Source organism: Argiope bruennichi, chromosome X1 (genome assembly GCF_947563725.1).
Source record: "Argiope bruennichi chromosome X1, qqArgBrue1.1, whole genome shotgun sequence".
NCBI classification, from domain to species: domain Eukaryota; kingdom Metazoa; phylum Arthropoda; class Arachnida; order Araneae; family Araneidae; genus Argiope; species Argiope bruennichi.
In genome coordinates, this window is record NC_079162.1 from 69987698 (window position 1) to 70131876 (window position 144179).

Below are 144179 nucleotides of genomic sequence, written 5' to 3' on the forward strand. Positions count from 1 at the left end.
CAGTAAGAATAAAGAGCAACAAAAATAAACGGTAACCGCTAACCAATACGAAATCGAAATCGTAAATTAATTGTGAATATTGATTTATTGTATCGCAATTTATCGTGAAATATAGCGGATTATTATTTTTTTTTTATGCGAGTACACTTAAATGAAAAAATGCGAGCTGCGAATAAAATTGGGGATTCAATTTGAATTAATCCTTCTTGCTTTTATTTCTGAAGATGAATATTTAGCGATTCAACAAAGGGCTATCAGCAACCTTCTGATAATTGCAATTATTTTTCAATAATGGTATCATTGAGTTAGGAAACAGAAAACAGTTTATTCTAGAATGACATGATTAAAACAAGTAATTTTATATATAAGAACATGACAGTATTTAGAGAAATATTAACAAAAATTATGTGTGAAGTTGAAAAAGAATGAAGTGTAGCAAAAACAAATATTAACCGATAACCAAGACGAAATCGAAAACACGAATTAACTATGAATATCGATTTATTGTATCGCGATTTATCGTGAAATATATTTAATGATAATGATTCCGATATATCGATATTTTTCATAACTTTTAATGCAAAAAAAATCGATTTTTTACAATAAATTGGAATTCGGCATAGCCCTAGTGTAAAATAGCAGTAATGTATGCTGTTTTAAAGCTCATATGGCTGTTCATATATTTCTGTGTTACAATTCTGTAAATTATGTTTTAAAAGATTAAATTTTTTTGTTTTAACTTTGTAACAGCGAATATGGTCTCAAAATAGCTTGAGTAGCGTTAGCCGGAGGACGTATTGGAGGATCAAGCTGGGTTCCAATTAGTGCCTGTAGACGGCGCCAGCTGTCTACAGCCATCTATAGGCGCTAACAAGAACTATCCCAATTCCAAGATTAGCTATAATAGGGGTTATAAGATTTGGCAAATAAGCATGTTTGTGGCGAATTATGCTAATCTCTTTCATTTGATATTACGCGATTTTGTTTCTTATTTTATTCCGCCAAAACTTTGAATCGTCAAATTGTTTCGTTTCTTTTACTCTTTCTGAAACTTTACTCGTTTCTTTTACACTCTTTCAGAAATTCACCTGATAATTTTTTACTTTAAATTGAATTTGATGTAAATACATTACTTATTTTATTAAAATGTATCTATTTACTAAGAATTTTTTAAAGTCATTCGCTAAAAATTATTATTTATTAAATAACTTATTAAAAATATAAATGTATTTATTTATTATTTTTTATTTATTTTATTATTGTATAATTATTTTTCATTTGAAAGAAAACGTCTCCAGCAGTCAAAAATAACTGAAATATTTTCATACAAAATTTGAATACATAAATGTTTTTATGTTATTGCGATTCGAAATAACATGTGGCTGCAAAGACTCTCTAAATAATATATATATATATATAAATTTTTTACTATATAAAAATTTTTTTCTAATAAAAGAGAATGTGCGTGTGTGTCTGCAGAGAAGAATAAATATGTTTTGGAGGGTGGGAAAGTGTAATGTTTGGTAGAGCAATTTTTTAATTTTTATTATTTAAAAACAGCGAAAAAGTTTCATGTTTTTCTGCAATAACTTCCGAAAATGTTTCCAGATTAAAAAAGATTTTAATTCATCTTTAAAATAAAAGTATATTTATACATATATCTTTTTAATTATAAAATCTTATTATTTTAACAAATTTTTAAATATTGATTTTCAACGATATCGTAAATGAAAGACAAATCATCTTCATTGTTCAATTAAAGCGAACAATTTTCCTTTGTTAAAAAATATGAGATAAAATTATTCATACTTTTAATATAATAAAATTTATAGTCTGTCATAAATTGCGTTTTTCGGGCGGATTATTGGACTAAGTGCTTAGAAATTTAGCTATTTCTTGGATAGCAATATTAAGAAATAGTGTTTCAAAAATTAAATTAAGATTTTAATAAAAAAAATTAACAAAATTCTAGCATTTTCTTTAATAACTTCGAAATGTATCACTGACCAAAAATATTTTCAATTTTAAAAAATTAGTTTCTTAGTTATCTCTTTTTTTAATTCCATTCAATATTTTTCTTCTTTGATCTTAGTATTTTTCAAAATACTTTTAAACATATTTTTCAAAAATATTTTTCATTGTTTTAGTAAACTATACTTCTATATGAGCACATTGCAGTGATATTAAATACAATTTTATATGCAAATTATTATCATTTTAATTTTTTAAAGATAATATAAAACTAAACAATTAAAATCTACAACCTTGGCTTCCTATGTTTTGGATGAAGATTCAAATCTACTTTATTATTTTCATTTCTATTATTTATTTTTTATTTATTTCATTTTATTTATTTTAGGTTAACATAAAATTAAAAATTAGGTATTACTGGAGCATCGTCTTTTTTTCCCCAATAAAATACAACTGATTTTTTTATTTTATTTTACCAGTTTTTATGGCTTTTTTTAGCATTTAATAAAAAGCAATTTTAAAAATTAACTTTCCATTAGTTTTAATATATTCACTTCTTAGCTCAATTATTAAATAAGTCTTCCATCAAATGCAAGATAATTCTTTTCGAAGGTTATGTTAATTATTTATATATTATAGTTTGCTTAAACAGTAATTCTCATAAAAAGCTAAAAAACAGATTTCTTATAATAATTTACAACTATATATAACTTGTTCTTTTATTGCAATTCATGCATTAATTTAACAGAAATTAAATTTATTGCAAATACTTTGAAATTAATTGACATAATTAAAGTAATACTAAATGAATGATGGACAGACCAGCTGGCCACCGAAAGCAGCTGGTATATCCCTAATTATTTCAATTTCGTTTCCAAAGTATACGTCTAACAATAATCATCCTTATAATGTAAATGTGTTTTCAATGTGAAACAAAACAGTGTATATCATTGGGGAGCACGGTGTTTATATATTAAATAGTTAGCTAACATTAGAGCTCATGTTTCTCCTTGGGCTCTAGCCATGTCATACATGGAATACCTGCTTAATTATGCACCGACTCCTCTTAAAATCCAAAATTATTATTTATTCTCTATTTCGCATTTATATTCAGCTGCCGGGTATGCGCCTATATTGTTATATTAATGTTATTAATGTTGAATGTGTAGCATGGACCTTTAATTGTTCTATAAATTTCTACATACCTTTTCTAATCAACTACTATTCTTTGAATAATCTACATTTATTCTCTGAAAATGTAATGAACTTGCTTGTAGATTATTTGATGAAAATAAGCTGAAATGTATAAACCCCTTCAAACCCGTTATGGGATTTATGATAGATGATTTTATCAAGTAAATTCTTCCAATCAGACTTAAGAAATAAAAAAAAATCAATTCAATTTGCATCAAAAACTATTGTTATGACTGTTTCAAACGCTATCAATAGAAGGATATTAGAAAACCTATCAGGAAAAATGATAGGAAAAAAAACATGAAGAAGCCCGAAGTGGAGCAGTTCTCTTAGTTTTCGGAAAGGGGATATCCTACAGTGGCAAATTTTCAGGCATTGTGTTTTAATTTTGTTCAATTAAATCCCATTACTCCTTCCAATGGTTAATCCATTAATCTTATCCGGTATCAATGACATCATGTAATTGATCTTGACCACTTGTTATCTGCTAGGAGAAAACAGATTAAGGAAAAAAATGTCTTTGACAGCAGATCAAAAAGATCCTTATATTTTCTATAGACTACTTATATTTTCTTTTCAAATTTATCACAGAAATTATACAAAAAATAAATTTTAAGGTGATTCGAACCTTTAATTCGAAATATCGTAGTAAAATAATATTTTAAGTTTCATTTTAATCTATCTTTATATTATTCCTTTCCCTTAATTACAACAGCAATAAAGTAAATAAAAATGACGTTTAATATTGACAATATCAAACACATCCTTGAGTATAAGACCAAGAATTAAGCAGGATCGGTCTTTAGTCGATTGCTTCCAATCGGGCAACGTTTATAAGGCCTCTTTCATATTTCCTGCATACAGGACTAATTTTTTTTCCTCCTTGCCATAGATCTTAACAAAGATAAAAGAAACCTAGTAGCCTTTTTACGAAAGGTATTGTATGTTCGTAACATAAAATTTATAGTTACTTTGTCTATTTAGTAGGGGAAAAAAGGGACATGAGAAGGGTATTGGGACCGGATATTTCCATACGAGTCAAACGTCCAATAAATCATTCTTAACTCATTGAAAAAAGGGGCTAGGGAGTGATAAGTCTTTGCTAACAACATATAAGCCTGCTGGCAAGAATCTTTAGTGAGAAAATGTATTGGTATTTTAAGTAAATTTTGATACTGAAACATAAGGGAAAAGCTTCTGTCTGTTTGTAGATGTGCTGACTTTACAAACCAGCCTTTTTGGCATGTATCAATCAAATTTGGCAAATATTTAGTTTGGTGGGTAGAAATGTTCTTTTCAGAGCGATTTTTAAAATTTTTTAATTAATTAAAAATTAAGCAAAATATTGGCCTTTATTCGGGATAACCTTTTAAAAGTTTAGTAGTTTCAACTTTTTAATAGTTTTTATAGCATTATAAAATTTAAAAACATATATATATCCTTTTAACGATACCAAATTTTTTTATCATACAATTTTTCTTACAATATTTAATTAATTTTTTTGAAATATTTTAAACGCATTTTGCAACAATATATATTTTATCGTTGGAAAAAAAAGCTCAAAACCGTTTTCAATGTTGCTACTAATTTCGTATCGGCTTTTTTTTTTTTTTTTTTTCTTTTCGGTTTCCATCTTTGTTACCACTTTTTTTAAAAAAAATAATTAGCGCTTTATGCATTGGATTCTGATTCATTATAAAAGTGGTGTTTTCTATAAAATTTGAATAAAGGAATTTTTAAATAAAATTTTTTAACTAGGAAAATGTGAATTTATGAAATTATTATTCTGCACTGAATTTATTCAAAAACAAGATATTTGTTCTTAATTCGAATTCTCCTGTATTCCTGAAGGATTATTTTTAAGAATTTTATTTTAACTTTTGTGAGCTCAAATTCTCACAAAAATAAGTATTTTTTTTTTTTTTTTTTTCAATTTTAAAAACTTTTTTTCTATTTTGGTAGATATGGATATTCTATCAACATTTTTCTTTATTAATCACCATTTTAACAAGACGCATTTATCCATATGTCATTAATGGGAACATTTGGAATAATATAGTTTTTTTCGTGAAATAATTTGCAGAAGAGGAAAAAAATCTCATTCCGATTTCTTTTTTACTATAGTAAATATGATGGTTGAATGCTTTGTGAGGAAATTGAAGAATGCCTTTAGAGATTAAAAAAACAAAAACAAAAAAAAGCATGAAATTTTTTGAATTTCTTGCTTGTGGTAACAGATAAGACGCATTTCAAATTAGATATTCATCTACTGATTCTCTTGACAATTTCAGTTTCTGTAGCATTTGTAGAAAGAAAGTTTTCCAACTTGAAATTAATTACGATCATTAAATCATTAATTATAAAACATATTTACGCTCTTTAATTCAGCAAGAACTCTTAAATTGTTGGGCAGTTATATCGATTGGATCTGAAATCGGCCGGATTTCGGATATATATAAAAAGTTCGCAAAAGGAAATAAAAGCAAGAAAAATAATAAACGACAATAATAATCTATAAATTTTCAATTATTTTTTATGTGAGTTCTAAAATTTATTTATTTCTGACAATGTTCTTGCATTTCAATTTTCTTTTTGTACGAAATAAAGAATTTTCATAAATCTTTGGTCAGTCACTGAAATAAATAGTATAGTGACCTATTTATTTATTACAGATAGTATACAAATGTTTGTTCATTTGTTGGCTAGCTTATGTGCATTCATGAATTAAAAATTAAAGCATATGTTTTAAAGTATATATAAATTTACGAGTATGTTTGGTTTATTAATCAGTGTGGAAAACACGTTTTAATCATTCGTTAATTTTTATTTGTGATTTCCATTCAGTTGCTGAGTTATATCTATAGCAACATTTTATTTAATACTAGTCACCGACCAACTTGCTAGCTAAAGTTAATGGCCGCTAAAATTTTTAATTAAATACTTTACGTAACTGGGTCTTAATAGCTTCTTCAGCAAATTATTTATAAGTTTCAAATTTTGATAGATAGTCTATAATAAATATTATATTCGAAAATTTCAATGATTCTGTTCATTTTACTATGCATTTCCCTTATTTTCTTCCAACGCCACTAACCATCATGGATGCACTTTGATATTTTTAGTCTTTTAACAATACAATCTAATTTCTAACCTAAAGCAAAACAAAAATCGGCATTTTTCTTCATATTAAAAGTATTTTAAATGTCAATTTTTCAGATTTTTTTTTTTTTTTTTTGCAGAATTAAATAATTATATTGCTTACTTCCCTGAAATCAGCTTTGGCAGTAATAATTTTTGTAAAGGACAGAATAATAATTCGCACTGTAAAACAAAAACTGAACATTTTTTTGCAAATTTAATAATAACTTTGATGTTCTTCCTGAATTCTATTATTCTTATTATTCTTTATACGTTTAATATTTGCTCAGAATTCTTAAGATTTTTGCTGGAAAATGTGCTTAAAATATTTTTAAAAAATTGATTAAATATGAAAAAAAAAATATTTATACTGTAAAAAATTACAATCATTGGGGAAAAAAATTTCTGAATATGTAAAAATAACATTTATACTTTAATATTTTCGAAAGTTTTCAAGGGAAAAAACATCAAGAACTTGTTTAATTTTTAATTAATTAAAATTCTAAATGAAATTTTTAAAACATTGCTCCAAAGTGCACATTTTATCCGTCCAACATAGTTGCGTACTAAGTTTGGTAGCTATATGTCTTACGGTCTGATTGATAGAGCGTCAACACCCAGATATACAATCACACAAACACAAACTTATCTTTATATTAGTAGAGATCGCTCCTGGTGACCAACTGGTTAGACAAAAATATTGATTGTATTTAATTCCAAATAAATTATTTAGTTGTAACTATATATCCATGATACCGCGAAATTCCCAGACATCAAAGATGTGTTTCTTTTATTGTCTTATGCAAATACTCACATACGTACGAAGACACATACATTCATCTTTATTATTAGCATAATAATGCATTTCATGTTTGTAAAGATGAAGTTTTGTAATGGAATTTTTATTCTCTCTCTCAGGTGACAGAGTTTCAAAATTGCACGGCACGTTTGTATTCTCTATGACTATACATAATTTTGCAAGAAATTAACTTGTCAATTTACTTAATTTTTAATTTCACATGAGTAGTGCCATCCGGTACTAAATATGAGAAAAAAAAAACAATTTATTTTTAAATTGCATAATGCATATAATCTACACTAATTATAAAGATAAATTTGTGTGTGTTTGCATTGGTACTGTACAGGGCAAATCGTTTGATCTATAACAATCAAATTTTGCACATGTATGCAGTGCAGAAATTTGAAATTTCGGTGCGATTTTTTGAATTTTCAGTTAATTAAAATTTGTGAAATTTTGGCGTTTTTGCAATAATTTCTAAAAATATTATAGCAGAAAAACAATTTGCACAGCATCTTAAAATTCGAAACATTACCTTTTTAATGATGCCAAATTTTTGCCATATAATTTTTTATTTTTTAAAAGTTTTTAAGTTTATTTTACAACACTGAATTTTATTACTGAAGAGAAACGGAAACCATTTACATTGTGGCTCCTAATACCTCATCTTGGCCTTTTCCCACTGATATGACCAAGATATGAAGGTTCGGTTTATTTTCCCATGCTGAGTTGGCTTAAATATGAGGCATGCTTTTAATGATTTTTCTATATATATTTTGTTGTATTAAATAAAAAAAGTTCGCCCTTTTGTGACCAAAACTGAGTGAGTTATGACAATTTGAATGTCACTGTTTTATAAAAACTCGGAAGCCCATTGACCATCTCGAAGATATCCAATCAGTACCCTGAGTTTCCCCAAGATTGATCGACCTAAAATAATTACACTTTTGATTTCCTAAAATAAGGATATTCAAGGCTTTATAGCTCGGTCAGATTTTGATTAGGATTCCTAGCCTAGACCTGAAGGACCGTATAAAATTTAGACTTCATAATCGTTTACAGAAGTACTTTTTTGATTGAAATCAAATAAAATATTACGTCATTTAAATCCTTTAGAAAGCAAAATTGAAAATAAAATTTTATGATGAGGTCAAAGAAAATATTATTGAATAATGTTTTTTTATATAATTCATAAATTATTAAAATATTCTGTAACTCATATTTCAATTCTGAACTCATATTTTTTTTTTTAGACGTGTTTGGTTTTTCAAAAATGTATTTATTGAAGTTTTATCAATTCCGGCTTCAATTTCAAGTTCACATTTTGCGGGAGCTGATAGAAAATTAAAGGCATCGAAAAACGAACAGAATAAGGCAAGGCTTCTATAATAGTATCGGTGATGCGTTTATAAAAATTTGAATCTTAAATACATTTTGCTTGAGAATCTATTAAGAGAGCAAGTTACATAAAATATTTTATTGAAAAGCAAATGTTAATTCTGGCAAACAAGCTAGTTGCCAAAGGGGGATAGTAACAATAATTAAAAAAAAAATTTTTTTAAATCAATTAATATTTTTTTAAAATCCACTTTTAATTCACTAATTAAAATATCTTTTTAAAAGAGTTTTTTTTTTACAAAAGTTATTTTATATAACTGGTAAAAATTGTCTAGAAATAAGTATTATAAAAATTAGTTTCAGATTGGGCCTCGCGTCTTCTAAGACCGACCCTGTAACAAAGGCACTAGAAAGTATTATTATAAAGTATTTTTAAAAATATTTTCAAATATTTAATTAAAATACGAAAAGAAATTGCACAAAAATAAAATTGATTTCACTGAATAATCAATATTTTGAATTTTAAAATGGCGTAAGAATGGCTTCTATGCAACAATACGCTCCGAAGTTATTGAGAAGAAGGGTAAAAACGTCAATAAATTTTTAAAGAAAAAACCTATTTATAATTTTAAAAACCTTTCTTAATGAGCATCTATTATTCAAATTACGAACCAACTTTCGGTCGAACGGTCTAGCCTTCAGAAATCTCGAATAAGTTTTTGCATTATAAATGTTCTCCTAACTTAATTCAGAGACAACATCCAGTCTATAAATTTAATCATGTTAAAATTTTTGTAAATAATGCGACATCCTTTTCAAAAAAATTAGACATATCAACCGAATGAAAAATTGAAAAATAAATAAAAATCGATATTTTAACTTCAATTTATTTTTGAAAACAGCTGCCTTTATTTGAGAAGCTACTTTTAAGCGATTTCTTTCTTTGATGAATACAATACCAAACAAGAAAGGGGAAAATATAAAACTCATGTTATTAAAATTGTTTTGATTAAAAATCTTTATCACTAAGTAGATGAATAAAAATAATAAAAATTTTGCTATATGCTGCATTCCAAATAGCTCTTCTCGGTCATTTTTAATGAATATTAAATCAAAAGAATAACGTTAGAGTAAGATGCTGATACCCGTTCGTAATTTCAGTCTTACTGAAGAATAATATAATTGTTAATAAACCCAATTCAGATATTTTTCATTCTCTGTCCATCCTTTTTTCTGTAATGAATAAAATCTGTTTTTAGTTGATCGCCATCTATTTTCTTTTATTGATCCAATTGATATATGTAACTTAAACCATTCAGACAGTTTTAACCTACTAATGCCATTAGCTTTAAAATTTTTACTGCAGGTGAATTGAATCCATATTAAATTTTTTTGGAAATAAGTCTTTCTTCACGTTTTTGTAATGGGGACAATGGAAGTTGTTTTAGTCTCCAAGTGACTAAAGTCATATTCTCCAAGTTATTAAATTGCCTATTGAACGAATGAATTTGCAGATAATTTGATTCAGAGATTATGATTATTTTTATTATTGATTCAAAATTGTAAATAATTTTTTCAACTTAACATAAACAGTGTTAAAATTCATTATTACATTGTAATTATCATTACTTTAAAACAAAAATTATTCCCCCATTTAATTTTTCAACAACATTTTTTTTTTCTATATCCTCATAGAAATTGTCGTGTTTTTTTTTTATTTAATAATTTAGTCAAAAACTTAATTTTAAAAGATAAAGTAGGTATATAAACTATATAAGTTTTATAGGTCTTAAGGATTTTCATCATCCTTTATAATTTTTTTTTTACACAATACTTCAGAAATATTCACAACTAGGTATTTATCCACTCATTTGAATCAGTTAAAACAATATTAATACAGCATTTTTTAAGGTGGAGTAAATGTTTCTTATTTTGTTAATGATTTGGTTAACTAATATACATTGGTATATTACAATAATGAATGATTGTGAAGCAAATCACTTTTATTTCATGAATTGTTATTGAAAATCAAAATGAGAAGAAATTAAGCTTCAAAAAACTGAGAAAAAGAAAAATTTCTTGAGAAAATGTAAGTGTTGAATAAAATATGACTCAAATATTATACAAAAATTAGGAAATGATTTTTTTACAACTCAATTGGAAATTCTATTGACTAATTTAGAATAAACTAATATTATTATATTAACCCTTATCGTGGCAAGATTGCTTTTTTGAAGAAAAGAAAAAAAAAATGTATATAGGTATATTTTTATAAAGTTTTATTATTATATATTTTTATATTATAATTTTATTATATTATATATTATTATAAAGTTGTATGTATGGTATATTATACAAAATGAACATAAGGGTTAAATTCAAAATAATTTTTATTTTTTGAAAATAAAAATTATATTCCAAATTTTCTTAAAAAGTTTTTACTTCTGTGCATTATTATAAAAGTAGAAAATTCAACATTTTGAACAAATTTATCCAAGATATTAGAATTTTTAGTACAATTTTTCTTTTAAAATATTATTACACCAATCGTATAATTAGAAAGAATTTATTCTATTATCTTTTCAGATTTAGTTTGGCTACTTTCAATCAAAATTCTGATTTTTAGAATTAAAAGAAGAATTAAATTGCAGTATGCATAAATAAATTTATTAAGCATTTATGAAACAAAAAATTTAGAATAAGAAATATATGTATTAAAAAGTACTTTTTAAAATCATGTAATATTAATCAGCTTCTGCATATAATTTTTAATTCAATATAAATCTTATTTTAACAAAACAAAAATTAGTTTTTATTAAATAGAAAATATTTTGATGATTCCTTTGAAGAATTTTGGTTATCATACTTTCTTAATCATATCATATTTATTTGGTTATCATATTTTATCATGCATATAATCAACATTAAAAAAAGAATGGACAAAACTGCAAGAAAGATATTACAGATTTTTATTATTGCAATTTTTAGACCATAAAATATAAATGCTTTATTACTAATACAAATACTAGCAAATAACAAAATCAAAGCATGCCTGCAGTTATAATAAATCTTTTAAATGTTCTATAACACTAATTTATTACTTAATTAGGTAAGAAAATATATAACTTTAAAAAAATTTAGCTAATTTTTTAAAAACATTTAGCTTTGTACATTAAATAAAATATGAGCATTAAAATTAATAGTATAAAAAAATTAAATACTTTCCAATGAATACAGCCAAATTGCAAGAAATAAAATTAAAACAACATCGAATTTGTATTTCAAATAAAGCATTATTTTTAGCTTCCATTAAGAATTTAAATGAAACTTGTAAGGTCATTCTATTACTTTGTGAAAACTTTAAATTTCATTTAACAAACCAATAGACAATAGAATTTAATTCTGAGTTAACATATTAGTTTCTTGCCATTTAATTAATTATAAATTGAATGCGCCTGTGGAAAATTCAGCTTTCCCAAGCTCTCAGCCCCACTCAACATTCCTTTCTAGTCAAAAATTAGATTCATAAAACGTAATTATGAGCAAAAATAAATAAATTTTATCCCGGCATTATCCTTTTATTAAAAAAGATCGTGCATAAATAAGGTCTGCCTTCTTCATAGATCCCGATCGACAGTCGTCTACACTCCACCGTATGCATTCCAAAAATGCGCTTCATTCTTGGCGTGTAAATAAATTTTCACTTTTTGGCGCAAAAATCTTTACCGTAAGCAACCATACATCTATTCCCCTATTTCCATCACTACCGGAAGAAAACCCGTCCTCCAGTGCTACTTCCCCCCATCGCTTCTAATGCTTCCCTCACTATTAACTTCTAGTGGGGGGTTCAAGCGTCCTCCGGTTAACCAGTCTCATAGCGTGATATAGTATTCATGGAATAATCGTTGTAAGTATCTTTTTTTAAATTTAAGAAGGTATGATGTAAAAATTAAAGCACACACTGAATTGATTGTCTATTTTCGGGATTGTACGCTGCATTATATAATAGTCTTTAATGGTAAAGAAGAAATATGTTGCATAATTTTCATTCAACAGCCATTTAAATGTGTGTTGACATTTGGTTTGGAAATTCGTTTGATGTATAATAAGTTTCAAAATGAAAATTTCATAACTCAAATTTTTATGAAAAGGTGATATTTTTTGTTTGAGATTGCTAAATGCCATGTAAATTTAATTCTCAGAGACAGGAAATTAGGAAAACTGTGCACTCTTCCATCTTCATAAAGAAAGTGCTCTGATTGTACCAATTTTTAGGACGCAAAATCATTCGTTTTATAATGAAAATTATGTTCCATCTCGTATTGTGATGTTTAATTTTTAGAGTTTGTAATGATACTGAATTTTACCTTTCATTTTTCACAACAGCATTTTATAAAATTTTTATTTGAAATAATTCCTTTAGATGAATTCAAAATTTTGTTTTCTTTTCTTGACCTTTATTGAGCATTGATTAATGATCAATTTCTTTTGAATTCAAATGCTTCGTTTTCAGAATTATAATTGTCATTTGCTTTAGATGGAACTATATTGTTTTATTATCATTTGTATATGAGATGCTGCTTGCAGATTTGATTCAAGAAGGGTCTGTTGAATTTTGAATATCAAACATTTATAACTAGCAAATTAAATTTTACCTATCAGGGTTGCTGCTGGGGAAACATGAAAAACTAGGGAAACATAGCAAATTTAAAAATCTGGAAAAAGCAGGGAAATCTGAAAATTTTTGTAAAAACCTGGAAAATACAGAGAATTTAAAATTTCTTAGTTATTCTTTCTCCATCTAAAAAATGCCCCTCTCGAAAGATTGCAAGAATAAGAGATTGCAGTAATAGCTTTCATATACTAGACCTCTGAAAATAATAATCTATGTACTCTTGACTTTCATTGCCTTGTCCAAGGTTCTTACTTTTTATTCAGGAAGGATAGATGATAATGTCTTTCTTGGGGAGTATGCAATGAAATATTGGATGTTTTCAGTTGGTTTCACATGAGTTTGAGTGATTACCCTCCCAGAATGATTTTAGCTTTTTATGCATCTGATATTTATAAATTAGTAAAACTATTATTGTATTCTTTAAAAAGAAATTTAGAAAGAAAATTTGTGTGTTAAAATTTTTTTCAGCAAATTGCTGAAGTCATTGTAAATTTTCAGTTAGTGCAAAATGGATAAGAGAATGTAGGAATAAGAGTGGACAAATTATTGCATTTCACAGAAGAAAAATCCGATAGTTATATGCTTTTCTAGTGTGATTGTCATTAGCTTATTTAAAAATACCTTGGAATACAAAATGAATTCATCTCCAATAAATTTTGCATTGGTAAGAAATTACGTTTTAGTAGAAAACAAGTAAGTGTGGAAAAAAAAAAAAAAAATCAGTTTCTGTATTGTACTTTCATCAGGAAGGATTTAAAAAAAAGCAGATTTCATAGAGATCATAGATTTCTTGGTCAAATTTTCTTTACACAGTTTTGAATTTAATGTCTGGAAAATGAGTTTGAACTAGTTATTTTTATTCTTTAATTGACGACTATAAAAAAATCCCTAGCGTTTTAAAATTTATTTTCATTCTTTCTCGTGAAAAATCATCTGTTGCATCAGTATTCGGCATTAATAAAGGTATTGAAGTGGGAAATTTGAATGAAAAATATTTCACAACATGTAATCTTATGACTACATAAAGCAGTCTGGCAGAATCCACTCAGTACTCATTAATAAAAAAAAAATCGAGAATTTTAGAAATTCAGCTCATTTAAAATATTGCCTTTTTTTTTGTGAAAATGGAGAGTAAAAGAAATAGTCCATGGCATAATGTTAGAATCTGATTTCTTGATCTCTTAATGATGAAAGAAATTTCTCTTATAAAAGGAAATTGCTAAAATTGAATATAAAGCTGTTTCACTTGTTTGGTAAGCTAGAAACATTTCACTACTAATAAATTCTAATGAGCTGGGGAAAGTTATTTATGAGAAAATTGAGTTTTGGAAAATCTTTTATGGAAACAACCCTTTATTTATATATTTGATAAAATTTGCATGAATTTTATATTCTAGTTTTGCTTACTTATGTTCTTAACCTTTTTCAGGGAATTGGAATGCTAATGAAGTTTTAAGTAATTTTTCTTTATGAAATGAAGAAAATAATAATAATGAATATAAATGAATAATGAAAATAATAATTTTCTTTAATAATGAAGTAATTTTTCTTTATGGAGTTACACAATTGTTAATAGTATAATTTAAGACGTGTGATGAAAGTCTTTTAATAAAAGCTCTGAAAAATCCTTTAAATAGCTCAGTTTCAATATTAGTTAAAGTATTTGATAATTACTGGTAATCTTCTATATTTATATTTTTATAAATTATAGACTCTGAAAAATCCTTTAAATAGCTCAGTTTCAATATTAGTTAAAAAAGTATTTGATAATTACTGGTAATCTTCTATATTTATATTTTTATAAAATTATAGATTAACTTAGTCAATGCCTAACTGAATGTATTTCATTGAACTCATAGTTATATATATTGTTGGGGAAGAAAAGCTACATCATGGTTGTTTCTTAATTTTTTAAGATAAGATTAGTCTATGCATCCTGTTTAAGACAGCAAATAAAATTACTAAATATAGTGAGGAAATTTGCACTTTCGATCCCCGCTATGTTGAATCTTATTTATTGTTGCACATATGAAAATCAAGTGCAAAATTTTCAGAAATATGAAAATTTAAAGAATACATGTATAAAATTAACAAAATTTTCAATAAAAGCTATGCACTATTATAAAACAGAAAACATTCCATGGTTAGAAAATATGCAGGTTTATGTATGTATTCATAAATGCTTAATTTTTGCAGTAATTTCTCACTAGGTACCCTGTTACAAATTATAGGATTAATATAACATTCCACTAAAAGATGTAATAATTATATATATATATATATATATATATATATATATTTGTTTTAAAAAAATATTAAACAAAATAGTTTATTTTTTTATTTTAAACTTTTTCACTGAATTTCTTCATTAACCAAGCTAAATTCCTTCATTTGATAGTTTGCTCCCTGTCTTAATGGATGGGAAAGTTCATAAATGTATGAAAATTAACCTAATAATTTTTAGCTTATAATAAATACATACCAAACTGAATTACCCATTTTGCTCATTATATTTTTCAGTTATTTTGAACTTTCAATTTCTTGTCGATATTAATAGCAATATTAATATAATCAGAATATTTAGGTATGAGCAATTAAAGAACATTTCTGAATTTATTATTATTTTTTTAATGTTTTTCTATTCTTAAATTTGAACAAAATGGAAGATGCAGGACCTTGAAAAAACATATAAGCATTTCATTGTTTTATTAAATGGATGTGTTAAAATTTTAAGTAATAAAAATTGTTTTATTTTCTAGAAATTAATATAGCAAAATATACTGTAAATATGGAAATAAAAATGTTATTTGAGAGATGATCATCAGAATCCAAAGAGGGATTGAATTAAATTTTTACTAGTGTTGTAATTTTAAAACTTTTTGAAAAAGTGACTTCTCCTATTGTATTTTTAATCTGTGAAATATTTGCCTTAGTTATTTGTACAAAATTTGTGTATTGGTGATTTTTTAACCTATTATGTAAATCTTCATTCTGTGTTTTTATTACAATTTTTTAAAGTTCGAAATATTCTGAATATTTAAAATTAAAGTATAAAAAGTTAGCTTTTTTCAACAATATGCTAATTGTCAGAGAAAAAGAAATCAATGAAATAATGGCTATATTTTAAAGTTTTCAAATTTATTATGGAAATAACTAATTTGAAAATTAAAGATTTTTTGTAATTTATCACATGGCAGGAATTTTCCATTGTGGAAAGAAAGTAGAAATTCTTTCTTGCTGCACATCTTTCCCACTTTATCTGGCAAAATTGTTAAATTGCAGATAAATATTCTTTATAAAAAAACGAGGGCCCAGGTCCCAAATTTCTTCCCATTCTGACTCTTAGTACACAAAATGAAAATGCTTGTTTTAGCAATGTTACTATGTTCAAAAGCAAACTATGAAATGTCAATAATAATACCAATGAAAGACCTGTTAACAATGTGTCTGAAATGTGCCACAAAATTTTATTAACATTAAAGAAATATTTGCTTAAATATGTTAGTGAGGAATAGTTAGAATAATTTACTGGCTTTTCCTAATTCTTGTTCACTTATAACTTTCTCACTTTGGAGGTCTCTAAAATGCATTCTATTAGTCCAAATGAGATAAAATTTAAACTACAGATTATTCAAATGATGCACGTAGCATTTATTAAACAAAAAATTTTAACATGAAAATCTGCCATTAAGTGGCAATGTAAATACACTTTAAAACATTTAATATGCTTTATAAATATTAAATAACACAAAAAAAAATGTCATTAAAACTACTCAATATGTCCTCCCTCATATTCAACAATGTGTTCACAGAACTATATTTGCCCCGTCTGACTGGAATAAGTCTGTCAGAATTTCAAGAACATAGTGCCAAATTTTGTCCATCAGATCTAGCACAGATGCTGGTTTTTCATGGATAAGCATCTTTTGGTACACCATGGTCTTTTGAGAAACCTCACAACCAAAAGTGGCAGAGTGTGAAATCCAACGAACAAGGAAGCCATGTAATTGAAAAATTATGACTAATCACTTGTGAATCTATGAAATGCTTTTATAGCAATTGTTTTACGTGATGATGTCAGGAAGTGCATTATCCTACATAAAAATAATGTAATTATAATAAATAATACATTCTTTCTTTTAATTTCTTTGTCTTGATTTTTGTATTTAAAATTATAGTTATTACATGGCCATTTCTGTACTTACAGCATTTGTGTCTTCCTTTTAATAGATAAATTGGGTAGTAAAATGAATAGTTATGTTTTAAACATTATGAATTGCTACTAACTTTTTTCGTTAAATCTTGTTTTGTTTATATTATGTGCAGTAATATTTTTCTTAGTCCAATCGTAATTTTTTGCTTAAATTTTTTCCCTATTTACTTCCTTTATGTTTTGTCAAACTTTTCAGTGATACAATAATGGGAAAATCTATTAAAGCTTTAGAACTAAATAGCTTCACAATGTATTCTTTTGAAATAAAAGTGAAAAAATACTCCATTCGTAATAAGTAAACCAATAGGGATTTTTCTTATGATATATAATATACTGCTTAATTGTATTACGATTGTATTCTTACGATTTTTAATTGTACTGCTTAATTGTATTATCAGGTTCACGAGATTGAAGTTCTTCATGGATTATTTTTAGTTTTGCGTTTCCTAGAATATTATCAAACTTTTTTTGTTGAATTTAATTTTTAGCATATTTTTCATTAGTCTTTTGCACCTGAATTTATTTGATATATGACATCATAAACTGAATTTTAATTTTTTAATCATATCTTTGAATAAGAAATACTTCATTCAGACATTCTTCCATTTCTTTCTTTCTCATAGCAAAATATTTAATTTCTGCCACAATAATGGCTACTTAATTTTTGCTTTAAAGGATCTGTATTGCTTTGAAAATGGCTGTAGTAAGAGTAGCTGAAGTGTACAGATTGCTATTAATGGCAAGTTTTAAAAATTGCATAATTTGTCTTTTGCTGTTGTTTTAGAGTTCTTGCATTTCAGACTTTACTAATTTCATATTTTAACTATTGATCCATGAAAGTATTGGATTATTTGAGCTATTATTAAATTTTATAAATTCAAATGAAATAGTTTTCTGTATTTGTGTCGTTGCCCCATGTTACTGCAAGTATATTAAATTGAATCATCCATGTCGTATTGTGTCACAATTTGTATAAATTTTGGCATTTTATGAAATTGAAATGCCTAGTAAATATTTTACCTTAGCTGAATTTATAATATCCAAGAAATCTAAAAACAATGTTTTAAATGCTTTTTGTATTATTTGTTGTTTATATTACTGTTTTATGTGAAATGTTGTTAATGCCTTTTAAAAGTAATCTTTAATAGTTTTAATCATCTTTAATAGTTTTTAATAAACATTGAAGATTTCAATATACTCAATAAGTTTCTCTTTTCAGGAAGCCTATTACTTAAAGAAGCTAAAAAATTAGAAGATATAGACTAAAATTTTAAAAAGGTAAACTGATTTTTCATTTAGCATACTTGCAATAACAGACTGAGCCTTCAAATAAATTAAAACTTATATGAAGCAATTTCTTTTTAAAATTTAGATCGTCTCCTTAATAAAATAAAAGGGTTGATTTGTTATTTTGCAGCTGTATAATGAAAACATATCCATTTAAAATTATGATTGGTAGATGTAGAATGCACCCGAATTTTTTTTTATGTAAATTGTCCCATTTTATTTAAAAGAAATTTATATTTTATTCTAAAATAAGTAAGTATAATTTATAGGATGGTTAATTTCAAATTCATTGGCTCTCAAGAATGCCAGTTTCTCTTATTTTCCAAATGCTAGCAGTTTATATTTTAACATAAATGAATTTACACATGCAGAAGTTCAATTTATAAATTATGTTTAGAAGTGTCAAGTTCTTTAACTTGGAAGTATGTCTTAAACTTATGCACTTAATGATGTAAAAAATTACTGATTTGGCTTGTTTCATTTGTTCAATGATAGGTATAAAGACAGCAGGTTCTAACTAAAGATGGCTTCCAAAAAATATTTTGATATTGGAGATTTGGTGTGGGCAAAGATGAAGTCTTTTCCTTTCTGGCCAGCCAAGATAGTAAACCCTCCTACAGATACAAAATATTCTGCTCTTAAAAAGGCACGGCATTATGTATTCTTTTTTGGAAGCGAAAATTATGCGTGGATACAGGATCAAAATATTGTACATCATTCTGAAGAAATGTTACAGACTGCTTCCAATAAGAAACAATCAAATGGTTTGAAATTAGCAATAAAACAGATCATCGAAGAAGCTCCCAAAAAGGCTAAATCGCTAGCCAAAGAAAAGGAATCTCCTGAAGTATCGACAAGTGGTACTGAAAAGAAAACTGCTGAAGTACAAAGAATGAAACGAAAAACTGAAAGCCCAAGAGTTCGAAAGAAGGCTGCACCCAAAAGACGTATTGTGGATGGAACTGCAAATAGACGAACATATTCTGTTACCAGGCATGGTTATGTTGAACCTGAGCTAGGTCCTGTAATTAATTTACATGAACCCAATGAAACGGTAAGAGTAAAAGATGTCAGACCATCAAAAGCGAAGATAGGATTTATTGGTCTTGGAATGATGGGTCAAAGGCTTGCTAAAAACCTACTCATTACAAATCACAAAGTCACAGTTTGGAATCGAACCTTTGAAAAATGTATAGATTTTGCTAGAGGTGGAGCTTCTTTTGCACTATCTCCATGTGATGTAGTCCAAAAGTGTGATATAATTTTCTGCTGTGTTTCTGATTCTAAGGCCTCAAAAAGTGTGGTTTTTGGACATCGTGGCATTCTGGCAGGTCTTGAAAGGTCGCCACGTGGATCAAAAGGCTATGTTGAAATGACTACAATGGATCCAACTACATCAATAGAAATTGCAGAAGCCATCACCAATAAAGGTGGAAGATATCTTGAAGCTGCAATTACTGGATCATTGGAAATGGCTGAAGGTGGAGCTCTGTTAGTTTTGAGTGCAGGCAATCGGGAACTTTTTTTGAAATGTAAGAGTTGCTTTTTTGCCTTCTCAGACAATGCGTATCATCTTAGCTGTGATGTTGGCAAAGGTTTTAAAATGAGACTAATTCATAGTGCGTTAATTGGTGTATTACAGGCTGCCTTTGCAGAAGCCATGGTTCTTTTGGAGCGTTGTAATGTTTCTCAGATAAACTTCTTGGAAATCCTAGAACTTGGGCCATTATATTCACGCCTTATTTCAGAAAAAGGACGATTTTTTCTGCAATCACGTTCCTTTCCAACTGATAATTCGCTTAAGTATCAGCAAAAAGATTTGCAATTGGCTCTTTCACTGGATACTGACGGTAAACAGCCAATGTTAATCACGGCAGCAGCAAATGAAATCTTCAAACGTGCTAAATTTAACAATTATTCTGATGTATATGCTCTTTACTCGGAACATTAGTTTTAATGTCAGTTTATTGTTTTGCTATGCTATGTTATATGCCTGAAACACAGATATGCTTTTTATTCCAATTCATTGTAAAATGTTATAAAAGATTTCATAATCCATTAAAGCTATCATTTATAAAATTTTATTTTCAATTAGTTGTGTCTTTTTATTGTTTAGTCTTAAACTTTTATATTTTCATTTTATCATCATTTCTCGTTTTGTATTCTGAAACCAGAGCAGCTTAATTATTAAATATATTTAATACTAATAAAGCACTTTATTTCTTAAAATTAAAATTTAATTTTTAATGTTTATTGAATTTTGATTGAAAATTTAGGTACATGGTTTCCAAAATTAGTCCACATGTTTTTCTGAGCTTAAGAAAAGACATTTAATTCTCAAGTAATTGTTCAAGTTATTGCATATAAATGCCCCCCCCCCCCTCTTTGATGCAGGTAATGAAAGAATAAAATTGCATTACAAAATCTGTTTATATTATTCATAGACTATTTCTATTAATGAATTATGGAAGTTTTTGTTTGTGTATTTTCTTTATGAAACGCAAGAATTTTGATGCTGCATGCAGTTTGAGAGCTGTATAGTTGCAAAACCAGTATGTAAAGACTTAAAAGATTTTCTAGACTTGTCAGAATTGTAATTGAACTTGATAGATAATGTATTCTTTGGATTGCCCGTGAATCTAATAACTTTTAATATCTGCAATTGTCATGATTATATTTCATAAGACTAATTATCTCTGCCATCTTCTTGCAGTGTAGTTTCTGATCAAAATTTATTATCTGAAATTGTATATTGGAAGCTTGGTAAATTGGCTCTTATAAGATATTTGATTGGCCTTTTTGTCCCATTTTAATGTGATCTAGCTTATTTGAGAAACTGTCATCAACACTTGAGTCATGGTGAATGGGCTGGTAATCTCTTTACAGGGAATTCAAGACGTATCTAATGAAGTGAGTTTTTGACTGAAGAGAAACTGAAAACATAGGATCAATGACATGTAATGAAATTTCTTTACTGAAAATCTCATAAGTTATAAATGGCCATTAATCAATGTGCAAGAATTTTTATTATTTTTTTTTGGTAGGAAATGTTAGTAGTGTGAATATGTGAATTTTTTGAGTAGCAGTTGGACCAAACTTATTTGTTTACAGTGATATTCTTTTATGCAAGTCAGAATTTGTAGACATTAAAGATATTTATCGAATGGATTAAACCCAAATGCTCCAGAATATTTTGGTTGACAAATTGCTATCAGGCTCTCAACAGTGCAGAAGGTAGGGAAAATACTCATTGAAAAGTACGCTTGTTTATTGTTCCTGTAGATTATTGAAATTATTTTTTGTTTGCATTTCTTTTTATGTTAATGCTGCATTTAAACATATTTTGTAATCATATTGCATGTTTGTCTATTAAATTAATTCATTTTCCAGGTGAATTTTTTTTAACTCAAAGTAATATTCGGACTCCTATTTTTTTTATCATGTGCGTTTTAATATAATATTGATCCCATGTAGGTCGTTAGTTTTGGCACTCACTGCATATTAATGTATTAACAGAAATAAAAAGATACATATGAAATAATATTATGGAAAAGAAGAAATTAGACGCATGTTTGTTTTATTGGCGAAGTGCAATCGTCGGAAGAAAAATGCTCGTCTCGGGATCCTGCAACAAACACTACTATTGGCAAAAAGTCACGAGGGAAAAATTACGTGAGTTTATGTAATATTCGAAGTAAGGCATGCTATTTTAAGAGTGAAATAGATGTATTGGTTCCGGAAAATAAACTTATTTGCTAAAGTTGAATTTCAGTTTGCATGATGCATGGTATGATGAAAAAGGAAATGTTAGGGGGGGGCGGATGCTTTTTATTAATTGCTAAGTTGTTGCTGTAAATTTAAATATGTAATATGTATGTAATAAACTCGATTTATCCACGTTCTTAAAATTACTTTTTCATCGCATAAAATTAAACTTCACTTCTGAATTGTGTGCGGTTTTTTTCACGTTTCTCAGAGTGCATCTAAAATAAAAGGTATATAGGTATATCAGTTAAATTTAAGGCAACTGTCTTCTTAAAATCATATAAGCTCTGAATACATTTCCGCACCTTCTTTATCTTGTTATCTAATTGCTTCGCTCAGTGTATCGTTCACTGGTCATGAATAAACAAAGAAATTCTTGATAATTACTAAAAATTAAACTCTTTCTTTATCAATGAGGGAAAGAATAAAGATGTGATTTCCAATTACTTCATAGTCTACAGCTTTCCCAGTAACGACACTATATTTTATATATATATATATATATATATTATTTAGCACAGTGTTTTCCAGTTTTAAAACCAGCTTCAAACAAGAATTCTTTTCTTTCTTTTTCCTTTGTTCTTTTTCGCTCTTAATTCTTAAAAAAAAAAAAAAAAAAAAAAAAAAAAAAAAGCAGGTGCATTTCTAGTAAGACAAATAACTTAAGTATTTTCACACGAAAATCTTTATTATCGATTTCTCGAAAAAAAATTATAATCGGAAAATTGTAATTGCTTAATGTAAAAAATTACCCAGTTAATGTATATTATTTTTTCAACCTTTTACTAATAGCTTCTCCATTTAACGTGCATGTGAACTCTCGAGATAATTCGTTTTTAATAACGACGCGATATACATGTCAGCCTCAAAGAATGAGTCCTTTCAATAATTGATGGACGGCTGGCATACGTAGCTCAGAAATAGCTCTTATTGTTTATTATTGAATCACGTGCTATTACCAGTTAATAACACCATAATAGCATTTTCCCTTCTTTTATTTCATAATACGTACACTTTTTTTAATTTTTGTAAACTAATTCGATTGAATTTGTTTTTCAGTCGCATCAAATAACTAAATGAATTTTCACAAAAACACACACCGAATTTTATTTTAGTTACGTAAGAACTTCTTAAAAAGCCAATAATCTGTACAAAGAAACTGGTCGTCAAACTCTGCGAGTTTAATATATTTCATCAACACACATCGTATAGAGGGGGCATTCTCTTTATATGTTTGTATTAATAACAAATATCGCTCCATACCAAATAGCTTCATGAGATTACAACTGTCTGTATTCAAACCTAATTTTATGAAACAAACTCAAAAGATCGAATTCAATTTGTTTTCTATTCGAATAATAGATTTTCATGACGAGTAGTTATTTCAGTGCTGTATTCATCTGTTAGAACATGAATATTTTTTCGATATATCGTGATATCATTATTTATTTATAGCTATTATATGTTATAAACAGCATCTCTTAACATATTAGCTGATCAAAACGACTTCAAACAAAAGGAAGTTTCAATTTATAAAATAAAAATATTCGTTTTCTTTTGAATAAAAATAGTTATAAAATATTGTATTAAAACCCCTATAATAAAGTGTGTCAATTCCGAAGCAATGTCAATTTATAACTTTGCGTTTTTTTCAATATATTGATTTTTTAAAATTTTATTCTTTTAACTGCTGACTTAAAAAGACTTCAGTTTTTTTTTTGTTTTTTTTCATTCTTCATAAAAAAAGACAGGAAAACGGCATAATAATGCCTTTAATAAGTAAAATTTAGTAGTTTTAATAAATCATGAATTAAAAATCTGATGTCTTGAAAAATTAATTTTGTATATGAATTACACAATTTTTTATTCTTATTTTAATAGTATTATTGGCAGATTGAATGCTTAAGAATTTTAACAATAGATATGTTATATAGCTAAAATGAATCATTCAATTTACTAATTCAAAGCTCAAAAGAGACGAAAAATAGTAGTTTTGAAATGAGTAAAACATTAATAACAAATATAATGGAGGGTAAATTTATGATGTAATGCATTAAAAAAATTTTTAAAAAAGGTCTTGATGACGATAAAATAAAAGGAAAAATATGATCATCATTAATATTAACTCGATGAAAAAAATAACCAACACTCAAGTACAAGGCTGTGTTTCTGAATATTAAAATTCTAGCTAATTATCTTTTATTTCTAAGTATTCTATCAACATTTTTGCATATTATAAAATTTGAAATGAAATAAAATAAAAATAAAGTATGAAAAAATAAAATGGGGTGGTGGTGGTGAAGAAAGGATTATATATATAAAAAAACAGTTAAAAGATTGAAAAATCACTAAAATATCTTTATATTAAAAACAGAAAAATAATAATTTCACAAAAGATTTCTTAAGACAATTAAATACAGGAATTTTTAAACCAATTCAAAATGCTGTGTACTTGAAAATAAAAAAAAGGAAAGGAAAAAAAACCCTTTTAAACTGCGTGAAAATTTGAAAAAAGCACAACATATAATCCAATCACATAAAGTGGAATAAATTGTAGAAACAAAATTTATTCATTAAAAATAATCTTTATCTTAAATAAAAAATAATATATTGTAATAAAAATATATATAAAGAAATGGGAAAAGAGGATTTTTTATAAGATATTAAACAAGAAAAATTATACACTTTTGGAAATATAAAAGCGCATACTACAGAAAAGCACACGGATTAAAAAGAAAAGAACAATACATATTTTCCACCGATGTGCAAAACAATGCCTTGAAATCCAAATATATATATATGTTATATTTGTAAAACATTTCCAAGACTGATTCTCAAGTCACACAAATTCGATAAGTATCGGGATTTCCGATATATATTGAAAATTCGATAAGTATCGTCAATTCGATATGTATTAAAAATTCGATAAGTATCGGAAGTTTGATCAAGACGATGGAGCACTCAAACCAGTTTTGAAAGGAGTTCAGCCGCCTGGCGAAACGGGAGGTATAATGGAACATCTTTTTTTATGCGAGTATGCTTGAATGTAAAAATGCAAGCTGCGAATAAAATTGTGGAAAAATTAATAATTTTTGATTTTATTTCTGATTATGAATATTTAGCAATTAAACAAAATACAGTCAACAACCTTCTGATAAACGCAATTATTTTTCCATAAAGGTATCATTTTATTAGGGAGCAGAAAACAGTTTTTTCCATATGTATTGAGGGTAATGATATGCTTAATACAAGTATTTTATACATTAAAACATGACAGTGTCTATAGAAATATTAACAAAAATTATGTATGGCTGTGAAAAAGAATGAAGAGCAACAAAAATAAACACTGACCGATAGCAAAAACGAAATCGAAAACGTAAATTAATTGTGAATATTAATTTATTATATCGCGATTCAACGTGAACTATTATTGACGATCATGATTTCGATAAATCGATATTTTTCGAAAACTGGCATCGAAAAATCGATTTTTTTTTCTTTCTCTCGATTAGTTTGAAAATCGGCACAGCCCTAATTTAAAGTTCCTTTCAAATATTTGAAAATTCGTTTTACAAAATTCCAATTTGAAACTTTTGAACAATCTGATGTTCCTGACACAATGCTTACCGATTACACAATATTAGGCCGAGTTGCTGCAGCTAAATATATTAGGCTTCTCGATAGGGCATTTTCTCATCAACATCAGCATCATTTTCACTTGAGTTATGTCTTTCACAGTGAACAATTACAGTATTTGACTCATCTATCTGGCGTCGATTGAGGATTCTTTTCGCATAAGCTGACTTCTGAACAAATTTGAAACCATACTTTATTTGTTTAATATTCACTCCAAGAAAGTAGTCAAGAGAGTCAAATATTACTTGAAATTCATCACTGAGTTTATGAACAAACTCTTATATTTCTTCTTTGTTGCTTCCAGCAACATAAATTATCCACATAAATTACTTCAAGTAACTTGTCTTGTTTATTCGCATAAACAAGCATTAATCAGAAATGGAAGATTTCATACCTTGAATTTGGATAAAAACCGCAAATCGTTTGTTCCAGCAGCAGCGAAGAGCTTGTTTTAAGAAATATAGACATTTCTTGAGCTTGTGCACTCTGATAGTTCATCATTGTAACCTTCTGACTGTTTCATGAAAATCTCCTTTTGTAATTTTCCATATAAGAATGCAGTGTAAAATTATTGCATTTCATGATTGCACAATAATTTATTTGATAGTGAAGATTGTGGTGTGGGTGAAATGACTTGTAGACACATGTTGTCTTTTATGTGGTTTATTGGTATCATCAACAAGAGGCACATGAGTACGCCATAATGTAGTAGGCCTAGAGAACTACACATAAAATTTCTCGGGAGAGAGAGAGTCGAGATCACACTCCCCCTAGTACAGGAGTCAAGTTCGCTTCTAATGGAAAAAAAAAAAAAGTATACTAATATCAACATGAAGACCACGTGATATTTACATGATTGGCAGCTAGCTCCGCCCAGGAAGATCATGTAGTTAACTGAATTCTTAACATGCAGTTTTCGCATCAAAATGCAAGTAGAGATTTTCACTTGCTGCAATGTTGATAAACACTTCGAGGATTCAGTCGGTGATTACTGAAGCTTTTCCCACAGATATTGGCGTGATGAATCTACTGCTTCGAGATCTATGATGGTATCTCATATTATAGCAGCAACTTCCAGCGACAAATTCGACGCGATGTAGTTGAATTTCATTACACTATCGGTCTCTGGTTTCGGTTCTCCAAGTTCAAAAGTTCTTTCGCACACATAGGAAACCACAAGTTTCTATTTCCATGTGTTGTTAGCTTAAAATTGGAAAGATTGTATGACTATTTATAAAAGAAATTTTCCACCGAAGTGCTCTGTTAACGATGAATGATATATAAGGATACCGGCACCTTCTTTATTTTCCGATAAACATCAGACGCCCTTTCAATATTAGGACTATTGTAATGATATAATGACAAACTATTGCATTGTCACTGCGATTTATTCACGTCACAATTTTCTCACAAAATGTGTAGTGACTCTTGTTACTGTGGATGGAATTGGTTTTTTAATCCCAGGGTTTTATTCTGTCATCAAAGACTGTCAGATTTTTTGATGCCGAGTACAAACTACCGCTCTCAAATAGCATTAAAAGACGCAAAAAAGAATGGGTGTTTTCTCCCCCCCCCCAACTTCAACAGAATGAGATAAATTATATAAATACCGAGTTCCTTTTACCAATGCCATTCTGAAAATTTCTTTTCAGTTGAGAAGTTCTACTCTCTATTTTACATACTGCCAAACGGATTTTTGGATTATTAGCGTAATTTTTGTATTTAAACGCTTATTATTTCTTCATTATGAGTAAAAGAAATCGTGAACTCACTGAAGAAGAAATCAAAGCAATTTTACTTGCTTCTGATGAAAGTGAATGATCTATCAGCGAAGATGATGGTTGGACAAAAGATGATACTTTAGCTGATCTCTCGTTTATTCTAAACAAAGAATCAGGAGATGAAACTAAGGAGGATCAAATGAACGAGAGAGATGGAGATTAGGAGTAAAAAAATATTATATAATTTATTTCATTAGATGTGTTTGATTAAATACTCCAACAAAAATGATGAGATATGAGTAGTGTTGCGAGCACATGAATTGGATTATTCAGGAGTGGAAAAATATATTGTTTTGACAGATTTTTTTTTTATGGCCTGATTCAAGAAACAATTACATTTAATGTGAATCCATAATATTCTATTCTTTAGCTTACTTCTCAGAAGTTGACCATTACAAAAGTGGTGATATTATGATCTGGTAAATCTATGTTAAAGAGGACATGCAAGTTTAGACCTTGGAAAGGGTTATGGATACACAAATTTACAACTAGGATATCATATTGCCCCATGCATGTCCCTTTTATGGTGCTGTTAGGATTTATTTTCGCTGATTAATAATGCTCAATGTCATAATGAAGAATATGTTGATGAACTTATTGGAAGAGAAAAGATATACCGATTGTAGTAGCGTGCTTACTTACCCTTGCATGGGATGCACTTGGAATATGCATAGGATAATGGAATCCACCTTCAGGTTTGGGGGGAAAAAATTCTATTGCTCTTAAATAGAAGTGGCAGATTTTTCCACAAATTCTCCAAAACAATCTGGTCAAGAGTATGTCAACTGATTTTATGTATGCATAACAATGAGAAATGGACATGTAGCCTAATAAGGTTTCATAAAAACCTGTAATCAATTACATTCATTCTGGTTATTTTTCTCAAAACTATAAATTTGTAAGTTTTCTTTTTATATCTATATTTCCTGAATATTTCAATAAATCTCTTACTTTTCTCTTTTGGTTTGTTTGTATTTCATACTTATAAACATGAATTTTAATGGTATAAAACTTCAGCTTATTTTATTTTTATGAAATAAAGTTGATCCTGAATTTAGGGACACCAACATGTTTATATACATGGATGCCACTTTTTTGACGCAAACATATTCAACGAATATTGAATTATCTTTAAAAACAGGGAAATCTTTGATTTGTTGTATCCTTGACCATTTCAGTCTGTGCTAGCAGCTGCTGAGAATAATTGGTCTGTCACTAGTTGGAAGTGTATGTTTTGGACGAAGACAATCTACCGATTGCTTACTTTAGCTTAATGCCGTTGGAAAGAATTGCCTACTGTGCTGAATAAAAGAACATCTAATTTCGCCTCTGAAAAGTAAGTGTAGCAAAAGTTACTTTTTGCCTCATGAAATTTTTGATATTATTAAGAAATGATAGTGCACGCATACTATGGAGAGATTATTAATCTTATTTTGTAGAAACTTTAGTTTTTCTATTTCAAACCAAAAATGATTTAAAGTTTAAATATGAAATTGTACAATGTTATACTTTTGGTCACCGCGATGATAGAATCAGTGGTGTAATTAGAATAAGGGAGGCAAGAAAATAACACCATTACCAATAAGTATAAAACTGAGGAACCAAAGTTGCATATAAGAGAAAAATATGTTTTTTACTTTCTCGTATATGAAGTACTAGCTTTTACCCGCGACTTCGTACGCGTGGAAATAGATTGCAATTTATAGCATCAATGGCTTTATCTTTTGTTACTCCTGCGCAAGCGTGAATTTTCAACGCCAATTGGGGCGACACAAATGTATGAATTTTCTACGCCAGTTCGGGTAACGCAATATAGATTATAAATTTTTAATTTCCTTTATTCTGTTTTATTTTAATTCAAAAGTACTTCAGAATGAATCCAAAAGATCGATTAATTCACAATGTTTAATTTTAAATGAATAGAACACTAAGAAAATAAACAAAATCATGTTAAGCCTAATCCCATTGGCGTGGGACCCCCCCCCCTGAAACTTTGCTCATTTGGCAGGAAAGTTAGTTTTTAATTAATAAACAATTAACCACTCAATTAAACGGAATAAATAGTCGCCTATGTCTATTCCAGACTATAATCTATCTCTCAGCTAAATTTCATCCAATTCTGTTCAGCCGTTCTGGCGTGATTGACTAACAATCCATCCAAACTTTCACATTTATAATAGTAGTATAGATGCAATGGAGAAGTATTGTAGCATCCAAAAATTCGAACTCGAGATTTTGACAAATTTCCACGTTTCAGAACACCCCGAGTTCGAAATACAAATTTTTGGAATTAGGTCTATTTTTCTGTGCACACGATAACACTAAAACGTTGTGCGCTTAATGTATTGAATTTTGTATAGTCATATCTGTAGATTTAAATCAAATTTTTAACGAACTCCATTTCGAGGAAGTCTGTCTGTTCGGCTGTCCGATTATAAATTAATTTTTCAAAATTACTTCAATAAATTTAATTAATCATATTTAGTATTAGAGAAAAAGCACATCCTTTAAATATATTCCGCATAAATTATTTGAAATGATAAATTGTGTCAAGATATACACAGATTGTTTTTCACCAGAATGGCAAAAAGTAAAAAGAAACAGCAAGAAATTCATTTGGTATCTATCACCACATTGAAAGATGATTGTTGCCGTTCAAAATATATTTACCATAAGAAAATTTTTTCACTAAGCAAGAAGTATCAAGAGATTAAAGCGATTCAAATGTAGAACTACTATTCAATGGAATCAGGGAAGTCTTGGTATGCTAAATGCATATATTAAATATGTCAATATTGTATCTAAAAATAGTTTTCATACTTCATTTTTGAGCAAAAATAATTACTTAACTTCAAAACATTTACTTTTATTACAAACTTCAATTTATTCACTTCTGTGCTTCAATAATTCACTCCAAGAAGCAGATTTCTTTCTTTTTTTTTATTATTACTTTTTCTTCAGACACATTCTTTATAATAACAGTTAACACCTAAAACTCAACTAAGTTTAACAACACATACAAAAATAACTGAGGTACAAATAACAAGATAAATACTAATTTTTACCTCTTAAAATAACGTAAAAGAATAAAACTGATAAAACAAATCGAAGTGGACCCTTGTATAATAAAATAACTGCCAACAAACATTTCAGACTACTCTATTATAGCACACAATTAAAATTTGAAGATTGATCTGTTTTCTGATTTTCTAGTGAATGTAATAAATTCTTTAATTTAATCCATTATTTTCAACTCTAATTAAATCCATTTCTCTCTTTCAAAGTTCATACTTTTAATATCATCAGGAACAAATTTTCATTGTGAAATTCGTTTCATTATTGTTATTATTTTACATGATACACAATTCAGTGAGGAAGAAAATTTGAATTTATTCTTCTGAATTTTTAATTAAAAGATTTTAATTTTTTTCCACCATCAAAATTATTTGAAAGAAAAACTAAACATACACATGTGTCTGTATCTATAAAGATTTAAACACAGTGAGTAGTCAAAATTATTCTTCATAGAGGTTATAAATTTTACCCGGGTAGCATTTCCTCACATGGTTTTGATTACTCAGAGAGCATCAGACTAGTGACAAGCACATATTCCATTGAGAACTTCTTATCTTTTAAAAATATTAATTCTTACTTAAGGGGAAAAAAAAACAACAATATTTGCTCCTATGAGGGAATAACATCAGCTGAAGAAATGTTCTCATTATTCTTTAAAATGAAATAATGATTGATTTAAAGATATTTTAACTATGAATAAAATGCAAAATTGGAATCTATATTATGTTTATATTTTGGAATTATAGTGTGTAGCTATTGTTATTTAAAATTTTAAATTTCTTCCATCAGTAAATATTATGGATAAAAAAAATCAATGGTTCCAATAAAGCAATAAATGCTTTCACGTGCTTCTTTAATTCAAATAAAAACAGCCGGGGAGCAATAAAAGAATGTTTTTTTTTTCATTCACTGAAATCATTACTGATTGGCATGAGAGCATCATATAAAAAATGCTTTGTAACATACAAATATTTTAAAAGTTTGGAACACCCTCTTTATATAGAACAGTAACTGGCAGAATGAAAGCCTTACATAAAAATCATTTTGTAAAATTAAATACCTTAAAGCTATTTAACTTTTTAATTTGATACACAATATTTGTTATACAGAGGACCACTTGACAATAGAATGTTTTGTTATTATCACAAGAAACAACTGAGTACTACAGATATACCTTTTAAAATAAAAAAATAAAGTTCTTGTCAATTCTACAAAATAAGATAAAATTCTGTTAGCATACATTTTATGAAATAAGTTTTATTTGAGAATTCTAAACAAGCAAATAAATAAAAAATTCTTTAACAGTATAAATATAAAGAAAAAGTACGCACGAATATACAAAAGTATCGGTACTTACAAAATATATTATAGAAAACTATACATTATTTAAAATTCTGTAAAAAATACATAGTTTACTTATACTACAGTGAGCAGCTACAGGAGTTTCAAGCATTCGTACCTTCACAAATTTTCTACAGCTACAATAAATTTATATCATTATACATACTAAATAAAGAAAATTAAGAAAATAAAATACATTTTTGATATACATAATAAAATAAAGAAAATTCATTTGGAAATTAAAAACAACAAAAGCTTATATAGAGTCAAAGGCAATTAAGTAACTTGGCAACTTAATAAATAACTATGATACATAATTTTTCAAACATTGTCAACATTTTCAGATTCACAGAGATCATTTAATTCATTATATATATTGAGTAAAATTGAACATAAGTAAAATTCATTTCTTAAAACAGATAAATAAAATATAGCACATTCATTATTTTTATAATAATAAATAACTATAATACAAAATAATTCCCTAAAACATCAACAAAATTTCGGTTATAATAATAATAAAAATCCACACTTTAGTGTAGTAGGATACAATACTAAGTAACTTCTGAAGGGAAATTCTATCACACAAACATTTTTGAGCTAAGTCTATCACAATAAAAAGAGAGACTTAACCTCGTTGGCATTTCAGAGTATTAAAAAATGAAATTCTTCCAAAAATCAAAGCATCAGAAATTAAATTCATTGAAAAGGATACATTCTAATTTTCCAACAGTTTTTTTTATTGGAATAAAATTTACATTGCATTGAGCACATTTTATTATATAAATATGAATAGTAATTAACAGAATATTTTCAAAAGTATCAAAATTTACCATGCAAATATTTATGGTTGATACCATGAACAAAATATCACAGATATGACACTTTTCATTAAATTAATCATCAGATTATATTTATTATGAAAATCACAACATAATCTTATCCCCAACTATAGCAAAAGGAATGATTTTTATATTCAAAGGTTAAGCAAATTTTAAAATTTACTATGAGTAAAATGATCACAATAAATCGTAACAGGAATGAACTCTGAAATACAGATGGAGATGAACTGCACCGGATACCATTTGTAAAATAACTTGTTTTCAAGATGCATGCTGCCCACCAATATGGAAGTTAATGTGCAATAGAAAATGAATAGAGGCCTAAATAGAATTAAATTTAAAATATATATTTTTTTCACTTAGTTGTAAATAATAATAAAATATGTAATTCACATTTTCAAATAAAATTTCATGATATTCAATTACATCTTATTAATAACGAAATAATATTTGCATGAATGAATAGTTGTAGCATTCTGAAATCAAATCTTCCATAGTCATCACAAAAGCAATGAACAGTTTTAGAGTATTCTGTGCCCTTGTAATTTACTGTAAATTATCTTAAAGTTATGAAGTTCATATTATTTTATAAACAATTAACTGCAAATCTTGGTTTTATTAAAGTACAAAAGTCTTGAAGAGTCTTATAGATAGACAACAATCAAATGCTTATTACTTTTGAAAAATTGTAAATGCCAAAAAATTTCCCACTGAAGTTACATAATAAATACCAAACATTGCATTTCCTGCACATCATTTAACCAAGTTTCACAATGATTCTACAAAATAGAAATGCAATTGTGTTTTTTTTTTTTTTTTTTTTGGTTATTGATAAAGTTATCTTCTTCAGCTAATTTATATTGAACTTACTGATAACATTTTTTAATACTTTTCCGTATGTTGACTATAACAGGATGGTCAAGACTGTGGCAGATTATTCAAGACCGAACTATCTTTGTTCTGAACGCAAGTGATTTTGATCAATTACGTAAAAACTCCAACAAAAGATCTGTGCAATACCGCAGTAAGCAACAAAACAAAACAAAACAAATTTATATGCTTAAGTGTTTATAAAAGTAATATCTACTAAACTTTCAATATATATTAAATTCTGAATTTTTTCATACATATTAAAATAATATCTTTCCAATTGTTTTTTATTTGGATATACGAATTAAAGTAAAATGTAGATGCGCTATTAATAATACAACAGGCACAGAAAATATGTTTTCATGATATTACCTTAATTTCCAGTCTTCATTAGCTCCATCAAGCATCCAACTGCACCAAAATATCCCTGAAAATCATTCAGTTACCGTAAATTTCAAATATAACTTTCAACTTCTATACAGAAATTGCAATACTTTTAAAGTTCCCAGAATTTGGGAATATAAAAGAATGGATGTGCGCAATTAATTACTATTCAAATGTTTTTGGTGATGGCTGCTAAAATTGTTAATATATACAAGGTGGTTAAAATTAAAACAAAATTGTTAAACATACTATTCAAGACATGGGGAGACGGATTACACGGGGGAAAAAAAATTAGTTCCAGAAACAGCGATAGATGGCGCTGTGCAACAGAAAATAGCAGATAATGTTCATTAGCAGATAAGGAACAGATCAATAATGAAAACTCAAAATTACAAATATTCTGTAAAAACAAAAAGATTTATCTTTTAAATTGCTCAGTATGTAATTTAAAATATATTGGTCAAACTAGCACCGAGCTCAATTTAAGAATTAACAATCACAGATCCGACATTAAAAACTTCATACAAAATAGGACTACTGATTTTGAACTGGAGCATTTTCAAAACCATAACTTTAATAATATAAGTATCTACATTCTAGAAGATAATGTTAACGAATTAAGCAAAAGATTAGATCTGGAAAACATTTTTATTTGTAACCTTAAAACTTTATTCCCTTATGGTCTCAAAAATAAATTAAATGGGGAAGGTTATGCAGATTCAAACAATAATTGCATTTATCACAAATTTAACATATTTAAAAATTTTCTATATAAAGATAACTATTCTAAAAGAGACAAAGGAAAAGGGGGCAATTTTCAAATTATATTTGAGGAATTTCACTGTAATCATTACTGTAATCTGTAACCCAATAGTGAAAACATTCACAAAATTAGGAAATACATTTTTGGTCTTAGAAATAATAAAATTAAATGGTTATTAAATAATAAATTCGGGGATTTAGAGTTTAAAAATCCGCACACAAAATGTATTATTCTAGATCTAATTAAATGTAAGCTTAACATTGGAAAAAACGATTAACTTTTTAATAATAAAAATAATGTTTACAAAGAATTCTGTGTGATTAAATTCTTGGATATTTACTTCGAATATCTAAAATTACCCAAAATTGTACATAATAATAATATATTTTTTTCTCTTTCAGATAAAACAACTGTTTCAATAGCGTTTAGTTATACTTCAACGTTAAAGAAAAAAAATCTGTAACTATAATTACTATAGCAAAAATTTAGATAAAATAAATAAAACAGATTGTTACTGTAATAAAGAAAACTTTAAGGATTTTATAGATGTTGATAAAGGACATATTATTACAGGTAATTTGAAAATTATTGAATCCAACTCTTTAAGAGAATTAATGGAAAGAGGAACTAAATTTAGATTAAGAGAAAAAATAAACCATAATAAAATTTAAATTTCTATTGGTAAAGATTTGAATATTTTTATTGCTAAATTATCTAGAAAATACCATTGGCCTGCAGAAGATTTCGGGGAATGGAAAGTGAGAATTTTAGAGGAAATAAAAATAAAAATGAATATTGATATTGACAGATCTAAAAAACGCGTTTTTTATTTTAGCAAAACATTAAAAAACGAAATAAAAAATTTAAAAGAAAAATTTGTTATTACAGTAATAGATAAATCAGCAAATAATTTCTGTTTAATTTGTAAATATTATTATAAAGAACTTTTAATTAATGAATATAACTCTAACGAAACTTATGTTTTAAAGAACACCGGGAAAAAGGAATTAGATAAAAGAATGCTAGTTTCGCAAAAAAACCCCCAAAATTAAGACTTGCTCTCTAAATTATCCTTATTTATTGCCAACAGTTAAATTTCATAAAAATCCATTAAAATTCAGATTCGTGACTTGTAGCATTGGCAGTTATAATTACTATACGGGAAGACACTTCTTTAAATACCTAAAAATTAACCTGGACAAAATCAAAGATGAAGACAATTTTATAATTTCTAGTAACAAAGAAGTACTGGATTTTCTTAAAGATAACAACATTAATAAAATTAATACTTATGATTTCGAAAATTTATACTCCAATCTACCTCCTGAAAAATTAATAAAGGTCTGTACTTTTTTATATGATGAATATTTAAATGAAGATGTTATTCCTAAAAATAACTGGCTAGAGTTATGTAATTTTAATATTACTGAAAATTACGTGTTTAATGGAATCAATTTTTATAAACAAGTAAAGGGCATTCCAATGGGAACAGCTTTCTCAGGTGCTTTAGCTAATATTTTCCTACATTACTATAAGAATAAAATTAAAAAATATAATTTAATAAACGGGTGGAGGTATATTGATGACCTACTTTTGATTAACTTGGACAATACTAATATTGTTACCAATTGCTATCCAAAAGATTTAATTCTAACAGAAACAAATAAAAATCAACTTGAGGCTACCTTTCTGGATTTAAAAATCGAAATTGCTAATGATAAAACAATAGTTGGTATCTACGATAAAAGGGATGAATTCAACTTTAAAATAACAAAACTTTGTAATTATTATTCCAATCTAAACTCTAAAATTTTCAAAAATCTAATTTTTTCACAATTTAACAGGATCAAAAGGGTTTGCAATAATAAAAATTCCTATATTGAAGCATCAAATAACCTCATAAAAAATTTAATTAATAATGAATTTCCAAGAAACTACTGTAATATCAACTTTTTGATTATACAAAATATGATTTGGGATTAATCCCTTCCTAAAATTAAATAGAACTTTACTTGCATATTAGATCACTCAATAGATGGCGCTGGGAAACTACAATTATTATTTAACTTTAATACGTTAGCTTGGTGTTTTTAAAAAGCGGGAATCACAATCGATAGCTTAAAATTTCCTTACTGCTGGTGGTAAGTTCTTTCCTTTTTGTTTTTTCTTTAATGGTTCAAGTGTTTTTAGTGTTTATTGTTATTTTGTTATTGTTTTTTTTTTTTTTTTTTTTTACTTATTTGTGGTTATTTTCTTCTAATTTGTTGTTTTGTGTGTCCTTGCTGTTAAAATGGTATATCTCTTAGGCCTAATTTCAGGGGATTTTCGGGTCACGAGGAATCATTATTAGACTTTTGTCTGCATTCCCTCACAGAAAAAATCCCTTTTTTTGAATCCCTGCCTGAGGGTGACCCTTGAAAAAGTCTTCAGGCCGGATTCTTTTTATATTTGGTTTTCTTATTAACTTGATTTTAATACTTTTGTATTATATATATATATATATATATATATATATATATATATATATATATATATATATATTAGGGAAAATAATTTAATGCAAATATTAACTAATTAAAATTTAAAAAAAATTATAAATATCACATTATTTTGAATGAGAATGCTCGAAGCAGATAGCAGTGTCCATTTGTCTCACACATAAAGGAATCGAATAAGTTTTACACATTGAACATGCTTTCTGCACGAAGTTATATTTTTCAGGCTCAGAAACGAAATATGTTGCAAAGATGGCGATGCCCCCATACATAACCTTTGAAAACTCCATTTTGATATGTTTTGAAATTGGTTTTAATTTTATAAAAAATTATAAATTTACCTCAACGTTATTTTACGAATATGTTTGATTAATTTTGCAAGTATTGTAACTTTAAAAAAAAATCCTATATTCAAGTCAAAAATTGAGGTATTTTTAATAAATAATACTAAATACGATGGAAGATGTATTCCAATGTGCTGACATTTACAGTTCTGAAAGGAAATTAGAAAATGTTTTTCCAGTGATTTTTTCAGGTTTTACAAAGAAAATTCTTTTTTTTAAAAAAAGATTTAAAAACATTGTGTCCATTTTTGTGATACCATCCAGAAAAGGGTTAAGGAAGAGGAGAAAATCTGACAAACATAATTCTAATTACTGATTTTCAGATATTTAAGTAGGGGGGAAAAAAAAGCATGAATTATATCTTACTTCTATAATTACTTCTTATACAAATAAGTAATTGTAAAAAAAAGTTTCTGATTCAATAACCGAAATAGGATTAATAATGAAAACATTTAATAACACAACAAAATTAGAAGAGAGAAATTCCCAATATTATGTTAAAAGAATGACATTTGAAAACTGAATAGACATTTTTATCAATGACATCTAAGGACCATTTGAAGCTGAACCGATTGTTGTAAATATATGGTATAATATGCCTTACTAAATAATTCTAAGCCACATAATTGGACACATCATGAGATAAATGAAGGAGATAAGTATATATATATATATATCACAACATATGTTTGCATAACATTTATTAAAATGCTTTATCTTATAGCACTCAAAGTGTGAGTATTATTATAAGAAGAATGATTACTCAGTGCAATTGATTAGCATCTTATATTCATTATTTAATGTTTTAGTAAATTTTACACAAATATTTATTTTCTTAAAATAAAGGGATGGTTTCGGACATCTTTAGAGGAATAAACAATCATTCCAGAATCATAAGAAAATTTATTAATGTATCTATTGTTATACCAATAAATGCAAATATACCTAAAAATAAAACAGTTTATTAATACATATTCGTATATGAGCAAGAATAATCAAATCAAATAGAAAAGATGAACTGCATAAATCATGAAGGTAGAAATAGCTAAATAGAAAATATTATTGACAAGACATTTAACATGATAAGGTAAAGATGATCTGCAATCCATAAGAAATTTTTACAGCCCAACTATTTATTTTAGACATCAATTAAGAATATTTTAAAATAAACAAATTAATACTATCACATTAAGGTCATACCCGTCTTGTTTTTATGCAACTCTATCAGATAATGACAATAATAGTAAATAAATTTCAGTGATAATTAATTTATGAATTATATAGTGTTGGGAATTCACAAAATTTTATTATTATTTAACACTCGGTATCAGTACATCCTACTAACTCAACTTCATTATGCTAGTGAAAAGTGATGATACATCAGATAAAATAAAGCAGATCTTCTTTAACATTTTGATATTGAGAACAATATAAAAAAGCAATCACAATCGCGGAACCTTTGTTATTTTACCCAAATTTCAATTTCAGTTATCACTTGGGCAGAAGAAGAAATAAATGACTAATCAATGAAATGTCTCAACAGAATCTGATTTTTCATGAGCAATTTCTTCCAAATATAAAATATTCAGCAAAATTTCTGTGGAATTTCATGTGAAAAAATTAGCAAAAGCTCATCATAAAAATGGAATAATTATTTTAATTTCACAAAAGTATTAGAATTATATTTGTTCAGTAAAATTCATTTGAATTAGTAGTACATTTTCCATTTGAACACAAGCTACATTTTCTAGACAAGCAAGGTTCATAATATTATTTTTCTCATTTTGACCATTTCTTACACATTTACTTATTTCAATCTAATATGTACCTCTAGTTAATAAAGAGATTTTTATGTGTTATGAGTATATGAAAAAATATACAAAAAGAGAGAGAGAGAAATGTATGTACCTCATGCTCCAAAAACAAAGCCTTCAAAGAACCAGCAGACCAAAAATCCATTGCATATGCTAATAATTTCATTGAAAGGATATTGACCCGTAAAAAATTTCCAATGAAAACAACTTTGTTTATACCCTAGGAAAAAACAAAGATCATTACCTGTATTTGAACAATTATAAACACAAGGTTACAATTCTGCAGCTAACACATACATACTTCACTCACTGCACACATTCGAGCAATGGAGCCAATATTGTTAGTAATGGTAACAAGAGTTGCACGAGCTAAGTCTTCTTTCTTAACAGTAGCTCTCTTAGATTTACTTATCATGTTCCCAAAACTAAAACGATAATTTTTCAATTGTTAGAATTAACATATTTTCTTGATAAAAAAAATTACTTTAAGCTACATATATTAATTAGATGCTTGTCGTTACAATTTTTCTTACTAAAAATAATAAGGAACACTGATGGAAAAGAAACTTAAAATTAATTATAAGGGATTTAAAAATCACAAGTAAATATATTTGTTCATTTATTTTTCTTAGCATAATATTCTTTATATAATTTAACATGGTTTTATAGAGGCATAATTAAATATGAATGTAATGTTCATCAAATGAGCTTGAAATTGGTTAAAAAGTTTATTATCATTATTTTTATGAATATAAAGGGACAATAATAAATATGGTCACTAATGCTAAAAAAAGAGAATTACCTACTAGCTACAATGTCACCCTGCAGATTAAATTTTGAATAGCTACCTCCATAAATATCCCGCACAAGTTTATCTACTTTTGTGCTATCACCTTTTTCTGCTAAAGAAATAGCTTCTTCAAAAGTTTCACATCCAGTAAGTAGACAACAAAGTCCTAAAAAAGTACCACCACCTAAGCTAATAAAATAAAGAAAACATTAATAACATGATAATAAATAATATAGAATATTGAAAATAATATTGTAAAACATTATTACACAGATTTCTTACATTGATATGGATCAAATCATTTTCACGTTTATTTTTCCTTAACAGTAGAAAATAATAACACAGAGATTATTTAAATCTTTAAACTTTTATAAATAAATTATAAAAACATCAATTTATCCATAAAAGGAACATTACAATAAATATTTCTTTAAAAAAAAATAAAACAGAAAAATTGCCAAATCTCTTTTGCTGAACTGAGAGAATACATTTAAAGCAATTTTTTATCACGTACCTAGTACCAGTAACCCTTTTGAAATTTTCAGGTGAATGAACAGCTAACATGCTCACTCCAGAGCCAATATTTACAACTAAAAATGGATACAAATTATTCAAATCAAAATATTCCTTCTTGCACTTTTCATCATCAGTTGGATTAGACCAATAATAACATTCTGGTTTGTTATAGGCTTTGATATAATGAATTCCCCTAATTAATGAGTCCAGTTCATCAAATTTGTGCAGTTCCATATTCATTTCCTAAATAAAAATAAATCATTTATTTATAACAAAATTTTTTGGAAAGATGTGAATAACAAAAATTTCACAATATGGATTCTAATTTTTTCAAAGAATTGTATCAGAAATTTTTTATATATAAAAGGGAATAAAATAAATATAAGGAAAGAATAATATATAAGGTAAATTTCAGGAAGTAAATATGCCAAGTTTCTGACATAAAATGATTAATTCTCTTTTAGCATTCATCATTGCAAAAGTTATGATTTATGACAGGATTAAAAGTGTTTATTTTACAGTGTTTTGTTATACCAATGAAGCATTTATGCCAAATATTGTTTTTTCTTAATATGAAGTCCAACGAATTGAGGCTCTTTAGGAAGAGAACTAATTACTGTTTTCTATCAATCATCAAAATATTCTCATTTATTATCCAGTTAACTTTTACAATATCAAAAATCTAAGAGAAAAACAACCAATTTCTATATATTCTCTTTTATGCATAAAAAATTTGCATCTATGTTACTATTAACGAGTAGCAAACTGAAAATTTACTATATTACAAGCATTGTAATAAAGTCTATAAAAACAATATTTTGCAGCTAAAAAATACACTTACGTTATGAAAGTCTTTTTCAAACTTAAAAGCCCCGCCACCAGTAGCACAGACTGTACTAGACAAGTACGCCATACCCTTTGACTTTGCTAACTGTAAGAATACACGCATAGCACTGGTTGGAAAACGAATGAAATGCAATGTTCCTGTGCGACCACCAATTACAACATTATCCATCTAAAAGACAAACAAACAAACAAAAAACATAAGAAAAATAAAAAATGTCAAATTATTGTAAAATAAATACAGCAACAATTTTGAAATTTCCATATTTCAATAAAATGAAATACTCTACAAACAAAACTTATATTAACACTCAATTATTAATTGTACTACTTAGAGACAATGCATATCCACCAATCTGCATTTATTTACTGAAATTATTTATTTGTAGTAATTAACAGTGTAAGTATGCATATGCACCTTTGGTTCAAGGAACAATCATTTGTTTACCCAAGCAGCAAGAGTGGTCGCTAAATGATTGTAAAACTGTCGCATTGCTCGGTAAGAACTTGCTCGTATTTCTGGGACGTCGGTGCGATATCGGATTCCGACAATAATTTTTTTCTCTTGCCTCTGACGGTTGTCTTTTTTTTTTTTTTTTTTTTTTTTTTTTTTTTTATCGGAGCGAATTCCCATACTTTGTGCAAACGATGGTTTCAAGTAATCGCCCCGTAGTCGGTGAGATGTCCAGAAAGTCTCTTTTCCCAGGTGGCGCTATGCGAATATATTTTAGGAATTTCCCATGAATCACCTTTCGTGTATTGGATTTTGGAATTCATTGTGCAACACGTTCTATTATTTCGAAAAACGTGGTAAGTGCAAATTATTTATTATAATATATATATATATATATATATATATATATATATATATATATATATATATATATATATATATATATATATATATATATATATATGTAAATAGTAAAGTATTTATTCTAAATAATGAATAAAAAAGATAAACTTTTGTTAAAGATGTTCGAATTTGTTGATAACCTGAAACATGTTCCACATGATGTTATTAGTGTTATAATATATATTATAAATATTTAAATTAACTATCCACTGTTAATCTCTCTATTTCATTAAATATTGAAACTTTGTTAATTAAGCTAGTAATTTCTTTTTCCTTCGTATTTGTTTTTTTTTTCTTCCTCAAATGATTTCAACTGATTCTTGTTAGCTTTTTATTTCGCGTGTTCTTAAATTATTGCAGTTATTTTTCATTTTCATTTACAATTTCTTTCCTTTTGTTAACAATAATTTCAATTGTTCAAATGAAAAAAGTTTTAAAAAGTGGGAAATTATGTTTTAGTATATCAAAAACATTTGTGTAATTATTTTTATTTTGACATGAGGCTAAAAAAAGTTTAACAAAATATACTTACTGTAAACTTCGAAAAAAAAAATTCTTAAAAACTTGCGATTAGTAGGTATATCTGAATACTTTTATATGAATAGTTTATAATGATTTCACATTCCACAAAATAGTAACAAATTTTACTCCCATTAGTTTGGGTTACTTTAATTTTTCTAAACATTATTATGCTTATGAAATTCCGTAAGGCATTTGCTCGTTAATTAAACATCTCCAATTGTCAATAAATATTTTATTTGTACTTTTAAAAGAAGTCCAATTATTATTCTAATTAAGAAATATGTTTTCTAGATTCATCCAATCTGGTCAAAAAGGGAAGGTGAACCTGAAGAAAAGTTTATGTATAATTCTTCATATACAGAAGAAAATTAAATTATGCACATATATAATATATATATATATGTGTGTGTGTGTGTGCGGAATTTTAGAAATTTCAAACTCTTCAAGTATTACAAATAGTGTCAATAAAGTTATTTTGTTTAAAAATGACTTTGTGACAAAATTATGCATTCTTGAAAGTCATAGTTTCAGGATATTGCTTGAGTGTAAAAGTCATTACAGAAAATTCAGTCAAAAATTTGAAGTAAATTATTAGCACACTTAATATTTCTAAAATTTTATTTAATGAAGGTTATTATAAATCATTTGTTTTGCATAGTTGTTTTTTCAACACCCAAAAAATAAGGGGAGGGGGGAGGAATAATAGCTATATATATATATTTGCTCTATTACTCAAATTAAGAATAACAGAAAAGCAATTCTTGTTATACATTAATAATAAAGTATAAAATTTTCACAACATGAAGTAACTTTATAAATTAATAGTAAACAGTGAGAATATAAGAAATTTCGTGTAATTTAAAGAAGTGTTGTAATGTTATGTATTACACAATTTTTTCATCAATGCATTAAAAAAAAGGGGGAAGGGAGGTAAAATAAGCTAAAATAGGATTTTTATTCATTTCATTCATTATTTTTTAGTAATGGTTTGCTTATTGCTCATATTAAGAAATATAAGAGTATACAGTAAGGAAATCTTTTTATAAGAATTATATATTTTTCTATTTTGAATTTTCATGAAATAACTTAAAATTAACAGATGTCGGCAATATTAAAAATTTAAAATTAGATGTAATATTGTGTGTATATATATATATGTGTGTGTGTGTGTGTAATGATATTTTAAACTAATTTCAATTCTAATTAATTTACAAAGTTTTATCTTAATTTAGCCCATAGTAAGTTCATTCTCTTATCTCTTGATCCAATTCCACTTTTTCTACTTAATTAGTTCAAGAGAAGCTTTATAAAATTGCTGAATCGGCTAAACGCCGACACATTCACACGCTCCGCGTGAAGGGATAGAAAAATGTCCAGTAAGCACATTCTTTTTAAAAGATCCCTGTGTTTCCCTTACTTGTGATTGACATGCGTCAGAAATCCCTATCAGAATCTTAATAATATATTAGCACTGTAAAAAAATATTTTCACTATAAATATCTCATGTTATATAAGACGTGGGATAATTTATTTCTCTCTTCTTCTCCACCACTGATCTTGTAACGTTCTGCGGCGGACGTCCTTGTCCGCGCGTTCTTGTAAATAAATCATGCCGGCCTCCGGGGAGAGAATAAAACGAACTTAAAAATACAAAGTCTCGTCACTGCGTGCCGCACCTGCATTCTGTTTCACATAAATTAATGTTTGCTTTTACACGCACGCACGCGCACACACACATATCAGTAAAATTATACTGATTAATTATAAAATTATCAACTGTTTAACATTCATTCCCTTGCATTAAATAATGAAATAAAAAAAATTGGAGATAAAAATGAAGGAAAGAAATCTTATATACAGATAGACATACAGATGATCAAATTTAAAATAATTTCAGATTATTTTAACATTTAATTATTTTCCTTAAAAAGCAGTAAAAAAAATTCCTTTTGCCATTTAAAAATTGTGCAGCGTAAGAATATGAAAACATATATGCTACAATAACAGTTAAAAAAGTTGAAGAAATTAGAAAAGATAAAATGAAGATCACGGAAAATGCCATTCTCTCAAAAGCAAGTAAGTGTTTTAAGATTAAATTTATCAAAATAAGTAATAAACAAAATTATTTATAAGTAAAAAAAGTAAAATAAACTACGCAAAATATTTCGTATTTTCAGTCGTTTGGCAAAATTTTGAAAGTATGATAGTTTGAAATATTATGACATTAGTTTATAGAGGTTAAGAAAACTAAAAAACAATATTTCAGTATGATGCCGGCAAGTGTCCAGTAATAAATCGTCTAATGACTGGTATTTGGTCGCCCATTGTTAAAATAAATGGGGAAATTATTGCGATTGGGTCGCACATTGTCAACATATGTCGGAAAATGATCAGTAAGTATGTCGGAAACAAGTCACGACAATCCTTGCCCGGCGCTATAAGGCATATTTGACCAACGATCTTCGGCTGTTTGGGTACTCTTATCAAACTCATAAGTTGATCCTAGATGAGTTTTTAACCATAGCAGATTGTTAATTATGATTTTGTTAAGAAAAGTCTAAAAATACATCATAATGATTATTAAAATGTAAATATAGTTTTATGAGAGCAAGAGCATAATGGAATTGAAAATTGGAATTTAATGGCATAAATGCAAAGCAAAAACATACTGCATTAAAACATAATGAAGTTGCAATTTATCTACAATACAAAATTATAAGCAAACCCTTTTAGACCTTTATTTCAAAAAAAAAAAAAAAACCCTGCATTTATGATTATAAATAGCATGTTGAACTTATTTTTTAAAAATTAATTTTACATCTATACATATAAAGGATACTTGTGTTTTATCAACATATACTGAGGAGTCAATATTTACCTCAACTGTATCAGAAAGTGGTGTCGTGATGATATTGTGATTTTCACAGAAACCTTGCAAGTTTTAAAAATAATTAGTTTATTTTAAAACACAAAAGATAACACTAAAATGGGCGTTAGACCCAACGAATATCTGACGAATCAAGATTAGCGCCTTTCAATCAAATGCTCCACTTGAGTATTGATACTTATGAACACATCTGTCGAAAAAAATTACTTATACTTATGAACACAACAGCACCACCTACCAGTTTCGTTATAACTCGCAACATACTGGCCCGCGATGAACAAAGGTTCGTCATAAGCTTTAAATTTACTATCAAGAATTATATAATATTCAATACTAATAAAAACTTTTTTTAAATACAATGAATGATGCGTTATAAAAATAATATTTAAAAAAAAACGTTAATTTCAGATTATTTAACAATAATTAAAGATAAATTTTTTTAGAAACTTTAGAAAGGACCTAGACATAAAACACACTTCCAAGAAACTAAAACGAAATTTAAATATAAAATGATTAGTAATATTATATATAATGCAAACATTTTAGAGTCATTAATTATCATATTTGCAAAATGGCAAAGGTGAGAGTTTGCAGCTGGGACGTTTCGAATTCACAGTTCATTGTTTTTAGGTCCACAACACATACTTTTCCCATCAGTACATCGATAGAAATTAATTACTATAGCTAAGAGCCATTTTAAAGGTGGCGGATTATCATCTTTCACTAGCACAAAGTCACCAAAGTTCAAGTTTGTTTTGTCTCTTTGCCACTTAGCACGCCCTTGCAAACCGAGAATGATAGTCCGATGACCAACGTTTCAAGAAATGTCGAAAAATTAGCTGAATTAGCTTCCAACGTACACTAGGTGATATTTTATTACTGATTGCATTAGGCTCAGAAATGGCTGTGTGCACAGTCCCAATAAGGAAGTGACCAGGTGTCAAGGGACCGAAAACATGGGGATCGCTGGAGATTGTCACAATAGGTTAGAAATTCAAGCAAGATTCAATTTGAGTTATTATGATGAAAAATTCTTCAGAAGTGAGCAACTGGATTCCAATTGTTTCATTTGCTTTATTCCATTCCCCCATAGAACCCTGAAATGAGGGACAGAGAGAGCACTGAATTTCCATATGATGCTTTCTTTTCCATAGGACCTTTTTAGTTCATGATCTGCATCATGGAAGTTAGTCCCAGTGGTTTGCCCCGACGGGTCACTAATCTTTTTAATGATGCTAAAAAGGCCTCTAAAGAGAGATCACTCTCACCTTACAGATGTATTGCTTTAGTAGTGAAGCATATGAATAAACACACATAACACTTAATCGGTGTCACTCCTCTTCCTTTGCGAGGTTTCACAAGGAACGATCCTGCGTAATCGCGGCCTACTCTTGAAAAAGCTCTACTTGGTACAACTTGAGTTGCTGGAAGATAGGCTATTATTTGTGCGATTCTTGAAGCATTTTATACAATTTCTGATAAATTTGTGTACTGCATCTCTATAGTTAATAATCCAGCATTTCTGACGGGAGTAGTAGTAAATGAATTACCACTATGAAGATGTATTTCATAAACATGTTTAATTATTAGTTCAATTGCATCCTGTTTTTTATTATCAGGTATGTTTGCGTTTTCTAATCTCTCCCAGCAAGCAGGATATCTTCGTTATCCAAGGAGGTATTGAAAGAAAAATTCTACTGCTAGCCAATATTTTTTCCTGCTCTTAAAGACGACGTTTCTTCTTTAAGCTCATTTTTCTGAAGTAAGCACACGATAGCATTGGTATCTTTATCATGTTCAGAAACAGTTAAAACTCCTTCAACTTTTAATGATGAAGAAGTAGCATTGTTCACAAATCTAAAACACCATGCCACTACATATTTGAGCCTATTCCAGGATTAGAATTTTGTGAGATGTCAAATTCATTTTCATTATTAGAAGAGGTGCACACAGCAGTTTTTCGTTGTTCTTCAAGAGAGAGTTCTCTAAGTTTAGGATCTAAAATAGACTCAACTCGTTGATTATTAAAATTACCTTGCATTAGCAAAGGTGGACCAAATTTCACTGTTCACGAGGTCTTTTAGTTTCGCACCACGAGACTCAAGATCTGAGAGATATTCAGTTCCCTTGCAAAACTGCCAATAAGAAGGAGCGATTAAATTCTGTATCTATCTAACACAATTTGCTACGAAAGGTTTCCGATTATTGGCAGAGCACTTAAGCCAATGTAGCACTATTTGAGTCACTAAAACAATAAATATTGCACTCGTTGATTTTGATAAGCGTTTTCAAATAATTAGCTATTCTTGCAGCAATGTTAGCTGCCATCAATTCTAAGAAAGGAAGAGTTAATTTCTTTAGAGGCCCTACTCTGCTTTTGGATAATGCAAAGGATGTCTAAAAAATACCGAGATTTTGAAAGTATGCTATAAAACCATATTCTTTGATATTAGCATCAGCGAACATTATTAGAATCATATATTCTGTCTTAATAGCTGCACCACTCAAAAAACATATTCTATGAATATGAATGTTCACAAGTTCCTCAATTTCAGAATACCAAGTCAAGAATTTATTTCTTAATCTATCAATTCTCAGAATTCCGTCGCAGCCAGATTCCCATAATTCTTGTACCGTAAATTTAGCTCTTACATATGCAGAAATTAATCCAATTGGGTCATAAATTTTGGATACAGTTTGTAAAATGAGTTTCTTTGTTATTTTGTGTTAATTAAGTCAGGCTCAGAATTGTGTTACATCTAATTTTAAATTGTCCTGATCTATATCCCAATTCAAACCTAGAATTTTTGAGGAGTTTTTATTTAAATTATTTTCTTCAACATCTGTACCGTTTTTAAGCCCCAATTCTTTTAAAATTTTAGAATTACTCTTCATTTTACGGAGATATATGTTTGCATCTTTCAAAATCATAACACCAGTAGCTGACAAATAAAAGGCTTTGTAGTCGCTTTCTGACCAATGGTGAAGGTCATCTACATAAAAGGAATTAATAACCTTTCTACAACATCACTATGTTCCTCTTTATACTTTCTTATATAATATTTAATAGTTGCCGCAAGCGTGAAAGGCGATAGACAAGTTCCACACGGCAGGCGTGACATTTAATATACTTGACATTGTGAGTTATCATCATTTCCGAATCAAATAAATGTTTAATAATTTTTCGTATCTTACTCAAGTAAAGTACCTTTCATATCTGCGCCAAAGGTTATTTCATGCCAAAGGTTATTTCATAAATTTTAAAAGGATATCTAATAAGTTGCGTCCCGAAATTAAACATTGTTTAAGGACTTAGCATTTCTGTCCTTAGATGAACAGTCATAAACGATTCGCATAGTGGACGTTGTTTTTGTCAGGATAAATTATAGTGCTATGAGGAGCAAAATAGCTATCTCTTTTATGTTGAAAATGATCCCTGTCACGGCATTATTCGATTATTCCCGTTTCTAATTGTTCATTAATTATTTTCTTGTATTCATTAAGTAACCATTGATTATTTTTCAATTCGTTTTTTAACTTCAAAAATCTTTGTTTAGCAACTAAGAAATTATTTTTATGCTGTAATTTGCATTCATTAAATAACAACTTAACGATGTATTTTCCATTTTCAAACTGCAAGTTTTTCCTAAACAGCTCAATGATTTCTAAATCCTCTCGGATAATGAATCAACGTCTGTCATAAAGAACTCCTCTAAACGCCCAAAAAAGTATCAAACAAGATAGCTGACTCATTTACTTTGTTAACAGAAGTATAACATGAAGTAATAACCGAAATGTTTTGATTTGTAGAGGTTCGTCCACACAGCGTTTCTCCAAACATTGTTTGAATTAAAAATAATTCCTGGGATATTTTTGTGAAACGACCCGATTGAATGTTTCAAAAGTAATTCATCCCGATTAATATGTTTATTTTGCTTTCACCTAAGGTATGATCTGCAAGTAGAAGGTATTCTTTTTTTCATAAACTCCACAACAAAAGGAGGTATTTGACCCTGAATAAAGCTAGAATCATGTGGTAATTTATCTGTTATGTAAACCTCAATAATTATGTTTTTTGAGGAATCAGTTCTACTTTTGAGATTAATGGAGTTTACTGGGAATTCTTTTTCTTCATATTACCGAATGAATAGACTTAATTTTTCTATTCTTTTTATGGGTAAATTTAAAACTTTCGGTAATTCTTTTGAACAATAGCTCAATTCAGAACCTGAATCTATCAAGGTATGAGAAATATTTGATTTATTTTTATTTTGAGCGATAACGAAACATGCTTGAAATAATGCGTATTTTTTTATTCAATTGCGTAGTAGATAATATAAATTAGTTTTCGTTAGAGCTCGCGCTCACCTCAATTACACGATTTGTTACTTCGGGCTTACTTTTAGATGAACAGTAAAAAGTTTATTATGGAATGTATTTTTACAAATTTCACAAACTTCGATTCTCGTTCTACAAAATATTGCCCGATGATTTTAAAACAATGATAAAATAAATTATATGTTTTAAGTGCTTTCTTTTCTGTTCATCAGTATAGTTAATATACTAAAGGGAATCATAATCATTATCGATGTTACAAAAAAATACAATACTTCTTAAAGGAAGTGTTAAATGCGATAGTTGATTTATTTTTAAACTGACATTATTTTTGACCCCTTGTTTTGGGTTAGTCTTCCCATAGAGCTATTAACCAACATAGTGGCTTCTCTATGTTCCATTTCTGTTTTGATGAATTCTATTAATTCAGTCACTTCAATACTTCGTTTAGATGACCTTTTTCTATGAGAGACAAGTCTTTGGATAACAACTTAAGTATGATTGGGTTCAATAACTGGCCATACGACCCACTAATGACATCCAAATTATCTAAATTTTTACTACATATTTGTAACTGATCATAGAGTTTTCTTAAACTAAAAATATTAGAACAAATTTTCACTAGTTCCAACTGTAAGAGCATCTGCACAAATTTCGATATTATCACGTCTTTACGACAAAAACCTCTGCTCTAAACTTTTTATACATATATCATTATTATCTTCATATAAATTATAACCAGATACATAGTTATACGCATGACTTATTAATAAATCTATTCAAATATGTAAAATTTTCAATTTTAATTAAGCTGGAATTACAGTGAATTGCACTATCAAATGAATTAAAAAATTCAAGCCATTTGTTCGGATGTCAGCACAACCTGCACATTTTTCCAAATTTAATTTAAGTAGATTTATTGATGTGCTCAAAACAATATTTTTGATGTTTTGATGTTACTAATACATATACTGGTTGCAGGTACAATTGTTTTTTCTATAATTTTGCCACTGTTTTCTTCATTTTACTGACAATTTTAAATTTATTCATCATGCTTTTTACATGCAAGTAACTCATTATCAAATTACGTTTCGTCTATTATAAGAGTATCAATCTCTGAATTAAGTTTCTTTAATTTATCTTGATATTCTATCAAGAGCTCATGTGACAAGGTTATATTTCCTATATGATCTTCAGTTCATTCTGAAGTAAATAAGGCTTCAAGTTTATTCAAGACTGTAGTGGTTCTTCCATGTACAGCAGCACTTTTCTTTTTTTAAATCTTCCTAACTCGTCCGTCCTGTTTTGTTTCTGAGATTGATACTTAGAACAAATTCAAAACTTTACAGACCAGATGATGGCTTGATCCTCATTGGTGGACCCAGAACAATGAGGGTTCAAGAATTACATCAATTGTATCGGAGGGTGAAGTCATGCTGGTGTTATGATTTTCTCAGGAAGCTTGCAAGTTATATATATATATATAGTTTATTTTAAGACACAAAACAACACTAAAATGGATGGTAGACACAAACACAAAGAAAATATGATGCATCAAGACTAGCTTCCTTCATTCAAGTGTTAGTACTTATAAACACATCTGTGACACAACAGCACCACCTACCAGTTTCATTATAACTCACAACATATACTTAATATAATAAATACATTAATATTGAAACTGCTGCACTCTACACAAAGATCTACAAATATATATTTAACAGCAAATAAATAATTAAATATTGAAATTCCCTCCATGTTAAATTTTGAAAATCAATTCATAACTTTGCTTTAAAGCATACAAAATAAATATTCTCAATATTAAAATTGGAAAGATAGATTTGAAATAAGCTTCATATGAACTACATGTGTGGCTTAACATTTACTTTGAAATAACATCTAAAAAGTAAATAACAGAATAAAATGTATAACATTATTGAATTCTTCACCTGAATTTTCTTTCAGGAATATCATTTAAATTTAAATAATTCAACCAACAATTATACAATTATCTAAAAAGCAACACAAATATTTCAAATAAAAATTTGACTAACAATATCATGACATGCATTTTATTTCCAACTTTACATGATCAGAAAGGAAATGAATATTAAAGTCTTATTTAATGTCTTTAATTTTAATATTTGCTTCTAAGTCTTTAGATACAAAAATCATTACAAAAAAGATAGCCAACTAAAAAATCCACTAAGGCTATTCTAATCTGATATAGAAAACTGAAGCCAAGGAAATTATTTATTTGCCCACAGATTTAAAAAAAAAAAAAAAAAAAAAAAAATCAAATGAAAATTAGGAAAGTCCAAAGACTTATAAAACTGAGAATAAAAAGGTTTTGAGGTAAGTATTTAGACAAATAGAATTCTTTCTCTACATGAATGTGCAACTCAAAAGAATTAAGTATTGAGACCTCCAATTATTTTTTTAGAATGGGCAAGTTTATCAAATAAATTCATAATTTACCTGAAGATGTACGTCTCTTTTACCAGTAGTGCCATAAGCAGAATTTGAAGTCAAATAATGATGGATTTTTTTTACTGCTCCTCGTTCTGCTTCTAATTCAGCAGATGTACTATCAGTTGGTTCAAAATAAACTAACTTTACTAGAGTTCCTCCAATATCCATTCCAAACCATGGCATTGCTAAGGGAAACACAAAGTATACACGAAAAATTGCAGAGTTATATTTCAGTCTGTTAAGAGAATTGGAATTCAAAAACTATGATATGATTACAATGCAAATTGTCAAAAAAAAAAAAAAAAAATCCATCCATATGTTTACAATAAAAACATTTACAATTCACTATATTACATATGTTCAATTAGAAAACTATTTAATTGTATATGATGTTTTAATACTAAATGACATTAACTGTTAAATACTATACATTAAATAATAAATAAAATTTAGGAAAAATGACAGCCCTGATTATTTTTGCATAGATAAACCCTTAAAATACTATTAAAAGATGTGAAAACATGTTAAAGTTGAAATCTATCAAATTTGCAATTTTATGATATATTTATCATTGAACTACAATATCTTTAAAAAGCATGCATATTAACAAAAAGATATTATTTATTTAATGCCTCTTACAAAAGTCAATGGCTTTCTCAAAAATGTATTATTTTAAAAATGAAACTTACGAGGCGCTGACTGAATGCAGTTTGGACCATCACCTATTTCATTAGAAGCCATTTTAGCTGAAATATACATATATATAGATACATAATAAGAAATGCATATCAGACTGACATTTTTTTTACAAAGTTTTTAATTTTTAACTTTACATCAGAATTTCCAACTAAAATTTTTAAAATATACAAGCATTAATAGGTATATATTTTTTAGTAATTCAACACCTCATATAAAAAAGTCACATTAGCAAGTTTTTAAACAGAAAAACTAAGAGCAATGAATGTACATATACAATGATTAAACTAGATGGAAATAACTGAATATTAAATTCTTGATTATTAGAACTCTATTATTCTGTAGAATTTATTCTTTTTTATAACAAATCAATAAAAAAATTACTTTGATTAAAAAATAAAAGAAAATAATTCATTTAACAAATTAATATAATGAACTAAAAATTTGCGATAAAGATAAAATTTGTAGTGATTACTATTTGGAACTTCAACAGTGAACATCTTCAACCATATTTCTATGCCTTAGTATACAGATATCAATCTTATAGTATAAATTATATTTCATTATGCTAAATATTAAATATGTAACATAAATATTGTAATTTTAAGATTAAAAAAAACTGATTTTTTTGCTGAGTAAACTGATCTTGCAGCAGTTTAACAGCTTGCAATAAAAATAATTTGTCTAAATAATAACTTTAAAAATGATTAAACAAGAAATTAAATAAAATTTACTTCACAATAATACACAAATGGTGATTTATTCTACAGAACACTTTAAAAATGTTTTTTTTTTTTTTAATGCAACTAGGCCTTGCGTACATAAAATCTTATTATCTTTGAAAATAAAATTTCAATCATATAAATTTTGAATTCACTGATACAATGCAAATATCTTAATTTATAAATAAATGTCTAAATTTTGGAAAATATGACACATAGAATTATATTTTAAATGCATAACAATGCAGAAAAATTAGATATGTAGGTATATCTATTTTAAACCATAGATATTAGAAATATATGGAGGTGGTATTTCAAGACAAAGAACAAATATTCATGGAGAAAAAAAAAGTAAATTAATATGCAATGCAATTCAATACAAAGAGCTATAGTTCTCTACTCCCATTATCCAATGCAGCTATGCTTATTGCATAGGAAATTATAAGACTAAGGGATTTATTTGTAGACATAAAATTAGAGATTTATGTAACATAAGATTTTAAGAAAAGTGGTAGAAGATTCACAAATAAAAAAAATAAAGAAAGAAGAAGTAGAAGCTAAAATATTAGAACACTAAAATTAATTTTCTATTTTTATTATAAAAATTCATATGTGATTCATATCTGAATAAGTTTCAACAAAGAATATGAAAAAAAAAAAAAAAAAAAGGCCTTGCATTTATTTTTTATTCAATATATTAAAATTACCAAAAAAAAAATGAACCCCCTTAAAGTTTAAATTGATTGGAAAATTTAGTTTAAAATAAGAAAACACAAGCTTGTGTTGAAAAAATATTTTTAATCAGAATAGATTCTTATTTTTTAAAAACAATTTTACTCAAAATCCTTAATAATAATACCATAATAATAACAGAGGTAAAATAGTTAAATGCAAATATTCTGTAAAAAATAAAATAAGTGATTAAGCAAAATATCATAAAAAAGCTACATAAGAGTACAAGAATAAATATTTCACTGCACAAAAAACATTATATTCATTTCAACAATGAAATGCCAAGGACAGCAAAATCATACATTTTTTATCACTATTATTATTTAGTTCATTGATGCATGGGAAATTACGAAGTGATATAAATTATTTATGTAAACAAAACCATCTTTAAAAATTAAAAAAAAATCATAGCTATGTGTAGCAGAAATTAAACAAGAGATTTAAACGATGCGGTTAATAGAGACACGGTTAGAAACAAGGAACTATTCCAGTCGTTTTTCTTTAAACAGATTTTCTTTTTATTTCATCACCGATTTAACAGATACAAAATTCCTAAAGGAAGCATTTTATTTTTTATGTTGATAAAAGATTTTAATCTTATTTCATTGTTGGTTTTTTTTTAATTTATTTTAAACATTTTTTTTTTCATTCATGACATTTGTTGAGTAATTATTTGGTTTAAGTTTCCAGATATATCAGAAAATTGTGATCAGCAATCCTCTTTTGTATTTAGATAACAAAAATTTTCATGGAAGAAAAGAAACCATTCAAGAAATATAATTGGAGCTGTGAAGATTTCGTGACTGATTAACTGTATCCTATGCTTTAACAGCTGGATTATATGACGACAAACATGTGAAAGAAATGTTTATTGACATTTGTATGAATGTGTCGATCTGAGTCCGCCTTTCGTCATAATTTTGCTATATATTAACTTTTGAAGACATAAATATCAATTTTAATTTTAAATAAACAATCGAATAATTATTAAACATGTTAATTCCTGTTATTTTAAAACATTGTTCAAAATTTAAATTTTTGAGATTTCCTAATTTTACTCGACATGTAGCATCGTTTTTAGATCGTGAGTATTATTAATTTATTTTTTAAAACGTAGTCTCTGCTGTTAGTAATAATGCAATTAAATCTAATAATTTTGGCAGCTTTTTTTTGGTAAGCTTTATTGAAAAATATTCTTTTAGCTGCTTTGGGACTTTCCGAAGAACAGCTGCAAATTCAAAAAATCGCTCAGGAATTTGCTTCTAAAGAAATGTTTCCTAACATGGCTGAATGGGATGAAAAGGTATTTTATTTTTCTTATTTTAGGAAGAAATATGTATATCTTAAAATGCAATGCACTAAAAATATTTCTGATTTGATTTATTTAGAAGAAATGCGATTTTTTATCTGTCTTGGAGATTTGAAATTCTTTTGTATTTATATTTGTATCATTATTTGACTCTGAGAGAATAGTATAAACCCACTTCGATTATTCTTTATAGTGTTAGGGTTTTCCGAAATAGGTTTGTTCTTCTTTATTTCATTTTTTTGAGGCTCAGCTCCAGTATACGGCCTCCGCCAAATTGGCGAGGAATGGTCATTTCTGGCTGCCGTTATCGGCGTACGTTTTCTTCTTTATGGTAACCTTAAACCTTATCTCTTAACCTTTCACCTTAACCTCTAATTTTAAATTTCATTCATTTCACACTGTACTATCCACGTGTATCAGTCGACGGCTGTTAGCCGCCGATATGAATAATTATATATTTCTATCTATTTTTAAGCATTGAAATAGAATTGTAGATATAAATGTACTGTTTATTTATTTATTTGCATTAAAGAAAGAAAAAGATAAAAGTCAAGAAAATAAAAGTTAAAATGGCATATATTTTAAAAAGCTGTAATTTATAATTCTTATTATATTTTATTTCTTATAGTAATTTTATTTCTTATAGTAATTTTATTTCTTATAGTAATTTTATTGATCTTATCTCTTGATTCCAACTCTGTGTTAGAGAGCACATTTCACTCCACTGATAATTCTCAGTTTAAGTTCATGCATCGCACAATAAAACTATTTTAATTAGATGTACAATTCAAAATTAAATGTGAATTTGCAAAGAAATTTATATTGATTATTCCTCTATAAATGAAAATGTTTAAAGGAGCACATTTAAATAATCTAAATATTTGTACTTATTAATTTTTTTTTTCTGAACCACCATAAAACTGCAGGCATGCCAATATTTTCACCTATCATTAGATTATGGGCAGTGTATTTTATATTTGAATATTATTGTCTTTTGAGAAAAATTATATCTAAAAAAAATGTAAAAGTAAAAATATTTTTTAGTTGTCATATATTGTTAATAGGGTTTCAAATATGTAGTGCATATTTCTGTATGCATTAGAGGTATTTTTAAAAATTTTTTCATTAAGATGGGGGGGGAGCATGCACATGAATAATTTACTAAATATTATGATAGACAGATAATACCATTTCTTATAACTGAAAAACCTTCTGGTTTGCTTCCTTATAATATGTGTAATTTATAACATAATATTTAGGTATTTCAGATTCTTATATCTTGCTAGATATTAAAGAAGTGCAGATTTATTATTTCAGTCATTAAATATTTGAGTTTTTACCTTACCTTTTTAATAAAACTATGTACCAAAGTAATCAATATTTTTTTGAAATTTTATTTATGATTAAAACAAACATGATGAATTCTTATGAAAGGTAGCAAAATCATTTAATAAATAATACATTAACATAGTATTTTACTTTCGCTTTCTCATAAAATAATATCATATAAAAATTAATTGCCATACTGATGGACTGATTTTGAGAATGTTAACTTCAAAAAGAAAAATGATATCAAAATACAATAATCTGTTAGATATCAAATCAGCTAGAATAGCAAAAGTGATTAATTAGTAAAAGTCCAATTTCTAATTTTAATAGTAGAACTAGGTTGGACTGAAATATTTTAAAATTTACTAAAGTATACAGAATCTTATACTATATACAAAATATAATTAAAACCTATTGTTTACATTAGGCCAAAGTGCTAAATTTTATAAAATAATTTGATTTCCTTTTAACTTTCCTAACTCACCCATCTGAAAACTCTGGACTATAAGAAGTCTAGGTTGGTGTAGTGTCAATTTACTGAGAGCCTATCATGTAATTATTCTATATATCTTTTATTACATCATGTAACACTTCTGTATATCTTTTATTATATTAATCAAAGGAATAATGAATTCATTTATTAATTTGATTGATATACTGGTATAAAATCATTATAAATCTGAAAATAGGAGAGAGATATTTGTTCAGTTTTGAAACAACTCATTTAAAGGTAATATGTGTTTAAAATTATACATTAACTTTTTTTATATAAAAGAAGTATAAAGACCAGACATGCGAGCTTGTGCACTGCCTGTTTTGGAAATTATTGGATTGATCCTTTCTAATTTATTGAATGCATATTCTATTTTAAAGCTACATGTAGAGTATTTTGAGATAGTCTTCACAATTTTGAACCATGATAAATATGTATGATGACACTTGAACAGATATCGGTTTTTCATAGTTCCCACAACACTAAGAGGATACTAGACCTATTATATTATACTAAAAGCAAAATTTTATTTACACAAATACACACAGCAAGTAAATCTAGAATAAACAGTTTATTTACATTACCTATATAGAAATTTTATATAATTCCCATTGTGGAGTTCTCTCTATCTAGCAATGAAATAAATAATCATATTGCTGAGTAACAGTGAGTTTCACTGCATCAAGTTAAAGATCAAAGGCTGAGTCACCTCTGCTTCTAAAATCTGGAAAGTTCAAGTCCAGGGCCATTCTCTAAAAATAGTTACCTATTACACCTAAATTAAATGTCACTGTAATCATAATTGTGATATCATTTTTTCAGTGGAGTTTCTAGTTTCTACATCTAGCAATAAAATTTTCTAATAGTGGCAGATTTGAATTTTGTTTTAGAAAGAACACTTGCTTGTATTTGAAAGTTTTTAAGCCTAATTTTTCTATATAGCTTGTAACTTTTTTTTTTTTTAATAAAGTTATTTTTCTTTTTTCCTGTTTAATGAATATATTTATTTGAAGAATGTACAGCCAACTGCTAATAAAAAAATGTGAATATATTTAGAGGTAATTATATTTTTCTCAACAAATTTTATTTAGTTGTTATTTGTTATGTTTGTCCCAAAATTTGTTGCTCCCTCCCCTTCTTTTTAAATTACAAATAGTACTTCTAGAATTTTTAGTTTGTAATTGTCTTAATTTGTTAGCTAGTTTATATGAATTATTTCAAATTGTTAATGCAGTTCTATTTATTAATGATTTAGAGCTGTAACCTAATATAACTTATCAGATGTAACTAATGTAACAAATATTATTGTTATGTTAGTCAAATTATTTTTTACTCTTTAAAATAATTTAACTCTTATAAAATTACAAAAAGTTTTGCTAATATATTTTTAAAAGTTAAACTTTTTTTGTCAAAAATCAAAATAGTAGGATCAAGTGCAGCATAGAGGAAATGAAAGAGCCATGCTAGACAAAGTGAAATAAAAAAAGTTTGAAGGCGAAATAAAATTAAAAAAAAAAAGTGCTTTAAAACTAGAAAAAGGGGATGAAAAAAAACTTAAAAAAAGGAACCAAAACAACAAAACTGAGAAATAGAAAGATTAGAGCGAAAAAGGCAGAGTCTTCCTATAAGACAACAACCAACTTCTAGAGAACAACATTAGATAAAGCAGTAAGAGAAGTTAAGAAGGCTTTGTCTTCTAATCCAAAGAAAAAGTAAGCATTTGTGAAGAAATTGGGTACAAACAAGTGACTTTATTCCATCTATTATGTTTGAGAAGAATGGCCTTTTAAAAGATATCACTGAATGTGCGAAAACCTTTTTTATTTTCAAGGCAATTGTATCATGACAGTTTCCTGCAACAAAAATAAGTTTAATCCATTCGAAATATAGAGACCAATCAATTCTCCATTGGATCAGCAAATTTGCTACTACTCATTTTGTGACAGTTTTTATGACAAAATGTGCAAGTGGAAAAGGAACAATATCAAAACTTCATTGACTTAATAAATTGCAACAAATATAATATTAATAGAATGAAATAAATTAAAGCAACTATCCATCACAAATTAGAAAATTCACTGAAAAATAATTGGATTTTGTATTAAAACCAATTTATATGAATCAGTGAAGCAAACGAAAATTAGAAGAAAATATTTTTGACACCAACTATTTCAATAAAATGCTGATTTTGCAATTAACAATCCTCTTGAAGCATATTCATTGTATGTTTTAACAAGCAAAAGAGTTTTAAAAAAAAGCAAACAGATAGTTTTATGTATGGACAATTGTTAATGCAGATTTACTTCTTCCAAACTTATGAAATAAAATACTATAATGAAGCCATGACTGCCCTTTGGAAGACAAATCAAGACGATCGGTGATAATATAGCTGTAATAATATATTTCAAATGTGCTGCTGATGAAAATTTAGAAATGAAATCTCATGCAGATATATCTTATTGCTACACATTTTTGCCCCTGTGAAAATGTTCAATCAATAAATCATTGAATTAATTTGAACCAACAAATCATTGAAAACTTGTTTTGTCAGGACCTATTGAATCAAGTGGAAATTTGCCATTATCCATCAAATATGATACTAAAAAGTTACTACTGCCCTCTATAAAAGAAATTTAAGAAATAGCTTCATTTATATTAAAATTTATTTATATCAATTCTTCATTTTTAAACATTTTTTTTTTTTTTTACTGATGGTCCAACTGTTATGTTAGACACATCACTGAAATAATAAGAATATCAATAAATAATTGTTATTGATTGTTAATCAATCCTAAACTGTCTTGTTACAAACGTAACATTTCCATGTATTGTTGTTATTATTATTATTACAGATTTTTTTATTATTAAAATTTTAAAAACTTAGTGCTAAATTTAAACTATTTTTTAATGTGGTAAATTTAATTTAATTTGTTTAAATCATTAGCTTTTAAAATAATTTCTTCATAGATAAGTTTCACTGATAATGTTACATGAAATATATGGGTAATAAGTTTTCCTAGAGATTATTTAGGAATGTTTTGTCTTTACAGCTTGTTAAAAAATTTTTTATTGTAATGTTAGTCACAATGGAATGACCCTCCATTAGGTCTATCTAGCCCATTTCTTGCTTTCTGAAGTTCATATCCTATGGGCGATGTTTTACGTTTATTTATTACACTTTAGGAAGGCATCCGCATCATAATTACTACAACACCTTTTAAGCTAGCTATTTAGCAACTGTTTCCTCTATAGAATAAGACAGTTCATAACCCCACAAGTACAACAAATGTATCTTTCAGGGATCTTGTTACTTCTTTTCTTCTATAGTTCACATTTGATATACATTTGTCTTATTAATTGCCAACCTGTCATTTTCTCCGGAGAGATTTGAGGCATATTTCCAAAGTATTGACACATATTTTGCCTTGATTCTGCATACAGTCAATATGCATGTTGCTGACGCATCCCATGACTGCTGACTAGTGTTTGTGTTTTTATGGTGTATCATACACACAAGGAATTTTCTGTGTGTACGAACACTCTTCCCTCCTCTCTCAGAGTTGTAGACTTCCCCATCAAACTACATTGATCTTACTTCCCTGTTGTAGTCAAGCCTTTTTCTAATCAGCTACTGTAAAACTTTTTAAAAAGTAATTGTGCATTTTTGTAATGATATTTCTCTTGGGCATAAAATACAGATTGTTTAAAGAGGTTTGCTTTACAAATTAGAATAGAAAATAGAAATCATTAAAATTAAAGATAACTTCATCCTGTTGCTTTTGTTATTGAATGATAGTTACTTAAACTAAAGTTTCAAAGTAATTATCTGCTGAATAAGGGATAAATTATCTGAAGCTCCAATTATGAATTCTTCATGAATTTAGGATTAAAACTGCAAAGGGTTTGAAAAAGAATGTACCTTTTTAAAGGAAATATTCTTCAGACCTCTGATGTGATATTAGAATCCTTTATATACCAAGAGTAAAGTAATATACCAAATTATTTTACCTACCTTACAAATATTCAAAATGGGTACCCTCCGTGACGCGGCATATATCTAGTCATTTTCTTCCATACCTTATCAATCTGTCTCTGTAACTGCAGCAAAGGCTTCTGTGATGTGAAAGGGTATCTGAATGAATATTTCCCACAGCGCTGAATAGGTCTCACTGGTTCTGATGATGAAGCTTTGTTAAGATAGTCTCCGAGATCTCCAGACTTGACATCACGTAGTTTCATTCTATGTTTTTTTTTTTTTCTCAATCCTTGTCTCACCATTGTCTCGAGATCTGACAAAACTGGGAGAGCAGATCACAGAAGCCTTTTCTGCTGTTACCAGAAACATACTGATTCGGGTATGAGAGGAAACGGATTATCGACTAGATTTACCGTGTCACGAAGGATTGAATCTTTGAAAGGTAAGTAAAAAACTAAAGACGCGATAAAAATAATATACCAATTACCTTACTTCTGCTATATAAAGTATTCTAATATTACATCTTAACTCCTGGAAATATTTTTTTGAAAAAGATGCATTCTTTTCTGAACTCACTGTATTGTGAACGGATCGAGAATAAGAATTCAACTTATATGCTACTACTAAACTTAAAATCCATTTACTATTTTCAGGGACATGGTGAACATCTCACTTTTTGAAGGAGGGTTGAGTGAAACAATAAAAATGCCTTCTAGTAATGAATACTGTCGACTAAAAAAAAAAAAAAAACGTGTTAATTTATAAACGTAATCGCTTACTGTGAGATGTAATATGATTTTCGATTTATTTTATTTATACTGAAAATGTTAAGATTAATTTGTACAAAGTCTGTTACTGCACTATATACGATCGAAGAGCTTAAAGAATGTTGAGATAACAGTGGTATGAAAAGTTTCAAAAGTATTTAGAAAAAAATATACTGCAAAAATAAGAAAAAAGATTCTTGAATTATAATAAACACAAAAAACTTCAAGGTACAACTTATTTTTATAAATGATAATAGATTTTATGGTCCTTTTCTTTAATGCAAATTTTAGTTTCCAGCTTTATTTTACGAAATTTTCATTGATGCCATTTGCTTGTAACATCTCGAATGTCAAACTTATCACCATGTCTTTTAAAGAAAAGAGCAACATTAAAAGAAAGTTTTGGAAAAATTCTTTGAGGATCTTCAGGTTATTGATAAGGTCACCGTAACATCCATACTCAAATATAACGCAGCAGTCCCAAGAGATTGGTATCTACTTCCCACTCTACAAAACAGTAGACCTTTACAGATATATAGATAGTTAAATTATCTCCTTCTCTTTTCGTATTTCACCATATACGAAATTGCAAGTAACGTCTTTGCTATAATTTCGGAATTTAAGTAAAAAATGAATTATAAGTAGCTGGAAATTCTCTAATTCAGATCATTAGTTTTCACCAAAGACTTTGATATGCTGTTTTAGTACATTAAATACAGTTATGTGTTGAGTCCACATACTGTTTTAGCAAGCTTACAGCTAAAAATATTTTTTTAAGACATCCTTTCTCTCTCTCTCTCTCTCTCTGCCTCTTTTCAACTATGGATATGACGGATAGATTCAAGTCATAAGAAATCGGAAACATTTATTAAGTTTATGAAATATTAACGGCTGTCTATGGATATAACAGATGGAAGAAAAAAGCTCATTCCAAGCGGATCAAGTAATTTATTAAGGCCATGAAGACGGAAAGAGGAATAGAGGAAAACCGCTGACCTCGTAAATTGAAGAAAATGTCAAATGCATGCGGTCCTTTTTGATCTCCAGTCATCAGTTGGGATGTTTGCTCACAAACTAAATTTGGAAAAATTATCAGTGCACATAATTCTTGTAAAATATTTGTCCAGAAATCATCTCTTACATATTCATTAATGATTGGCATGAATTTCTCATTGCCATTTATTATGACCCCTTCATATTCACCAGACTTAGTCTCACGTGTTATCGTTTTGCTCTTGAAATGCAAATAGGTCGTATGAAGCAGTTCTGGACAGTATGAAGACAATAAAACGTGGAACGATTCAGCTGAAAAGCCTTATTTTTGAGGACTTTTTGTGTTGTTTTGAATTATGGAAACGGGCAGGAGGACAAATGTATTATTGCAAATGCCTATTATTTTGAGGGAAAAAAGAAATGATCCAAAAATTTGTAAAATAAAGTTTTTTAAATTTGCATATTTAAATGACAGACTGCAATATAATCTTCTCGGTTATCTCATTCTTTGGTTACTGAAATTGAAAATTGTTATCTACATATTTTTGTAACTATACATTTCCAACAAAGAAACTATTTACAACAATTCATGATTTTATATTATAAGTTATCAGTCAATGAAATGCAACTGAGATTGATAAATCTTAGCTGTTTTTTTATTAATATATTCTTTAATCCCACCTATAACGAATCTACATATAATAGATAGGGCTTTAGGCAATACTTGGCAATATTTAAAGGACCTGTGAAAAATAGCGAACTGATGATAGGTAAGAATGAAGACTTTCTATGGGGCGTACTTGTCAATATTGCTGAATTACCGTGGGCAAGTTTAGGCCATGCGTCTTCTCTGTTTTTTTTTTTTTATTCATGTATAAAAGTGTATTATTGATCTGAGAGGAAAAAGTTCGTTTATTGGGAAAATACATAATAAAAAAAACTTTCCTCTGTTGAAGCTTTCGCCTGTTTTAAAAGTGTGGTGGGGAACGCTATGAAAATGTTATTTGCTGTAATGACACAATCATTGATAGAAATACTAATGACTCCTTCTTTCTCGAAACCGAATGAATTTCATTAAAAATAAATCAATTATTTAAAAAATATATTTTCTTGTCAAATAATAATTTTTTTTATTTTACTTTTTTTTTGAAAATTGTGCTTTTTTTTTTTTTTGTACAATCATTAATTCTAAGTCTAGTTAAAGTTAAATTGGTAAAAAGTCTGATTTATTTTTAAGCAAACAATAGAAAGACCGAATTCATAAATTTCAGAAAACACAGTTTTTGGCTTGTTGGCAATGTGCTTACATCGGAAACTAAGGGCCGTGGATTCAAAACCTTATTTCATTGTGTTGCATATCCGGCTACACTATGCCACACAGCTCAATATGCCCTTTTACGTGATTCTGGTGTTCTCCAAAACTATATCTGGCATTAATGCAGTTTGCATCCCGTGATAGAATTGCCTTTTATTGTTTGTTATCTGCACAATTTTAAATATTGAGAAACGTTCTTGATTATTAATTGTTGAGCAAATATTATTTAACTGAAAAATTATTCTGCTTATGAGAACTTACGGACAGTGCTAGAAAATTAGTAATCGTAATTTACTGCAAAAAAAGAAAGTGCTGTTCACTGGATCGTGCTTTGTGAAAAGAATTTTATTAGAAAAGAAAGTTATATTGTGGTGAGAGAGAAGGAATCAGTTTTTTTTTTTCTCTCTCCTTTATTTCTAAAGGAAGCACATACTTAAAAAGAGCGTAGCTAAAAGTTTCGGAGTAAGATAGCAAATGCTCTTTTTTTTTTTTTTTTTTTTCCTTCCCCCTCATAATTCCAGACTGACGCAAATAGTACTTTTACATCGCTTCGAAGTAGTAACAGTCGTCCTTATATCTATCATATTTTGCTTCAGTTTAGAGAACTCACTTTGTTGACTGATGCTCAGTTTCTAATATTTGTTTATAAATTCTGCTTCATCTATATTGAATTATTTTTCGTATTTATGAAAGGAAGTATTTGTGTGTGCTTATTTACATACGTGTCGGCGATATTCAGACAAGTCTATCATACTTACAGTCTTTAAATTTGGCGTACAGGTAGCCTCAATGATGATTCGCATCTCGAAACTGCATTGTGAGCAAGTGAAGTCAGCTGGGAGCACTTAATGATCCCAGCTTATGAATGATCCCAATGATGAAGTATTCCATCGTGATTCGTGGGGGTTTGTAGCGGAGCATGGAGGGGGGGGGGGTGTAACCTCTTGGTTATTTTTATGTGATTTAAAATCTTTCAAACTGTCTTTGATAGTGTCTAAATATTTAAAATAATTGTCAAAACCAAACAATCTAAATATTTAAATTAATTGGTCAAACGAAAGAACTAGTTCCCCTGCCACATACAAATGCACCAATTTCTTTAATTTTTTGTCATATGAAAATAACGGCATTTGAATAAATTATTAGTAGTCTCATCTCCTCCACGAATTTAATTTTCGAAAGAAATCTCTAAAACATTACTTCGCTGTACATTGTCTAAATGAAAAAAATTGCGAATTAGTCCGCAACATCATCAACTTCACCGATTCCGCCAATTTTTTATTTCATATGAAAGCTCATGACCCAGATACACATTATCAAGAATTGTCTGCACTCTCAGCCTTTGTATTTGACTGATACCGTGAAATAAAAGAGCGAGCCTCCAGTTCAACAACAGGGCTGATTCGTCGTCAGTTAGTTTCGCCTTGTTGCAAGCAAGCGTTTCCATTATAATTAAGCGTTTTCCATTCACACTGTAAACAGATAAGCCCTGGAATTCTCAGTATCGTGTAGGAATTAGGGACGTCAATATCATTTTATCAGTCAGTTTTTTTTTTTTTTTTTTTTTTCATATATTGTGTTACTACTGCTATGAATGAAATGCAATGTAAGATTTTTAATATATTTGGTTTGTCTTGTTACTCTTCATTTCTGTTTTCAGTAACAGTGCAAGAGTTCGCAATACGCAGCTTATATTGATGTTTATGTTAAATTTTTGATTTAAGACGAGAGGATTTTATTTAAGATTTTAATCTTACGTTATTTTTTATTATTCTAGGAAATTTTCCCTGTCGAAACATTGCGAAAAGCTGCTTCTCTTGGCTTCGGGGCTATTTATAGTTCAGAAAAATATGGAGGTTCTGGCATGACACGTTTAGATGCCTCAATAATATTTGAAGCTTTATCTCGGGGCTGTGTCAGCACAACTGCTTATATAACTATACATAAGTATGTAAAATATGAATATTCATAAAAATTTTTATTGAAGCATTTTAATTACTATTTAGTTTACAAATTTATTGCCAGTTTTTTATTTTCAGTTTCCTATGATACGTTTTCAACAACTTTTTAAATTATTTCCAGAGTAAGCATAAGGCTGATTTTCGATTGGCAGAATTACGGAAAATTCTATAAATTGAAAAGCAAGTTATAATTTTGTTATAAAAATGTTCCTTTTTTTTGTTATCGATGCCTCTGGGGAAATATTTCTTGATGGATCTTTGTAGTGTTATATACTGCACCATTATTATTATTATTTTTTTTTTGACATAACAATTTTTTGTTATTTTTGGAGCAACCATAGAGTTTTGAAAGTTTTGGTTTAATGTATTATTTCATGACTCTTTTATTTTAATCAGCTGAGTAGAGTTTAATTTTTGTAAACTTCTTTTTTATTTTACTGTTTTACTTAAAAGCGTTCTGCGGATGTCAAACTAAAAGATTTAATAGTGAGCATGAAACTTATCCAAGGAAGCAGCTACTTCATATGGTAACCTGACACCAGTGTGGCAGCAGAATTATCCTGATAGAAAATTCTATTACAAGATTATAAAATCAATTTCCAGTGTATTTTGGAAATCTTTTCTTTCCATCTGCATCTGATAAACAATAGAGTGCATTCGAGCCGGCCAACTGTTTGGTGGAAAATGCATTCAAATGCGATCATTCTGAAATACATTTTGCTGTTTTCTATGCATTTTGAATGTATTCCACCGTGTGTTATCTGTCCTCATCGTTATTACATTTTCCCGTTATTTTGTATAACTTGCTTATATCAAATGGACTTGTAAATTTATCTACTTCAACTAAATAGAGTAACTTTTAGTATAATGTCCAGGAATAACTAACTATTGTAATCCTAACTATCATGTCCAGGAATAACTGTTCTACTAATCGTAATTATAAACAAAATATGCCTAAACACAAATGATCTTACAATATTTTTGTGAACACACTATATAATAATTAAATGTTGTCTTATGGAGTTAGAATTTAGTTAAAGTTGTCGGGATAAAAGAGTATATTTTTTACATACATGCCTTATTACATACCTTAAGTATGTTTTCGTTATTCTAATACATACTTCTGATGTAAAAGTTTCAACAAAGATGAATTTTGTTTAACTTTCTGCTTCTCATAAATATTCTAAAAATTAATTTTTTCTATTACAGGAGAAAAAAAAAGTGCAAATTTACACTTGCAAATGAAAAGATACGAAGCTTTTTGTCAATAATATATTTTTATAATGTAACAAGTGTAAGCTATTTTCATCCATTATTCTGTTCTGTGTTTGTAATTAGTACATTCGCATTAAGCTTTTTTTTCCTTGCAGGCTTTGCTTTTTATTTGAATGCTTATTTATTCTTTATTCTTTTACTTTTGTGGAAAGAGAGGCCGTAAAATAGCATGAAGTGTTTTGAATCTTCTTGCGAATAATCTAATGGGTAAAATGTTTGAAAAATCGATGCATGCTCTTTGTGGAATATGTAGTTTCGATTTCTAAAGGGGAAAAAAATAAAAAAATAATCTACAGGGAAAGTTTCACCACTCGAGTAATTAATATATATTATACAAGTAACGCGTATTAATAATACTCGAAGATTGCCACATCTCAGGGGCAACTTTTAAAGGGGCAATTTTGTAAGAATAAATTTGAAAATCTGATGTACTATTTTCCTTTAGTTTTGGGTTTACGTTTGATATATTATTTCTTGTACACTGCTGTTGCCCTTTAGTTCGGTGCCGCTTGTTCCGCAGTGGCAGTTACATCTTGAACTTGTTGCTGTGTAGCAGCTTTACATCTGCTGCTTAAGTGTACTATTAAATTCAAATGGTTTAATAATTTCCCACAAGTTTATTATTTTCATCAATGCTATTCTTGACTATTAACTGCCGCATTTCCGATAGAATGCACTCGCACTGATCCCCAGATCATATAGCGGTTTACTAATGAAACTTATTCATATAAAGTAATTTCCAAAAAACAAAACAAAAGAAATAAACAAATAAAAGTTCATCTAAAAATAGTGATCTCGCTCTTTGCATTTTCTGATATCTTTAGGTGGTTTTTCACGGAATACTGTTATGCAAATTTGTTCGGGGTCAAAATCCCCCCCCCCTCGTCCTGGAATCGATTTTTAATACTAGCTTCCTTTATTTCCTTTAGAAACCAAATCGCTTATGTACTTGAATGGACCACTTATGTGTGTGCAAACTATTTCGTCCTGGTGTTAGCCGACTACAGAGATCAGAACACTTTATGATATTTTATGACTACTCAGTTATACTATTAACTGTAATATTTTCTGCATATCTAATGCAAATTTTCTAAATAAATTTTTGTGCTTGGGTTTAATTAAAAGTTTATTTTGTTAAATATAGATAGTAGCGTAGCGATAAATAGTACTGAGAGTTTGTAATTGATTTTTCGTCCCTCTTCCATTCTTATTCGTCAAATTCTGGTTTTGAAATCTTAAAATAAACACGAAGATATTGTCTTCAAGGTGTCAACAACAACTGACATTTATACCCCTCTTGTTCTGTCCTCACTATGTCACTGATAATAGAGATGATTGCTTTCTAATAAATGTTCTTTGTTTTGCTAGAACTGGTAACTTTCCTCAATCTGGTATGAACTTCGGTTAAAAAAAATTATTTTCTTTTAGTTATTATTTTTGATCTATTGCGTGAAATAGGTTATCTTAACTTTTATCCTTTTACAATACGTTTTTTCGAAATTCCTTAGGTAAATTGGATACGCTTTCGAAACTAGTAAAAATGTAATTACTGAAGTTCTTTATACTTTAAAACTTCTTAAAATGTAAGAAACATCCTTTTCTCCGTAAGTCTTTTGGGTCTTTACATCCTGAGCTCCATATCTTTCCTAAATCTTTGTTTGTATTCATTTATCTACCCCTCCCCCCAATACAGTAGACACTGTTTCTTTGTCAGCACCTACTTGTATGACTGGGAAATGCCTACTCATGCTATATGTGAGAATGTTTCTTATGTCTCTTTTTAAAATAGGAATTCTAGTAATTTTATTTAGAACTAGAATTCTTCATTAAAATTTCATGAAGATATCTAAGATAATGGAAAAAAATGTATAGATATTTAAAATTCGCTGGCGCATTTTGTGATAATTATGGTGTCTCCTGTAACAGAAATCTAAACTCTGTTACATGTATCCGTAATTTTATTCCAAAATCTGCATCTAAATTTTTAAAAAAAAGTATTAAAATCTTAACAGGCCATAATAAAGGATAAGATATTCTTTTTGAGGTGTTAACATAGCATCATCTTTTCCGAATTATGTAAGGAATATTGCCCGATAATATATATATCTATACAGGGTGGTGCCGAATTCGACCGACAAATTCAGAGAGGTGATAATAGGCATTAATAGGATAAAGAGTCGCCATACAACATAGGGTCCCAAACGACGTTTAGTGGGTGAAAATCGCAAACAATATAAGGAGTCGGAGAACTGTTGGAAACTGTAAAAAATTAATAAAAAAAAATAATAAATGATGTTTCAACTATGAATTTTTTAAGTGAAAGCACATTCTTAAAAGCTTTTTTTTTTTTTTTTTTTTTTCCATATAGGTAACATGTGGATTTGATGATCTAGGGGGTCGTAAATTACTGAAAACGAAAAAGATTTTCATATTTACAATAATATTAAAAATTGAAGAAAATTGAAAGCTTGAAAATGTAAGGAATTTTATATTCTATAACTGATATAAGTGTGTAGTGGGAAAACTCGGGAGTTTTAAAGATATTCAAGAAAAGCTAAAATGAGAACCAGGAAACATCGCTGCAACATCAGTACCGATGTTCGCAGAGAGCGTTGTCAAATCCAAAAGATAAATTCAGAGCAGGGATAATAGACATTAAGTAGATAAAAAATTACCAGAAAACAAAGGTCGCAGGTAACGTTTTTCAGTGAAAATCGCAAATCGGGTAGAGTTCTCACGCTGGACGCTTGATGCCATACAGGAAGATGCACACTTTTCTGCTAGAGTTTTATTATCAGATGAAGTCTTCTTTTCGTGAGAAGGTGCCTGAAACACGCACACTGCGAATATTTGGTAATTCGAAAATCCCCACATCACTATCTCGTCGAACGTACAACACAAGTTTGACATTAACATCTGGGCAGGAGACCTATTGGAACAGTATCTTCTGCCCGGACGCCTCAGCGGCACAAAGTACCTAGTTTTCTTGCACACGTTCCTCCGGATTTACTGCAGGGAGCACCGATAACTGTACGCCTGAACATTTGGTTAATGCTTGTTGGAGCACCAGCACAATTTTTTTTTTTTTTTTTTTTTTTTTTTTTTGCATTCGTGAAATCTAACTTGTTGCTTGCGAATGAAGTTTAACGACCATCAATTCTGCAATGTCCATTAATGAACATTTGTTCGTTGGTTTTATTTTTTCTCTAACGCATGAAAAATTTACACGAGGAGGCTTCTTCTCGACTACCTTGTTCCTAATCCTCGCATTCATAGGGCCATTCTCATCATAAGACTTATTGTCTTCATCTGTTTATGTTCATCTGTTCAACATCTGTTTTTGTTATTTTCACTGAATAAACGTTACCAGCCTTCCTATGTTTTCTGATAATTTTTCATCTACTTAATATCTATTATCCTTGCTCTGAATTTATTTTTCGGATTTGACAACGCTGTCTGCGAACATCGGTACTGATGTTACAGCGATGTTTTCTGGTTCCCATTTTAGCTTTTCTTGAATATCTTTAAAGCTCCCCAGTTTACACACTATACGCTTATAACAAATCATAGAATATAAAATTCCTTACATTTTCAAGCATTTATTTTTTTTCAAGTTTTAATAATTTTGCAAATATGGGTTCTAAACTACTTTTTCGTTTTCTGTAATTTACGACCCCCTAGATCATCAAATCATCATGTTACCTACAAGGAAAAAAATAATTTATTTCAATGTGCTTTCACTTTTAAAAAAATTGATAGTTAAAGCATCATCTGTTATTTTTTTAATTAATTTTTAATGGACTCCCTATATTTTTGTGATTTTCACCTACTAAACGCCGTTTGGGACCCTATGTTGTATGGCGATTTTTTATCCTCTTGATGCCTACTATCACCCTTCTGAATTTGTCTCTCGAATTCGGAAACACCCTATATATAAAATCCTTCATTCCCATATTATTCATTCAAATGTTTATTGAGGAATGTCGTTATATTTTTTCATTGTATATTTATAGAAAATGTTTATTGGTCTTATTTTGGAAATCTTATAATATTAAAGGGTCATTCCAGAACGCAATTGCTGGACACAAAACAGGAAATGAGCAAACAAAATATTTATATTTATTCAATGAGTATTTCCAAGTTGTCGAGTTTCATTCAAAATCTCTTTCAGAGACTCATTTGAAAGTGAGCTTATTATTGATTTTTGCAGTTCGTACATAAAAAATAATTTTGACAGAAGAGCATGAAAAAAAAAAAAAAAAAAAAAACTTCACGTCACAACATGTGCGATAGTCGTTTTCTATATATATTCATCTGTAGTTATTTTCAAAACGATGAAAAAGTGGGTCTTACCTGACTGTGTCAAATCATTGCCAGAAGACTACTAGACTTCGGATTTACTGGTTTCTTTGTCTGGCAGATTTCTTCTTTCGCTTAAAACCACTGCCATTCCTATGAGATACAAAAATTTTGTTTAAACTTAACTGTTAGACATTTCTTATGTTGCTTTAAAAAGAATTGAATGATCCTCCTTTTTGAATAATTATGTTGTTTGAAAGTTTTGTTCTTTATTCCAGATGGAAAATTCGTATGATAGTTCTTTGTTCTTAATTGCTTTGAGAATTTTTTTCCATGTTAAGGCAATAAAGAATGTATGTTATATTGTATATTTCATTTATCTTGTTGTAATAACATAATGTAAATGTTATAAACAAAGTTACTTTATGTTGCTTTATAATTTTTTGCATATTTATTATCCTTGCCTACTTTCAAATTCAATTTAGTGTGTTTTATGTTAGCATTTCATGTATTCTTTATTTACCTTATTTTTCATACATTTTTGTTTATTTAGATTTGCATAGAAAATTCGTCTGATCTTGATCTACTTTAATTTTATATATATATATATATATATATATATATATATATATATATATATATATATATATATATATATATATATATATATATATATATATATATATATATATATATATATATATATATGTTACTGTGTAGATATTTTTTCTTTATTAATCAATCCATTTTTTGGTTTTTTTTTTTTTTTTTTTTTTTTTGGCTTCAAAAGTTTTCTGAATTGAATTATAATTTTTAGCATGGCTGTATGGATGATTGATCAATATGGTAATGAAGAACAAAGAGAAAAGTGGTTGCCCAAACTTTCAACAATGGAACATTTTGCATCATATTGCCTTACTGAACCAAGTAATTTCTTTTTATGTTTGTTTGATAATAATAATTTATGAGGAAAAATCAGTTTTCTAACTCAGAAAAAGACTGTTTCTAATTTTTTATGGTGTAGTTAAATCAAATTTCACATTAAAAGACAATTAGAAATATTTAAATTAATAAACATTTGTATTAAATTTTATCTAAATAAAGCAAATTAAACTGAATAAGCGTAATTCATTCGGTCAGAACAAAATGTGATTTGTTGTCAAACTGTCGTCTTTGTAGCAGGGATTTTCTATCGCTCAGTAAAAAATTTTCTGCTTTTGCATCATTATGCTAAAAGCATGTCTTATCTATTTATATCGTGTCTACAAGGAACATTGAATAGATAGACCTCTTAGTGATTCATCACGAAGTTGCATCATACATAATTTCTCACAGCATCTTTTGTCATTAGTACTTGCAGAGGCGTTGGCGGCTCTTAAAATCACATTTTGCAAATCGTGATCAAGCAAAAGTGCGTTTTATGCGTTAGCATTAATTGTGATAAATTAGGCTTTTGTATTAAACTGATGATGCTGTATGTTTTTGTAAGTCACGTCTTTCTACAATTACATATAGTTCTCGAAGAAGGAACGTTAGCTACGAATTTTGACTCTAGGCGATCCTGTAATTAGTGTCATTGCATCGTGCATTGTCTATTTTACAGAAGCACTTTTGAGAATATATCTGTCAGTGTTATGAAGTTACTGGTAGGGTTAAGACCTTAATTGACGTTGAGAAATATTTGCTTATTAGACGTTGAGAAATAAGTGTTTCGGTGTCAAAAATCTTCATCGTTTCTCCATTCGTTTCTTTTAATATCAACAAGTTCTCAAAATTTAATAGTTTATTATGTAGTAAAAACATAGGCAACTCTCTTTTGCAATACAGGCTTGCTACGAAGAGTTGTTTTGTTTAATCAAATAATATGAATTTAACATATATCAACAGTTTAAGTAAAATATATGAATGTTTGTTGTTTCTTATCTCCCTTGGATTGAACACCAATTCAAACCAAGTCCAAGAGATCGAATAGCATGATAAGATTGTAAACTGACTCCCCCTCATTCACCAGCTGTTTCACAGAGGCGCCAATACATTAGTGATATGAGGGGGAGAAGCATCAGCCAAGTAGTGGCAAGGGGTATACATCTTTTGGCCTCTGATGAAGAAAATACTTTTTATATGGCCAGACCTTAGCCTATATAAGAGCGTTTAAACTCTCCTTGGACTGGTGCACGCCAGAGACAAGCTTGGACACCTACCGGCATAAGTCAGGCTCTGGGGGAATCCTCCATTTCGTTTTAGTTCTTAGTTTAAACAATGCGTGGATCTCCGCGGCCTACAGTCTAGAAGAGAGGAGATTTGGACTTAGACTTCCTGTCTTGACCAGATCGTCTGCAATTTCATTTAAGGGGATATCCACATGAGAAGGGATCCACTGTATGCTCACTGACCCGGTCCTTGCGAATGTAGTTGATTTGAAGATAATGTCTTGGCCCATCTTGTCATGAATGTGTGAGATTCCTTTAAATATTGTATTGAGCCTTTTGCTGTCTGTGAAGATTCAAATTTTGGAATTATCAGTCTGCAAAACAAGGTCCAAAGCTTTGTTAATAGCAAGAAATTCAGAATTGAACTGTGGTCTGGGTTTCTAAAACAATGCCTCGAATCCCCTCTACTTGATTTTAAAAATATTCCACTTCCAGTTCTACCAGACTCCATTTTGCTTCCATTAGTGTAGATTTTCAAGTCTTGATCGGGGATATCACCAATGACCTCGAAGGCGCAACAACTCTGGATGTTCTCTGTGTTTTGTAAGATTAAATCCCAAGTCTTCTTTAACCATTATGTTCATTTTGTATAGTATACCATACATACAACTTTATAAAAATATACTTCAAAAATATAACTTTAAATAAAATATATTAAATAAAATATAACAATAAATAACTTTAAATAAAATAATTAAATAATAAAATATTAAATAATAAAAATATCAACTTCATAAAAATATCAACTTTATAAAAATATACTTTATAAAAATATTCTTCAAAAAAGCAATCTTGTCACGATAAGGGTTAAAAACAATATTATCAAACAAAGTAGTTGGTGTCATTTGAGTAAAAGGAGTACATGGTTCAACATCCATATTCGCCAAACCCTGTTTCCACATCAAACCACGAGGAGTGTATTTTTTCAGCCTGTGATTGCTCATCCAGTTCAGTAAGAAATTTGAGGTCTTGTTATGAAGCGCAAAACTTTTCAGCTTGGCCAAGTACTTTAGGAAGTTTATCTCTCTTCGCAGAGATAATGGCTGAAGATCGGCTTTGTATAACATAATTTCATTTGAGCAGCAGTGTCTGAGACCAGTGACGATTCTGACTGCACTTAGCTGTATTCTCTCTAGTTTTTTTTAGGTTGGATGGTGCAGATACTTGATAAATCTGATATCCGTACACAAGAATAGGTAGGAGAAGAGTAATTTTGTGTGTGTGTAAGAGAAGAGTATTTTAAGAGTTTTAGCATCTACACCCCAATCCCTGCAGGATATATATTTTAAAATTTGGAGTCTCTTTCTATCTTTTTCAGCAAGTCGATTGATGTGTTTGCTGCAATTTATTTCTGTATCCAGAGTAAATCCCAAGTAAGTAGGTGCCTTGGTAGTCTCAAGAATTTATCCCTTCAGAAAAATTTTTGGTGACAATTGAATAATTGTCTATTAACTGTGAAGAGACAGCTTAAAGATTTGGTGGTATTGAAATTTAATTTGTTCTCCTCTGCAAAACATTGTACAATCGCCAAGGTATCATTGAAGGAATTTTCCAAATGGATCAAATCTATGTCAAGGTTCCAGATAACAACAACATCTGCAAAAACAATTTGGCAATGGGAATCAACTTTTTCCATCCCAGCCATAAATAGTGAAAAGAGGATGGGGCTTAAGACTGGTCCCTGCGGGATGCCCTGATATATTCTATGATTTCCTGTCACGGGGTTTTGATACTTGACTCTAAAAGATCTGTTCTTCAGAAAATCAGAAATCTACAAAAAAGCGCGATCTTTAATATTAATTTCAGAAGCGCATTTCATTTATAGCTTGTTTTTCCAAACTTTGTCGAAAGCTTTCGTTAGGTCAAGGAAAACGGCCATAGCATGTCTGGTAATACACATCCTTAACCCTTTGAACAAAGAATAGAATTTGATCGATCCTACTATGTCATTTACGGAACCCATATTGCTCTGAAGGCAGTAACTCGTGGTCCATAAGATGGTAAGTTATTCTTCTCAGGACAATTCTCTCCATTAGTTTGCAAGGCATACAGATGAGGGCAATTGGGCGATAACTTCCCATATTACTAGCTTCTTTGTTTAGCTTTCGAATAGGGATGATAACTGCTGTCTTCCATTGCGGAGGCAGCCTGCCAACTTCCATGATAAATTAAGAATATGCAGGAGTCTCTTTCTGGCAAAAGATTCGAGATTTACTAAAAATTACCCATAAATACCATCGGGTCCCGGTGATTTCTTGATGTTGACTTGTTCAATAGCTTAAAGCAATTCCGAAGGGGTGAAAGGGTCATTAAATATATGGTTACTGGGTGGCATATGGCAGGATTTTATTAGGTTTCTGACCTGTTTTCCAATTTTTCTGTCTTTTTTGCCAAAGTCTAACTTACTCTCTTTGGCATAATAGTACCCTAATGCCTTGGCTGCCTGTAGGTCATTTACAGAGGGAGTGCCATTGATGTCAATAATAGAGTTTGTATTCTCTTCCTGGGGTTGCTTTTTATCCAAAATTTTAACTAATTTCCAGAGTCGAGATTTGGGATTTTTATAGTCTAGACTTTTGTATAGATCTTGGCAATTTTTCCTCTTTAAGGAACTAAACTCTTGTTTAATCTCAGCATTCAGTTTATTAAGGTCAAAATTTCAGTTTATTAGTCAAGGTTTACACACACACACACACACTGCAGTTATAAGAACAAACTAAACTTGTTAAATGAGTTAATACAAAAAATTTTCAGATAACTTTCAATATTATGTATAAAACTGAAAAATGTATTTTTTCTTCCTTTCTGCCAATTACTTCATGATGAAAACTATATTAATCCCAATATTTCTTTCATTGCCATATGAATAAGTGTGCCTTTTTAAAATGATGATTAATTAAAAAATGTTCAATAGTAATTATTCATATCTACCACAATGGAAAAAATAGTGCTTAAAATTTAGGGAAAAAAAAAACTTATTTTTGAGAACTTTTACGCTTGTAGAAAAACGTTCTTATAAATTAACATCCACATTTAAAAAAATAAGTACCGGCGAATTCGAATTTATAAACTAATTTCTTGTTTTTGAATAAATTCATTTCAAAATATTAATTCCATAAAAGCGCATTTTCCAGCTAAACATTATTATTTTAAATTGTTTTAATCAACTTTTATATAAAATACCATTTAGAAAACCAAGATATGAGATACCAATTATTTTTCTAAAAAAGCACATTGAGACTTATTTCCGATTTACAAGGTTTTCATCAACGGTCAGCTTAAAAACGTGACTAGTATGTCAAATGGACAAGAAGTCAATAAATCCCGCTGCTGTTTGACTAGTTCTAACTTTCTGATTCGTGGGCATAACAAATGGTAAAAAATAAACAAATAAAAATAACATTTTCGCAAAGCTTAAAGCAGGTTCAATTATTTCAGCCACACTTAGTACTGAAGCATTTTTAGTGTTGAAGAAATAGAGAGCACAAATTGGGTGTCCGCCATTTGAAGATAAATAGCAATCGAGAAAATTCAATAGATTTCTCGTTTCCGAGATTATTATAGTCAAGGAAAAGACAGTACTGAAAACCACTGTTTACATTGTCATGCTGTTTTAATCTCATTTTGTGCATAATGAAATTTTTAAAAGGGGTGAATTTTGCTGCTTCTACAAGCAAAAAATTTTTTGTAAATTGGGGGTAAAAATGAAAGTAATTTCTTTTGCAATTTTACATTTCGATGGGCCTAGGACTAGAGCGCAACAGTTTTCAGAAAAGGATGGAATTATTCTCTCTTTTCTGGTTCACTGTGTGAGCTTTTCCCAGCATCTATAAATCCATCTCAAATATATATCAAAAGGTAGTCTGTTACATCCGTTCCTTAATGTTTAACCAATAAAATTGTATCTGAGATATTGGATAACATGATTTACAGTAAGGAACCCAAGGAGCCTTCCTAGAAGCTTACATTTCTGTTGAAAAATTTCGCATTCGGTGTATTAGTCTTGTAGCAAAATAAAATATTCAAAAGACAGTTTATCTGAAATGTGTTTCCAAAACAAATATGCAATTGTCCTTAGGACACATTTGAGATATGGGGCTTTTTGTCCTTTTTTTATATTTGTTCATTAAATAACATTTTTTCCGATATTTCCAAAAAAAAAAAAAAGATTCAAATATTATAATAGGTTACTATTTTTTAACAACAAAAAAGAATATCGAAAACGATGTAGTTTCAACTTTTTTTTTTGGTGGTAAAGTCTCGGCTTCGGAACCAGAGGGTTTCAGGTTTGTGACCCGATTCCACCGAAGAACCGTCGTGTAAGGGAGTCTGTTGCAGGTTAAATCCGTCATGACCAAATGTCCTCCCGCTGGTGTGGTGTGGAGAGGGGGGTGCCAGCTCAGGTGTCGTCCTCGTCATCTGACCGCGGTTCAAAATTACGAGGTCCGTCCCAAAATAGCCCTAGTGTTGCTTCAAACGGGACGTTAATATAACCAAACCATTCATCTTTATTTTTGTTATTCCAGCATTTTTGTTATTCGTAATTGTCAATTACATCTCAGATTAAAGAATTAATTTTTTAACACACGACAGTTTTTGTTTTATTTTATACAATGCGTTTAAATTTTAAAATGTTATTTATTTAAAACTTTTTGCTATTTTTTATAACTGTATAAAATCATTAGGATGAATTATAAAATAGTTGAAGAATTTTGAAGATTCGCTCAATTTAATTGTCCTAAATTGAAACTGTCTAAATTGTGTATAATTTTAAATTAGTTAGTGAATAAAAGACTGTTTTTTTAATGATATGTTTTCTGTCAGAGACAACATATGCAGTAAATTATGCATATTTTAAATGTAAAAAAAAGATTAAATTCAACTTTTAGGAAATTTATTTCATTGTTATATTTAAAATTAAAGAAGATCCTATTATTTATATGGCAGGAAATGTAATTTGAATAATGAATGCATGCTTTAATATCGTAATTTGTCAGAAATATTGATGAGATTGGTTATTTTAGTTAAAAGTAATTTTATAAAGGTAATAATAAAACTATATAATTAAAAATAATTTTGAGTTTCTTGAACTGTTATCTTTTGAAATTTTAATTAAAACTATTTTTGTATTTTATGGTTTAAACTTAGTACTGTAATTTATGTTTCCAAACTAAACATTTTTCTACTATTACCTTTTAACGCTCCTCAAATTTATAGAAAAACTATTTTAAACAATTGGAATGTATAGGTGATTCGTATTAATTTTATGGCGTATGAATATTTTTTCTTGTTCACGGTGATTCTTATTTTAAAAAACTAATGTTTGATTTAATCTGGAGATTTTAAAAATATAAACTTTTAATTGTTAAAAAAATTACATTTAGGAAAATTATCGAAATAAATATTTTTCAAAAATATTTCATTATTTTAAAATTTTAATTTTTACTGAGAAATAGTAATTTGATTTAAAAAAAAGTTTTTATATAGTTCGCCAAAAATAACACCTATTACTTAAATTAACACTTTGATCGCCAATCCGAAAATGATTTTGAAAAGTTTTTTAACGTTTAATTTGATTAATTTTAGTTTATCTAGTGTTCATTTCATTAGCATAAATTTAATTCAATTAGTATAGATATCGTTTTAAAGTTTAATAATAAGTTAATAACTATCGGCACTTCTTTCGATTATTATTTTATTTTGCCACAAAATTGAAATAATGTGAAAATTTATTTCCAGTACCATTGCAATACATGTCATTTGAGATATGTTATTGATTCATCATTTTCTATTATTCCTCATTGTTCAGTCGTACAATTCTTATTTCCTGACAACATATAAATAGTTAATTTTGCTAATAATTATTTATTTTAATTTAATTAGCTTTGAAATATTTAATTACTTTTACTTATACACGAAATTAACTGTTTTATGTTATTTTGAAGTTGAATTAGAGAAAGATTTTGCACCCCTTCTCCCTCCCTCCCTCCGTTGGAAGGTTTTTGCCACAGCCTCTATATACAGATCACTAGCTAGCGCAGGCGAAATGTTTTCGTAAATCATAACAAAACTAGGGAGTGAAAATGTATTACTCTTTTTAAACGTTGAATATTTTCTTAATTGAACTTCCAATTTCCTTTAAGAGTGGTAATATTTATTTTTCCCTTCTTTATTTATGTACAAACATCTGTTCCATTATTAATAATTTCTAACAAATAATTATTTTATTAGATAGTGGTAGTGATGCTGCATCTTTGAGTACTACTGCTAAAAAGGATGGCGATTATTACATTTTAAATGGAACGAAAGCCTTTATTAGTGGTGGTGGTGAATCAGATATTTATGTCTTAATGGCTAGGACAGGTCAAAATGGACCTAAAGGAATTTCATGCCTAGTTGTTGAGAAAGGTACTCCTGGTTTAAGCTTTGGGAAAAAGGAGAAAAAAGTAAGTTTGAAATTTTGAATGATATTGTATACCAAAATACATGTTTTTTCTTAGATATATTTAAAATAGAATGCTTAAGGATTTTTCCAAAATTAGATTAAAAAAAAAATCATGTAATGATAACTTATTGTAGTTAAGTATTTTCCGCTAGTATGGCAGGAATTTTATTTTTTTAAATGTTTCAGAATTTGTATGAAAATAAACTGTTTGTAATGTTGGTATTAAATTAATTTAAAATTATATTATCCGAAAATAGTCTTGAAGTTGAAGAAGTGTTTGGTCAGTTGCATACATTTTGAATGTAAGTGCATTTTCTGATTGCCATTTCTGCAAAAGAATGTTTAAAGAGTTGTTTAAAGAGAAGTTTAGAGAAAGTATTTTAATTGTAAAAAAATTTGAACTCTAGATTTTGACGGATCTCTACGTTTTAAACCTTCCTGAGTTCGAAGAACACATTTTTGTCATCCTGACTGTCTGTGAGCGTGATAACTCAAGTGGCTTTGAGCTAGAAGGATGAAATTTGGTATATGAACTTAAGGCCAAATTTGTAGATTTCTGTCAATTTTTGAATGAAATCCATTAACAAGAAATCTCTTTGGCTGTTTGATCGCAAGTGAACTAGATAACTCTAAAACACAAAGATTTAGGTAGATAAAATTTTGTCCACAGGTTTAGCATCTAAAATATAACTTCTTTTCAAACTGTGAGCCAAATTTGGATATAGTCTGGAAGATCATTTAGTAATTGATATTAACAATTGCAAAGAAAAGCAGGCTTTTGAGAAAGAAACAAATACTTCCTTTTCTACAAAACGAAGATGAAGATGTAAATATAAAAAAAGACATATTACTTAAAGAAGTGAAAGAATTGGAATCAGCTATAAAAGATTGGAAAGCTTTGCATCCTCTGCCTGCAGTTCATAAAAAAATCAAGTCTATAAAAGCAATGTTTCAGATTGCATCAATTGGTTCTTATGAATCAAAAGAATTGCCAGAAATTCAACATTACCATCAAACAAGCTCATTTCCAAACAAAGAAAATTCAAGACAAAAAACTGAAGGATCTAAGAAAAATAGCCAATAACAAATTTAATTTCTTTTAATATAATTTGATTCATGAGTGTATTCTGCATGCACTCCCATATAATTTTCCTCAGTTATTCTTGGGTATCGTTGTTATGCAACATCATAAAAATTTGATCACCGATTCAATATAGTTTAATGAATTTTTGTTTTAAGATTTTGCTGTAAAATGAATGTGACGGACATGTTACATTTTCTGGAGAAGGGGAATTTCCATTATATAATTTAATTATACATAGTTATTATGTTTGATATTTTTGTTAATGTATGAAAACAATTTTAAGGACAGCTGTTTTAATTTAATTTGCATATTTACTTTTACAATTATATTGATGTTTTAGTTCATAAATACATTTCAATAATGGTTAATATTTTATGATAAACAAATGATCACATTATCAAGTAAATGTGTGGTGCTTTTATGTATTGAATATTTTGAAGTATGTAATTGGATACATAATAAATTCAATCTATTTAATTATCTTCGGTAATAAATTATTGAAAATTCTATTTACAACCAATCTGTTCTTTACATTTGCTATATTAAATAACTGTATGAAATGAAATTTTTTTTGTCATAATATTTACTTTTTTCATTAAAAAAAAAAGCAGCGTTTTGTATGGTTATATATATATTTCTTCAATAAAATTTTTCAAAAACATGTTAATATATGGAGCTTAACACATAAAACTAGTTTTTATTTTCCTTTATCAAAGTGGTTATATAAAGATTAATATTTGAATAATGTAAATAAAAATTATTTTATACTCAGTTAGTATAATTGTGAATAAACAAACTTAATCAAGATTTAACTTATAATAAATCAGTTTAATTTAAGAATTATTTTTTGGAAGTTACTATCTTTTTGTTTATTGACCAACAAAGTATGCTTTTACATGTCACTTCTCAAACTTCTACAAATTTTGAGCTTGGTGAAGAATTATATGAAATGTATACCACTTCTCTTTATATTCATTTTCTTATGTTTTTGTCCCTCCTCAAATTTTGGTCAGGGCGGAAATTAAGTTTGCAGTATATTCTGTTCCTAAACTATACTATTTTTTAAATGAACTATGCATTGTGACATTAAATATTCATAGAAATAAAAAGAATAGAAATAAATTCTTGCCATTCAGAAATAACATATTATAAGATACAAATTAAGAATAAGTAAAGTAATGAAAAGTATTATAGTATGGTTTGTCTGCTATTAATTTATTAGGTTATGATATAAATTAGTCTATTCACTACAAAGTATGTTAATTAGGGCAGATAAATTTGAGTTATATATTACAAAAATAGCATAAAAATAAAAAACTATGTGAATTTAATTAAAACTAATAACAGCTTTTAAAATAAACAATTATTGCATAACTTGAATGCTTTCTTTAATGTTTCATATGCATGCAAGTGTGCATATTTCAAAAATCTTTTACCATTTTTTCATTAAAATTATACTCTATTTCACCCTAACTTGGCAATATTGTAAAAGGCAGAAAATGTGAGGTGCCGCGTTGGGAAAGAGTTCCCCATCAATTTTGAATTTAAAATAGCTAAAATGCACCGAAATTTATCAAATAATATCATAAATTACAGAAATCCCTTTTTTTTTATTATCAGTATGTATTTAAAATTATTCTCAAGTTAGAAGTGCTTATCTGTTAAGTATTTTGTAAATAAAGCGAACGAATAAAACCAAACGATTGACATAATGTTTTCCACTTTGGCTAGAACTGGTCTTCAAGGTCAAATATTTGGCGCGTTTTTCTTGTACGTTTCCGCCAAATTTGCTTCATTCAGTTCGCAACCGTTATTATAATAACTCCTACTTTTTTATTCTCCATTTTTTACCAGCTGATATTTTTGATACTGTTAATCACATTAGTAGTTATTAGTTTCGATTGTTGGATATTTATTCAATTCATCATTTCTATTCACTGCTAAAATGTCTGAAAAAGTGTTATCACCGATTGCGCTGTACACACCTTCAAGAGGATTGAAACCAACAAGAAATGCAGCACGCAGAAACATATTAAATGTTAATTCTTGACTCCGAGAAGAAAACCCTCAAGATTCTATCAACCAAATCGTCGATAAAGCTTCGCATCTTACAGGTGTTTCGCAAAGAACAGTTTTCCGTTTCAAAAAAGAAATCAAGGCATCCAGTCCTTTAAGTGTCAATGGAAAGAAACGACCAGGCTCAGTAGGTAAACATTCAAGCCTTGTAAAATATGAGGATTTTACATTATCCTGTTTTTGACAAAAAATCCATGCATTTTTTCGTAGAAATGAGATCCCAACATTAGATAAAGTTTTAAAAGATGCGAACGATGATACAGATATCTTTGAAAAACATTAGCCGAACATTAGAATATTGAAAGATTTGGGGGTTTCTTTTGAAAAACGATGAAACGAAATGAAATAATTTTAATGGTTTATTAAAATAATTTATCAATAATATTGAACAAAATAAGGAAAAAAATTAATTATCTGATTTAAAATGATAATAAAGTTAATAAATCTTTACTATTTGGGGAAAATTTTGCGAGATAAAGTTTCGCCAGCGATCTACATTTCTTGTAACTTTGTAGTTTAAAGTAACCCAGTTCGCCTGACAACGACTGTGATTCGGCATGCCTAGAATATACTCTACTGCCAAGTTAGTGTGGAACAGAGTATAGAACTAAAAAAAATTGTGTTGTCCATTAATCAAATGCAAAGAAAAAGTTTCTTTTTCATAGAAATGGAGAAATAGTGATTGAAGCAGAAAATTTGTCAGTTACGGAAAGGAAAAATATATATAACTGAAACTTTGTGTCTCATAAACACCGAAAAAAAAAAAAAAAAAACTGGATCAATTTAGATTGCAATGAAACAATATATAAAGAACCTATAATTTTTTATAAAATAAAAATTTCATTGGACTGTTTTAATAATATCATAAAAGAAACTCGATAATTAAAATTTATAATAAGGATATTAATATATTAATTACAATAATCCTGGAAGAACAAGATGTATGATTATTATAAAGAACAAAACTTTTAGTGGGGTTCTCTAATTTATAAAACTTTATTAGAATTTATATAAAGATTTGAAGTTAAGCTTAAGTACACAGTTATTAATAAGAAGAAAAAAAGTAAATATATAACATCTCATATTCTGTAAATGTAATATGAAAAATTTGATATTAAATCCTTAAATGAATATGTCAAAAAAATTTTTTTTCAAGGTAATGTTAAGGTAAATATATGTGATCTCAAACTGGTGAAAATTAATTCATTTTTGTCTTAGTTATTGAAGAAGCTCTAGAATTTTAAATCCTAAACAAAAGAAATCAGCATTTTTTTTTTTTTTTTTTTACATTTCTTTTGCTTGTTTTCGTGATTTAAATTTTAATATGCACTAATGTTTGTTTTTTTAAGTTTAATGATTTTTTCGTGATAAACACAATTTTTTTAGATTATTAAGCTAAGTATACACCTTATAAAATTTGTTAAACAAATCGAAAAATTTGCTGCATATGCTCTTGACATATTTACAGAATTAGGGTTATTTCAAGGACAATTCTTAAGGGCTGTTCATTGTGAGCTTTGTTTCCCCTTCAAAACTTCCCAAATTATATTTTTTGTATCAATTTTAATTTAGTCTTTATACAATAAATATTATGTTGTTTTTAATATGTCTTATAAGAAGTTTAAAAATTTTCATCACAAAATAGCATATATATATATATATACTTCTTACCTAAATAAAATGTTTACCTAAGTTATTTTGCCTGTTGAAAAACAACAAGAAAAGCAATACTTATTTATATACCCATTTGAAAGAAATTCTAAGTATGATGTTCAAAAATTTTAAATATATTTTATTTTAATAGGTATGGTACTTGACCCAAATGAAAGCACTACATAAGATTATACAGAAAAGAAGGCAAAAATATCTCTGGAGCCTTTAAATAGAGATATTCTTACTTATGAAGCTATTGAATTAGCAAGGCAAGATTACCAATAATTTATGTAGAACTCTTGCCTTGCCTGTAAGACTTAGGAAGTGCTCTTTGTTTCTTTGTGGGGCTTTATTTTTTAATTGGTTGTCAACATACACCCCAAATTTTAAATCATAATAAAGTATGCAGATTTATACACTTTGCACAACAGCATTTTATAAAATTATCTTTTTAGCAATATTTTTTAAGCTGGTGCATTATATATTACATTTTTCAGCAAGTAATCCAAGTATTTCATTTTATTCATAATTTCACCAATAAAATATTAAGTTCATCAAACAATTTAAAGCTTTATAAACAATTTCCTAATCACAAACATTCTAACTTAATAAAACAATTTCTTTAAATAAGTGGCTAAAATTTCAGTGAGGAAGCAGGAGCAAAAATAATTTGAGTATTGTTCAAATGCTCCAAGTTTATTTTCTAACTAGCATCTGGACAACATGGCATTCGGGATGATAAAATCCCAATGTGCTTTCTTCTCACGGATGTGACTTAAAACCCCAACATGGCTTTCTCATGGAATTCCTTACTCACCTGTGGAAAAAAATAATTTCTTCAATCACACTCAGCCGAATTGGATTTGAGACGCTAGTTTTTGAATGTCACTCTCCCTTAAAGCAATATCTCCAGGGCACTAGGAATTCTTTTCTTGTTTGGTGTTATTCGGCTTGTCAATTAAACCTTTCTTCGATAAGTTGGTCAACGCCTTACTCCTCCCATCATTAAGAGGCGCTTTCGTCGACATCAGGTTTCTTTCTCTGTATACGGCACTCTTAAAATATTGTCCGTCTGTTGGTATGTATTTTTGCCTGCATACAAACGTAATAACTCATAAACGGAATGACTTAAATCAATGAAATTCAGTATGCTATCTTCTGACTATAATTGTAGTTCTGTGTCAAATTTTGGTTTTATTCGGTTGGCGTTCAAAATACATATTCGCATGATAGATTATTCAAAAATGTTAAATTCACACTAATGATCTATATTTCGCAACTATTGTTCGCTAATATCATAATACAAGACACTCTCATCATAATTCATATCTAATATAAGGTAATCGCGGCCTTAACCAAGATCCATAATTATATGCGGGGAAAAGGGGATAAGACCTTATTTGGAGAGAATGCGAAAAAGTTGTGAAGAGATCACTCCCGCTAATATTGAATTGTGATAATTCTTCAGGCAGATTTCCCTTTTAGAGTGTTATCACGATTGAAATGTATGTAACATTTTTATTTTGTGAATTCTAAATTTATTATTATTCTTGTGTTCCTGTTTTTTACTTTATATGTTAGTTCTATACATTTAACTGCATCATCATTTTTTGAACAAGGAATTAAACAAATTAATTTTTTGTTATGTATATTGAGGCTGAGAAGTAATAAACTAAACGATATGAGTGACTTATATCGATTTTTTTCTGATGAACAAAATAGGTTATCATTTCTCATATTGTCAGTTTTATCAAAGTTAATACTAATTTTTTTCCACAATAAAATCGAAGTCTCATTATATATCATATAATTATTTATAGTCGGATTGTTCATGCATCAGATTACATTTTTAATTCTTGTTGAAAATTCGTTTTGCCTTGCAAAATATGGGGAAAATTCTTGAGGAATATCTGTATAACTTGTTTGTTTTCAATAAAATCTTCATTTTTTTTTTTTTTTTTTTTTTTTTTTTTTGTACAGCAATTGTATGTTTCTTGCATCCTTCTACTATATTTCTTTTGGTTTAAAATGTAATTGAAAATTTTCTATGTAATTTATATTTAAAACTTTTGTTCATTCAAAAATAGGATTATTGAAGTGATATACTTGAATACAACATAGTTACTAAGAACTCAAAGTAGATTTAATTTAAAAGATTATTATATTATAGGTTTATATAAAAATTATTATTTGATCCTTTTGCTTTTATAGATCATTATTTTGTTTTCTGATTATGAATAGGTTAATTTATTCTCGACGACATATTCAAAAGAACTCTGAAAATGTTCTAATAAACATTAATTATTCTAAGATGCATTTTTTTTGTAGTTGATTACTAGTTAAGCTTTTTTATTGAAAAAGATAATAGTTATTTCAAGGAAATAATTTGTTTTCCTTTGAGCATTTTATGTGTAATTTTCTGTAGTATATAAAGAATCATTTAATTTTTTGACATAAGTTGAATGGAATCTGATTTTTCTGATTTCTTTGGACTAATTATGGTAGTTGTTTTTAATAATAGCTGGGCTGGAATTCTCAACCAACACGTGCTGTGATTTTGGAAGACTGCAAAATCCCTATTTCTAATAGACTTGGAGCTGAAGGTCAAGGATTTAGTATTGCAATGAATGGTTTAAATGGTGGAAGAGTCAATATAGGTAACTTAAACGTTTTGACCTAAAAATATATAAACCTATTTTCAAACACATGGAAACGTATTGCTCTATTTTTAAAAGTATTTTCAAATATTAGAGTTTTCTCTTTTCCTTTCCCCTCTTTGAACTTGTTTCTCTCTGTCTTTTCTTTTAAATAAAGGTTTGTATATTCTTTTTCATAAATTTTAAAAAATATTTCTGTAACATATCTAAAATATCTTAAAATATATTTAAAATATATACTGGGTGTGTTATTTAAGGTTCATCTAGAAGATCTCAAGTAGTCAAGAAAATTGGTTTATAAACTTAGTTCATGATTTTATGCCTTCACAAATTGATAAGTTTCCAAGCCATTTTTCTTTCTTTGTCGATGTTATAATTTAAGTTTTACTCAAGAATTTTTACATGCATAAAGACAGCTCTTCTGAAACTTTAATTCTTTTACAGCATCATGTTCCCTTGGAGCAGCTCATGCAAGCATAGAAATTGCTTGTGAATATACGAAAGTGCGCAAACAATTTGGAAAGCCACTATCCGAATTTCAGGCAAGCCATTTACAATTTCCATTCATATAGAAGGCGCAATTAATAACCTCATGAATGTATTTGGCTTTTATTTTGTTATCAAATATACCCAAAAACTAATGTTATAGACACTTTTTGAAGCTTTCTTTTTGTTTACCATTTTGAATGATTTTTTTCTGCTTATTAAAATTATTTTGTTGTATAATTGAATAATTTATTTAAAGAAAAGTGAACAGAATGATTCAATTTTAAAAGCAGAATCCAAATCTTTACAATGCATGTTAAAAATTATAGATAAATGTATAGTTTAAACTGAAACAATGATAACTTTGTGTTGAGAATTTTATTTAGTTTAGTTATTATTTTATTAGCAATCAGTATCGTAATTTTATTAATGATGTAACACATTTTGTTGTGGCAATTAGTCTAAGTTATTAAACAATTTATGAATATGAAAATGTATTAATGTTACCAAAATAGCAAATATTTTCTGTAAACTTGCAAACGACATACATTTGTCAGAGTGCTAATGACTGCATTTGTGTTAACAAATTTTAATTGTGAATTAAAGGTAATGAATTTCAAAACATTAAAAATAGTATTCAGATATCAACTATGTAGAAACTGTTTGGGAAGACAACATAATATCAGTTTATAATAAATGTTGTGGTTTTGTTATGAATTTATACATTTTACCAAGTCTACGGTGTAGACAAAGCACATATGCTATTGTGAGATATTAGTGTGCATTTTTTAAATGAATTTTACTTTATTCTAATGCTGTTGATAATACAGTTGTCATCATTTCAATTTAAATTGCTTTTCTTTTAAAGAATTGCATATATTTTTATTATATTTTTAATTTAAAATTCCTGTTTAGTTATTTTGCAAACAGTACATAAACATTTGCATTTATTATAAAATAGAAAAATGATAAATTATTAAAGTTTCAAAAATTGTTTCGCAACTTTAAGCTTTTCTTACATACTGGACTTATGAAAACATTTTTCAAAATTGTAATTATTTGTATATAAGAATTATATTCTGTGTTTAAGCTTGTTCCAAATTTTTAAATTTCTATTTATTATAATTCAGTTTTATTTATACTATACTGTCTTTCTTGCTTACAGCATAATCAGTTCCTCCTTGCACGTATGGCATCTGATCTTCTTGCAGCTCGTCTACTTGTCCGAAAAGCAGCTGTTGCTGTCCAAAATCATTCCCCTGAAACTGTATCATTATGTGCTTCTGCCAAATATTTTACTACGGAAAAATGCTCTCAAGTAAAAGAAATAATTTTTTTTTAAATAGTGTAAAATTATTAGAAATTTGATACTACTGCCTGCATTTTTTGAATGGCATAACTTTTTTTGTATTGGCATGCGATTGTTTTCGATTTGTCAGGATTATCGATCCTACCATGTCTATGAATAAGTAGTTACATATTGATAATTATAAACTATATTAAATTAAGAACATTATAAACATTGTGGAAACTAATTTTTGATACTAGAAAATTTTGATTTCATACATATGATTTTTTTCAATCTAGATTGTGAACCATGCTCTTCAGCTACATGGTGGATACGGTTATTTAAAAGATTATGTTGTACAACAATATTTTAGAGATATTAGAGTTCATCAAATCTTAGAAGGTTTGTTATTTTCTTATTTTAATTATGTGTTAACTAATGAATGTCTCAAAACTAACATATTGGTGTAATATTATTTAAGAAAGTAATATATTTATTTTTAGTATAATTAAACTTTTCGTTTTTCAGTTGGTCCCCACAAATTACTTCAAGTTATTTGACATTTTGTGAAATTCACATGAATAGGAAAAGAAACTTCTTCTTTCCTTTGTGTAAATTATAATGTAATTAACCCATGCTAATTTTTATTGGTAATGATACTGTTATAAAGTAACTGAATAAAAACTATCTACTTTTATGACAGGATAAAACTGAAGCACTGGGTAAATTAGAATTCAAGAAATTGTAACTGCTTTCATGGGTGATTTATGTTATATATGCTAATGCATTGGAAGAAATGTAATACCATTGAGTAAGAAGGAAGTTGAAGATATACCAATTTATTTTCTGACAGAAAAAAAGTATGGGATGTTGATAAATTTGATGTATAAAATTTTATTTTGATGCATGTAAAATTTTGCAAACCGTTTTTCTTCAATGTCATTTTATATTAATGATGTATCAATATTCATTTCATATTTTGATATAATATAGTGTATGTAAAAAATTAATGGCCAGCAAAATTTTTTTGGATAATTGCTTCGAGAGAAAAAAAGTTTTTAAATGCTTGATTTAGATTTGAATATCAATAAAAATAATGAACAAAATTTACCTGTGAGTATTTTATACTAAGACTAAGAGATGATAGAAAAAAAAAAAAAAAAAAAAAACGCTGTTTCAAATTGTGTAAAAATCTTAAGAACATCAAACTTTTTTAAAATGAATGATAATGTGGAAGGATATTTTTAATAATCTTGTAAATAAACAATTATTTATAATAACTTCAAATAGTCGAAATTTTATGGACAGTTATAATTTTTAACTTGGTTCAGGAAAGGTTTTATGCCATTCTTCACCAGCAGATTGCGATTTTCCAACTGAGGACAAATTCCCGTTATATTGTTAAACTCATATTAGATAACCCTTCTTGCTTCCAATAGGATTTTAGTATTTTTAGTCCGGAACTAAAGTTTTATGTAATTGCTTGCAAGAATATGTTACTGCTTTTTTTTTATTCAGAACTATTTTTACTTTAAAAAAAAAAAGTTTAAAAAAAGATCATATATAGTGCATTTGTTTGCTTCTGAATCCATTTTTCCAGATACAATACAAGAGACTTAAGGCCATCAAGCAAAAGGCAGTTCAATATCTCTCGGTCCAAATCATGTGAATAATACTTCTTTCTACCAAGACTATTGAGGCTCCATTTCGTTTCTTCAAAGAAAATAAATTACCACTATTGAGATGCCAAGTTATCTCCTGCCTAGCAAATTCTAAACTATTGTTTTGTATATGATCAGTGAAAAAGCTTTATGCAATTTTGCTTTGTACTGAAAATTAGTATACCTAGTTATAGTATTGCATATTTAACGTTCATAATAATTTTACAGTTGTTTAAAATCTAATTTCTTTTACATAAAAGCAATCATTCTTTCTTTTGGTATGACTAAAGTTTGGAATCGGTCATATTAGTTACAAATTTCTTACTGGAAAATGTAAAACTAATGACATTCTTTGATAACTCAATAGTTTTAAATATAATTGTTTTAAGTTACGAGTATTTTCAAAAAGTTTTTACATGGCCTGAAACAGGTTTTTTTTAAATAAGTGTTTCATATTGGGGAAAAAAAAAAAAAAAAAAAAAAGAGGTTTTCAAATACATTTTGTTGACATATTTTATTAGCATTTAAACTTGATACCAAAATACCGATTTTATCTTCTAATTAAAATATATCAAAAATCTTTAATGTGCACTGTATGTAAAAGGAATCTTTAATGCCTCCTTTATTAACATAGCAGCCTACTGTAAATCTTGTATATTCCTTGTCATCTTCCGTAAAATTAATCAAAATAACTCGCCACCCTCACTCAGCATACAAAGTCAAGTTTGTGATATTTCTTCTACACTTCTCAGTATTTTTGATTATTATTATTATTTTTTTTTTTTTAGGTACAAGTGAAGTTATGTTGATGCTGATATCGCGAGATATGCTACAACATTAGATGATGATTGTTGTCAAGGAATAAGGGTAGCTTCATATTTTTATCGTCTAGTTGTTAAATGGGCTGGAAATAATTATTTTATTGTTTAAAGTTTTGATTAGATACTCTTAAAATTTTTATTTCCTTATTGAAATTATTGTTGCATGTCATAATATTTCCCTGTAAGTTTTAGTATTCCAAAATATTTATTACCTTTCTTCTGCGTATGCATTATTTTATTGTGCAGCACAAGGTTTGCGTCCTCCCTGAATTTTCAAAACGTCTGCTTCCTAATGGTGACAGTGATCTAATTTACATGAATATCTTTAGATATCCTCTTCCAATTAGCTTAACAATGGTAGCTTACCTATTCCATTCGCCTTTCAAAATTTTATTTATATTCTGCCATTCTAGTTAATTGTATTAGTTGCCTCTGAATTAATTTATTTTTCTATCTGTTTGCTGCATATTAATTTATAAATCAATCACTACTTAAAGTGAAGGTATGCTTCCTTAAAAGCTTTTCCCGCATTTAGCTGTGAATCGATTGCATTGGTCAAAATAGATATTCAAAATGATTTGATGTCAATATATACTTAGGTATCGATTTCTTTAGTAAAATTTGTACATTGATTGGTATTATAGAATTATTTTTAAGACATTCAAAGAAAGTCTACGAGATATTTTTCAGAAAAGTTAAAGATACTTCTAAAGCTATTTGCTCTCAGGTTATTTTAGTTCATAGATTTTATAAAATCCAGAAAAACGTAACAATACGATTTTATCTTAAAATTTATTTATATTATTGCATATAGCAGTATATCAAAACTCTGTTAACAAGAAATCTACATTATCATTTGCCATTGTCAGTATTTTTTCCATTCCCGAGATTTGTAATAAAACTTTGTTTGTCTACAATCATTTTAAAATCTTTTCAATTTTTCTTTTTTTTATATAGATCTGCCAAATTTCTAGATGCCAAAATAAATAAATAAATAAAGGATGGAAGGAAGAAAGAAAGGAAAGGAAAGAAAGCCAAAAAGCTGAAGGAAAGCTGCCGAGAATGAAACTCTTTTGAATTGAAGTACAAGATCTTTTTATAATGTGAAATAATATACACTCGTTTGCAAATAAATTTATATTTCTGTTAAATATTTGTTATTTATTTCCGTTTAATTCGTTTTACTTATAAAATTATGGTCCTATTCAAACGTTTATAGATATCTGAAACTAGAGAATGATGAAACAGGAAAATTTGCTGAAATGAAAATTTATTCTTTTAGGAGGAAGCAAAGACAAATCATCAAAGGACCTTGAAGCAAAATTTATGAAATCGCTACATGGGAAAGATGGTTTAGTTTTTGAATGCCGTGGGCAAGGATATGATGGTCAGCAGTAATAAGTGGTACATGCAATACTGTGCAACAACATGAATAGATAGAAGCCCCACATGTTTATTTTGTACATTGAGCAATCCATAAACTAAATTCAGTTTTTAAAACGCCGTTGGGGGAAATAATAGAAATTTGATCTAGAATGTATAATGCTCATTTGATCATAGCATTGCTTGCTGAGAAGATTTGTAAACAATTTATCGTTGTAGTTTGCGTCAGTATCACTAAAAGGCCTAAATCTGATTCTGAGCTGTCAAATATGATGCTGTATATATCTTAAAGCTTACTATCATGAAATACTACTAAAAACTGGAAACATTTGATACTTTCTATTTCTTAGTTACACATTGCGATTCCTAAACATTATTTCTAGGTTCCTGCTATCTGAAATTGCAAATTTATCTGTATATGAATAACTGGAAAATGTCTTGCTTAAAATTACTAAAATGAGTAAAACATTTGCATATACGATATGTATCGCTAATGATAACTTTGAGCATCGGGAAATAGTTAAAGTGTTTTGCCGGCATAGATTTATGAAAGTGAGCAAATATTCTGAGGAATAATGTAATGATGAGATGAAGCAATTGAGAATAATCGAGCCCAGATAATGGACCTAGATAAAATAATGATGAGTTTGCTTCTTAAAATTAGAAAACGGGTTTTGCGATCTTAATGTAAAAATAAAGTATAGCAAATAATATTTGTTAAATATTTTACTTTATTTGTATTGTGTATGTTTCATATGACACTTTGTGTGACGTAACTTTGAATAGTTTCATCTTCTTGACTTGACAGATTTAAACAGAAATCAAAAATAGCAATAACACACATGAACGGGACATGTATCGAAAAGAATTTGCCTTTATTTAAAAAGCATAAAACTACTTTAATTATTAAAAACTGATTAATCTGAAATAGAAATGTTTTTAAAGGTTTGAGGAAACAATAAGCAAGGAATCTTCTTTGTCTTTAGTTGGCCCTGGGCCCCAAGTCTCTAGTTATGGCCCTGTATACCAGGTATATGTTATGTTGAATAATTTAAAATTATTTTAATGAATCGACAAGTAAAACTTCTGTACTAAAAAAGTAAATATTGACAACAAACAGAAATAAAATGTCCTGGTGAAATTCCAAAAAAATTCTTTATTAATAACTCCTAAGGGCTTCAATGGCGATTATCGATTGAATCCCTTACGCTTGAAGTCGTTGCCTCATGCCTGGAGACCCCGAGGGAGCCTCAAAGTCAGTTTAATTCTCTGCTCGAAGACTGATGCACATGTGCGATTTTTGATAGGCAAGTGCAGTGGTGGATTTTGGCATTTTGCAGCCCTAGTCAGTGGATATAATGAGGCTTCTCTTTTTAATCAACTTAGTTTCACATTTTTAACTTAATCAACACTTGAAGTATTTATTTTAAATTAGTTTTTTTTTATTTTATTAATTTTATAAAATTGTTAATATTTATCTGATTAAGATTCATGAGTGAATGATATGCACATTTGTATTCGATATTATTAAACAGATATTTGATATTAATAAATTCTGTTATAACTACGTGACAGCATTAAAACAGATAAAAATCTTATCAATTGTGCTTGACGAAGTATTAGTACTTTCCTAATATTTTATAAATCATAGAATTTGTATTTTGTATATATTTATCTGGCAACTAAGCTAATAACTTTTTAAATCGATGTCCTTGTGGTCACACAATAGCCAAGCGACCCCGGTAAATTGTCTAGTAGGAAATGCGCAATAGTCAAGTCCTTTAAACAAAACGCAATAATATTTCTTTAATATGTCCATTATATCCAGGGTCCCATGGTCTGCTAATTACTTTCGAAGTTGTAACACATATGACGAAGCCTTCTTTTATGGAGAAGTGTTTATTTTCATGCTTGATTCCAAACAAGGTGATATGGAAAATTCTTGTACTTGAGTAGATGGAATATGAGTAAGATATCAGGGCATGTATTCACTTCTCTAATTTTTGTTTTGTTTGTTTAAGACGGGAGAATTTTTTAAGCTGTTTGGGTTGGAAGCCATCTGAAATACCATCGGCGGAATGCCTAAACTATTAACCCCTTAACGGTGTATTTTTCTTTGTTATCTGATTAGATAACATCTTTGGGTCTTGAAAGATGTTATATTGGTTCATCTAAGAGCCTTCGGAACTCTTAAGGTGTTTATGGATTTTACGCAATTTATATATCGAATTATAACGTCTGTGAATGACTGTAGCATATTATTTGAAAAATATATTTATTCGATGCACGAACCACACTTTTGCATAGCATTTGAGAAGTTCGTCACTGCCTAATATAACACTTATTCCTCTCTGCCCGATAAAAGAATGGTTTTATACGTTTTCCGCTGCAACTGTTAGTTACACTCCAAAGAAAAAAAGAAAAAAAAAAGAACATTGCCATAAGAAACCAGAAACAATTTTTTTTTCAAAGTTCATGTAGTGTTTCTCTTTTTGAAATTCTTCCGCAAATAATGTACTTCACGAAAGCTTCCCAACCAACACATATAGTTAGGCCTTTGCAGATGATTTCGTGATTGTCATAAAATCGATTGCCGTATGAAGAAGAGGCGAATTTCTAGCTCGAAACATAGTAATATTATAATGTTGTAGGCTAAATTCGTCTAACTTAATTTATTAAACATTTGATCTGTATAACATTAAACTTAACTCCGCATATTTCATGTTTGTAAGGACCAAGTTTTGTAATCACTCAAGTTTTACTCATGTCCTAGAGCTCTGAAACCTTGTTCAGTTATTGATTCCCAATTATAACAAAAAACTTTAATAGTTTTAGAGTTCTTGCCATCAATTAATATATTAATTTAGCTAAAAATTGATTTCACAGGGGTAACAGCATGTAAAAATTAATTTTTCGATCCCATAATGTTTGTACTCATGATTTATGAAAATTACGAAACTCTAAAAAATAGAAATTAATGAAAATAAAGATATTTCCAACGCTATTGTATTAAAAAAAATGATTATTATTTTATCGAGAATCAAACATGTTTTAGTATAAAGAAATTGAGGCACAATGTCATCATAAGAAAGAAATTCTTGGACATTCATTGAAAATTAAAATATATTGATTAAATCACCAATTTACTTAGAGTATTTCTATAAAAATTCTTACGTTTTTAAGGCTTTATTTAATCCTCTATATTTTAATATAAAGTATACATTCATAGAAAAAATTTAATAAAACTAATAACTTAAGAATATTATAAAAATAAGATTTAAATATTTATTTTTCGGAATATTACTAATATGGACAAGAATATTTATTATTAATAGAATATTAATTATATAGATTATGTCGAAATCAGAATATTTATTCTTGGAAATCTAAAATATTAATAGTGGGTAATTTTCTTTACGATGCAATTTTATATGACTGTTTAGACATTGGATGTAAACATAAAGAAAGCCAGCCGATTGCTAGAGTAGTTTGCGTACAGCGTTTCAGACCCAACGTAGCAGTATTGAATTTTCGAATAAGGTTTAGTTTTTTTTTTTTTTTACTTCTTTTTTAAACCATAAGGAATTTTATAAAAAAATAAGGGTAGAAAAAAAAATAGTAAATATATAAAAAAAACTTTTTATAAATGCTTTTAATTTATTAGTGTCATAAAAGAGGGAAATGTAATTTTATTTTATCAAAAATCTAAAAGCTTGAGATGCAGAAAGCCATAGAAGAAAGTTATAAATTTTCAATGAATTTGATATCATAAGAAACAAAAATTCCTCGAATGCTTGTTATATAAAAATTAAAATGAATTATAAATGGGAAAATTATTTCAATTTACTTAAATGTTTTCTTTCTGTGCCTCTCGCTTTTAGGATTTTTGTTTTGACCTCTTAAGTTTTTGATAAAAAAAAATTATTTTCTCTTTTTCATGGCCGATAAAATCTTTTTTTGGAAGAAGGTTTTTATGTCTATTTTTAAAATGTACTTTTAATTATTTAGCAGTGATAGCATGCACACACAAAATATATTTAATATTTTCATAACTCGCAAGAAGACATTATATTATTATAAGGGTGTATAAATCCAGTTTCTAAAACAATGAAAGATATTGTTGTAATATATATTTAAGATTTTATTAAAATTAGAGAAAAAGTTTCATAGAAATAAAATTTGTATCAAAAGCTTTTTAAAAAAATTCTAATGTGGTTATAGTAGTTTTTTTTTTTTTTTTGCAATAATATGCACCGAAGCAATTGTGGGAAAATGTTAACATTAGGATTAATTTTGATATAAATCAAAGTCATTGTGGCTATGTGTATGTGTAGGTATGTTCCAGATCTTCTCCTTAATAACAGGAACTCCTTAATGACAGAACAGGAATAATAACAGGAAATGAATCAGATTTTGCATCTAAACCATCGTGATTGTGAAATAAAATTTTTGTAATATAGTTTCGAAAGGACAAGAAATAGAAACATAGAAATTCCTATCTGCGACCAGGAAATTGATTGCAAATCGACATCATCTTGACAATGTATCCAATTACTGCTGCTTTAATTGTAACGGCTTGAATTAATGCGAAATCGAATTTTCGCTTTACATTTCGCTTTACTTATATCTTAACGGCTATGTTCTTAATGATCTTTAACACATTTCCTTAACACGCCTTTCCTGTTTTAACTTTTCCTCCTCTGAAATTAATTTTCATTCAAAGAGTTGTGATTAAACTTGAAATAGTGAAAAGCAGTCAATTTATTTATTTAACTGATTTTTATACAAAAAGAAAATCAAAATCATACATATATAAACTCCATATATACGTATGATCTATATATTATACAAAATTGAAATATTGAAAATTAATTGATTAAGCAGGTATGTTACGGTTAATGTGATTAATATTAATCTGAATAATAGTTACCAGGTCTATATATGTTCCTCATCCCCTCCTAAACGACTGGTCGATTTCTACCAAACTTTGTAAACTTATTCTTTAAGACAAGTGAAAGAATATCGTCAACTTTTCAAAATGCAAAAGTTAATTAAATGTTCAATTAATTAGAAATTAAAAGAAATTTTGCAGTTTTTCTGCAGTAACATGGGAGTAAATAATTTGCCAAGAAATATTTTAATACCATTTTAAAATTCGAAATTTTACCATTTCAATGATATTAATTTCTTTTCTACACAATATTTTTTTCAACTGTTACTAATTTAAAAAATAAATGTATTAAAATTAATGTAAACTTTGAAATACTCTACTATTATTTTTTAAAATTCTATTTTAGTTTAACACATATCATTTTACCATGTTTTTATTTGTTTCAAAGTGATTATTTAACTATGCATAAAAGCAGGCATAAGTCAATTGATCAAATGGTGGCAAGAAAAGTAAAACCTTAGCCAGTAAATGACATGCCGGATGACAGCAACCGCTTCAGACTATGAGATATTTGCCTTTTTCTCACTAAAGTTTCGAAGAAAATTATTTCGAAAAAAAATTTACACCATCTTAAAATTAAAAATTTTGCTTTACTGCGATACTAATTTTAATTTTGTGGAACTTTTCTTTCAATGGTTATTAATTCTTTAGAAAATTAAACGAGATGATTTTCAAATACGGAAATTTATAGGTATTCCTTTGCTTATCAAAGATTTGAACTAATCTACTATTATTTTTAAAAATTTATCTTTGATTTCAATATATATGTCATTATAAGGATTTTATATATTATAATATTTTATACAAAAGCAGTTTCGTTAAAAAATATTATATAATGAAAGGATTTTTATCCCAAGCAACGCTGGATTAATAATAATAATAACAACCTGCATAAGTGATTAATCGATATTTCGCATTGATGGTTAATATTAATAATTGCTGAATATTATTAATATTAAACGATTAATCATATTGATTGTTGCATATATGCATCAGAAGTTTTTCACGTTGATTTTATATTTTTTAAACAATGCCTCGCCCTTATTCCTTTAGAAACGGAACAAAAGGATAAAAGTAGCTAAATACGATATCTAATAAAATTACTCCCAAATACGCCATTTGATGAGAAATCAAGTTTATTTTTGAATCGACTCTCAATTCAATTCTTAAAAATTAGATCATTTTGGAATTATATAGCAGAAATTTTAGCTATGCTTTTATACTTCACTACATAATGTATATTTTTATAAGAAAGTGGCTTATGATTTACGATTAGGGTCATTTTTGATCGAGTATACGTATTTCCTACAGCTAAAATAAAATTTGTCATTAACGATAGAAATATTAGAGCAATCAGACATACAAGGAAATTGAGTGTTTATTTAAATGACTAAACTTGATTCAGCAAAAAGTTTCCCTTATTTTTATAGTTCTTAATTCACTAAAACTTAGTATAGATTCACAATTTTTAAGCTTACAAAAATGAAGGCAATGTTACAAAACCTTAAGTCAATAATAAGTTACAAACGGCCATTCGAAGAAACTATGTCCAAATGACAAATGACAAAAAATTATTCTTGATTGTTATGGATTTCCTTATATTCTTCAGACATAGAGCTGAGCTAAAGATTTGAGAAAGATGATATTTAAAAATTTTTCTTTGAAACTTTGCCATTTGTGATTTTTAATATTCTTTACACCTGCATAAGTCAAGTGAAGCAATTCGTATTTCATAATATCCCATATTAAACGTAGGGAGGTAGAAATCCCCTGATTCAAATTTATTTTCCTTATTTTTTTTCCAATGTTGTATTTGTTGAACGATATCCCCCCCCCCCCACACACACATACACATTTTTTTTTTTTTTTTTTACTTTTTCGTTTCTGAAATAGCACAGTCTATTGTACAACATTAGATTATGTGTTATTCAACATTATTTTATGATATTGCGAATATTGCTCAATACTATTCATTATTGTACAATATATTTGCACTAAAAGGGTTACGAAGATGAAAAGGTATTGTAATGATTAAAAAAAATCCCTTCGATATTTTGATGCTTTTCCCTCTAAGTCCGAATCTCCTCCCCCCTCCAGTTTTGAGATTATTTTTTAGTTGATAACATGGTAATTCAAAGTAGAAGGAGCTTGTTGGATGAAATTTCGTATGTGGTCTTAACTAGAAAATAATAGATTTCTTTCAAAATTTATATGAAACCCTTCTACAGCAAGTCTTTTTGTCTCTACATTCTTGTACTGTAACTCAAAAATTTAATGAGACAGATATATGTAATTTGTAAGATGGTTTTATTATCAAGATTTGAAGATGTGTGTAAAACTTTGGACCAAATCCGTCAAAAAATCGTTGATCCGTCTATCTGCCATTTTGGGAGGGGATAATTTTCCTACCGTATCGATCGTCATTAATTTCACTTTTTAGTTGGAAAAAAACTCGCATGATGGCAGCACGAGATCTAATTTTTAATACATTGGCGGTAAGAGAACTAAGTTTTCACGTCAAAATAAGAGTATATTTTGAATTACAATATCTATTTAATCATTGCTTATAAACAGTTCAACATTCACATTTAAGTCGTCGTATTGAATGTTTCAGGCGATTATCTACCTTCCCCCCATTTCTTATCGAAGCGTTCATGAGAACGTCAGAAATGAGGTGAGATTACATGAATTTCCGTTTAAATAATTTATGTAGATAATAAGGACTACATTTTTTTTTTTTTTTTTGGAAAAATTTCTTTAAAAAATTATTACTTTTTGAGAGAGAATTTCTAAAAGAAAGTGAAACATTAAAAAGCATTGGACAGATTTTGTATGTTACACAAGAAGAGAAATTGGAAGATTATGACTTTAGTTTCACAATTTCTAATATAAAGTTGTATTTCTTTCAGAATTTAATTGATATTTTCATCAAATTAGAAATTGTTTAAATCTTACATTTTATTTTATGTATGCATATTTAAAGCACTTATTAAGCTCATATTATTATTTTTTTCAATGCTATATGCTTTCAATCGATAAATATTTGAATGGATTTCTAGAATTTTTAGAGTGGGAAGAATAAATAAAAGAATATCATGGATATTTCCAAGAAATATACCATATTTATTGATATGAGTTTCGAAATCTGGGAGAACTTTTTATTAAAGTGATAAATAATTTTTTTTTAATTTGCATGCATTTCTAAAATTTCCAATAATTGAAATTTATAGCGGTTTTCAAATACATATAGAGAGACAAAATATAAGAACAGAGAATTCAGTTTTAAAGATAATAACTTTTTCTTATATTTTCGGAGTAAGAAACGATATTTTTACTTCTCTGAATAAAAATGAACATTATTTTGAAACAGCTTTGGCAAAAAGATTTGAGATTACTTTGGAGAAAATGAATAAGAACTTAGCTTCATTTTACTTTAAACATAAAAAGTTAACTATGCATACTTCCTTTTACTTAAATAAAAGATGAAAAATTTGCAGTACATGTTTTTGTATGTAGAAATTTCTATATAACAGGAGCCTAGAAGTTCAATACATAGAGATTCGAATGTATGCCATTGAAATTCCAAATGTCCTTCAGAAACTTTTTCGAGAAATGTGCCCTCATTCCTCGCATTGATTAAAATTTGTAAGATCTATTTTTTGTGATATATTTTGTTATTTTATGTAAAACACAATTTGTATTATTACTTGCTACAGTATTTCTTTAAATTGCTCTTGTTTGTAAAAGTATTTTTATGGCTGTCGAATGATATTTAAATTAATAGTTGGACCCCCTCCCCCAAAACTCCAGAATTTCTGATTTACTATCGGTATTTCATTTAAACAAAAGTTCCTTGGGAAGTTTTGCAATTATTTCATGTACCAACTCCAAGATAGGAATATGTCTTTTCCATTAAATATATATCGAAATTTAAACTTTAATCTTTTAAAGACAGGACTAACATTTTTGAAATTTGAAGTGCTAATTATTGGAAGGTACAGGGACTTAAAAAAATTTGAGTTTTCACAGCTTTCAAGACTGAAAGAAGATTTTCAAAGTGAGAAAAGAGTTACTCCCCCCTCACATTTGTACGTTGACTTGAGCAAAAATTATTTAACTTTCTCCATCCCAAATTAAGGATTGTTAGAACAGTGGAATCTCGATTATCTGGGCATTTATCATCTCAGTTTTTTTGTTAATCGCGCCGGTAAAAGAAAATCTATGGTTTTCAGTTTTTACTTAAGTCAATAAATTTTTTCAGAAAAAATAGTCAAACTGGCATTCGAGGATTTTTTATTGCTGAAAACTTTATTTAGAGAACACTATCCAAACCCACACACATTAAATTAATATTATTGAAAAAGTACAAGTTGGAATTTTAAGATGTTGTAAAAAAATGCATATTCTGAGATTACATTCTCCGAAGTTACTATGGAAAAATTTTTGGTCAATTTCTTATAGTTTGAAGCCGCTGTTGTCGTTGAGCTTCTGTTCCATTTGCTTGGAAAACCTCTACTTTTCTTATCTCTGACTGAGCGATTAATTTATGTTTATTTTTAGGCAATGGTAAATCTCTACTTTAATGTCATCAAAATATCTCAAATGATGTGTATAAAATATTAGAGAAATTTTTGAAAAACGTTTGTTGAATTGATCTTGAAAGTCTTGTTGTTGCCTAACCAAGGCGTATCTATATATCTGATTATCTCAGAGCTAAATTTTTTTTCAAAAAAAAATCAATTACAATTGATGTAAAAATTGCATAGAAATGAAACTGGTATCGTAGAAAAGGTAAAGTTTTGAATTTTAAGATAGTGCAAAGTAATTTTTTCTGGAACAATTTTGTCGTAAGTTATATCGAGAAAATGATAACATTTTGACTAATTTCTAATTTTTTGAATAAATTTAATAAATTTTTATACTAAAAGTTTACAATATTTTGTTCAAAATTTCGTTTAATTCTGCCTTATTGTTTACAGGGAGGAGTGGAACATGCATAGTCATAATGACTTTTATTTTTATTAAGATTATGATATACAGATATCTTATATCGTCTGTTCTTTAGTAAAATTAGAATACCCATTGGAACAGACGATTTTATAGCTAATTTTCCTTATACATTTTAAATACCTGTTATATTAGTACTGAAAATTTTGTTCACAAATGTTGAAATGTTAGAAAGGTTGTTTTCTTTTGAGCGATTGACTTAAGCTCAAGCTGAATCTTTTAAGTGATTCAATCTCTACTTTAAGAGCAATGAAAGTATTGTCAAAAGGCGAATTAAAATAACAGAAAATTTTTAAAAATAGAGGTAGGGTACTTCATAGTCTCAACCTTGCCTAGCAAAGGAGTGTCTACAAATTTCCTTATTTCAGAATCATCTGCATTAAATTTTCTAAAGAAATAATTAGAACATTTGAAAGAAAAATTCAACAAAAATAAAACTGGTATCGCTGAAAATGTATGTTTTAGTTTTAGAATGCTGCATTTTTTTTTTTTTTAATAATTTCTCCGAAGCTTCTGTAGAAAAAAAAAAGTAATACATTGGTTAGTTTCTCCATGCCTGAAGTGGCTGCTGTCATCGAACATCTATTTCATTAGCTGGCAAGTACTTTACTTTTTTTTCGACACTGTTTGAACTATTGACTTATGCCACCTTTTAGGCACTGTTAAATCTCTACGCAAAATAAACACCTAGTTAAAAAGATATGCATTAAAATAAAATATAAATTTAAATAGTGGTAGAGAATTTCAAAGTTAACATTAATTTTAATGTGTTTAATTTTTTTAAAAAAATTAATTACTGTTGAAGGAAATATTGTGCAGAAAGGAAATTGAAAGCATTGAAATGGTAAAATTTTGAATTTATGTTGGCATTACATTAAAATATTTCTCGTGAGAATATATGTTTTGGAGTTACAGCAGAAAAACGATAAAGTTTCGATTAATTGAATATTTAATTGACTTTTGCACTTTGAAAAATTGACAATAATCTCCCAAGCAGCAAGAGAAGTCGCTAAACGATTGGCCAAGCATCGCAGCCATCTGATATACGCCGCCCGTATTTTGCCAATGTCACCTTTGCATTGGCGCGACATCGGATTTTGACCATATTTTTTTCTGTCGCCTCTGAAGATCGCTTTTTCATCGGGGCGAACTCTTACGGCGACTTAGTGAAAAAGACCGGCTCAAAGCAATCGGCCCATAGTCGCCTCGATGTCGGGAAAATTGCTTTTCCTAGGTGGCGCTATGCGAACATATTTTAGAAATTTCCCATGAATCACCTGGCGTGTATTGGATTTTGAAATTCAACCAGCAACGCATACTGTCATTTCAAGAAACTTGGTAAGTGTAAAGTTTTTATTATTATATATTTGTAAATAATATATTATTTATTCTAAATAGTGAATAAAAAAGATTATTTTTGTTGAAGCCGTTCGAACTCGTTGCTTAACATGGAGTTGCACGTGATATTATTAGCGTTAGGCGTAAGCTACGATTATCATTTCTTTTCTTGTTTGTATTCTTTTCAAGTGATTTTATTTCCTATCTTTTTTTTGTGTGTGTGTCTGTTCTTAAATTATTGCAGATATTTTTCCATTTCATTTACAATGCCTTTCCTTTTGTTAACAACAATTTCTAATGAAAAAAGTTTTTAAAAAAATATTAAATTGCGTTCTTATGTTTTGGTTTTGCAATAACATTTGTGTTATTACTTTTATTTCGACATAAAGCTAAAAAAATAGATTAGCAGAATATATTTATTGTAAATTTCAAAAAAAAAAAATCTTTAAAACTTGCAATTATGTAGTTATATTTGAATACTCTTATGTGAATAGTTTATAATTATTTCACTTTTCATAAAATAGTAACATAAATTTTACACCCATTAGTTTATATTATTTTTCTCTATTGTCCTAAACATTATTATAATATTTGCCTATATAGTTCATTATCAGATTGAAAACATTATCAAGCTTATGAAGTTCTATATATCTATTTTACTCCTTAATTACGTATCTCCAATTGTCAACAAATATTTTATTTGTACTTTTAAAAGAAGTGAAAGCTCAATCATTATTCTAATTAAGGAATATGTTTTTTAGGTTCATCAAATCTGCAAAAAGAAGAGTGAACTTGAAGAAAAGTATATGTATAATTCTTTATATGTATTACCAGCAAAATATGAAATCCAGTATTCTATAGAATGGCCAAGCATTGTATATAATGCCTAAAACAAGCCAGTAATGTATGAAACAATTTGCATTTCATACATTTTCTAAGCATTCTATAGAATGCCAAATGACAACCTGGCAAAGTATGAAATACATCTCTCATTCAATGAAATAAAAATTTTGTGCAACCTTTGTTTCAAAACTGAAAATGCAATTAAAGATAAAATAAATTTTAAAATTGATCTATAAATATAAACAAAAAAAATTTCTCACTATTTTTTTGGAAACTACTGTGCAAGTTTCTATTCCTGACTTCAAGAAAGAGCAAAATATTGGAAGTTATAATTAATGTGACGGAGTATGGTTTCTACCTACTTGGAACATCAGAAGGAAATTTAAAACAATTATATGTCCCAATTCACTTAATATCCTAAGAACTTGTTTAGAATTGAAGATATTCCAAATCAGAAAATTTCTCTCTGGTCAGTTGCAATTATTCAGAGCAGTGGAAGCAATCAAGGATTTATCAGATGTATGCGTTTAAGTGCCAAAATATGTAATGTCTTTTCGTGAAAAATGTAGTAAAACTTCAAAATGTTGCAATGTGATAGGCTTGAATGACAAGTAGGTAAATTTTAATTTCTGATTTTTTTTATCTGAAAACTTATTTGCCTTAATTAGAAAGGCATAAATTTTGTTTCGTACAAATTTTATTTTTCTATATAATTTGAATAAATTTTTTTAATGGCAACCTCATTATTTTTTCAGACTGACAATTCAAGTGATTTTAATTCTATTTAGCTTAGTTAATTTTCCTTTTCATTTACAATTTTTCTATGAAAGAAGTTTAATAAAGTATTAAATAACATTTTTATATTTTGGTATTGAAATAACATTTGTGTAATTATTTTTATTTTTACATGAGGCTAAAAAAAAGTTTAGCAGAATGTATTTATCTTAAACTTCAAAAAAAAAAAAAAAAAATCTTTAAAACTTGAGATTATGCAGGCACTTTTGGGTTCTCTTATATGAATAGTTTCAAAGTATTTCGCATTTCATATAACAGTAACATAAATTTTACTCCCATTAGTTTGAGTTTTTTTTTTCTTTATTATCCTAAACATTATTATAAAGTTTGCTTACACAGTCCAGTATCAGAACAAAAATATTATGCTTATGAAGTTCTATAAGACTTTTGCTTGTTAATTACTCATCTCCACTTGTCAACAAATGTTTTATTTGTACTTTTAAATGAAGCGAAATCTCAATTACTATTATAATTGTTTTCTAGGTTCAGCAAAAAGGAAAAATGAAATGTATAAATAAATGTATAATTTTTTATATGTAGCTGAAGATTCAGTTATACATATATAGAATATTTATATAAATGTGTGTGGATTTTTAGAAATTTCAAACTCTTCAAGTATTACATAATAAATAAAGTTTAAATAAATTTTTTATAAATTACTTTGTGTCAATATTATTTATTCTTCTAAATTATAAGTCATAGTTTCAGGATTTTGCTTGGGTGTATAAGTCATTACAGAAAATTCAGTAAAAAATTTCAAGTAAATTATTATTTTACTTTGTATTTCTAAAATATTATTTAATGAAGGTCTTTGTAAATAAATTGTTTTGCATAGTTGTTTTTCTTTTCTCCTAAAAATAAAGAGGGGAAAATAATAATTAAAAAAATATTTGTCTAAAGAAATTTTGTATAATTGAAAGTAGTGTTTACATTTTTAGGTATGGAGTTTTTGTAAAATATTCAGAGTTAATCATAGATCAAATTTGGTTCTTGTGCCATGAAACAAAACCAAACTAATCATAGATTTTAAAAAAAATTAGAAATTTGAAGTAAATTGTTAATTTGTGCTTGTAAAATGTTATCAATTGGACATTAGCTAACACTAACATTTGTAATAAGGTATAAAATTTCTACACCATAAAGTAACTTTGTAAGTTAATAATAATAAAGTAACTTTGTAAGTTAATAATAAGATTTCGTATAAGTGAAAGAAGTGTTGTATTTTTGTGCATGGAATTTTTGTGAAACATATTTTTCAAATATTCAGAGTTAATCATAGATCAAATTTGGTTATTTTGCCACAAATCTAAACCTCACTAAACATAAATTATGAAAATATTAGAAATTTGAAGTAAGTTATTAAATAAGAAGTAAGTTTGTGCTTGTAAATTGTTGTTTATTGAATATTAGCTAACACTAACATTTATAATGAGGTTTAAAATTAATACAATATGAAGTAACTCTGTAAATTAATGGTAAATAAAATTTCCTATAATGGGAAGAAGTGTTCCATGTTTGGGTATGGAATTTTTGTGAAATATTCAGTGTTAATCATTAATTAAATTTGGTTCTTGTGCTACAAAACCAAACAACTAAATATAGATCAAGAAAATATTAGAAATTTGAAGTAAATTATTAATTTGTGCTTGTAAAATGTTGTATGTTGGACATCAACCGACACTAACATTTATAATGTGTAAAATTTCTACAACTTGAAGAAACTTTACATGTTAATAGTAAATATAAGGAATTTTGTAGAATTGAAAGAAGTGCTGCATTTTTGTGTATGGAATTTTTGAGAAATATTCAGTGTTAATCAAAGATCAAATTTAATTCTTGTGCCATAAAACCAAACTAATCATAGATAATAAAAAAAATATTAGAAATTTGAAGTAAATTATTATTTTGTGCTTGTAAAATGTTATCTATTGGACATTAGCTAACACTAAAATTTATAATGAGGTATAAAATTTCTTCATGAAGTAATTTTGTAAAATCAATAGTAAATAGAATCAGTAAAATTGAAAGAAGCGTTACATTTTTGTATATGGAATTTTTATGAAGCATATTTGTGAAATATTCGGGGTTTAACATTGATCAAATTTTGTTATTTTGCTACGAATCTAAACCTCACTAAACATAAATTATGAAAATATTAGAAATTTGAAGTAACTTATTAATTTGTGCTTGTAAAATATTTTCTATTGAAGAAACATATTATAGGAATTATATAATTTAGTGTTTGAAACTATTTTTAACCAATGCATTAAATTTTAGGGTGTTAAAATAGGAATTTGTGTTTTATTCATTATTCTTTAGGAATTATTTGTTTATTGCTCACATTAAGCAATATAAAAGTGTGTATAGTAAAATATATATTATATATATATATATATATATATATATATATATATATATATATATATATATATATATATATATATATTTAATAGGAATTATATATTTTTCTGTTTCGAATTTTTATAACATAGCTTTTAAAAACAAATGATATAGGCAATATATATAATACATCTACTTTTAAATTTCTAATATCATTTAAAATCATACTGATTAATTATATAATTGAAACTATGATTATGTTAACATTTCTTCCCATGCATTAAACAATGAAAATAAATAGGAAATATCAATGAAGGAAATAAATCTTATATGTAGGGGATATATTCAGGGGATCAAATTTAAAATTATTTCAGATAATTTTAACATTTGTTTATTTTTTTTAAAGAGCAGTAAAAAAAATGTCATTTAAACATTTTATAGGGTAAAATTGTGGTAAAATCTATGCTATAATAATAGTTTTAAAAAAGTTGGAAGAATTGTTAGAATGACATTTTCTATGAATTTTTATCGAAAACAAGTATTTCATGGAATTTTAAATTTATCAAAATAAATAACAAACACTATTATTAATAGGTAAAAAAGAAAAGTAAACTATTCAAAATATCTCGTATTTTCAGGCTTTTGACAAAATTTTGAAAGTATGATAGTTTTAAATATTATGACACTAGTTTCTAGAGTTTGAGAAAATTGAATAACCATTAAACTAATATTTCAATTTGACACCAGCAAGTGTTCAGAAATAAATTGCCTATTGATTGGCATTTGGTTGCCCATTGCTAAAATACATGGGGAAATGATTGGTATTGGGTCGCCCATTGCTAAAACACATGGGGAAATGATTGGTATTGGGTCGCCGATTGTTAAAACACATCGGGAAATGATTGGTATTGGGTCGCCGATTGTTAAAACACATGGGGAAATGATTGGTATTGGGTCGCCCATTGATAAAACAGGTCGCGAAATGCTTGGTATAACGTCGCCCGTGATAATAACAAGTCGCCAAAGGATCGGCAAATTCGTCGAAAACAAGTCGGGGCGACCATCGCGCGGCGAACCGCCGGGGGACATGACCAATGTCGGGGCGAGATCGCCTCCGATCTCGCCCCAATCTCGCTCGTTCCGTGCGACGATGCTTGGCCAATGGTTGGCCAACGATCTTTTGCTGCTTGGGCTATCTCTTGTCCTAGAGAATAAATGTGCGAAGTTTGGTTGAAATCAGATCAGTCGTTTAGGAGATATGGAACATTCATATATAGTCACTATGGCTTTTATTTACATTAAGATTAACCCAGTAATTGCTGCGTCCATGCATCGTACAGGTATCCAATTAGCGCTTCCCAAAATTATAAGCTGAAATTAAATCACTCAAAGACATTATAATTCGATACAAAAATGCACATAATCCTCAAACGCCTCAAGTATTACAATGATTCATAACCGAATTAAAAAGACAGCACATTCTCGCAACGGACGGTGTAATCCAATTAGATAGTGAAAAAAGCAAAACAGTGAAGAGGCTAACCGACTTTTCAATTATCTGAGGTGACTGCGGTTTCATTTAGTAAAAGTTATTCGGGGTTCCTGAGTAACAAGATATTAAATGTTGAAGATAATTATTTAGAAATACTTTATATCAAAATAATTCATTTCATCCAAATTAATCAATTAAATATTTATTTTATCCATTTTAATTAATTAAAATTATTCATTCATAATTCATTTGCATCCAGATCATGTTTCTATCTAGAAACTGGTATACGGAGTCTCAGTGCATTTGATGATATCTATTAATTACTAAAAGAAAATTACTCTGTTGTTGTTAAATGTTATCATAGGGAAGAGTAAAATATTTATTAGTCTATACCGGGAGAGAGAGAAAGGAGAAACCCTCTTTAGCACAAATAACTGGGGAACCGAGACAACTATACTCATGAAAATGGTATCTAGATATACGCTTAATGTTACTGGATTAATGTTTTCTTTATATTATGAAAAACTTCTGGTCACGAACTGATGTATTCAAATGTATACAAAAATATTTGTTTAGCGTGATCATTACAGCGTTTCATATTATCAGTTTTGAAATGATTGGATTGATTCAGCGTCAATGATTGAAGTTCGTGACATTTCTTGCTCCTCTTGTAAAGAAGCATCTGAGAGTCATTTTTCCCACGGGAGGAGTTTCATATTGTTTTATTCTTTTTCTCGGGCTTGAGCGATCTGGATTGATTTAAACGGACAGATTGACAACGGATGCTGCCTAGTCTGGTCTGAAATCTGTTTAACAGCTTTAAAACTTTTTTACCTGTGACTGAATTACGAAAGCAAAACATATAGGAAAGAAATGATTTGAATGTTAAGGACGAAATTTAAATTCTTAAGAAGTATGAAAAGATACCTAAAATTAGTCAATGCAACGCTGCAATTTTGTTGAAAATTTCGCAAATGAAAAAATATCTTGTAAAATGAACCGTTAAAGAAGGAAAGTCGTTAAGCAACAATCAATATATTTTTAATTAGTATCTTTGAAATAAATTATGAAAAGACTTGAAATAAATGTTTCTTTATTTTTCTTTTTCCATAATATGATAAAAATGTAGGTGGCTTTTCCCAATTCTGTTATTATTATCAATCGGTTTATGTTTTCAAAATTCCTAACTCCCGAAATGATCACATTAAGGGCAGTTATTGTAGGAAAATGATTACGCCGCAAGATTTGTTTTCATATTAAATCGATACTACCCTATTACTTTGTTACTGAATTTCTGATCGTGACTCCTATAGTTTCATATAACTGAAGGGTATCAAACTTGCGACCTACAACGAATATTTTTGCAGCCCAGAAAGCATAAAAGTAAGTAGTAAAAGTTTTAATAAAAATTCCATAGTTTACTTTTTAAAATTTCTAAATGTATTCCCGAAAGAAAAATCAAATCTTAGGGAAATTACATCATTTCAAGAGTAAATGTTAACATTTTAAGCTGTACATCTAAATTCGAAAAAGTTTCAAATTTTAAAATATTGGATCAAAAGTTTTCTTTTGGCTTCTCCATAAATATAGCTGACCTATACTTAAAGCCTGATGTTCTACAAGGGAGTATTAAAAAGTAACGTGCATAATTTTGAACACAGTAATAATAAAAAAAAAAATACTTTGAATGGCAATGTGAAATGGAATAAATATTGTCAATTTATTACTTAATCCTTGCAGTTTTGTCCGAACAAGGATAGGGGAAGAACTGTAATTTCGGTTGGGAAGTTTTGGAGCACCTATCATATAGCTCTGGATTTAGCACCTTTAAATTTTCATCTGCTTGGACCTATGAAGAGGTTCTTCGGCGGTCAGAAGATTGACTCTGTTGATGGTTTTCTATGAAACCAGAATTTTCAAACTGATCTAACACTGGGGAAAATACTTCACCATGAATGACAAATATGTAGAAAAGTAATAAATTGGTAATACTTTCATTTCTATTTCATATTCTGATTTATTGCAATTTTTTATTATGTTCAAAATTATGTGCGTTACTTATTGATACTCCTACATATGATTTTAGAATCCTCCATGAGTTATAAATGTAATTAATTTGCTGTTATCAGCCAAGGAAATGGCCACAGGAATAGCATAGCAAATTGTTTATGTTTTGTTTCAACAGCACGCGGATAAGTATTCTACAAACAAAAACACTAGATGCTTTAGAATTTAGAAACAACCGTAGAAAGGGGTTATCCAGCAAACCGGAAACAAGAGCTTCCTGTAGAAATTTGAGTGACCGGAATCAATTGGAACATATTAGTTGAAAAGGAAGACGAAGCTGTTACCTGGCGGGAGGTCCCTCCAAGTAAATGACCTACCCCATTTTCGGTTTAGAAGGAAATACAAAGTTTATTCAGAATGGTGGCATCCCCTCTTAGTAGCAGGTGGATAAATATAAATACACGGCGAAACAAGCTTGTAGGTAAACAATTTTCTGGTATTACAGATGTATCAGATTGTAGTTTAAACCTACTACGAAGGATTACCAACTATCAAAACAGGTAGGCATCAATGGTGGGATGAGGGCTAAGATTGTAGAAATGAACAAGTTCAAAGTTCAGTTTTCATGCATGGTTGAAAATAAATTTGGATATGACATGATAATTTAATTTGTGTATGCAATAAGTGTTGCGTCTAATAATAAGTGAAGATTAAATAAATGATTCGCGTTAATTTTGCTAACAGATACATTCACACTTACATACATAGAAAAATATGCGCAGATACACGCAGTATGTTAATAATAATAAAATAATGTGATAATTTATTTGCATTACTGAAGAGGTTGGTTGACCCTTTAATTATTAATGGGACACATATATCTCGCTCACATTTTAAGTTTGTAAGACATTTTAACCCTTTATTTACCGACGGTACTTTAAAGTACCGTTTAAAATCCGGCTGATATTTTCACAATATGACTAATTTTTCTAACAGTATTTGAAAGAACACGAAGAACGTATTGCCAATAGAAAGCATTAGATGTTAACTAAAAATAACATTAAAAAATCTTATATTTTTTATTTAATTAATTAAATTATTTTATCATTAAAAAGCTTTTTCTTTCTTTCTTCCTTTGTTTATTCTATATCGAAACTTAGCTAATGGCTCAATAATAAATTTGAAAAAATTATGGTAAAATAATGCGATAAATAAAGAGTTAAATCGGCCCATTTATAATCCTTAGTCAAAGGATTAATTTAAATTCATTGACATTTCAGTTTTTTCCTCTTGTCCCTTTAATATTTTATTTGCATAATGTTAAGATACGGTAAGATATTTGCATAATGTTAAGATTAGGAACTAACTAAAAATTTTAGAACATCGCTTTTATTTCTAAATTGTTTTAGTAAGCTCAATACGCTCATACTTTGTGACGTTAATGCTAGTAAAAGAATAATTATTAAGGCCTTTAGTATTTATTCGAGGACTTTATACAGTATAAAATATTAGATAAAAGGAGAATCGAAATTTCTTAAAAAAAATTTGAGCACGTTAGATGTAAATTGCACTGTTTAATTTGAAATTTTATTATACTATTGTTTTATTTTAAGTAGTGTATGCTATTTGTTTATTAAAATCATATATTTATCAAAATTGTCATTTTAAAAGGGCTTTTTTATAATTATTATAGCTTTATTCATTAAAATTAATTAAATTATTCATTAATAACTTAATGTTTCTTAGTAGGTTGTTAAGCATCAAAAATAATTCATTCCTAATATTCCTTCTTTAAAAACTGTCATTCTCTCTTGGCGTATCAAATTTTAAACCCTGTTTTTCTTAATTCAAATTTTCGGAAAATCGAATTTTTATTTTGGTTCTGTCAATTTCTAAATAGCCAAGTTTTGCTGTCATAAATGCCAAGTTTTACTGCCATAAATTTAGTGGTAAGGAAGGGTTAGAGTAAATGACATTTACACGAGATCAGGTTTCTTGAATTATGTGTTCCACCTTCAAACTGAGTAGCCAGGGAAAATGTCGAGGTGACATAAACTATTGTAGGGACTTCCTTCGTTTAAGATACATCAGTATTTTTAAGTAAGATGTGGACGAAAATTACATTGGTTTAAGAGATGTTATTGAAAATTAAATAAATAATCTATTTCAATTTTATTATCTTTTAATTGTTGTGAATCAATATTTCAATTTTTATTCGTTTTCACATTTCGGAATCGTGCCCCCCCACCCCCCAAATAAAAAGGAAACCAAACTTTTTTCTTTGAAAAAATCTTGCGATTAGAAATTTAAAAAGGAAGCTCTGTTCTAAATAAATTTTATTGTCACAACTAATAAAGTTAGGAGTAATGGTAAGCCTATCCAGCGGTTAGTGCGAAACGATTATTCTTCTGCTATCCGCGCAAAAGTGAAATAGAAACGTCTAAGTATGGGGAAAATGACAAACTAACCAAAATTAGTCAAGAATAATTTAAAGTGAAACTAAGAACTGTAATTTTGTGTTATTTTAGTTTGATAAAAAAAATATGCTACTTTTAATCCATTTATTTCTACTTGTACTAGAAACTACGTCTGATTCTAACAGATGAAGCTTATTAATAAGCAATAATATAGGTTTGCAACTTTCAATTTGAAAATGAATTATTTTTATTTTTCCTTAATAACTATAATTGGTTTCTAGAGACCCATCATATTATCCAGTGAACTTTTCTCTTGTCGTTAATTACTTCACATTAATGTAAAGCCTTTACAATTCCTTTTTTCGCTGAAGTAATAATTATTATACAGGAGAATGACAATTACTCGAAGCATGATTGTACCAATCTCCGATTATCCATATTGATTTTTAGAGTGGGAGTTTTGATCCGTGAAATGTCAAAAATGGTAAAAAGTTTAGTGTGAACGCTGTAGGAGTTTAACACGTAATTTTTTTTTTGGTTCCTTTTGTGTACAAAACTTACATTCATATTCCTCTGTACCTCATATTTTTAATTTCATGAAAAAAATGATTTTTTTTTTATATTTATAGTTTTATCCAATAATCTGAATCCGTCCTACCTAATAATTAGAATTCTACCATAAAAATGTTCCACAATCCTCCAAAATTTAACTGTCCTATATCCCAAATGTAATATATTTATTACACTAGGAAAAAGGGAGAATTAATCAGTGCTTCATAAACGATTAATTTAATGATATAAATAATATCTTGATTTCAAAGTGTTAAAATTTGAATAACTTTCTTAATTTTAGGATAATATTATTGAAGAATGGATAGAATCAAGTGTATTAAAATGTTCGCTCAGCGCGGTTTCATACCATCTCGATCAATTGTTTGAGAATCTCTCTTCTAATAGAAAACATTTTTGTTTAATAGAATTTTGTCAAAAGACGTCATTTTTAACGTTTTCCGCAAATTATGACAATCAAATATACTGATATGAAAGTTTCAATGAAATTGCTTCCTTCTTTATAATTTACTCTAAAGTTGTTATCATGTTAATTAATCAATCGTTTATCAAAGTATGCACCTTATCAAATATATTTCAAACCAAATGCTGGAAACTTTATATAAGGCAAAATAAATATGTTTATAGATAAGCAATTTAGCATTAACTTTTCCAGTTTGTCTAAATTTATTTTCTAAAATCCCAACTCACTGCTAAAAATCTTGCAATATGGTGCAAGTGGTCCCCACGACACTTTCTCGCATACTTTCCAATAAATGTCTTATCCCTTTTCTCCCGCATTTGTGGGTAAGAACGCGAATGCCTTACATGGCATTGGCGAACATTAGTTACCAAATATAGATTCTTAACTCGAATCCAGCATTCTTACTGAATCTATCATGAGAATAAGTATTTTAGACACTTTTTTACGCCCCATTGTTATCAAAATTTAACACATAGCTACAGTTGTATTTAAAAAATCAAACACCGAATTTCATTGATTTAAATCATTGTGTTTATGAGTTATTACGTTTACATGCACGAGAAAGTACAAATCGGCAGACGGTTAATTCTTTGATAGATCTGATCCAAAACTTGTTGAATATCGACATTATAGATGCTAAGTCTATACACTAAATTTTATCACCCAGACTCTAGACGTTTTAAAGTTTTCGAATACAATTGTATTTAAACGGCCAAATGGAAAGATTTCCTTTGAATGGATTTCGTTCAAAATTTGACAGAAAACTATCAATTTGGTCTAAAGTCCAGATGCCGAATTTCATTCGCCTTGCTCAAAGCGTTTTGAAGCTATCGTGTTCACAAACAGAACAGAACGTGTTCGAACTCCTGCAGATCTGGAATGAGAAGATTTGTCAAAATCTCTAGTTCCAATTTTTGACGATAACACTACTTTTTGCTTCTTAAAATAAAAAGAAAGGTTGAAATATCCGACGGCTATTACTTTATTATAAAACACTAATTCATACCAACAGAGGATATAATCTTTTTTTCATTTCAAAAATCTGTTTTCACGAATACATGATGTTATTTTGTCTATTAACAAATAAGTTTAAAGCGAAACTTCTTGACCATCATTGCATATTTTCTGAGAAAATTATTGTTAAATTTAATTTGATTAATTTCTTATTACGCAACATTTATTTTATGCATTTTAATATCAGTGTACTACAGTAAATCCTACAAGAAAAATAAAAAAAATCCGTTAGCAGTAACTTTGTATAAAATATTATTTCAGATTATCGAATTTAACAAAAAATATTTCATTCCTTATTGAAAATTTACTTCTACTAATACGGTTTATAAAAATTATAGCTTCTTTTTACAAGAAGGGCTTTGTGATAGAGTTTCAGCTTCGGGACTGCAGGATTCCAGATTCGAAACCGACTCTTCAAAAGATCATCCGAATATTCGGATCTGATGCACGTGAAATAGTACGTCGAGAATCAATCGCCCTTCCTTTGGCGTGCTGGGAATATTTGACGAGGGAAGCCGGATCAGGTATCGTGTTCGTCATCCAACCACGATTCAAAATTATGATGCCCATCTCAAAATACTCCTCATGTTTCTTTAAAAACAGAATGTTAATATAATGAAACTAAATCAAACTTTTTTTACAACAAACAAGTTAAGAGCGTCATAAAAATTCTTCTCATCACAGCTCAAAATGACTTTGATAGTCCCCAAACACCTCTCTTGTTGCTCTAAAAATAGGATGCTAACAAAACGAAATTAAATTTTGTTTAACAACGAGCGATTTATGAGAGAGCAATTTTTTACGATTAAGAAATAACACGATCATCACCATGAAGTATTTTACGATCAAACTATTGAAAAATTGTAATTTGTTGCATTATCTTCGTTCTGTCACAAGTATAACATTTTGTGAATCGTGTTCTTATTCAGATGACCCATTTATAAAGTACCCCATACAAGTAGAAATAAAGACAGGAACAAAATAGTAATGCGAGCCTTAGTCTCCAATCCTACTTTTTAATGGTATTACTGTATAGAAATCAGATCCTATGATCTGATTTAGAAAGTGCTAATACGTGAAAAAAAGAAAGCTTATCTCTTGAGGGCATATCCAATTAAAATCCTAATCGAAATAAAACTACATTCATCACGTTTTATTCTTTTTGTAAGAGAGGCCGATGAAAACAAGAAATTTTCGATAACTTTCTTCTTTCAATTTTTTCATTTTTTAAAATAATCTTGTATGTCATTTAACTTATATCACTTGAAATATCCCATGAGATATGTCTAGACTAACAGTTCGAGGAGATTCATCCTCCCAGAAAAAATAAATCTTTTACTAATAGTTCTTAATTAATCCTGTAGTTATTTTGAATGCATTAATATTAATATCATCGCAACATTATTAAGAGCGATTGTACGATTAAACTATTAGCAGCTGTATATCGTTTTGTGTGTAGCATTTTTATATAGAAAAAACGTTTATAAAACGCATACTAAGTTGAAAGTAACAATTAAGATATATACAAAGAGAAACTGTAATGTATTTAAATCTCAGTCACCATTAGTATTTTTTTATTGCTTTTACTCTACAAAGGATCCACTATGATGGGATTTAGAGAGTGTTACTATAATCCAAGTAAAAAAAAATTAAAGCAGCTTATCAAATTTGTGTAACTAAAACTTGAGTTGAAATGAGCTTACACATATCATTTCACTCCTTTTGAAACAAAGAGAAGAAAAAAAAAAAAAAGTAGAGAGAGGGGGAAAAAAAAAAGTGAAAGAGAAAGTTTCAATAGCTTTCCCTTTTACGCTCTTACAATTTTTTTTAATAATCTCAAATAGCATTTTGTACGCATTTTGTCTTATGTCAGTTACAATATCCTATGGAGTGCGAAAAAGTTTTATTTGCTCACTGGAAGATAAATATATATATATAGCAGCATCAAAGAAAGGAGCAAGCTGTGAAGAGCGCAAAGCAACAGCAAAAAGACATGCGGTTAGATGCATTCTCTGAGAACGTGTCTTTTTATCCTCTACCACGTTGAAATGTAAGGAGAATGACACATGTCAGGAAGTAATGCAAAGAAGCAGTTTGTCAGTTTGGGTTTGAAGGAGTCTCTAGATGTATCCTAAAAAAAACAAAGCTAGGAGGAGCTCGGGGAACGTATATAAATAAAAATCCGAACACAAAAGCGACAGGATTGTTTTCCTCTATTTTTCTATATACTTTCACTCTATGATAGTTTCTATATTTGGATTCGTACAGCAATGAGAATTCAGTGTTTTTTTTTAAAAAAAATCTCTTTTTGGATATCTTCCGATTTTTTTATCGCATTTCGGATCACTTCCGATTAAAGAATGGAATCCAAAATTTGATACTATCTGCAATTTTGGTAACAAGATCATATAACAAGTTCCATGTTTCCAACTTCTTGCATTTTTGAACTATCACATATGCATAAATTGTCAGATCTATAGATGGTTAACCATAGATGAATTTGGTTAATACATATATACAATTCTGGTGACAAAACAATATGCTAGATTTCATATCTTATGCTTGCTACATATTCTCGTGTATTAAGCATAAACTATACGAAACAAAAAGTATTACAATTGTAAAAAAATTCGAAAAATTGAATCTCTGTATTTCAGATCTCCCTGAATCAGAAAAACGCATTTTTGGAATTATATCACTCTGTGAACACGATAATTCAAAAAACGCTTCGAGTTAGATAGATAATATTTTGTGTATGGTCTCCATTCCAAATATGGAGATTTCTATCAAATTTTGAGCGAGCTTCATTCAGAGGAAGTATGTCTTCAGAGGAAATCTGTCTGTTGAAATTCGAAAATGAGTTAAAATGATAACTATAAAACGGAGAGCCTAGATGGATGAAATTTAATACACAGATTTAACATCTACAGTGTAGATGTTCAACAAATTTGGAACTAAATCCGTCAAAGGGTTGACTATCTGTTGATCTGCGCTTTCACAAATATGTAAGCGTGATATCTCAAACGTGTTGTTATTTCTAATGGCACTTGTCATAGAAGAGCCCACTGATTTTAGAAGTCAGGGATTTAAGCCAAGGGTGCATCTCTTGTTTTTTCAGTAGCCCCATCTAGGGCCAAAAGTACGACTTAACTACGCACACGTCACAACCCCTTTTACGGGGCGGACTTCATTCATGCGTTTCATTCACTCATCCACAGATCGTAATTTAGACCTGAATCAGAGAACAATCACCCCTGATCCAGTACCCCCAGTGATATTACTCTCGATGAGGACTTTGTGACCACGACAGATTTATCCGTGCCCCAGCGACCACACGCACGGAGAGTCTTCGATCGGCGGGTCAAAAGTGTAATTACTTAAATATATGGAATTTAGTACGTGATTTTGTGAACTGTAGAATTTTACAATTGTAGTTCTTGCTCAAATTTTGGATTTAATTGGTTGATAAAAAAAGTATACAATTAAAATTTGATTTTCATGTACTTGTGCATTAACCATATCCCAGCGATTAATCACCAAAGATCGAATTCTTTAGGATCTTTCTCAATTATTGTTTGCTAATGACATATCATTATAGAACATTTATTAGCGAGTGTGCCAGAAAGTTTGGTGGACACCATTCCTGCTGGTTATGTTATCAAACTCACTTGAAGTCAGACGGGTAAAGCAATAGACTTTTTGCTGGTGTATTTTGTTTAATGTTTGATAGAAATCTGTTATTCAGGTGTAAAGGCCATTTACCACCTAGTTCATTATATTTTTAAGTTATCATGCTCCTAGACAGCCCTCGGATACAGAGAGATAATTCCAAAATTATGTTTTCCGAATTTAGTGTGTGTAATCATCAAAACGTCGAAGTCGAATTTTTCGGTGTTTGCAGTATTTTCTATATGCTTACTTCATATAGTAGAAGGTAAAAATTTTAGAAAGGCTATCCTAATAATGCTTGTAATGTAAATGTTTTTGGTTTCTTTGGTGTTAATCAATATAATCAAGGAAAACAGCTTTTCCCATTATGAAAAAAAAAAAAAAAAAAAAAAAAAAAACTTATAATTTCTGCATTAACCAATTTATATTTTTTAATTATTTGATGATAATGCATAGCTGCATCATTCATCTTACATCAGAATCTCAGCTTTGAAATAGCAATGTTAACTGTTTGAAACCTCGTTCCATTGAAATCAGGCATGGGATCCAGCATTGGGTCTTCTAAAACCTTGGACGATAAAATGTACTCTAATTAGTGCGATAAAGTTGAAGAAGTGAAGACTAAATGTAGTTTCGTCGTATGGTTTTCGTATCATCATAGCTCAAAGTTGCAGGATTTGTCTTCTAAAGTAAATGCATAACTTCAAAATAGAAGACTGTACTGCTAAATTAATTAATCAGTTAATGTGAGTAATTAACAAGGGCATATACTCATATTTAAAGAAATTATATTTGCACAAGTGTTTCAGGTACACACATAACGTATAATATGCTTAATTTCTATTTATTTTATTTGAAAAGTCTCAACTTCTTCCTCCTCTCGTTTTTATTTAGGAATTTTTTTTTCTTTTTAATTCAACCATTTTGGCATCACATAATTTGTTTAAACATCTTCATATTTCGCAATGATTGAGTAAAACGTAATATTTACTGTTTATCATAAGATATAAAGTCATTCTAATGATTATCACACTAAATCATCTCTACTAATATGGTGGAAATGATTCTATAAAACACATGAAAATCATTTATAGAACATATTTTTTTCTTTAATCAAAAGCAAGACTAATATGCAATAATAAGAAATTTTTATTGTGGACTCTACATTCAAATAATAACAATCTTTATAAGTTTTCAACAATAAATAAGATTTTGAAATACATCTTTCGAATATTTTAAGTTATTTGAGAATCGTATGAAAATTATCTAACTCAGACTATCATCAATAATTCCTCTTAAAGAATTTTAAATACAGAGTGTTTCAAAAATTATGGAACAAACTTTAAGGGTAACTCAGGCATACAGATACAAATTATTTTGAATCGGAAACGCAAAGAAGGGTGAAATTTACAATCATCTCTTTATAAGAGAATTAACTAAAAGAAAAAGAAAGCCAAAATAAATTGTATAGCACATGTTGAACATAATATAAATTTACAGCTAAACAATAGAGTTACATGAAGAACAAGATACGAAGCGTGTATATTTTCGGACGATAAGTCCTCTGAATATTTAGATTAATTATATACCCCAAGGATTGGGTCTTACTTGTCATCATTTTATTTGTCATCCTGTATGCGCTTTGCAATTTTGTTATTCGTACCAATGAGAGAATTGTGGTATTGTAAGTTTATATTCCAGTAATTTGTGCGGTACACTTTGTTTGGTGCGCCCTTTCCTTTTATATAATTCACTTTAAGAATATTCTCTATAGCCATTCTATAATAAAAATGATTCTGTTTGCCTACTCTGTTTTTAATATTTTCATCTACAATTTAGAAAAATTATGTGTTTTAAGGGGGGAAAAGTAAATTGTTGGAATTTTATAAAGTTATCTGTAAAGTTAAAAATTACTGAATCTAGTGTGCGATCTTTGGCGGGTTTGTTTGACGATTATCCCTGGTATGCGGTTAATACAAAAGCATCCGAAAATCGGAAATGTATTTTGAGCGCCTTTTTTTTTAAATTTTTTTTTCTCCCAACCGACTGCAATCAAAATTCGACATAGTTACACAATTGTAGTCACGAAATCACATACCACATTTCATTTATATAAATCATTGAGCCTTTGCGTTACTGCTCTTACATCCACGTGGAAGAACGGACCATCAGACTGAAACCTTTTTATAGATTTGCTCAAAATTTGATAAGAATTTACATTTTAGATGCTAAAACTATGAACAAAATTTATGAAATTTAGAAAATTTACATAACAATTTTGGTAAATTACATTTACCAAAATTGTTATGTCTTGGAACTATTACATTTATATGTATGCAAAAATACGGATTACCAAACGGTCAAACCCCTGGACGGATTTTGTTTCCAATTTGACATTAATTCAACAACGGATTAACAATTCAAAGAACAATATTAAAATTGTTTTCTTGCTTTATCATTGAAGAATTGTTTACCATTCTTTTATTAATTAAAATATATAAGACGTTTGATAATCATTATCACTTGGCATAGTAATAATAAATGATATTAAGTGATTTAGAGTAAAATAAAGATAAAAATATTTTCCTAATGAATATAAAATCAGTCTACATTAGGGTTGCGGATAACGCTAGCAAATAATAGACTGCTTTCTGTCGCATACATTTTGCAGATTAAGAATTGTACCCATTCTCCTGCTTCAGAGCTGTGGTCTGCGGTGTCGTGTTTGTATTGTTATGGCTGAATGTTCGAAAATTGATTGCATCAAATCGTGTAAGAGGACCTGATGTCACCTAAATCATTTGGGGCCAACCGCTTTTCTGTCCGTACTGCACAGAAGCTTGAAGAGGGAATGTCAGCTTAGGCACTATCTTCGTCATCTGACCATAGCTCAAAACTGCGTAGCCTGTTCTAAAAAGACCTTTAAGTCGATTCATAGTGGGTTGTTAATGTTATATGCTATGATAAAAAAAAAACTTTTGTCAGAGTTGCTATGCACATCTCCACTTGCTAGAACAAAGTCATTTTACTCTCCCAGATTCTATATGTTACTTCAAAATTCATTTTCACCCATTTTTCCTCTTTTGATTTTTTTTTTCTTCTTAAACATTACTCTTGTCTTTTCTTTCTTTTTTTTCCATTTCTTATTAATCACATCACCATATTCTTTTTCCTTTGCTTTTTTTCCAGGTGGGTCAATTAGGAAGAAGGATTTAAAAAAAAAAAATATTGTGACTTGGTTAGACTTTTTCTGAGGTGAATCCTTAGGGAGAATTCTGATCTTTGAGGACGCGTATTATTACTTAAAGCCGAATGTTGCACTACATGTATCAAACAGAAATCAAAATTTCACAAGTTGTAATGTATGGCTTGCTCCTAGATTTGTTACAATTTGCCCTAAAGCATCATTTCTTATATTTTTGTTGATTACAAAAATATTGCTTTTAGGAAAAAAAATTAAAGCAACATTTTAAAACTCAAAACATTGGTAAAATAAATGAGTGAAAATATTTTTAGAAAAATCAACTATCTTATCTAAATTTTATGAAATACTTTTCTTATCATTAATATACTCCAAAATATTATGGAACACATGTTCATAACCTCTCATCACCCTCTTGGTTGGGCATTGACTATGCTGATGTGTGCATCATCATAAAAATCATATTTAGAGAAAATTCTGATAAAATTTTTTAAAAACCTCTGCAAAAAGTGCTTGTTGTAACTTGCCCCTGGCTCTCTTACGCCTTCTACTAAATTGGGGGATTTTTTTTTTTTTTTTTGATTTTGTTTCAAGATTTTTTTTCCCCGTCCTCATAAGAAAACATTTTTTCCCCCGTCCATACAAAAGTGAACAGCCTAAAAAGATTTCTAGTTGAAATATTTGATTAAGATATCGGCAGCGTATCTAACTGAGATACCTAGTAAATTCATTTTCTAAAATCCACGGACTTCTAAAACTCATTCAACGTATTTTTACCTATGCTTTAATCTAAGTGCAGACTCGACTCTCCACGGTAACCCCATGACAGCTCTTACCCTACTTTTTTTATTACTTTTTGTCCTTGTGACTGTTTCTGACAGTTTTTCATTTTCGCTTCTGATCACGCGGTGGTAACAAACAAAAACGATCCTAAGCTTTTTGAGCAAGTCTGTTGGTAATGAGAGAATGTTTGTGGTGGTACTTGGGTGGTCTGGATTTGTTTGAGCGTCATCTGGCTCACCCAAGAATAACAATCTCTTCCTTCTCTTTCCCTTGCTGCATGCATCCAAATATTGGCACATGCCTCTTTGCGATTGTTTCCATCGTGGTCCGATGATGTGAAAGCTGGAGGGTCCGGCGATTGCGGTTACCTCAGCAAACACTTGATGCACTAGATGCGCGTATCGAATCTCTGTTCAAAAAGACCGACCAACTTTTAACTCCAATCGGTAGAGGATAATTGACTGCAAACGAGTTCGTTGCGAAAGAAAGGTAAACAAATGAAAGAGATGATTTTCTTTGTAACATTTAAAGAAGATTTATTCTTCTTCAAGTTGCATTAGCTCTCCTTCCTTTTCAATGTTTAATCTTCCGGGTAGAAGATCCATTACCTAGATCGCTTTTAATAACTTTTGGGAAGTATATTTCTAAGAAATAGTAATAATGTTTTTCAATTGTGCTTTACTATCTTAAAGAGCCATTTTCTTACTGAAAGCATAAATAGTGGTGGAATTGAAGAAAAAAATAGGATATCGGAGGGAATAAATATACCTTTTTGTCAGAGATGTTTAGAGCTTTTCAGTTTCTCTTTCTTTTAAGATATTAAAACATTTTTCCCTTATTATTGAAAAAAAAAACAAAAAAACATTGATCTAAAAGCAGATTTCCCCCCCTCATAAACTAGATTTAGACTTCATGATTTGGTACTTAAAGATTTATTCCTTTTCTAATTGCATAGGTTATTCCTTTGAAACTTTTATTTTCTGTATTAAAAATCATATAGTTTATGTTATTGAGACTAACTCTCAAGAATTTGGATAAGAATTTTATTGGATTTTGCCTCCAAGAATGTTTTCTCAGTCTTAACGGGGTCTTTTACTGCTATTACGAACAATCTGGTGCTAGCGGGTTTCTGATGTCTTTTAATTCTTAATATTATGAGAAAAAATTCTTCAAAATGATTCATCATTTAGGTTAGAAAAACAAGAATCATTCTATGTTGCAGCATTTAAAACTAATTCTTCAAGTTCCACTATTTCTTGCAATGATTTTAATATTCTGTGTAGAAGATCCAACACCAAGATTGCCTTTTATGATGTTTGTGAAGGTACATCTAAAAAATAACCAAGATATAAGTTGGGTGCAACTAATCAGGGCATTTTGTTATTCTGTTTGTAAGTGATTGGTGGTAAATTGTCTCCGGCTTTAGGCTCTGTTTAAAGAGCGTAGAAAAAATTTATATAACAATTACAAAAATTTCTAGTTTTGAAAGGATTCGTCTCGTGGCTTACTACGGCTCAAAATACAGGGTCTTTCGGAAAATAAATATCGTATAATTTCAAAATGGTAGATTATGTCTGATTAAACTTTCTTTGCCTAAGTATTTAAATCTAAATAACTCATTTTCAACATAATTATGACTATAAATTGTTTCTTTCTTTGTTTAACCACTTAGGCAGCCAATCTAAGATTTCTTAAACTCAGTGTGGAAGCTTCTAAAAAATTATTTTTCGAAACATATTTGTCTAATTTTTGAGAAATTATTACATTATTATTCGAATTATCCTGTATTGTATAACATTATAGGGAAAACTATGTTACAGAAATTACAGTAACAATAATTTATTTTATGAAATGTATGAAAAACATTTTAATCTCTATATTCTATTATTTGTATACTTTTTAGAAATTTAAAGAATACATCGTTGCCAGGAGATCCAAGTTGCATTCCCAGATAAGACCTCGTGTTCTGACATCTTCTACATCTACATCTAATTCTACATCTTCTGTCAAGTTACTCATTATAAAGAGGGGTAGTACTGACTCCGACGATTGTCTAAAATGATAAAGATTTGTACTTCCTGTTTGTCTTTCTTCGGGCACTTCTTGAGTTGAAGATAATCAATCGTCAAATAATAAAGCCTTATATTTTCATAGCAGATTGTGAAAAATACAAAAATAAGTTTTGTAAATCTGGAATTTGTCTGAAATTTAATAAATCCTAGATTTATCAGATTTTTCTATGTGTTTTTTCTTTTCTTTTTAGAAACTGTTATAACGGAAAACAGTTTTGAAAAATAAAAGTGACACTTACACATACAAAATAAATAAATAAATAAAAAAAATAAAAATAAAAAAAGGAGGGGGGGGGGTAAGAGAAAGCTAAAAGGATTGCAGGAGAAAGTGATTTCAAAACGCCTTAAGGGTTATCTAAAAAAAAGCTGTTATGCTAAAACACCGATAAACATAAATAAAAAAAAAAGCATATGAATAATTTAATGTTCTTGATAACTTTGTATTCAATTAAGATCTCGCTTAATAATAGAGTCTTTAGAGCATATGACATAGCAGATGAAACGTAAAACCCAACTCAATCAATATCTAACTGAAATTTGTCTTTCAAGTTTGCTATGATGTCAGAATTTTTTCTTTCCATAGAAACGCACAACGGATTCCAAAACTGAATTGGAGTGGCTTGTTTGACGCTCGACGCTGAAAATGAATTGACTCAATTTAATTGTTTCGGAGTAATTAGAATTAATGTATAAAATGTTTTTAATTAAACAGTGAAAATTGACTATTTATTTCGAATTCGTTGTCGGTGATTCAAGTTTTCCTTTTGTCAATCGAATTTTCTATTAATATAATGCTAAAATACCTTCTTTAATTTGAATTATTATGATTAGTTCTAACTAAAAATAGCAAAAAATGTGGTTTTCATTTATAAATTATTTTCTCTAATTAAATATTTCCGTACCTAGTATTTTTAGAGATGGTAAGTAAATAATTTTAAAAGTCTATAATTCACCTAAGGAATTTATTGTTGTGCAATGTATTCAATAAAAAAAAAGAATTAAAATCTTCTCACTATTTTAAGAAATGTTAAACACTTTATTTGTAAATTTTGCTGTTTATTTTGAAGTTTTGTAGTAGAATTGGTGTATTTAAATGCTGTATAAAATTTATTTCATAGAAATTACATTTTTATAAATACAAAAGTTTTAATTACAATAATGAACTCTTCATGATCATATTTACTTCATAGCCATAATTACTTAACGTGTGGCGATAGTGATAATAAGTGAGTAATTTCTAAAAGCCATTATCTCACTAGAGAACTTTACTATTGTACAATGCCCTGAATTAAAAAAAAAATAGTAATAAATCGAAATTTCTCATTTAAAAATTTCGAACTTGGTAGACAGGAATTACACCGCTTAATTTGAAGTGTTATTGTTCTATCAGTGCTTACTGTTAAATTATTAAAACTATTTATCAATTTATTTAAATCACTATCTTTAAAATTATAAGTTTTTAATAATAATTGTTATAACTTTAATTATTAAAATTGCTATTTATTTATATATTGTGTTAATATTTATTAAAACTATTACATTTTAAATGTTACTCTCTACTGATATTTTTTTAGTTTAAAAAAATTATAAATTTCTCTGTGTTGTATCCCTTTTTAGATAAAGTTTTTTGCAATTCGAATTTTCGAATAAATCAAATTTTTAGTGTTCCCGTTTACTTCGAATTTCTGTGGCAATAATAAGGATTCCTTCTTAAAGTTCTTTTATTGGGATCAAATTTATTTTCATCCGGTCAATATATCTGTATATTAATATATTTATGCAATTTGTAAAGTTTGAAGAAAATGTAGGAAAAATATTTATCCCGAACATATCTCTAGATCGATACAAATATTCCTGTTTGTAGAATTCTCGCATTTGAAACTGTGTAATTAAAAATACATATCTCTTATACACAACTGATTTAATAACTAATCCAATAATTCTTTAATTTTGCTTATTTAAATTATGTTTATTTTCAAGATACAAGAAAATGAATCCATTACATCTCCTTCGAATCCACCGAAGGACGGAAGTTAATATCGTAACACTATTCGAAATGGTGCACAAATTCGGGGGAACAATGAATAGTACTAAAAGAGATATTAGTCTTTAGGTTACATACATGATCAATAGTAGTTGGTTGGCTTGCAGTCGATAAGTAACTCGATACCCCAGACTCCCTGTTTAAATACGTTTGATGTCAGCTGAAGTGGAAAATTCCAGCTGTAGTAAATAGAACGAATTGTGGTCGATTCAAAAGTTTTTGGAATTTGATGCAATAATGGAATAACGCGTTATGAAATAATAAAAGTATAAAAAGTTTTTTAAATGCGTTTTTATTAGTATATTCAAGACCGGAATACAGTCTTTTCTTTTAAAAAATATAGACGTCAAAATAAAATCGTAAAAGCATGAGGCGTTTCTAAGCTAATAGGAATTTTTAACGCTTATAATATATTTTAATTTTTAAGGAATGTTTTGGAATATTCTTTCTCATGATAATTATTTTGATTGCATTACTCTACTGTATTGTTTTCAGTGGCACGCGTTGTTACGATTTTCTTTTGATGTCGATATTTTGATCAAAAAATTAACTTCAACTTCCTTTTACCCTCCCCCCCCATATAATTTATAAAAGCAAACTGATAAAATATCTTCCTTTATATTCCATTCTTTTACCCTTTTGCACTTTTAAATCGAATGTGACTATCGAATCTGAATGACGCATTATTTTGATATTTATGATAGATTTCGGCAGATTGAAAAACCACGGAATTATAAAAAGTCACAGATTAATTTATAGGAATTAATCTATAACATCTCAACTCTGAGACGGTGTTGTTTAAACAAATCTTATCAAATTATTGCTATTATTAATAATAATCCATCAACAATAATTTAATTTCCCAAAATATTGATAAAGATTTTGACCTCAATTTAATTAATCGTCCAGGAGCTAAGGATTAATATATTTCATAATTCATTGTTGTAAATAATACAAAATTTTAAAATCACTTTTTTTTTTGAGTACGCTACCCGATGGAATAACTCGTATGTAATAAATATTTAATTAGTAATGATTAGCTAAATAATAATTATTTACTGAAATTATGAAAATAATTTTTTGTCATTGGGAACGCATAATTATGCGAAATTTCTTAACTTTAGTACATCAAGAGTGACTGAAAAATTGAGCACAAAATTTCATTTTTACAAACGTGGAACATGTCATATTAAAAAAAAAGTGCATTCTATATTGGAAAATGATAATAAACGAACTCTAAACTTAACAATAATTTTAAACATGAATTATATTAGTTTAAAAAGCGTGATTTTGTAGAACCTTTTTTGAAAATCGCTTCTTTGAGCAAAATGAACCAACCATTTTGTTGTTTTTTATCTAAAAGTAGAGAAACCTGTCAAAATTTCTCTGAAAACGATGCAAGTTTCCTTACTAAATATAATAAATTACATAATTGAATCTCTTCTTAGATAGGATTGACTGGCTTTAATTTATCTATACTCAAACAAAAGAAATTGTAGGTTCGATATATCATAATTATTTCAAATTGAACTTTAAATCATTAAATCCTTAAATTAAGCATCTAAAATATTTGACATCATTTTCAATAACAATCGGCAATCTCTTAATGCATATAGCAAATTTTCAACAAACATTGAGTGGTGATGGCACTCATTCTTGCCTTTAAATAAAATATTGCCGGTGTTTAATGCATTTCTTAGAAATGTCTAGTCAAACAGGCATTTTTAGATCATGATAATCAAAATATGTATAAGTAAATTTATCAAATACTTGAGTAATTCTGTTTACTTTTATTACCAAGAAATTCTTTAAAAAAAGAAAAAAAAAACGAATAGGTACTTAATAAGCTTTAGCTTTAGAATCAATTAATGATATATTTTTCTTCACATATCATAATTTTAGCACTTCTGTTTATTCATCTGTTGTATATTCCAAGTATAATTAATGGTTTGAATACAAAATAAGAAAGCTGAGGAATTTTTGGGATAAATTTGAAAATAATATAGAGGGTATCCACTCTAATTGTTACCCAACAACAAATTTCTAAAATGTTAAATAGAAACGTACTTCTAGTTAGAAAATGACGTAATTTTTTTTAGTTGACTCTGAATGACGCAAATATATCCATCCCAGATATGGGAATAGGAAACATCCCTTTTAGTGGTTAGTTCTCGCTTCTTTGAAAGGTATATTAAATTTGTGGAGTCCAGTTACTTCCACTCCAATGGAGCGACGTTTCTACTACGAGAGAGATTTTATCGTGGGCATTGATGGCCTCTAAGACTCAGTCTTAATTCCCGCTACTGAGCTATCGAGACGATACCCATTCAGACAACTCCGTGCGCTTTGGTAGGTCAGGGATGACCAGGGATATGGTTTAATTTCTATTTAAAGGCCTATTTCATAGCACGCATAACTATTTTATTGAACAATGAAGATGATAAACTATTACAAACATACATGCAAAAGTATTTTTTTCTTTTCACTTGAGCGTGGAATAACTAAACACAAATTACAATATTCGACGCGAACAAACCACATCTCACTAAGATCGCAAAACTTTTTGTTGTTGTTGTTGTTATACAAATTGTGATATTTATTTACAATTGGTAGCTTATATCTGAAGAAATTAGATGGTTTTCCGTAACTCCTCCACTTCTTTAAGAATTTTCAGACAATTGTCTCCGCTCTCTCAAAAAGCTGAAGCAGAAAAGAAATATTTTCTACCCTCCCCCCCTCCGCCTCCAAACGTAATGGAAAACAACTCGTTGAATGTTGCACTCGAATTTTTTTTAAAAAAAAATGATGTTTTTTTGTTGTTGTTGTTATTTATTCCTACACCTCTCCTTAGCAATAATCACACTTCCATTACATACAGCATAAATATATTTAAAGAAATAAAGAATCAAGCCCCCAACCGCTATTCTAAGCACTGTAGAACCACAAAACGGGGGAAACTAACAGGGAGAAAAAGAAATAACAAATGCATTTACATTCAACTCGGAAATAATAATCGAGTTAAATCGAAATGAAATGAAACTATGAATATTTGTGAAAAATTTTTCAGCTCGTCGTTTTAAAAATAAAAACCTGACAGTGGTTGAATTTCATTCCCTACGTTTTACGATGAAATTGGATTAGCCATGATCGTATGGGGAAAAATGGTACCGGAAACACTCCTTAAAAAAATGAAAAAATATTAACGCAAAAAATGCAAAAATAACATCGATGAATTCGTTTCTCTTTTATGTTTCTCTTCCAAGGAGGAGAAAAGGAGGAGGGTGATTCTTTTTTCGCGTTTTTCAATAAATATGCATTTTTCTGTTCGCATAACGTTTTCCAATAGTACTCGTCTTGAACTGACACTAATACAATTGGAAAAATGTAAAAAATGCAAAGGGATTAGAAACAGCAAAACGCTCGCAGCCTTCCTACAAATGTAGGTATATGCAAATACATCTATATAATTTATCTAAAATATGTCTTAAAATGTTAAATAGATTATAAAACATCGCAAACAGAATTACATTAGAAAATTTGGGACTTTCTCCATATTGTAGATTTACACGAAATCTCTTAATATGGATGAAACTTTTCTTTTCATTGGTTATTACTATTCTGAATCTCTTTTTTGTTGTTATTTTTGTCGTTCTACCATTGCTATATCTTTCTTTCGTTCTTCTTATAAATGCAGGAAATTAAGTAAAAAGTAGTAAAAGAAATCTTTTTTTTTCTTCCTTTTTAAAAGCTTTTATTTAACTTCGCATGTTTCGCATTTCTCAGATTGAAATTTTGTGATCGAATTTTACGCAGTCCACGAAAATAAATAATTTGCATCTCAATAAATATTCAGATTTTCTTTAAAAATTATTATAACATGGCCATTATTATCACAAATATTTTGATTAAAGGAGCAATGACACGAACTTCAGAAACCATGTTTTTTTTAAAAAAGAAATGTGAATAACTTAGGATAATTTGGTCAGAAATCTATCAAAAAAATTCTCAAAGTAAATAACTTAATAAGTCAAAAAATCTATTTTTTAGTCCAAAAATTCAATTTCTAAGACTTTATATAAAAGAATTTAATTATAAGTTACATCAATCAAAGAATTACTATATAGAAGCGGAAACATTAAAAGTTATATTTCCAAAAGATTTATAGAAAGGACAGCTGATAAATTAATTCGTCAGATTAGAGGACTAACTTCATACTACAAAACGGTTTTATTGGAACTGCCATCTAATTTTTGAATCGTAGTTCTGCGAAAGATGCCTGCAGAAGACTTCATTCCAAATCCCACTATTCAAAATTCTGTGAACAAACAACTTAAGGATCTGGTCCTTCAACGATAAATTTAGCATGCAACAGGTTCATATCTACACGACTCATCTATGAAATTGCGTTTTGAACTCTTGATATTCTGAGACTATATCACCAGGCCAACGCCATTCCGAACCGTTTGTTATCCTCTTTTCATACATCTTAATTTGCAGAAATTAGAATATCTTGTCTTTCTATTTAGCATATAAAATTTTTATCTAAGATCTGAAAGTGAAATAATTTGTTAAGTTAAGTGAAATAATTTGGCTTTATGCTTGGAATATGATTACGGCATTTGAACCGCCGAAACTAGTCTTTTCGGCAGTTTCTTCAATTACTAACAGTAGTTGAAATAAGTACAAAAAAAAAGTCTGAGAAATTCTTTGTGATTTTATGTATTGAATTCTCTCTATTGTATTTACTATCTCACTTATCAAATTCTTCTTTATGGATTCCCCTTCCCAAAGTTCTTATTAGATTAATCTTCGAAATTTAAATAAGTTTGAATCGATAGTCATCTATCTTACAGATTCGAAATACAGTACAAAAAAAAAAAATCTCAATATTCTTTGCCAGTAGTCGATTTGAAGCTTATAAAATACAGGACGTTAGTCTAAAAGGATAAATAAAAATTGTTATTCACTTACATTCAAAATTTTGTGGTCCCCCTACTATCAGGCATTGCATTTCCTCAAAATGCAGGATGCTAATCAAAAATTTAATACAAAAACTCGTTCCATATTGACATAAAAATAATTATTTAAAGAGTTATATGAGAAGAATCTACCTATCAGCCCCTCAAAAAATGCACAAGGTTTGATTAGAAAATTTGTAATTGTTCATGCGATTCAAAACAAAAAAATTGGAGAGAAATGCAAAAAGATTTCATTTCTGTAAAAATATCTTTCGAAATGTAAGAGAATTTTCGTTGATAAATTTTCCATTGAAGCAATAATATTTTTTTTTTATATTAATAGATATGTATAGATGGGAGTTGCGGAATCTCTGTTTCAACCAAAATAGAATACAAGGCGATATTTTATTTATAAAAATCGCTGAATATAAATAACAAACACGATGTTTACTAAAAGTCTAATCCTTTGTGTGATACAATTTTAGTAAATTTGTGAGGGGAAGGACAAGTACAAATTTTTGGGGAGTTGTCAGGTTTTAATTACCAATGCTGACAAATTTCGTATCAGCTTCTCCCGGCGTCGCCTCACCATCTGCTTCGGATTACTGTCAGTCAATTTCGCAGCGACATTACCGGCTCGACGCCACTCGCTGCTGTGTGTTTTTTCAGTGAAACGAGTGCTGTGTGTTTTTTCAGCAAAACGAGTGCTGTCTATCTATATAAATGCGAGTTACACGAATAATAAAAACATTGGCGCATTAGTGTTGGATGCCACCAGTCAAAATGTACCTCCTACAGACAAGAGGAGAAACATTGTGCTCAGCTTTGGCACATCGCCGCACTTAACTGTTTGCGGCTACTCATCCCTGCAAAAATATAATCTAGCTAAACTATAAGCTACTTAAGGTACTAGTTGTAAATCTAAGGATTTTCGGGGATACGGAACTACGACAGCGACTGTTTTTGTTTTTTATTTAATTTTTAATTTTTTAAATAATAGTATAAAATATAAAATAAATAAAATTTCAGCGTGGTAAATAAGTAAAAAATTAAACGAAATCTTTTCAAACCAGATTAACGAATTAAACGAAATGAAAATATTGGAAATGTAAAGATCTCGCCTCTCCTCCCTACAATAAAGCGAAACTTGGTTAAAACGAAACTGACTAAATCTGAGTAAGTACTTTCATCCAGAAAATAATGAGAATAAAAAAAATATTGAATAATATATTTCATTTTCAATATCAATGATATATTTTAATAATAAAGTTTCTTATAATTTTTATTTATTCAATTATAAATAATTTGAAGAAAGAAATGATGCCTAAAAATCAGTACAGTAGAAGAAAGCCACAATTTATAAACTTAAAATGGGAATCAATCTTCCATTTTAAAAATATATTTCAATTACAACCTTTATTGAGGCCTTATCCGCTTCAAAACATTGAGAAAACATTGAAAAAATTCTACTATACAAGCATTCAAGCTTGCAATCATGATCGTTGCTTTTTAAAAAAGAAATGAATAGTGAATATAAAATCATGACTGACAGAGAAAGATATTCTAAGTGTTGTTTGAAATTCAAAAGAATAGAAAATTTTAAAAGCAACGCTCTCCCCCCCTTTGAACATCACAAAAATGTGAATTTTCTTTATCTATTTAAAATTAAAATAAAATTTATCCCGCAAATTTATATTTTTAATAATTTTACAATTTGGATTTATAAATTGAGGGAAGAGGATGAAAAAGCTAGTGATAAAGAAAGATATTGTCGCCATTATTTACGTTCAAACACATAGAAGCAATCCCCACCCCACCCCCCACTTCAATAAAAATCATAAGAATGAGAATGTTGCTTCATTCACATATTATTAAAATAAAAGTTATCTAGCGCCATTACATATTGTAAAGAATAAGGATTGAGTATGAAAATATGACTGGTAAAGGAATATATATTCGAAGCATTTTTTAAAATCCAGACACGTAGAATTTTTCGAAAAACTTCTCTCATCCCCCCCCCGTAAAAATCATAAAAAATCATAGAGATACGAATTTTCTTTGTTTGTATACAATTAAAATAAAATTTATCCAATAAATGGCATTTTCAAAAGAATGCGGACTGAGGATGAAAAGATGATTGACGGGGAAAAAAAAAGATATTCTAGACATTATTCAAAATTCTGATCTGCAGATAACCCAAAATGGAGGTTTCCTGCATACAGGAAATCTTAAACGAGAATGGAGAGTCAAAATATATATATATCCATAGTTTTATTAAATTCTTTGTGGACAGTTCATGCAATAAGTTTATAAAAAGCATGCCTTTACTTTGATTGACTAAACTCCTAATTATCATCTTTTAATTCGCTTTGTCGAATTCTAGACTATACAATTCTCGCGGTAAATTATACTTTTTTTTTTTTTTTTGCAGAGACTTTTAAGCGCTAAACAAAAGGTTAAGATGTGATATGTTCTATCCAAAGTTTTTGGTATCCAAGAGAGGGAAGAAACGTACGAAAAGGATTATATAAATAGAGAAAGAACTTTTCGCCACAGTTGCACATTTCGACGGGAAACAAAGTCCACCTGTCGACAGCTTCCGTTCGCCCCATTTTGTTGGATGGAGTTCCAGTCTTTCGATTGAAAAGGTCTCCTTTGCAAGATGATGTAACGGCTCCTTCAGTCTTATTTTTACTGTAGCTGAGCTGCACAGAGAAAATAAGAACTGAAACGACTGAAAACTTCAATGTGTTGTTTGAACGATAGAGGAAAGAAAAAGAAAAAAAAAGAAGATCCAGTGCCTTACTATGTTTAAAACTTCGTTAAATGTGATATGGGATTTGAAAACCATACTCAAGAAGATTTAAATAAGCAGATTAAAGTAGTCTTTATATTAAGTTCAAAAGCATGAAATATGATAAAATATTTATCAGACCATTCTAATGTAGGATGCTTTTTAGGCACATTTAACTATAAAATTGGCTGCCTTTTTAAGCTTTTTAAATATTTTAAAGGGGAATTTTGTAAGATAATTCTTAATTAAATCAAAATTTTTGAGTTACAAGTTTCTATTGCATCTATTTTGATTTTGGTTATAGAATTGTGCACTGTCTGTAGCTTTTATTTTACTGAAAGTATATTCAACTGGTTTAGTTCGAAGAAATCATAAGGTTTTATTATTTTTTTTCCTTATTTCATCACGATTTACTAAGAATGTTTGTGTTTCTTAGAGCTACGTTATTTATATACTTATTTTTACTTCGATTTTTTGGTTTTGAAGCATATCTTCTAAAATAAGGTAGTGTAATGTCTTGAGAAGGAAAACATAGTTTTAAAAGCCCACAAGACCTTTATTCACAGACATAGACAACAATTAACATTAAACATAAATAAAAAACAGATTTAGCATTTTAAAATCCTCTGGGGTTTTCAAAAGCAAACTAATTTAAAATTACTAAGTATAAAGAGTTCAGGATCCGGTCATCACACACAAAACAAAACCTAAGTCTCTCCTCCTTTCCTTTTATTCCGTCGACACCCATCTCACTTCAGTTTAACTCCCAATAAGGCTGAAGAAGTTCCAACAAATTCGGCTCCAGAGCGACTTGACTTTAAATGAGTAGCAGGGCGATACAGTAGTATTGCATTACTTATTTATTTATTTTTGCTTTCTTTTTGCACTAACAGACATGGCGAAATAAATTAAATGCAAAATATATTGAATTTTTAAAAATATGTTTATTTTATATAAAATATAATTTAATTATTTATATCATTTTTTAAAAAATTATTTTTGTATGTGTGAAATAAATGCGCAAGTTTTAAAAACTGAAATAGAAAGTATATTAAACGTATATCTTCGTATAGTATAAAAGAATATGTGCAATTGGTGTTTGTTGCTTTCTTTATCAAGATATAATGCCTTTAACCCTTATCGTGGCAAGATTGCTTTTATTACGGTTATTTTTTTATTATTATTTTTTATTGTTTTTATTTTATTATTTATTTTATTATTATTATTATTATTATTATTTTATTATTTATTTTATTTTTATTATTTTTATTATTTTATTATTTATTGTTATTTTTGTTATTATTTTATAGTGGTAGTATATTTTTATAAAGTTATATGTATGGTATAGTATACAAAATGAACATAAGGGTTAATTCTGGGAAATGAGATTAAATTTATTAAAGATTAATTTACCCTTTCTTTGCCGATTTTTTAAGAAAATTATTTGTATGTGTGTGAAATAAAAACGCATTAAAAAAAATTGAAAACTGTGTAGCGTCAGTTTATTTTTCTGATAGAGGACGTAATTCTGAAAGGCAGCAATTAAAGATGGCGACATTTGAGTCGACAATCTTTTTTCCATATTTTCCCGCCAGCCAAGCGTAGGGATTTGCTAAAAAAATTTACTATTCCTGATGCTAGTATGCTTCTAAAAATATTTACTATTCATGAAGTAAACACTGGAAATGATGTAACTGCTGACATCCGTTTTTCTCATCTAGAGCGATGATGCAATCCTTCTTTTTAAAAGGCATTAATATAAGTGTCCTTATATAAGGCATTGATATAATAAATAAGTCTAAAACTGTTACACATGACAATAATAATGTAACTTAAAAAGAAGAGAAAAGACAATACTTGATTGTTAAGAAAGGGGAGAGGAAAAAAAACGCATCCTTTGATTTTTCAGCATAGACACTTAAACTTCCAGCTATTCGCACCATTTTATGTTTGTTTACTTTTAAGTAAATTACGCAACGCCACTTTCAAATTGCAGAGATAGTGGTATCTGCTATTTTACAAACTGTTTAATACAGATTCTGATTATAATTATTTATAATTTTATTAATGAATACTAGAGAATTAAAAAAAATTAGGGAATTGCTGCATAAAAAAAAAAAAAAAATATTGAATACTGAAAATACTAAAAAAAAAAAAAAAATAGCCATCAAAATTAGGGAATTGGGCTCTTTCAGTGGATGAATTGAAAACTCTAATCAAATTTAATTTTTTAATCGCCTAAAATCCTCTTCAGAAACGGAGATTATTGCTTTTCAACAAATCCTAGTAAATGGAAAAAAGTTATTTGCAAAACTGGAGTACTTAGATTTTTATATGAATGAAACGAGAAATGAAAGCATTTGACTCTGTAATGATAGAAAATTTTTTCGAATAGCAGGAGTTTCTATTTTTTGAATAACTTGTAGCAAAATGTAAGCACAAGTTTTTTATTGGTTGAACAGAAAACTCGAAAATTGAACTCATTCGTTGGTCTAAGACGGATAAACTAGTTCGTTGTAAGTTTATTAAACTACTTCATATTAACCGATTGTAATAAATATCTGTAACTTTTCAATAAAGTGTAATGAAGGGCAATTCTAGTGAAAAAATTGTTGCAAGATAGGAGACTCAGATATTTAATTGAATCACATTTGGATTAAGCGTTTTAGAATCCCTAAAGCAATGTAAACCTCGGCCCCGCTTTCCCCTCCAGGCTTTTAAAATGAAATATTTTTTAAATCAATTTTAATTTAATCTGAATGTGAGTAATTTTAAATAGCAAATTTTGACAAATTGAAATAGCAAAACGCTTAACTGTAGATCACTTTCTAAAAATTTTATGTTTCAGTCTATTGTGTGTAAGAAAATACACGACTGAAATTTAAAAATAATTTGAAACAAAGCAGTAAAAAATGATAAAGCTTTTCTTAACACAATCTAAATATTATTTAATAATAATATCAGTTTTTTTAATTATAAAGCATCACATAATTTAAATTTTTTTAAAATAACATAATATGAAACTTACAAAAGAAAAATAAATTAGGAATATTACTGGAATAATTTTCCAAGATTAATTCAAGCAATGCATGAATTTTGATTTGAAAAGTTCTACTCCATAACTAAATTAAACTCTGTGGCACTACAGTCCATGTGGGCCAAGGTCTACAGGGTCTATATCTGCTTTCTTGACCGAGGGCCCCGAGGTGCAAGGCATATGACCCGGTTAAGCTGCGTTCCTACGACCTGTCCGCCTGCAGACGAGGCGCGCTTTCCCTCCTTGACCCTCTCTTGCTGTTTCCTGGGCCTGTCCAGTTTACCGACAAATTGTCGGTAAACTGGACAGGCATCAAAGCACCCCAGAAAACCGCAAGAGAGGGTCAAGGGTGTGTGTGTACCGTTTGAAGCTTCACGGGTCGTAGAAACACGACTTTATATGGTCAGCCTAACATAGAACCCCCAATGTTTAATTCTCAAGCATTCTTGGTCCTCAGTTTATCGACCCACTGAAAGGATGAAAGGCTAAGTTAACCTTGCCCAGCCCGAAGATCGAACCTCGGACCTGTGTGTTGGGAGAGTGAAGCCACCCACCTTCGGACTTCAGTTCTACTTCATATGGCTTTTATAATTAAATGAAAGCACTAAATCAAATATTTGATCTTTTAGATCTTTCAAAACCACATAAAAACTCTCGACGGTTTGGGTCCCCAAAAGCTGTGGGGCAAATAAGGAATTGCCTACTTTGCCTATTTAATAATCTGGTCCTAAGCAAAATGAATTAGTTAATTCCACTCTTTGACGGGTAGATATTGATAACAATTATTTATGCCTTTTGAGGAATTTTATAGTTAATCTGAAAGAAAAGAGACTTTGGCAACTGGAAACTCTTTAATTTATTCTTACTCTTTAATCGACTGAATTCATATTCTGATAGTAATTTGCGACCAATAAAGGATTTCAGACAAAGATGATTATACAGCTGTCTAAGTCACAGAGTCAGAGAGAGTCTCAGAGATGTTAATAAAATGTTGCCAAATAAATTTGTAATAAAGACAAATTTTATGAATTATCAAATATTAATACATTTAACTCTTTTTTTAAGTACATTTGTTCAGGTTCCTTTCAATTACATTACATTTACTTTGTTAAAACTTTATTCATAAACATGGGGTATCTGTTTAAACAATATAAGGTACAGACGGGGATAATGTAATAATGAGTCATGGTGAAAAGAAAGGAGGGAGAAAAAACATCCCTAAAATAAATTTTAAGCATGTTGCTTAAAAACGTTCTGGCCAATTTATTAAAAGTTGGTCGATATAATATTAAAAGTTGCCGACATAATGTGTAAAATGCTTAAATCCGTCCTGTTTGCAACAATTGAACAAATCTCTGAGAACGCTGAAAGAAAAGCTAGAAAATTCAACTCTTTAATTGAGCAATTAAACAGTTTGTGTATTCATCTCCTGTTAAAAAAACCCAAGAAAGCTCTGGTGGGTATCATACTTTACATCTTGGCGGCTTATCCAAACATCCATCTTCTCAGCATTTTCAATCGATAGATAAGATGCTAACAAAGTGTATCTGATTGGCGGCGGAACTAAACAATTGCAGAGATTTCCCAGCCTTCCCTCTCCCCAGTTTTCCGGAAGTGCATTAACTGCATCGTATAAACTGTCCTCAGGAAACGTCAAATGTAAGCCACTCTCGGTGTCCAATTACCGTCGAAAAAGTCACAGGAAAGATGCTGGATAAAATGTGTCCAAACGCCTCATGATTCGCGGAATCGCACAAACTTGCGCAGTCTCCGATTGGAGAGGGAACGCCCCGCCCTTTCAGAGACGGCCCCTTAACTACTCACTTGATTTCATCCGAACGCCCCTAACAGGTAAGTCCGCTTTTGTATCTTATCTTCTCAATCTTTCTTTTGTGCATGCTGTTATCTAAAAATATGAGAGCGATTTTACAAGCTTTATATTAAAAATAGCTTACTAGTTAAAAATTGTTTTCAATATTTAAAGTTTTATCTTTGCAAGCCTCAATAATTATTGAAGATTAAAGTTTTGATTAAAGCAAGGAAACTTGTCAACAGGTAAATTTAGAAACTGTCTTTTTTTTTTTTAATATTACCTCATCAATGATATCAATGTCGTTCTTAAAGAGTGAAAGGAATGCTTTTTATAACATTCATTGTGTGCCCCTATAAAACAGTAAAATAATATTTTTATGTCATCTACTTAATATATGGAGAAAAAAAAAGAAAAAAAAAGAATGGTGTCCTGTTTTTGCCCTTGTTTCCATTCTATATTTGTTAGTAAGTCGAACTTTATATAGTTAATCTGGTGTTTTCTGTTGTGCTTTATCTGGTGTTTTCTGTATATTTATTGCAATATTTTATACTAAAGACAAAACAGACTGCAGCTGATTAAATTCGTTAATTAAAAAAATCTGAAAGCCTAATAAAAGTTATTAAAAGGTTAAAAGTTATTTAAAGTTAAATAATAGTTTGTTATAATTTTGTAATCAGAGAAATAAGATAATTCGAAATACTTTATATCAATCGTGATTTGTTTAGCTTTGTGACAGAAAAAAAATGATAGACTGTTTTATTAATGACGATTCATTTGAACACATTTCTTTTTCAAATTTCATTTTTATTTAAATCCCCATTCTCTTTTACCACGCTTCAATTGTCAGTTTATAGTCAAGACCTCAAATAAAAATTTTATTCTGGGGTTCAAAATTACTTTCCAGGTCTCTGTCCCAAGAATTGTTATAAAATTGAAATTTTGAGGGTCAATTTAAATTTTTATTAAGTTATCAACTTTTGGAGTTATTTTTATTTAAAAATATTTCTAAATAAATTATGTTCTTTCTTTCTTTCTTTCTTTTTTTTTTTTTTTGTTTTGAATTTGCTTTGGATAAAATGATGATATTAGTAAGCTACCTACAAAAGAATTTGAACTTTTAGAAGCCCATGTGAAAATAATTTGAAAATAATGTGTGTGTTTTTATTATTATTTTGCAGTTTCTGATGCACTTTCAAATTATAGATGATTATGACTTTTAGAATATCAATGATTTTATATTAGGACGGGTTTGGGTGTAATTGTCCTTATTAAGTAATGTACACAAAGTTTAAGAAATTGGCATTTTTCCTCTCAAAATTAAAATTTTATTTAAAAGATGAAAAAAATTATGAAACAAATACATTTTCTATAAAATTTTCCTCATTCCTTTATTTTAAGGACAATAAATTTCAAAATTTTTGCACATTATGCGAGAAAAACTTTTTTAACTTCCTATAACTTCCGGAAATGGTTTTCGTGTAGAATAAGTCAACCTTATAATATTTTTGAGGAATTGAGTTATTATTTCTTCTCAATTGCCTACAATTTTTTAAAAAGAATGATAGTACGATATACTTAAATATTTCTTATCCAATAAATATACACATAAGAGGGAGAGAATTTCTTTAAAAATATTACATTTACATAAAATGTCATTACATTTTTTTTTTTTTTTTTTTGCTTCATAAAAAAAAAAATATACAATTTATTAAACTCTAATGCTTCTTGAGAATTTCTTTTGATAAATCTCTTCCCGTTCTAACTGAGTTACGAACTTATAAACTGAAGTTTCGCTGCAATTATTCGATTTATCAAAATATTCGAATTACGAAAAACTAGGTCTAAAAATAAATATACTAAAAAATAAAAGGTCATTTTAAAGATAAATTTAGTAGTAAAGATTTTTAAAAAATATTTATTGGTTTTAAAGAATATTACATAATAATTAAATGAGCCATAAGCAATTTTTATACATAAGGTAATGATAATAGTT

General features: G+C 28.4%; 3 protein-coding genes across 4 annotated transcripts; 2 read left to right on the top strand and 1 right to left on the bottom strand.

The window, feature by feature from the left end:
- The first annotated feature begins 12193 nt into the window (after positions 1-12193).
- LOC129959117 (uncharacterized) lies at positions 12194-20699 on the top strand. 2 transcript variants are annotated; one of them, XM_056071933.1, is made up of 3 exons: positions 12195-12347; positions 18548-18606; positions 19111-20699. In XM_056071933.1, the coding sequence occupies exon 3, from the start codon at positions 19139-19141 to the stop codon at positions 20564-20566; it is 1428 nt and encodes a 475-aa protein (XP_055927908.1). In that variant the 5' UTR covers positions 12195-12347; positions 18548-18606; positions 19111-19138; the 3' UTR covers positions 20567-20699. The 2 variants fall into 2 exon arrangements, with proteins under 2 accessions (XP_055927909.1, XP_055927908.1); XM_056071934.1 differs by lacking the exon at positions 18548-18606 and having other exon boundaries at positions 12194-12347.
- A 10049-nt stretch (positions 20700-30748) lies between these two features.
- LOC129958785 (pantothenate kinase 1-like) lies at positions 30749-55536 on the bottom strand. Its single transcript, XM_056071459.1, has 10 exons — positions 55399-55536; positions 53636-53692; positions 52953-53131; positions 41873-42046; positions 41030-41274; positions 40528-40704; positions 40027-40150; positions 39820-39945; positions 34298-34352; positions 30749-33376 (listed from the first exon to the last, which is right to left on the bottom strand). The coding sequence occupies exons 2-9, from the start codon at positions 53685-53687 to the stop codon at positions 34299-34301; spliced, it is 1131 nt and encodes a 376-aa protein (XP_055927434.1). The 5' UTR covers positions 53688-53692; positions 55399-55536; the 3' UTR covers positions 30749-33376; position 34298.
- A 305-nt stretch (positions 55537-55841) lies between these two features.
- Positions 55842-94345, top strand: LOC129958365 (isobutyryl-CoA dehydrogenase, mitochondrial-like). The gene is made up of 11 exons (XM_056070799.1): positions 55842-56180; positions 56299-56399; positions 67056-67225; positions 73631-73740; positions 81255-81469; positions 88803-88938; positions 89383-89480; positions 90590-90742; positions 91012-91114; positions 93162-93240; positions 94152-94345. Exons 1-10 carry the CDS (start codon positions 56090-56092, stop codon positions 93212-93214), a joined length of 1230 nt encoding a protein of 409 aa, XP_055926774.1. The 5' UTR covers positions 55842-56089; the 3' UTR covers positions 93215-93240; positions 94152-94345.
- Positions 94346-144179: the final 49834 nt, after the last annotated feature.

Coding starts and splice junctions, on each gene's coding strand:
- LOC129958365 (XM_056070799.1), top strand. CDS start 56,090: ATGTTAATTCCTGTTATTTTAAAACATTGTTCAAAATTTAAATTTTTG. Junction 67,226..73,630: donor GCTTATATAACTATACATAA/GTATGTAAAATA, acceptor TATAATTTTTAG/CATGGCTGTATGGATGATTG. Junction 91,115..93,161: donor AGTTCATCAAATCTTAGAAG/GTTTGTTATTTT, acceptor TTTTTTTTTTAG/GTACAAGTGAAGTTATGTTG.
- LOC129959117 (XM_056071934.1), top strand. CDS start 19,139: ATGGCTTCCAAAAAATATTTTGATATTGGAGATTTGGTGTGGGCAAAG.
- LOC129958785 (XM_056071459.1), bottom strand. CDS start 53,687: ATGGCTTCTAATGAAATAGGTGATGGTCCAAACTGCATTCAGTCAGCG. Junction 41,275..41,872: donor TTGAAAAAGACTTTCATAAC/GTAAGTGTATTT, acceptor ATTTTTATTTAG/GAAATGAATATGGAACTGCA. Junction 39,946..40,026: donor GAATGTGTGCAGTGAGTGAA/GTATGTATGTGT, acceptor GTTTTTTCCTAG/GGTATAAACAAAGTTGTTTT.